Source organism: Sylvia atricapilla, chromosome 3 (genome assembly GCF_009819655.1).
Source record: "Sylvia atricapilla isolate bSylAtr1 chromosome 3, bSylAtr1.pri, whole genome shotgun sequence".
In the NCBI taxonomy this organism is placed as follows: domain Eukaryota; kingdom Metazoa; phylum Chordata; class Aves; order Passeriformes; family Sylviidae; genus Sylvia; species Sylvia atricapilla.
Window position 1 is genome coordinate 86,791,379 of NC_089142.1, and position 142,208 is coordinate 86,933,586.

The window sequence follows — 142,208 nt, forward strand, 5'->3', positions numbered from 1 at the left end:
CAAGTCCACTTGGGACAGTTTTAAAGGCCAGTACAACACTTGTTAGCAGTCATGAGTAGCCAGCTTCTAGGGGTAATGTATGTAGTCTGGGTTTGGGGGACTGGAGGACAGAAGGCTTCCAGGCCTTCTGAGACCACTTTTTAAATTAACCTAATCTGCTGCTGGAAAAAAAAAAAAAATTGGGTCCTGCCTATTGCTTTCAGCTTTATAAACTTCTTTGTAGGTCTTAGAGAATGAGGTAGGTTCCCACTTGCATTACATTCTGAGGATGACTCTCCAAACTACAGTACTAAGGTGTAAAAGTGTGGGTTTGTGTATGCAAGCTGCATCCTCTCAGTGGTGGGGATTGAGGCCTGACTGGGTAAGTGTTTGAGCCTGGGATGCCAGTGATCATAGCCAGGTCTGGACTTGGGCTCCTTCAAAGAGCCTCACACCTTAAATCCTGATCTTCTCTGTCATCTTCCATTTTCTTTCCCAAGACCCATTTCTTTCCCTAAATTACAGTAAGGTTTTTGAGTTACTCTTTTGTCTGCTTGGTTGTATAAGGGCTGGCTTTGACATGTGTTGCATGTTTAAAAGCAGGATACTACCATTCTGCAAAAAGGCACCTGTCTGCATAAACACCTGTGTTCTTAGCTTTTCTCTTAAAAATAGGGTGTCTGTAGTGCTGTGGTTAGGGTAATTAACTGCATTTCTGGGAATTCCCTACTTGTTTGAAGCTTGGGAACTCAAACTGCTTAGCACCTCATGGACTCAAATCCTTTCAAGTGACTTGAAATACCCAGCTTTGGATATGTGGTTTTGAAATGGAGTTTCAAAACCCCATTTGAAATTTGGCTTCTTAAAACCATGATATCCTGAGATATGTTTTTACTTTATTACTGCACAGAGAATTTTAAAATCCTGCCTTGATGGTTTTGTCCAAGGACTTTACCATGCAGCACTAAGGCTGACTTCCGCCGAAACTAGTGAAAATCATTCTGTTAACCTCAGTGGTAGCTGTCTTAGCTCTTCTGGCTTGTAAAAGCACTCAAGAGGATTATCACTGTAGAGACCAGTGGCATATTGTAGCTGTAAAAGTCTTATGTAAGACACAAAACTTTCTGGGTCTGCACACTGGGCTCCACCTTAGATAAAAGTTGTCTGGTCTTTCTCATGGTGGAAACACCATACTCTCTTGCAGAAAAGGTGGAGTTTGTTGCAGCAAAGGAGTATTTGTTTGTTTGGAGGATTTTCTGTTCCCTCAGTGAGGGAAAATAGGTTCTTGTGTGTTTTCTTATGCAACCTTGAAATCACACTAAAAAATGTTCAACTTTCATTAAGATATCCCCCCCTTGCATTCATTATTTTGCATTCTGGCCCTGAAAGTTTCACTGGTGTCTGAAACTCCTGATATCCACATGGGTCAGCCTCACTGGAGAAAAAACATGAGTGTGGGACTTTTTTCACCATCTTAGTGAAATTAATGAGATTGAACTTCATTAAAATTGGTCACCAACATGAACAAAGATGTGAATGCTTTAGGGAGAGAGGTAGAGAAAAAGTATCAGGTGCATTGAGATGATGAGGGTGATTCTGATTGAAGCAACAAAATTCACTGGACTCCAGTTTCTCTGACTAGTGAACCTGTCTGTGGGCTTTGCCAGCTGCAGGGCAAGAGCAGATGAATCTCACAGGTGTTATGTGATGTGATGCAGCCAGACCAAGGGTCTTAGCAGGAGGTTCATGGACATGAATCAGGGTCTCGTTACTTAAATAATTTGAAGTAGGGCCATGTTCATGGCTGTTCCCCTATCCCTAGTTTGGTAAGCAATTCTCCAGTGCTCCTGAGGGACAGCCTATATCTGTCCCCAGTGCACTGCTGCTCTGCATGGCTCCAGCACAAGCACCACTGCCTTTGGTGCCCAGAGCTCTGGGTGCTGCTTGGTTCTGCCTTCAGCATTGCTGTAAGTAGAGGTAAATGGCTTATACAACTTGGGTTATTTCCAACCAGGAAATAACAGTTTTGTCTTCCGAGTGTAATCACACAGAATGTGGTGTCTCCATGGGGTCTGGAGACCACCATTAGTCAGCTGGTCCTTTGGCTGAAGTATCAGTATTAAAAGGATGGGTCTGAAGCTTTGGAGGTGTGTGTGGTGGTGGGAATTACTGGAACGGTTTGCATCTTGTAGAAGCCAGTTTGTTCACTGGCAAGAAAGAAGGTACTGGACTGTGTTTGGGAGCTGACACCATGGCTTTGACAAAAGTAAAAAAGGCTCTGGTCTGGTGTAGTTTTCTCACCTCAGTTGTTTAGGTAGTCAAGCCTCTGCTCAGAAGGAAAAATGGACAGTAGGGCTGGCATAGCTTAGCTAGCTCCTAGTGACTTAAAACCAACCAGACAAAAAAGCCTTGGAGAACCTTTGTCTTTGAGGAGATATGTTACATAAATTGTACATTTAAAAATAATATTTTTGCTATGCTGGTATTTGATCTTGTAGAATCTGTGTGACCATGACCTGGCTGCTGGTGAACTTGGAAGCAAAGTGAGCTTGCTTCTATAAAACTGATGGTGTGTTTAAAGATGGGCAGTATTTATGAGCCATACTTTTTGGACTAAATCTATATGTGGAGGACTGTTCCTTAGGTTACAGCATCTTCCTTCCTTTGAAACTTGCAGCAGGCCAAAAACTTGTAAGTTTTGACTTACACCCAAGATTTTTTCTTGGATGGTGGTATTTATACATCAGTCTTCTTAGATACATACAGTAAAATGTGGCAGAGAACAGGTGTAATTGTAATGCTTTCTGTGAATCATCCCTAGTCTGACACTGCCCTCTCTTGGAGGCCATCAGTTGCTTTTACTTGGTGGTGTGTGTTGGTTTTCTTTTTTTTTTTTTTTTTTTTTTTTCTCTTTCTCCCCGGTGTAGGGGAAATCACTAGAAAATTTCAAAATAATTCAAGATACTTGTTGCTATATTCACCCCAGGGCAGACCCCTGTCTTCTAGGTGTGTTGGGGTGTTTTCTTGAATTTTTGTCTCTTCCTTTAGAAATATATCAACCTTTTGAAGTGTTTGTTTTGAATCTAGCAAGGGTAGACTTCCAAGGAGCCAAAGGGATGTAGATGACCAAACCTTGCTGAACTTTGGCAGCAATTTCAATGTCATAGGATGTCAGTGCCATAGAAAATCATGCTCTGTGTTAGTATGCAGTGTCCTAAATCTTCTAGCTGATCGTGTGTGATGATTTTGAATTGCATTCTACTTAAATGTTTCAAGTAACATTTTAGTAATATGACCAGGGTAACAAGAAGGTACAGGAATTAAAAGTTTTCTGTAGCTAAAATAATTCTAAAATATTTGTTTAAATTTAGCTAGGTTGACAAATTGGTCTATTGTTTATCCAGCCTCATTCTGGTGCCTAAAAAAAAAAAATAATATTTTATTCATCTGTGAAGTTTAAAAAAAAAATTTTCCCAGGTGATTTAACGTCACACAAACTTGGTGTGGCTAAGAACACTCTGCTATCCTGCTGTTAAAGCCTGACTTGACATATTTTGGTGAGTGGCTTATTATTTGCTTTAGGGAGAAGACAAATTTGAATGTTTCTGCTGGCCTAGGAGTAAATCCATTTTACTTTACTACAATTCTCCCCTGTAGCCTAATTTCATGCGATATCCTGAGGCCAGAGAAGAGATTCTTGATGTTCTGATCCATGTTCCTGAGCAAACCAACATGTCCTTGACACTGAGCGTAAACCAACAGGCAGAAGACAGTCAAACTTGTGGGAGGGCAGCAATCCAGGCAGGGCTGAAGGCAGCTTAAGGAGGCCACAACAGCTCCAATTTTTTTTACTTTACTTGATTTCAGGGGCATCTTCCCAGAGACAGCCTACCTGCTTTCAGGTTGAAGACTTCAAGGGGCCAAATTAGTTTTTTTGTTTGTCTGAGGTCACATTATTGGGCACTTCATAGTAAAATTCTGGAAACTTGGGATTACCCCAGATCTTGTGTCTTTGCTGAACAAAGGTTCACTCAAGCCTTTAGCTGTCACATATTCCCAACAGCGTTCTTCAGTGCACTGGGTTGGTGTGTGTTGTTGGCTTTGCTACGGCAATTCCAATGGAGAAAATGCTTTATCTTTTCCTAGGCGAAAAAGGAAATTATTGATTAATACTTGTTGGCTCACCACAATCACAGCAGCCTTCAAAGACATCCATCTTTAAAAAGAGGATTCTGATTGTCTGTCTGTGTGAAGACAAACTTTTAAAGGATGAAATAAGTTACCTTCTGTCTTCTTCCTGTACAATTAACAATTCCTCTGTTTATTAAGACAAGGAAATGCCTATTTTTTTTTTCTTTTAACCCCACAAGTGGATGTCTGAGAACATTCTCCCAATCGTGGTGGGAGCATGTCCCTTCCAGAGCTTGTAGAGGGTAAGAAATTATTTTGGCTTCAGACCTTAATTCAGAGGTACTGAATACTTATTCATTCACTTAGCCTCTCTTATAGCATGAGTTTTAAGAGCATACTTCCCTAAGATGCTTTAAACTTTCAGCTGTGGTGGAACAAAACTTTGAAGTTCAGTTGTTCTCCTGAACCTTGGCTAACATCAGAATTGGAACAAGTGCTGTTCTGATTCGATACAATCTAGAATAGCTGCTGGAAAATTTGGCTTGGGCTTTGAATTTATGTGGGCTTTGGTTGCTTGTACCCACTGTGGTATTTCAGCATAGAAAATGGAAATAAGTAGTCAGTCAGTTTTTGGTAGCATTTAACACATCTCACTGCATTTTGAAGATTAGGAGAGCTTGTAATGATTTATATAGAGATATTTTGTGTTCTTCTGATGTTTCCAGATCTGGGGCTTGTGGCTTCTAACCAGTGAGTTCTCTATGTGAGACAAGTATTTAAAATTTTTCTTTTGTCTCCCCTTTCTTGCTGGAGAGGAAAATCATCAACACAGGAAGACCAGGGTGTCTTAGCTCCCACTCCACTGATGTGCTGGGGCTGGTACAGTTGTATCAAAGCTCTTTTTACTCCAGTGCCCCCTTCAGCTTGGGGGCGAGGAGCTGGATGGAGAGAACAAGAAAGCAGAAGCGTAGTAGGGACAGCAGCTGGGAAAGATTGCTCTGGGAGTCACAGCAGAGAACAGAATTGTGCCTTATTCCCTTTGGCAGTACAAAGACAACACTGAGGTGCTTTTGACCTTCTGAAAGGCAATGGCCTTTCATTCTCCTGAATAGAGAATGGCGATACAAGAGAGGGTTTTACAGGGTTGGAAGGTAGTTTAGTTGGAGGGCAGACTCCTGTGAAATGTATTCCTTGGCATCACTTCCGCCAGGGGCTGTACAGAAGATTTCTGCTGTGATTTGAGACTGCGGGGTTCCCTGTTCGAGAGAGCAAGTCAGGGAGAGGCAGTAGCAGTGCAAATACTGTTTTTCATGAAACCAGAGAAAGGCAGGTCAGGAGGTCAGGAGAGGGATTTGAGTGGGGCACCGCTACAGATTGTGATGTGAGATAAAATGTGACACCTCGTTTCCTGCACAGCCCCTGGTATCTAATGGTGTGGCTTAGCTCTGGTGGTCCTTCTATGAGGTATTCAGGCTCTTTCCTTTTCCTGTATCTTGTCAGGACTCTTACGAGAACCTAATATCCCTAAGGTATCTGTCAAATTGGGACTGGAACTGGTTAGATATTTATTTTGAAAATGGAAAGTAAAACCCAAAGCCTATTTTTCTTTACAACAGCCTATTCCCCCACCCAGTGACCTCTTTTGATGTCAGAATGCAGATAAAACATATCTAAAAATCCTAGGACAGTGTCTTGCACAATGATGTTTCACACATGCTCCAAAAACACCCATAAAAACACATCTGAAGAGTGGAAAGTATTTCGTTTTCTCCCTGTGGGCTCTGTCCCTGTGCACAAACAAGTCAATTACCAAAAGAGTAGCAGAGTCAATGACGTTTTAATCAAATTGATCTGTGATCTATTTTGCTTCTTGCTTACCTACAGTAATGACCCCGGTGTTTGTGTGTCTGGGGTCATCACTGGGGTAAAAGAGTATTTGCAGTGATTGTTGCAGAGCCACATCCAGGCTGGCTGGCTGGCTGCTCCCAGCCAAGAAGAGTCCTAGCTAAATTCCTCTTTTGCTCTCCCCACATGAAGCATGAATCTGAATGTTCCTCATTTTCTCAACTGCTAATTCTCAGGAAGCGAGTTGGGATTTTGAGATCAAAGGTATTGCCCCGTCTGTGAAATTTGATTGAGATCTGCGAGCTCAAATGGTATGGATCATTAGTAATTTTGAGATTCAAAAATACTAGCAGCAGAGATGAACAGACAACAAAACATACCTTGCTTTTTCAGAAACAAAGGAAAAACCTAGCAGAGCTCAGAGATCCTCTTGTAAATGTTCTTTTTTTAGTTTTACTGGAAGTTGAGAAATTAAAGCCATTTGACTCTGACATACATGCAAATGCAGAACCAAGCGTGGAAATTTATGGGAAAGATGGAGCATCCTCTTTGCTCGGCCTCTGAAGCTCTTCCCCCAAAAGGTGGCAGTCTCTGCTAGCAGGAATGTGTATCTCGCTGGCAGATGGATGCTTTTCCTTGAAGTTCATTCAGTTCAATGTTCTGCATTGACTGGGTTTTTTTCCTTCCCCTCCTCCTTCTATAACCTTTATCTTTCAAAGGAGACCAGCAGCCTGTATATTTGACAAATATTTGTCTAGCACTGTAAATGCACACAGACTTAAAAATGACCTTTGAGTTAAACCAGAGCAGATTCCCACACGAAAAGGAATTAGTTTTAGTTAGGTTTTTTTCTCCTAAGCTGTGTAAACAAAAATTATTAGAATGCATGCTATGAATGCTTCATCTCTGCATCTGTGACTGGGCTTCCACAGCTTTTTAAAATGTCATCGGAGCTACAACCATTCTCTAAAAAACATGCCAAAGGCCTGGACCTGTACTCTCCAGTTATAAGGAAAGCTTCCTGGTTTAGTCAGTGTTCACTTAGCTTGGGGTGAGACCTGAAGGACTTGGAACAGTCCCTGTGTTGTAATTCACGCCCTGTGGATCTGGGACTCTTTGCTTACTGATGTTTTTCTAGTGGGGCTGTATTTACTTGCCAGCCTGGACTCTACTTCTCCACAAGCACAGTTTTTCCCACCCCACTGCTGCTGGGTGTGACAGTAACAACAAGCCTGTGGATCTTCCTGCAAGGTCCAGCCAGTGGTCACTGGGGGACAAGGGGGAATGCATTTCATACTCCGATGTTTCCACTTCCTTACACACATGGTTGAAGAGCTCAGTGAGCCTAGGGGATGGAATGGAAAATGTCTGCAGAAGCAGATAATTCTATCCTTCCATCTGGGGACAGAAAACTAAGTTTACCTCTTGGGTAAATGCATATGCTGGTTATTCCGTAAGAACAAATGGAAAAACAGACTTTCCAGAATGGATCTTTTGCACTCAGGAGCCTGACAATTTATTTTAGGCCCTTTGTAATGTAGGATTAAACGAAAAAGTGTATTCTAGAGACAGATTCACTAGGACTGAGCTTTCTACTGTGCAGGAACTCTAGCTTTGTCTTTACAGCATGACTGTTTCTATGCCAGTTTGGTTGGACTAAAAGGATCTTCATTATAATAATGATTCAAGCTAGCATGGTACCATTAGAAATTTGATTTAACTAATCAGTTTATATCATTGGGCATGTTCTCACATTGTCTTCTCTTCTTTAAAAAAAATTAATTGGTTGAAAAATCTGACTCAGCCTCACTGAAAAATTTTATGACTTGGAATGAAAACCTGGAATTCATGGATTTTTTTTTTTTTTTTTTTTTTTTAATGTAGAGGGAATTTGACGGTGTGGTGTTTGTTTTTAAGAATGCATTTATTTGTTTGCCACGCCTTGAGAAAGTGATGAGTGTAAAACTCAGCTTGCCTCCCTAATGATCTTTGGAAGGGCCTTTTGTTTCTCTGTTGCCTGCATTAAGGCTCCACAAAATGGTATAAGTAGTCAAAAGCCAACAGCACAGAAAATGTCTTAGGGCATCTGATCCACATCAGGGAAGGTAGATCAGAGCTAGAGAAGATTCAGATCACAGAAACAGTAATTGCCAAAGGCACCAAACACCTTCTGTACAGCAAAATAGGCTTGGGACTTCCTTTCTTGGGAAAGAAGCTACTGAGAAAGGATGGACAAGAGTCTTTTGATGCCACAAGGAAGGAGAAAATAAAGAGGGATTTTCTTGCTGTTGCTTATAATCAGAGATCCAGGGAATGTGAAAAAATTTTAGTGGGTTTGGGATTTAAAGCAAGGGGATGTAGTTTGTAATGTCATCTAAGCAGTTGAGCAGCGGCTAGAGGTACAAGAACTTCACACGGGTTCAGGAGTGTGGGATTAAGGGCTTTTACAGGAGACCTGTGCTGATCCTGGCAGAATAACCTGGTGAGGTGTCACCACTTGCTTGCACTGGTCTTGCCTGCTTACCCCCGTCATCTGGTACTTGCCAGTGTCAGAAACAGATTAACCCAGACTGCAGAGACTGATGTGGCCAAAAGATGGGCCCATCTACTGTGTGTGTCAGTGATTTTTAAATGCTGCAATGACTAAATTTCTTGTGGATAAGAATCTGTTTGCAAGTCTCATCTTTAAAGGTTCTCTTTGTCTTTAGGCAGTCATGACTTCTAAGTAACTTTTCTCCTTTCAAAGAAATATTTCACAAATGTAGAAGGAAATTGGATGATCTGGATTATTTCACAATCAATGTAGAATTTGCTTCCATTTTTTTTACCCTTTCCCCTCTTGGCTTGGCACACTGCAGTTTCTCACTAGGGGCCAGATTCTGGGAGATGAATAATCTAACTTCCACAGAAAGCTTCCTGGAGGGATTTGGCAGAGGAAAAAAACATCAGTTTTTTTCTGTTACAGAGATGATTTTTTTTTGTGTGTGTGTGTATGTTTTTTGGGATTTGGATGGGGGTGTTGTTGAGTTTTTTTTCTCTCACCCTTTGTTATTTTTTAATTAACTGATCATCACATTCTGGAGCATTTACTTTCTTCATACCTGGATTACATCAAAAACAAGGAAAAAAAGGAACATACACAGAAAGCTTCCAAAGCTGTAGCTTATTCCTCCCCTGTGGACAGAAGTACCATGATTCCACTGGCCCTGCACATGTTGCAGAGATGCTTAAATGCAGACAAGCTCCCACTGTCATTAAAATAATTCAGAAAAGTGTTTCAATTAAAGTTTTTCAAAACTCTCACTTTCCTTCTTTCCTCAGTTAAATTTCTGGGGGTTTCTGTCAGATGACATTGGGAGACTCATTGAAACACTGGAAACCTACTTGGTTAGATGCTAACCTAAAACTTGCTGGGGGGAGTGGAATGGTCAATAATCTTTGTTCTGAAGATTTTTCATCTAAGTTGGATGAAAATGACTCTTCTTAAAGCAATAAAGAGTCCAACAGCAAACTAGCCCAGGCAAAAGTTAAAAGGCATTAATAAACTAAAGTAAGTATAACCTTTTGTTGTTGTTGTTGTTATATTTTTATAATCTACTAGAGAATAAATTTCCTAATCAGATAAGGAAAGGAATGAATGTTAAATGCACATTGCTTTAAAATAGACCTGGAGTCTTAGTTTCTATGGATCTCTGTTGCAAAGATGTTTGGATCAAAGCTTATTTCTTTAATCACAAATAAATTGCATTAAACACAATTATATGCCTTTCATGAAGATTCAAAGACAGAGCTTGTCAGCCATGCAAATATTTTGGCATATGCATTACAGGTTTCTTCTGGGCTGGGCAACCTCTAATTTAATTTAAGAAATGAGTGGGGGAGAATCATATTTATAATAATAAAATCACTGTTTCAGAAGAAAAGGATAGGAGCCTGTTTACTGCCTTCAGTGGGCTTTAGATCAGAAGCAAAATTATCACAGTTATCTCTAATGCTCTTAAAATTATTGTAATAAACTTCCTTTTCTTCTCTTCAGTATCCACGTGGAAAATCTTGTAATCTCTGCTAATTTTGAGGCAACAGTTTCCCTGACTTTATTAGAGGCTTTCCAGAACTGTGTTAATGAAACAATGATACATGACAGGTTGGGTGTTATGGTCTAATAATGCTTTGCCTTGGAGGTTAATGGCATTTGGCTCGCAGCCTCCGAGTAATAGGCCGCGTGTGCACTCAGTGCCCAGGTGTAGCGTTGTTAATTCACTTTGGTTTACTCCAGGCCCTACGTGCATCATCAAAACATTTGGCCCCTCCTTCTTCAGCCCCGGAGTAGCCTGGTGTTCCAGGAGAATAGCAAGACTGCCAAATGAGAGTAACACAGCTCAAAACAGAAATGGATGAAAGGAGCCTTTCCCCTGCTCCTCCCCAGGCTGCAGCCTGCCCGGCATGCCCGGTGCCCTTGTCCCTCGCCCGGTGCAAGGCTGCAACTGGGCACAAGAGCTGTGCTTTGCTGTCCTCTCCCCCTGCCCCACTCTCTTGGGGAGGTGGTAGCCTAGGCTGTGCCACTTCTGCTACATGCCTAGGAGAGTTCAGCTTTGACAATTAAACCTTGAGGACCAGGGAGCTGAAAGGCCATGGCAAGCAGATGACAGCAGCCTGCTCCCAAGGCTTGGAGGCTTTACAAGTGAATCTGGCTCAGCCATAGGGTGAGAATGTGCAGGGTGGAGGCAGAAGCAGAATAGCACGAGATGGCACAAGGCAGGACATGTTCCCAGTAACACTGGTGTGGTTGTGGTGGTGCATGGCTGCATGCACCGAGGCAGGGTCCATTCACAAATGTTATATTTTTTTGTTCTTGTATGACTGTTGTTACTGCAAAGAGAAGTAGCAGCCTGTGAATACTGAATAATATGGATGTGTAATTAGCTCAAACTTGGAAGAGAGGAAGGGGGCATTTTGTTTAGCTGAGGTATATTCCCTCTGGAAGAGAAAGCAACCCAGAGGCTCAAGAACAAATTTTATATACGATTTCCCTAGGTTACAATTCAAACCCTCCCCAAATCTTGCTATGGTAGAAACAAGGAAACTGAAACCAAAACACCTACTTATTGCATTAACACAGCCAGACAGTCCTGGGGGTATGAAATAGAGCACTGAGTGCATACGCTGCTGGGTGGGCATGACGCAGATGCTGCTCTTGAATGAGACACCACTGCCTGCACTCTGATTTTCTGAGTAACTTAAGGAACCCAAGCACTGCCCTGCATCTGGTAGAAAAGGGCCAAGAAGAACTAAAACGGATCTCATTATCACCTGATGAATTTTGTTTGTGGGTAAACAAGCCTGGGACCCCAGCACTCATTTCAGACAATGCAGTTGTTATCACATGGAATATGAGGAGAATGGGTGTTTCTGTACTTCACTTGCTTAACTGAGAATGACTTCCAGGGTGAAACAGTCTCCACTGTTTGCAGGGAAGGGTAAACAATAATGCTGTGTATTGTGTTTGATGTTTGTCTAGCAGAGTGATTTCTTCTTGTGCTATGAATTTTGGTTTATTAGTGCTTAAAATGGGAGGGTATTTTTAGCAGACATATAACTAGACTTTGTGGTGATGTTGTTCAGTGATTAAAAATAGCCTCTTACATGGGAGGAGAAACTATGAGTTTACAGTGAAGAATAAATCCTTTAAATGCTATCCAGGAAAGGATAGAGAACTGATTTGGAGTGAAGAATATTAAAATAACATCACTGTTGTGCAATATGTCCTCCCCCAATACTTTCTCCTAAAACTTCACTTCCTGAGAAGAGTAAAGATGCTGCTCCTGTGAGGCTGCTACTGTTCTGTTCTCCAGATGCACTGATGTCTGAAAGGGTGTCTCTAGCTGAGACTGATGTCTGCAGGCGAAGTGCGTGGGAGACCAGGTGTGCCGTGGGATGGAGGGGGCTCAGGAAGCCTGAGCATTATTTCTGGCTCTGTCAAGGTTCGGGGAAAGGCACTCAGCCTCTCCCTGCCTGTGCTCCTTTCCTGTTTATATAGCCTGCACACCCTTCAGGCAGAGTCTTCTCTGACTGCTCTCAGTATTGAAAGTCTACTTCTCCTCATCTCTAAAGGAGGGCTGCGGCCTTAATGTGTGATAGTGGATAAATTAAAAGATATGGAAGCCCTTCATTATCCCAGTCAGGGATTTGCTTGTGAACAATGAACACATTTACTCTTTCCTCTGAATAATATATGGTTCACTCTCTCATGACTCTTCCCCAGCTGAATTGCCTTGATCCAGGTTCCAGAGAATTATTAATATAGTAGCCATTGCTTATATTTTTTCAAGTCAGCGTGAACTTGAGAAGGCAAGATGCTGAAAGAATCATTTGTTGCATATAGGTCCCTCTTGATGAAACATACCTGTTGTATGGAGTAGTGACAACAATTTATGTGCAAGTCATAATAATCCAGAAAAGAGTATAGTGTTAGGGTAGCAGCAGCCTGAGATAGGTAAGGCAGCTGCATTCTTAGGCCCAACCTGCAGCAAGGCTAACAGTGTATTCCCAGGCATTAGTAAAGGCTGCATGCTGTTCCCTTTTCCTGCTGAGTAGGGCAGAGGTCCTCTACTGAGGGATGAGGAAAAAAATATATGAATTTTTGGCCCTGGTTTTGCATGCTGCACACCTGCACTCACTCCATGGATACATGGACGCTCCAACCCAGGGTCTGACTCCAGTATGTGCACTCAGATCCCTGTACACATACATGTGCATAATGAATAGAATTGCTCACCTAGCATAAAAGCTAGAAATCTGTTTGATAAGATGTCAGGGTGGGTGCAGCCTGGCAGGTGTACCAAAGAGCAAATTGGCTGCATGTGACCAATCTTTTATATTCCTTTGTCTCTCCATTTTCCCCACATCTATTCATCCCAAATTGCCTAAATCCATTCCTTTCTCCACCTCTGGTGCCTTTTCTAACATCCTGTAGAAAGTCTTCTGCAATTCCAAATTGCTCTAGTCCCGTATTCCACAATGTGTCCCATACCCCTGGGCAGAAACCCCTTTCCATCCAGAAGACATTCTAGTGTTGATCCATCTTCATGGGTTTCATGCCTGGACACTGGGCCTGAAGCCCTGCTGGGACAACCCCAGGAGGGGTCTAGGTAGAGTCTTTCCTTTTTAATTTGCGTTCCTACCCTAATGCCTCTGTATTCCTCTAGGATTGTGAAGATCAGACTGTGGTGAGCTCATGGCTCCTGTGACTAGCCAGGGCTGGGTATTATTTGGGCTTCCCCTCCTGCCACCATCTCTCTATGCTCATTTGGGTGTGTGCAAAGGAATTTTTATCACATAACCTAACGCCCCTGAGGTTTTCTTTTTGACTTCTTAAATAGCTACAGGAAACAAGGTGAGTAAGCAGGAAACCCCAAATCTGTAGCTGTTTAATTCATGTCTCCCCAATGTGCTTAGTTCCTGAGAAATACATGTATCACCCTTGTCAAAACCATATAGCGAAACCCCATGGCAAACCAGCATAACTACTTTTCCATATTAGCAATTCTGCTCCTGCTCATATTTTTTTTTTTTAACATCATTCTTCAAACCATAAGTACAAAACCATAATTAGTACTCAGAGGAGATACAGCAACTTCAAAAAACAGAAATCAAGCAATAAACCCTGGGGCAACATAACCACGTCTTGGTTGTCACCAGCATGTTAGAGAGGCAGTAATGATATACGGAAGTGTATGTCTTCATGCGGAGATGAGATAGGAGGAATTTATGAAGGTTAACACAATTTCTGCACAAAAATTGAAGGGCTTTATCTGATGATGATGGCAAAAAACTCCCAGGTTTTTCCTTGTGGTGAGGTAGGTTGCTTATCCTGCTGGTTATTTGTCAAGCTGTTTTCAGTAGCAAGGTGAAAGCTGCAGAGTCCCTCTTTCACTTCTGTATCTTCTAGTTACCAAATTCTTCTACAAGCTACCAATCTCCTTGTTGGCCTGGGCAAAAGTCAGACCTGATAACCAGTTTGCTTTTCACCCTCAGCTTTTGCAAAGGTGTCTTCTTTTCCAAATAAAAGAGATGGAAGAAAGACTCATAATTTGTTTCTTTCTCTTCCATGTGATGCTGGGCAGTGGTTGCGTGTTTAGTACAGAGCAGTCTTTTATGAAGAAGTGCTTGCTTCAACTTGAGCAGCTTGGGCTGAGGGCTGTGCCTGGTCAGAGCTCGTGCAAATACTCGGTGTGATCATACAAAAGGATCAGTTGACTGCAAGCCAGAATCTGATAATGACAGTCAGTATCTTGGGTCTTGTCCATGCTAAAATAAAGGAAAAAAAAACCAAACCAACAAAAAAACCAAAAAAACAAACACAGCCTTAACTGTTCCAAAGGATTTATTTTACGCAACCCACAAATACAGTTGAACTGGTAGTGCCAATGTCATGGTATTTGGTATTAGGGTACCTTTCGCATTCATTCCCGTAAATGAAACCGTGAACAAATACTAGTGGAAGACAGCTAAATGAAGCTTGGTACATGTCCTTGTAGCAATAGTCTCAAACAAATGCAGTCACACAGTCACAGTGACTGCCTGGTAACCCTGTGTTGTGACGCTACGTCGTACAAAGTACCTACGAAGCCTTTGAGAGAAACCTGCCCCAGACACAGTCATTCCCCTTCCCCCTTGGTGGGAAAGGAGCTGGGTGTGCAGCCTGGGCAGCGAGTGGAAAGACAGCTCTGCTTCAATAACAAGGTCTGAAAAATGAATGAGTGGAGATGACGATGAGATCAAAATGCGTTACTTGGGGAGTAACATAAACCATGATCACAAAATTTGATCCTGAAACATAACCTAGAAGACGAAAACTATTTTAATAACAATGCTTTGAGGCACAAGGAAATGGAGCAATAGAGTAAATGACTTTGTTGTTTCATGAAAAACCCCAGCAAACCAAAAACCCCAAACCTGTTTTTTTTTTTTTTTTTTTTGGTGATACTATTTTCCAAGTGCAAACACGTAAAAGAATTGTTAAAGCAATTCTGTGAGGTGCCCTGTGCCAGAAGCCTTCTGTTCTCTTCCTGAATAGGAATTAGTTATATTGTTCTGAGTGGTTGTAGAGGAATACTACAATGTTTGCCCGCAGAGAACTTGTTATCTATGATAATCAGAGAAAAGCAACAGCACTTCAAAGTGAAGATAAAATATAGATAAAGGTATTTTTTCCACCTATGACCCTATTATCCCACTCTATGTTTCTTATTCTCTATTTTGACCAGGTTGCTTCTAATTGCTTTTCCATTCTTCTGATAAAATAATTGGTGGCTTTAGTTGAGGTTTTCTGAGCTGAAAACTGATGTCTAGCACTTATTTCTTTTTTTTTTTTCCCACGAGAACGTCTTGCTTTGTGGTTGCTTAAGGAAGTTGACTTAAGCAATTTAAAATGTAGTCGTGGCTTATTTAGAAAGAGACACTGGCTGTTAACTCAAAAAATATATGCCTAAATACACCAACAGGTGCAAGAGCTGCTAATCACATGATGGCTACAGGAAACCTATTAACCATAGTGTTTGGGTTAAAGACAGGTCATGCTGATAATTAAATACAGAAGGTAATTTTTTTTTTTGCTATATTTTTTCTTCCTCCCCTCTCTGTTCTATGTTTCTGTGTTCTAGAGCTAATATGAAAGGTTGTGACACTGATTAAAATCAGAGACAGTCATAGCTGTAGTGGGAACAGAAATAGAGGTGTGAGGTTAAGCACATGTCAGTGTCACTATGAACTTCTGTGCTCTTTCAGGTCACAGCTTTTCAAATACTTTCTATGTATTGCAAAAATAATGCTCTTGAAAATTAATTGAAAAAAATACGAAGCTAGAGGTCTCATGTAAGACACCATTTGGGTTTGGTTTCTAGGGCTGGGACTTTTCTTTCTCACTGTAAGGACAGAGCACGCACACAAAAAAATCTTTGGAGTAGATTCCAGTATTAATAGGGAGGGACTCTCTTCTATACAACCTGGTCTATCAGGTCTGCGGGCTGGACATGTAAGTACATACAGCCCATGTCAAAGCTCTGTATCAACTGAGTAAAATTTGTTAGCTTTTTGCATCACAGATTTCTGTAGGTAGAGGAAACCTGGAGATTTATCCTTAGCTGTGTTCCAAACATTTGCTATTGTTGTGCTTGCTGCTTGAATGTTCAAAGTGCAGGTTACCATTTTTTTTGTTACCATCTTACTTTTCCTCCCCCAGTCATTACTTTAAGGTGATTGCCCTAAAGTTGGTTGGTGCCATGCTGCCAGTCTACTTAATTTGGAATCATTAAAACATGTTTGTGCAGCATGTAGCAACATCTGGTACTTAATGTAGCAACATTTCTGTTTGAAGTCTAGGTCCTAAGGATGTTTAGGGAAAAATCCCAGCAGCATTCTTCAGTACCTATTCTTTCCAGGACAGGAAGAACATCTGCCTGCCTATAGCAAAGGCAGTGCTCTCAGAGCACTATGTCCACCAAGCCTGTGTAGCAGGGATAGTCTTCCAGCAACAAACAAGATGAAATAGGGGATTCCATCCTACAAAAGGAAAAAAAAACAAGCAGATAATTTGGTTAGAAGGCTTCTTACTGTGCTCATCTTCCTTCATCCCCAGCAGAGCACAACGATGTGAAGAGTAAGATTTTTATTTTCCAAGATGCCCTCTGACATGGTGAGGTGAATTCATCCATCTGTCCTCTGCCACTGTACCCTTGATCTTGGGACTGAAATCTGAGTTGCAATTCAAGCACCTTGCTTCGTTAGTCAGCTTGTGCTACTGTCCACACTTCAAAGCTGTACCTGAGACAGAAGTTGCTGGGCATTTTCCTTAGGATTGTAACCACCCCATTTCTTCCAGTATTCCAGAGGAAAATTGATGCTGAGGTGAAATTAGTAAGAAAATATGTAATCTAGACTTACTTTTTTAATTCAAAAATTTAAAATTAAAATTAGATTTTAATGCTTCTGCTTGAGACTTCTTACAGGGTAGTGGGAGTATGTGAGCCCCCACTTCTGTAATGTAACAAAACTCTTGGAATCTTTCATTATAGACCATTTCCCTTGGCGTAAAAATCCAAATACGCATCTAATCTCTGTTCATCCACTAGCTGGTCTTCCTCTTTAAACTGCCACATAAAGATTTTTATATTGTATGTGTTGGTAAGCAGTGATGACCCAATGATTAAGGGATTGAGTTCTACTTGTTCTGCTACAACTTTCTTCTCAGGCTTCAACACAATAGAGTGTTTGACTTTAGAGCACATCCTCCTTGACTGGTAAGATATCTTAAAAAATAAGGATGATATGAGAAACTCCTGCCTTGTAGTCAAGTAGTCTGTGGTTCTTCCTACCTGATTTGTCACCCGCTGATATCTCAGGAACTCGTCTATGTGTTGGATAACCCAACCCTTTATTATACAACTGCTTCTGCAAGAATAAATTTTTTATTACTGTTTTAGTAAGCAATCACTCTTATTCTCTGAATTATTCCTTCCTTGTGTTGCTTAAATGTTCATATTTGCATGAACTTGATTTGCTTATCTGATTATTCTTAAGATTTCAGTGTGTTTAAGCATTTTATCAGTGTGATACTTGTGTTATTTACCGAAGGTGAAAAACATGTCTAAGGTGGATTGTCACAGAATATTCTGAGATCCCACAAGGATCATCCAAGCCTTAAGTGAATGGCCTGTAAGGGGATGAAACACACAACCTGGTGTTGTTAGTGCCATGCTCTACCCATCTGTGTCTTCTGCATATCCTTGGAGATTAGAGCAGCCTGTTTGCTTCTCTGGATTCTCCATACTTGGTGTGTCTGCTTGAAGCTGCAAAGCACCACCCACTCCTGGTTACATGTATTTTAATTGTGCAGCTTTAGAAGAAACTGTAGAGAGAAGTGGGCAGAAGGGTGACTTAATACTATTGCAGCATTTTCAGCTGTGGTGTCGTGTCCATTACCATACATGACTGGAGAAAGTATTCTGAAAGGCTCTGCATTTTAGAGAAGGCAAAAATAAAAAGCATTTTGAGCTAAATATTACATCAATGATGGCGAGTTTTTGTGCTGTTGGGTTTTTTTGTTTTTGTTTGTGGGGTGGGGTTGGTTTGTTTGTTTGGAGGGAGTTTTGTTTGTTTGAGGTTTTGGGGGGTTTTGTTGCTTTTGCGGGTTGTGGTTTGGTTTTTTGGGGGTTTTTTTGGTGGGTTTTTTTGTTTTGGTTTGGGTTTTTTGGGGTTTTTTTGTTAGCGGAAAGCAAAGGTGGAAACAGAGTTACTGGAATATTATGTCATGAGCTGGAAATGGGACTGATCCAAGCAAATGAGAGGTGAAAAAAAGTATTTGCATTGCAAAAGGCGCACAGTTTACTCCTGCTCACACAGTGTTTAATAAAGCCACAACAGATGCAGCAACATCAAATCTGTTCCTCAGAAAGGAGGAAGCCACCTTTTTTTTATTTAGTGACAGGTCTTGAAGGGAGCAAAACTTAAGACTTAATTTTGTTTGCATTTCAACATTGCTTTTTGCTCCTGTATCAGCTTTAAAACAGCATCCTACTGTTGCTCATCTTGCATAGCTTCATCTATTCTGTGCCTGAGTGAGGAAACCTTAGATCCCAGAGATATGAAGTTCTTGTTGATAGCTTGAGGAGGGCTTTGATGCTGGCTATATCAAAAAGCACCAGTCTGTGGCAATCACACTGCACCTTTCAAGGCAGCTTTACCAAAAGACCTGTCAATATAAGATATGAAAATTACAGAGCATGTGTGTATCACTTGCAGGGGGCTGTACTAGAGCCTTTAGTTTCTAAACACTTGTCCATGTGTGAGGAGTCACAGGAAGCCTGTGCAGAGCTATTATTGTTGAGTCAGTATCTGTGCTGTGTTTTCCTGGAAGCACTTGAAAAGCCTGTCTCAGTCTTTGAGTGTCTGTTCCCATCTCTCGTACAGAGCTCCATCAAATGCAGTACTTGGTATGAACTTCTAGAGTTTGCATGCAGGTTGCCAGAAAGCATAATAGAAATCCAGGATTCAACTTAGATGAAAAAGAGATTGCACTTTCCCTGTGGGATTGGAGCACACCCCAGTGATACAGCAGATTTCAGTGCTCCTTTTCACCTGCTGTGTTCTCTTTATCACTCTCTCCTCCCCTGTCTCAGTTTGTCATTCCTCATCTTCTCCCCAAGAAACTGAACACTGAACAGCATTTCCTGAATCTGCAGCATTTTTACTTCTCCTTCCCAGGTTGGATCTTCCCACCAGTGGTATTAGGCTTTCTTCTTGAGAAAAGGAAGCCCTTGGAGAGTTGGGGAAGGGACAGATGCAGCTGTGGTTCAGTCTGCTGCAAGGGCAAACACCGTGTGTTTGGAGATTTGTACAGCCTGCCGTGACTGCAGCACTGTGGAGGTAGAGCAGAGGTTAAAAACCAGAACCTCTGTTGAGCTCTTGCCTGTCTGAACACAGTGCAGGAAGTCTGGATTGCCTGGAGCTGAGGTCCCTGTTGTTCCTTGCTAACAGAGGCACTGTGCTAATACAGAAAAGTCAATACGAACAGTGAAGGGCAGATAATTTGCCTCCTGGAAAAGGGAAGATATTTTGTTACATGGTGCACAATACAGCTTGGTTAAGCAACACATGTGAGCCAAGAGGCACGGGACAGGTGATCTTTTAGGTGTGTGAGATGTGCCAATGAGCCTGAATGTGGCCGTCTGCACAGGCATGAATCAAGTTCACCTGGTTCACTGAAGGTGAATCAGGATTGAGACATGAATACTAAAAGCAACAGATATATCATAAGATACTAAACCAAAGCACAAGAAGTATTTGAACATTGCTATGATCCTATTGACACAAGAAAATGCCTTTGTGCTCTACTGAATCCATGCTATTCCGTAATTAGAGGCAGAACTGAAAGCCATAGATTTACAAGATCAGTATCTGATGTTCTTGGTCCTGTTGAGCAGCTATTTATTGGCATTGCCCAGTATAATATTTATTTCCTGGGGGAAAAAAAGAGTTATTTCTTGTCTAAAATACTGAATTTCCATGAGATGGGCTCTGTGTTTGGAAATAACTAGATCCGTAAAGAATAGAACACTCCAAAATACCTGACTTAGAAAGAGGTTACACAAGTTGACTATAAACTGGAATCTGGGTCTGCTTCTCACATTCACACTTATTTTGTGTTTAAATCAATAGCAAGTCACATAGGTATTCACCTGTGTCCTGTAAATATGCACAATCAAAACAGCTTGAGAAGTATTTTTCTTATTCCACACTGGCAGCTGCATGTGGGAGAAGACTTTAACAATGTGCTCTTCAAGTTCACGGCCTTTAAATGCTTGCTGTGAATATCAAAGGTAGGAGAACAGTTGTACACTTTGTAATGAGAATTATTACATAGAGCACTTTTGTCTCTAAATTCTTTATCTTATTCAGTAACAACCAATGGTCATTTTCACTTTACTCTCTGAACAGCTAGAGCAAAGACAGGCTATGTAATTTCCTCTCTGAGGCTACCTTGGTGTAAGGTATAAATTTCATTCTCAGAAGCAGAAGTCTGCATTAATACATTTTATATTTCAGCTTATATTTTACCTGTGGATTAAATAAAATTAAAAATCCTTTGAATGCTACTTTGGCCAGAACTGAATAACTTTTTGTTCAAATTTTCCATTTATGACAAAGCAGATAGGATTACTAATGAAGTCTCCACAATTGTTTGGCAACACTTACAAGAGGCATTGCATATGAAGACATTCTAGGATCAGTAAACAAAAGAAGAAAAGCAAGACTAATTTAAGTGGTTAAGTACCTTATAAGGTGTGAGAATCCCCAATGGGCAAAGGAATGAAGGAGGTTACTCTTGGGCATGCCCACTTCCCATTCCTAGCAAACCATGGTCAAAGTCTGTGAATTCAAGCTTGAAAAATCTTGAACATAACCAAAAACATAGGAGGTGAATACTTCAACATTGGAAAAAAACCTTAAACTCAAGAGAGGAAGTTAATGGTCATACTTAACAAGAAAGAATACAGTTTTAAAATTTGGCTAGTAGGTCTCAACTCCGCATTTTTCACAGGATACATAGGAGAGAGTTGATTTGGAGTGGGAAAGAGGTAACAGAATACCTCTGGCAATAATTTTACATCCTTTTGTCCCCCAGTTTCAAATAATGTAGATGACCTAATGAATGAAAACAAAGATGATTTATGGAGACAAGGTACCGGTGAATTCAAGGCAGGCAAGCCTTTGGCCATGAACTGTGAGTGGTGTTTGAGCCTGGTGAAGGATCAGTTTTGATAAAGAACGGTTCATTATCAGAAAGGATGGGAAGAACTTGGACAGAAACCTGCCTACTACTCAGCCATGTGAAAGAGGGGAATAATTTCTACCTTCTTTATTTGCCAATAAACGTTAAATAATGTAACACAAAGTTATTGCCCGTCTGGCACCTTCTTACCAGTATTAAAAGTTCACTTACTCCTTTCTCTTCTCAGCTTCTTTCTCTGTTATAAGTTTGCTTTCAGATGACGAAATAATCTAAACTATACCAAATGTTACACTGGAAACAGTTCACACTCTCATGTTCCAGACAGGAGAAACCCTGATTCTGATTTCAGGAGGAATATTGGTACTAGTATGCCCTCAAAACCCATGCGACTATCAAACCCATGTGGAATGTGAAAATTTTGAGATAGCAGAGAGGTTTTGTTCTGGTGTGCAAATGGATGACAGTGTAGAACCAAATAGGAAAAATTAGCAATAAATTAGCTAGTCCAAGGATCTTACATCTTTTTCTCATTATGATTGTGTGTTTTATCAGGCCCTTGTATGTAGTACCAGTTAAAGACAGGCCCTTTCTCAGGACATTTCAGACGTGGCTCTGAGTAGCCCTGTGTAATAATCTGTCTTGTGTCTCTTGTCACTGCCAATAGGATGAACCAGGAGAAAGACTGCTATTCAAATAATAATGTTTGGTGGGTTGGTTTTTTTAAAATACTGTGCCCAAAATGCATGTTAAGTCGTATCTTAAGATGACAGCTTTTGCCACCTAGGTCTAGAAGGAAGGAATTTTTTCTAGTCTCTTTTCATGTCTGGTAGTTGCTGACCATTATATGGGTATGAAAACATACCAGAAATTGTGATCCTTGCCATCATCTCAGGATGATGGCAAGGATCACATTTTAAGCATTATAAGTGATAATTATGCTTCTGGCAACAGGCTAAGCCAGATGTTCAGAAGCAGCTGCTGTTGCCCTGTTGGCAAAGTTAGTTTCTTCATGCTTCATGGTATAGTGCAGTGATTCTTGGCATCCTTCTAGGGAACAAGGGCATAAAATTGAGGGGAAATTAGACTGAACATAAGTTGCAACAATATGCTATGGTGGTAGAAATGTCTATCAGCAGTGGGTAAGGGAGAATCTTGAAAATTATGCTAATGGCTCTGCAGAGGGTAGAAAAATACCTCCTGGGCATCATTAGTCAGTGATTTCTGCTCATTAAAATCACTTTCAGGACTGGCATACTGATCTGTTTCAAATAGTCAAGCTCTGGATTGTGGAAATATGACCTAGAGGCTTTTCTTTCCTAACAGGTGCTCTAAATTCAAGGACCTGAGATTTCTTTGCTAGCAAGTCTTGTTGAGGAAAGGAAATAAAAGGTTGCAGTGGGAGGTCACAGGTACTTCACCACAGGCACAGTGGAATGGAAAGGTATAATAAGCTTGGGTCTAACATTTCTCACACACTTGCATAATTCATGATTCTTCTTCAAAAACAGCCCAGAGAAGGCATCTTGGCCATTGTGGGAGCAGTTGCAATGATCATTACTTATTATCACAATGAAGATTTTATGAATTTCCCGTAGATAAGTAAGCCATGCTGGGAAATGTTTTGAAGGGGCCTTAGTGGTCTGTTCTCTCCATCGGATTCAGAAGCGAGTTTTAAAAACTTGTCATTATGGATAGCAAAATGTAATGAGTTTTTGTTCTCTTTGCATTTCATACTGTGACTGAAAATGTTCTGAATGGGATGGGTTTGCATCTGTAAGTTTGCTCAAAAGGCCATACTGTCTTAATCATACATTTGCACAGATAATTCAGTCTCAGAGCAGAGTCCATTTGTGTTTGGTCATCCCTGAGAAGGGTAAACAATTCACTCTGTCAGTGAAATGCATCTTTTCCATGGGAGTCTAGGAAAACTGAGTAGCACAGACAAAAAAAAAAGAAAAAAAAAAGGGTGTTAAAATGTCTTTACACATATAAACTTGGAGACGTGTTTTTACATATATAAGACTGAAAGTGAACAAGCTTTACATATGGTGCAATGTAACTGAATTCAATATAATTTTCTTTTATGCACATCTGAGATGATTTGCTTAATTAAATTGTCAACATTTGTATGTGCAAAACACTTGATTCCTTCAGAAGCCAAATATTGATTACAGCTGCATGTCATCTTGACCAAGACCGATTTCTCTCTATGGGAGTTTTAAGTTCCAGTCCCCAGAACCTCAGCTGTTAAGATCTTGTTTGCACAAATTCAGACATTTACACTCCAAGTACCTTCGAATGAGATCCCACGTTTCAGCCTTTGGTATTTATGTGCATGTTTGCACATGAATGGGCTTACATAAAGCGGCATTTGTGTGCTTCATTGCTTCACTTTTCTTAGGTAAATGCTTATGAAAAAATATGCGTGCTTCTTGGAAGAGCCCGTTAAGAACTTTTTATCAGCGCTAAACTATTTCAGGGATCCTTGGGGGATGATCGAGTTCCTTTGCTTTTGGCTTGCTGTCCTTCAAACGACAATTGCTAAAGGGCAGGCTAAGTAGAAAAATAAGGTCATTTTCCCCAGTGCTTACTGGAGAGGCATAGAGTTTGTGTTTTTGACTCAGTGTTGCACAGTTATTTTAATGAAGAAACATATGGCATAGTTGCACTGGTGTAGATGTTCTTTTCTGCTTACTCATCCCAGAGGGCTTAGTCTGTTGTGATTTTTTTTACTGAAAGTATAAACACTGTCTAACCATGGGGAGACTTTGTCCCTGATCAGATCCGCTGATGTTAATGTTTCCTGGAGGAATGAGTAAGAACCCTCTAGTAGCAAAAAACTGTTTTTATTTTGAGGAAAGATTGTAGATTAAAATATACACAAGTTGTTGCTGTGTGTTTCCCTGGAATAAATATAGAGTGGATGGGTGAGAATATGTTACGAAAACCCCAAGAATAAATGAGATAACATTGTGATGTTCCTTTAGTGTTAAACTGTATTGGTCTGTTTCATAGTGTATTTGTGGTGTTCTCTTCCCCAAAAAGTAACTAATTTGGGGCTGTGTAAACTTCTTCAGGTCCAAAATCTCACCTGAAATATTTGGGAGGAAAGGGGGAACCTGACTTCCCTCCCCTCCTCCAGTTATGGATACTTCCCACTGCACAGCTATTCTGCCTTTAAACATATTGGTTTAGATGTAAAGCAGTGGAGGAGGGAGATGGTAATCTGGGAGTTTCGATGTTGATTTTTCTTTTGTTTCCAAGTGCATTCCCTTAATGATGTTTTGTAGCATTTCTCGACAGTTTCGCTGCAGAAAATATTGAAAAAAAATGGCAAAATAAAATTTAAAATTTATTGAGCAGCTGTAACTGAAAACCCTATAGTAGTACAGTATCTCTTGTTTCTTGCTTTCCTAAGGTGGATAACAATTCAGGATGGTTTCATGGTTGGTGTTCTATGTTTAAATCAGTGAAACAGTCTTTCAATCTTTCATGTCTTTTGGTTAAATTCTGAAAGTCTCTGTGCTGAGGTCAGACTGCACTATCTGAGGATGTGGAAGGGAAAAACAAATGAGATGGGAAGGGTTAAGCATGAAAAATAACCATAACAATGTGACCTTTGCTGCTGGTGAGCTGTTGACTATCATTTGTTCTGCAAATGATTTTGCTTGTCCAAGTTATATAGGGTTGTTAGTTTTGAAATGGAATTGAGGCACTGTTACTTAGTTTTGTTTGTCTTTGCTCACTTTGTGCAGCTGAACTTCCTTCAGAAAGATATCGTGGTTCCTCCAGAGTATTTTAAAAGTTGCAAGAACAGCAGCTGGGCTGGGAGATGGTGAAGCAACATCTGCAAGACTGATATTCTAGATGAAATTCGGCATTTTAACTTCACAGGGGCAGGTCTGTTATCTTGCCTGGGGCAATGGGCGGGATATCTGCTGGTTGCCTTGGACCTCCTTGTGTCGAGGGTGGTCAGTACATCAGGCTGTAGTTTGTGTGGTTTAAATTAATATATGTTAATTAACTGATGCTCAGGCACTCAGCTCTGCCACCCTTTAGGATTAGGATTTAGGAGCTTGGCTGTTAGTAATTGCTTGGCTACAGTGACACAAGCGCTGTCCATCAAACAGGAAGTGTGCTATGCCCTTGGGAATGCAGGGGGAAGGGGGTGAAGCTGTGATGCTTTCTCTCCATTTAGGAAGTGCTCTAGTCAGCAGATTTCTGGATTATTTAGTGTGAAATGCTGGTTTTGTAGATGCAAAGGAAGACTTCATGCTGGGCATGAAGAGATAACCACTACTTGCCTGGGGGATTCTTATGTAATACCGACGTAATGCATTGCTGAACCAAAAAGAAGTGCACACCAGTACAGTGAAAGCATTACTGGTGAGTGGTAAATGCTTAGAGGTGAAGGCTGATTTAAATACATCATCTGCATTGCTTTCCTGCGACTAAAATTCCTCTTTCTTGCTTAGTATAATAAATGGTAATCTGTAGAGCCACAAATGCCTTCAAGGTACCATTCTTGGAGGTACTTGGAAAACCAGCATGGTGAGAAAAACCCCTGCACCAGAGATCTTCAAGTCTGAAGGGACCAGTGAGGCAAGGAAGACAGGATCCCCAGCCCCATCATCCTTCCACACCTTGGATGCCTCCCAGTGTGGCTGCAGAGCCTCCTTCCTTCCCACAGTCAGCAGCCAGGAGCCTGCTGCTCCCCATGCAACACACCCACTCGGTTTCCGAATGTAGCCTCCAGAGTCACCTTCAGAACCTTCCTCAGGCACCCTCAGAAAGTCTGCAGACCTGGTGCTAAAATAAAGCAAAAGCTGCTGTTGGGGGTTGTTTGGCCTGGTCACCATTTCCCAGTTCTGCTGCTACAGCTGATGCTCCTGCCACTCGTCCCGGTGACTTTCGGTGGCCCCGGGAGGCTCTTGTGGCCACGGAGAGGGCAGGTGAGCCCCTGTGTCGTTCTGGGGCACAGGCTTTCTGAGAAGAGGTGCGATGTTGTGGCGGAGGTGCTGTTGCTCCCTTCTCCCCTGTCTCCGGGCTGGTTTTGGCCCTCTCCCTTGTGCCCGCCGTCCCTGTCCCTGCCGTGCCAGCGTGTGCCGGTTCCCCCCGGCCGGAGCAGTCCCAGCTGGGCCGTGCAGCTGGAGCGGTGGCGGCAGGATGTGGGGGCAGCCCCCGTGCCAGCTGCACCCTCACACAGGCAGGTCTCCACAGGCTGTTCCCGCATCTGCCGGAGAGGGGACGTGTCTGCCGGGTCACCGGTGACGTGTGGCTTGCTGCCCTTACAGCTGCACCAGGGCCGGGGGCCTCTGTCCTGTCCTCCCCGCCTGCCCCCGGGGGAGGATGAGCGTGCCTCGGGATGCTCACGGGGTGGTGACTGTCTCCTGCTCTGCTCAGTGTGGGAACACCACCCGGCAGCACAGAAGGGACATTCTTCAGGTTGGTGAATCACAGATTGTGCCAAAAAGCAGAAGTCAGGAGACATAGTAGGATAGAGGCTGCACTCCCTTGCCTTGAGGAGTGCCATCATCCCCTTCCATTGCTCTTTCTGTGCCCCGATGGCTCTGAATGACGTTCCATCTTCTAGCTTTAAGGTTGCTTGAGTGTGGGTTGCTGCTCTTCAGCCACATACTCAGTGAGCTTCCCGTGCAGTGCTCCCAGGAACACGACTGGTATCTTTTCAGCAGAAGGTAGTTTGTCTTAGGGGTGTATTTCTTACATGGTCTTCAATTAACATCTGACATCAGCACTGCTGAAAGAAAATGGATCCCACCTACTGTGCAGCACGTATAATGGGGCTTCTTAAACAGCACAGTTTGGGAATAACCCAGCTTCTTAATGAATGCTCTTTTTCCATGCCAACCCCAAGCTGCTCAGGCAGTTTTATTCTTTTCCCATGTCTGGGAGGCAGTACAGTGTTTAAAGACTTCAGTAAAGCTACCTCTTGATTTTTAATAACACCTGTGACTTGAGGCTGGTTGTGGGGGATCACTGTCTATCATTAGTCAGGCATCTTCTTCAAGCTTCCCACCCAGTTTGTTGACAAAAAACCCCACTGTTTTGGAAGAAATCTGACACCTTTTTGGTGTATTTCTTTAACAGATTAGTTTGCTTTTCTTAGGCTCCTGTGCAAAGGGAGTCTGCCACCCTAGAACTGAGCTCCTCTTTGAAATAACTAGCATATACCTATGAAGTGTTCATGAAAGGATTCAGGCTTTTTACTTGCTCTTTAATTATCCCTAATTAAATATCAAAGGATCATTTAAAATGGTTGAAAGCAAAAATGATTTTTCTGCACAGAATTCTTCAAATTTGTCAGCTCTCAGTTATTTTTTCTGCCAATCTTGGGGCAGAAAATGCTAATGAGGCCTCAGGTTTGTTTCCTGTGAAAGTGGAAAACAAAAATACTTTTAAATTTTTGGTAACTCTGAGTGGTTGTAGGGTCTGGCTAATGGTCACACACACATGCTGTGGTGGTAGCAGCCTTCAGACTGGTGCTGTAATCCACTGTGGACTCGGCCCCAGTCCTTCCACATTTGTTTCTGCAGCGAGACTCCAGCTGATATGGAGGATGCTGCTACATGATAGGTGTTTTCATTCCAGGAGTGGGAAAGAGCAAGAGGTGAAAAGCCTTTTTTGTCTTCTCATAGTAGTGTTCCTCTTTTCCCCAAGGAATGTGCTGGAGGTTTACCAGGTAGAGACCATATCGAGTAGTGTTGGCTCCTGCTGTGCAATCGTAAATGTGCCTTCTGACATCTTCATCCCTTCTCTATGGACTGGCTGGGGACAGGAGGGTTGGTCATTGGGACCACTTAGTTCCCTAAAGCTGCACTGATGTTCTTGGTAATCTGTGAAGTATTTAAAGCTTCTGTTATAGCCTGGGATGTATTGTAGCAAGAGTGTGTTTCTATGTTCGACTTACAGCTTTAGGAGGAAATGGATTTGCCTGGATTTTGCCTATAGATACTTTGTGCTTTGAATGGGACCATAGTCAGATATAAACCATGGCACTGTACTGCTTGTGCTGTCGTCATGCTACAGGCTAAAGAGAGAAACTTATCCCCTCTCCATTTCCATGCCCCTTTACAGACATATCCAGCTTCTTTCAGGGAACTCTGAACTGCAGTTGAGCCTTACATATTGATCCTGAGCAGGCCTAGTGGCACTCACAGTGAACTTGGTGGAATGCTCCATGGTTCTCTAACTCTCCAATATACTTGTTGCTTGTCCAGCGTGTGGTCTGGGCAACTCCTCAGGCACTTAGAGGATCAGAAACAAGCCTTGCTTGGATGCAATGTTAAAGAAAAAAAGCCCAACCTCAGAATGAACAAATTAAAGTCAAGATTGTTTAGATTGTGCTTTTAAATTTATCAGAGTTGTTGGAGGGTAGACAGTGTTGCCTTTTGTAGTACTGTCCCATTATTGAGTGTATTCCCTTCTAAGTCTCTTGGTGCATCTCTCCGTGTTCTCACTGATGCATGGCAAAAAGCTCTGAGGAGCACTGGTGAGTTTGCATGGCAGCCTGAGATGGCTCTGTAGTGAATCTCCAAGTAGGAATTTCCATTCCTCACCTCTAGCTTGTGTCTCATGCCATGGGTTATCTGTATATGTGTGGTTGATGGTTTGGATGGGCCAGGGCACCAGGAAGCTCCCAGTTCCCAGGCAGGTCCTAGAAATGTTGTACACAGGCGTGGGGGAATCAATGACTCTGTGTGGGAGTGTGCTCAGCACAGCACAAATTCCCTGCAGCCTGCAGACAGGCATTTGCTCACTGGACCATCTTAAGCTCCTGCTTTGGAACATACAGAATGTATTTGTGACCCTACCAAAGTAGTTAATAAGATTTCACTTCATTTAAGCATGCTCACAAAGTGGAAGGCACTGTGACTCCCTTACAGGAACATACGGCCTGAGCTCCTGTAAATTACAGGGGTCGTTGTACTGAGATGGCTTTCTGCCTTTAGGGTTTAGCAGAAAAATTCTGTAATGCTTTTTTTTTTTTTTTTTTTTTTTTTTTTTTTTTTTGCTATTACTTGCAAATAGGAAATGAATAAGCAAAGAAAGACCATTATAGCTGTGGTTTCAGAAGCTGTTCAGTTTGAAACAAAGGGATTTCTTCACATTCAACCTCATTAGTCTGATTAGTAGGCTTGTAAAATGAAGCATGAAAATGAAACATGACATAGACATGAGTTGATTGTACTAAAATCTACACAAACTGTTGCTTGGAAATGAAAGGATGACAGACATCTTCTCTGAGCTGTTTAAAAAGTTAAGTTTTCAAAGTAGCTCATTTTTTTAGAGCATGTAAATTACATTTCTGTAGCTCTTAATAGGAGACACTAAGAAGCTGAAAAAATCCAAATGAGCCTGTCAGGTGATTTTTTTGGTTGGTTGGTTGTGGTTTTTTAATAGAGCAGAGAAACATGAAGATGTGATAAGTTATCAGTAGAAAGATACATTGGGCAGGAACATGTTATAACTGTGTGGAAATGGATGATGGGCTACTAGTTGTTTCCATTTAAAAATCTGAGAGAATACTTGGCATTATTTTCAGAAAGGCCTTTTTGTATCCTGCTGACCTCTACCTTCAAACACACTCTGTCCTGTTGCCTTGATTATTATAAAAATACCTGTTTGTTTGGATCTTGATGGGAGATTCTGAAGGGCAGTGATTTTACACTTTCAGTATTAGTTCAGTTACTGGCACTGTGCGATACAGGTACAGCAGTCTCCTGTTTCTAGCATTGCTGTACAGCTACAACATACTATCTTGAAAATTTGGGGCTGAATGCCTAGTTTTCTTAACAGAGAAAACTATCTTAATCAGAAAAATTTTCAGAAAATCAGAGAAATTTTCTTAATCCCACAAGCCAGCACCTCTTTGGGTATGAACTGATTTATTTCTGCATGCATCTCATACTGTCAAAACTAGGTCTGTCCAACTGCAGTGTTAGTGCTGCACATGGCGATGTGTTTTCTTCTATGGCTCACTTAAAAAAAAAAAAATTGAATGTATGTTTTGGTGTATTTTGAAGAAGTATTTTGAAATACTGCTTTCAAAGATTAGTCACACTAGTAGAGTGTGAGATCAGATCCCAGAACTCCTTTTGTAATTGTGGAATTTGCACTTCCAGTAAGAGCATCTGGAATAGGATTTCTAAATACTGTTGAACATTGTGGAAAAGTGAGCTGGAGGTGTTCTTTTAGGAGAAGAATTTGGCACCTTCGTAGTAGGAAAGGAAGGGTGTGGTTGGGGGCTTCCAGGCATGTGCTAGGGCAAATTGGAGATGTATGTGATCAATGTGAAACATTGTGAGTGAGGGGCTGAGCACAAGTGTGCTTGGGGGAGGGACCCTGTCATGCTGCTTTCAGCCATTGCAGGTTGCTGCCGTTATGGTTTGGCTCATTGGGAAGAACAGGGTAGGATATTGGTGTAGGAGGTGTGCTAAGTTGTTGCCCTTTGGGCAGTAAAGCTTGGGGGGTTTAGTGTGAAAGTAGAATGCGGGGGGTTTGGAAATCTTCCTGGGGCAATTTCCTGTTAGGCAACTTTTACTGTGAATGATATTGCTCTGTAATGCACACCTGCAAAGTATTTCCATGAACCATGGAAGTAATGCATTGCCAGGCTTATGAACCCCCTTGCTCCATAAGTAAGTGAACTGTGCATTTCCTACTTTAAACCTAAGCAGATGAGTGCTGTAAAGGTGACCTGTGTTGGAGACAGCACATGAAATGTGCAGCTTTTTCAGCCACTGACTTCTGGCCCACGACTCGAGGAGCAGCAGTGTCTGCTGGGCACAGCCATTGCCTGTTGTGCAGTGTGCTGGGGGCTCCCATGCCAGGATCAGGAGTGCCCACGGAGAGCATGAGCTCCTGCCATAGGCTGCAGAAGACCCTTTTTTCAGGATCTTTGTGGGTGGTGGCACCTTAGCAACCACCTTGTACCATAGGTTTTGTAGGCACGTGGGATTTATTTCCTAGGCATGAGTCAGGACGCGATTTTGCCTTTGAGAATCAAAATACTCTTTGAGGTGTTTCCATGGGAAGGGGGACCTAAGGGGAAAAAGGGAAGGGGGGAAGAAGGAGGATGACTTCTTTCAGCAGGTTTTGGAACAAGTGTTTTGATGGCAGTCTACCATCCAGAGGCACCTGTTGTGGCTCTTGAGTGCTGGGCATGGGCACTTTTCACTGTTTATTATTTTCAGCATAGGTTTGTGGAATTTGTGTAATTTAGCTAAGTGCATGTGTTTCTAATACAAACCTCAGCGCAAACAAACCCTGCCCAGCAGAGACTGTTGCAGAAAGAAGAATGAGAGTACTGTTGACTTGAATATTCTCTGCTCCCTGTCTTTCCAATGAGTTCCAGATATTTCATGGATTTCTGGTTCCTCTGCTGGTTAACCAGACAAATATTTTAGTGACTTTAAGATGATTTCTTCTTTGTTTTGAATGAGGGGAGGAGAATGTTTAACGGGGGAGTTTGAAGAAGTCCCTCTAAAAATGAAAGTAGAAGTTAAAGTGTTTATTAGGTATATTAAGATACACTTGATGGTAAAAATAGCCAGGTTTATGTCCACTTTTCAGAATGCTTGGGTGGCTGTTTGCTATGGAGCTGGGGAAGTAAAAAAGGATAAAAGCAACCCATCATGTAGTTGTTCAAGGTGTTGTCTGTTGGTAAACAATCTCTTCTGCAGAAGAGAGGTTTTAAGAGAGAAGCTCACCAAGAATTATTCAGTGTTGGTGTCACTTTTATCTTTGAGATTTCTGTGGTGATCAGTATGGCTCAGAAATAGGTCATACTGTGCACTCAAAAACTGACCACAGATTAAAAGGGAAGCTGTGAACAACAACCAGTGTTAGAAGGTGTAAATACGTTAAAAAATAGCATCTCTGTAGTTGAGCAAGGCACAGGAAAACTCATCATGATGTTTGCAGCTGAAGTTAAAATAAAGAAGAGCAACCTGTTTTCCCAGTAAACTTCCACTGGTTTGATTTCTGTGAAGTCCAGTGTGTTCTGGAGCCTGCAGTTAAGGACAGCACTATCTGTGTTAGCAGTAAAGCGATAGATACAATTAGTATTGCCTGCTCTTCCAGGAAAAAAGCCAATGGATGTCATGCGGCGGATCTAAAAATGGATGGTGACGACACCCATTTTATGCTTCATTTGATCCAGTGTCATACTGTTGTGGGCTGCTATGTGGAGGAGGGGCTGAGCTAAAATAATATGTATTTGTATTGATCATAAGCCTCATTGTATGAGGCAACTTTTGAGGTTTGCCACTTACAAGTTCGCACAACTTCTGCTACAAAATAATCCAGGGAGCTGCGCGCTTTGGTGTGGGGGCTTGACAGTTGTGGGTTTTTTGTATTTGTGCTTTCCCATCTATCTCAAATTTGGTGTTTACCAACATCTTGAGAAAAAGAGACCAAGACTTTCAGGCTGCTGGGCTTGTTTGATGTTCTTTTCCCACTAGAGAATATAAAATATAATTCAGCTGCATAAGCACCTGAATTATGGGAAAATGCATTCCTGCCAATGTCTTTAAAAAGAGCTTTGTTCTGGAAAATTCTGCTGGATTGGTGTTGTAACCACTTTCCTGTCATTCTCTCCAGTGGACATACAAGTGGGTTTTAATTTGCCTGCGTGAGTCTTAACCTTTGCTTTTTCTGACTTATGGGTTATAACTAGACAGAAAGAAATCCCCATGGATCACTCTCCTCTGGAGCACTCCAGGGTTCTCCAAACACTGGGCAGCCAAACTTGATGAGTGTATAAGAATTGCTTAGGGCTGCAAATTCTAATGGGTAATTTGGACTTGGAAATCACACCCTTTGTTGAGCTTGTTGGTGTCTGTCAAGTGCATAGCAGCATATGGCAGCCATCTAAAAAGTATGTGCACCTCTCTCTGTGTTAGGCTTAATTCTTGTCCTGAACAAGCAAGTGTTTGTATGGGAAGAAGGTTTGGGGAGTTAAAAATACGGATTCTCTTCCCGCTAGTGTTAGTTCTGTGGTACTGATAGGACTAAAAGAGCAAAGTGATCCTGCTCCTCTTATGGCTGGGAAATTGTCCTGGCTTATGAGATCAGACTCCAGCCATCTGGGGAACTTGCTCAACTCTGCTTTCATTTCCAAAACTGCAGTACAAATTATGGTCACATCTGAGATTTGTTGGGATTTTTCTTGAAGCACTGCATCAAGGGGCTAAGAGACACTATATTTTCTGTGAGTCAGCAGAACCTTTTTCATTCATACCCCACCACTGCTTGCTTGAATAGCAAATGGAAATAGGCTGAGAAAAATGCCTAAAATGACTCAGGGGTGGTATTGCAGCTCTTGGGAGCATGCACTAACTTCTTGTGAGTTGGAGCGATAAATCTGCTTTCATGTCAGGGAAAGGACTGTGATCCATAATGCCCAGTGGTTAGAGTGGGAATGGGGTTTGGACATTTTGAACATGAGCTCAACCCTAGAACCAGAGAAGCTGAGGTTTGGGTGAAAATGGCTGGGAGTCTGGCTGATCATCATATCAAACAGGCAGCCAAGGCAAGGACATGATGAGAAAGAACCGTCACTGCAAGTCCCAAAATCCTTGCTGAAAACTACTGCCTGCAATGAGGGCTGTGTAGGGATGGGACAGATTGGAGCAGGTTTGTCGGGAGGGGAAGGTGAGCTGGGCAAGGATATTCCTTCAGCATGAGGCAGAAATCAGAAGGATGAAACCATAGACCTATGTATGGGCTGAGGGCTAGTGGAAAGAATGGCATCGGGGTTAGAGGAGAGGACAGGAGTCAAGGCTGAGCAATTATCTGCAATTGCTTGCTGCAGCTAAGAAATACATTCAGCTGTTGAGAGACTAGAGGACATTTGATGTTTGATGGATGAACAAGCCATCAGGATGGTGGTGCTGTACTGCTGTGGTTTATCTAGGACCTTTGGTCCTGGAACTATGCACTGGAGGGGAACACCAATAAGCCTAGAGGAGGCAATGCTTGAGTAGTTTTCATCTGGTTTGCCTTTGCCAGTGCTGTGGAGAGACAGTTTCAGTCCCTAGAGCTAGTGCCAGTCCTTCAAAGATCAACAGCCAGACCCCAAATATTAAAATATGCCTGGTGCAACAAAGTTACTCTGGTTTCTTTGGTGCTGGTGTCTTTGAGGATCTTGCTTGCCACTGTTGTATATAATTCCAAGACCTAAACAGAGACATTTTAAGTGAGGAGTTTGGGGAATGGTGGTTTTTTTTTTTTGTTTTTTTTTTTTTTGTTTTTTTTTAATGAAGCTGAAGGGGGTAGGGTTTTTTGAGATGCAACCCAAGTGCAGTTAAGATGCAGGAATTTTCATGACACACAGATAGTGCCTGAGGTGTGACACAGCTGCTGCTGCCTGCAGCACGTCAAGGGCTGGTGCTGTTTGGCTCACAGGTAGTTCTTGCAAGCCAAGCTCATGCATGTGCTGCTGTTTCCCAAAGAGACATCCTAACCACATTCCTAACTGGGAGGCATGACTGAAGAGAAGTAACTCCTTGATTATAAGAATTCAGGACTTCTTCAAGGAAAATGTTCCATGTGAGATTTGTGGAACCAACACAAGGTTCCAAAACTTCAGGCTGACTTTCAGTCAAACAACAACAAAACAGTAGTTAAGGTGTTTCTCACTTTAAAAAACTTTTTGTTTATTCAAATACATTTTTAATGCAAACACCCAAAACTGACGTATGTCCCAATGACTGGAGCCTTCTAATGCTGCTTTTGTTGCATCAGTTAACTAAGGAAACATCAATGAACAGAGGCTGGAGCAGCACAAATCCACGCCTGCCTCCCCCATGGGCAAGGGTGGGCTCAGATGCAGCCCCAGGAAACCAAAAGGCAGCCTTTGTGCTGTGTGTTGGTTTGTGCTAAGGGAGCAGGAGAGGGATGCGTGACAGACCACGTCCTAATAAAATATTGTTAAGGACCTGCTTTTTTTCTTAGAAATTGACTTGCTTTTTTCTTAGAAATTATTTCTTCCTCCCTTGGGAAGCCTGTAATTAGGAGTTGGAGAAGAAAAAACAAGCTATTTATTTAGATGTAGAGGAATATTTCCAGTTCCTCACTGTAATTCTTAAAAAAAAAAATACACACAACACGTATGTGGCATGTCTGTGAATAGCTTTATAAAGCTTCTCAGGTAGAAGTAACAGATGAAACCTTTACCACCTAGAACTGGAGCATCTGTTAGTTTTCTGTGTGCTCTGCCTGCTGCTCCAAGTGTGTGTGATGAATCACGTAGTGTCTGCAGATTTCAGTATTGCTTAGAAACCTGTGTCTCCAGTGAAAAGACAGTTGGACTTTGTTATCCAAATTTTCTGGACTTTCTTGTATTTTTATTAGTAATCACATATTGAGAATTTCCTATTGTATTTTGTTATAAGCATTTCTTTGATAAACATCACGAATCTTACCTGAATGAATTCTGTGTTCTAGGAAAAATGGTTGCTTGACCATTTTAAAAAGATGATAGACTTGATAATCAGCCAGAGGCTGAGACCAGCCCAAGTCATGAGAGCTTGGCAAAACAGGCCAATTTTTCAGCAGAATGTAATGAGTGTTGAAAAACATCGCTGGGATCAGTGCTGTGCTGTTAGAGATACAAAGTCTGATGCCAAGAAATGGTGCTTTTAGGCAGTGAAAGATGATGTACACTGAATTTTAAGGACTTCTCCTGGCTGACTGGTGAGAAAAAGAAATTAAAAAGCTGCTATAAATCCCTGTTCAGCAGAACAAATCTCAGCTATTCATAGGTTGCATCGTGTTTCTGACCAGCGTTTGGGTCTTTGGGGTATGTAAATTGTACTGTCAGAGTTTAGCTGTCCAGGATGTTCATATATGTAAGGAAAAACCACTAAAACTCACTAACAGGAGAAATATTTAGCTGTAGAGGGGGAAAGAAAAAAGGCAGTTCAAGGCACTACCAGTATGTTCCTTCAGCTATTTGAACATGGGAATGGTGAATGCAGGACTCTCTTAAGTATGAGTGTGAGCAATCAGCTATTTGGACACCCCAAATATAATGCCTGACAGCACTAATTCAAATTAACAGTTAGCTATTGCACTCTTCAAAAGATAGAAGTTGATCTTAACTGGTTAATCTCTAAATTGCAGAGACTGTTTTTTGTTTTTCTCCAATACTCAGTTGGATTGGGCTCTGCTATGCTGAGTTAGTCCTGGGGACACTTGGACAAAGACTAAGGGGATATTTTAAAAGGGAGAGTTTTGTACAGTTAATGTTAATTACAACAGAATTAGAGGCAAGGATTTGGTTTCTATGCCTACTAAGTGTCCAGTCTAAGAAAGGAGGTAATGATAGCCCACTTTTGCAGGCTTTTCACAAGATTTGCTGCTGCTTGACCAGCTCACTGGTGCCTGTGTGGGCACTGCATGTTTCAAAGCCGGTTATCAGAAGGGTCAAGCATTAACAGTGTCCACGCAGCAATGAAGTTTAGGTGCATGTTTGGAAATGAATTTTTTAATGTATCTGTCCTCCTACTATGTGATTAGTGTAATTACACAGGCAAACCCAGCATTTGCTGTATGGAAAAGGATTGAGCTGTTTAACAGCAGCACTGGGATTAATGACTACTGTCAGGGCAAAGCAGGGGCTTGGAAGGATTTGATGGGGAAAGTCCATTAGTCAGGGGCTTGCCAAGACTGCTAGAATATGATGGCTTCTGTTTCTCCACCAAAACTCAGGTTGGGAACTGTGGCAATTCAGCCTCTAAACTGTGATTTGGTGGACCTAATTTTTCCTCTTTTTTTGTAAAGGTAGCATTACAAAAGGCACCCTCAGCTCCTCAGCAAGAAACACAGTTTTGAAACAGTCTGAGCAATAGGACAAGTTCCAGAAGGGCAGTGGTCTGCAAGGCATTAATTCTTCATCTGAGGAAAAACAGGTAAACTCTACAAAGCACTTGATAGTATGGACCTTTGGCAGGCTCCTTCCCAGCTTTTAGACATAGGTAGCATTTGATTGTTCTTTCAGTCTTCAAAGATCAATGCAAACCTTTATTTTCTATAAATAATTTAATAAATACTTTTGTTTTACAATGATACAACAAATAACAAATTCATAGCAAATGAGTCACAAAGAATTTAGGATCAGTATACTTTAATAAGGTATCAGTGTCAAAATACATTTCCTTATCAAGTTAAAGTTCCCATACAGTTATAATATTGTCAATAAGAATTCAGCAATATAGATTATGAAATAATTATGATAAAAAGTATGATTAATATTAAGACATGGAATATTTTTTCAGAGTGTTTTAGTAAACTGTTAGGGTATAACATTTTTAATGCTGAAACTACACAAATAAGAAACAGAAGAGCAGTATTCAAGTGTCTTTAATCCTTGAAGCTTTAGTCCGTGCCACTGCAAATTTGTCAAATCTGGATGGCCAATTTTCATCAGATGTTGACGCTTACAATAAATTTTTTCACGCAGTAATAACTTCACTTTACAAGTAGATTATTTTTGGTAATAAACTCTGGAAAGATTGCCTACAATAGGGAGTATATATTTTTTACATCATGTACCCATAACAAAAGGTCTTCAGCTTTTCTAAGTAAATGTGGTTAAGACTCGCCTAACAAAGCGAATTCTGAAGTGCTTTATGAACCCAAGGCTCTCTCTATGCAAGTGTCAGTGCATGATACAAAGCAATTTTATACACCAGGCTTCAGCAGACTCAGCAGTCTCAAAAATATATTTTTGTCCTAAGTTTCTGGGCCAGATTTTTACCTTTAGTACTTTGCCACTGTTTCATTTTCTCCTGTGAATCTACAGTGATTTATACCAGCGGAGGAAACGAGATAGATCCCAACACAGATCTACGTCTGTATGTATTTTAAAGTCGGAACTGCTCACCTGCCTTTTATGGTAATATTTTTTGCTGTTTAGAGATGTAATTTCAACTTTCAATACCCTTTGAAAGCATTCAAAGCCCTACTTTTCAAATATGTGCATGACAAGTAATGATAGTTAGAAAGGAGCTCTGAAAATTTCTGTCTGCCTTTTAATGACTTTTTAGCTACTGATTAATGTAAGGCAAGTAAAAATGAGAGACCTGCCTGTTGGCTATTCATCTCACTACACAATCCTTAATTATTTTTTTTTTTTAATTATAGGTGAGTTAGCCTTATACACTGGGAAATACTATTCTGAGATTTGTTGATTCAATATTGCAGTTATATTGCTAACTAGCATATAAAATGAAAAAGGGTAACATTAATCAGAGGTGTTAGTACTGGCCACTGCTCCGATTCCTGAAATATCAGCAACATCATAACAAATACTACAAATTGCTAGCAGAAACAGCTCTTAAAGTAGTTGTGTCATAGATACAGCAAAAGTACCAAGAGATGATTAACAACTGACCCAGAGAGAGATAATAATTAAAAAAAATCTGTTTTGTGTAAAAAATAAAGGCAACAACAAAGAACAAACCAAGAAACCTCAACACAAACAAAAACAGAGGCCTAAATCCTCCACTGGGGCAAATCTGTAGGACTCCCTTGGCTGTAGAGCTAAGCCATGTTAAGGCAGCTGAGAATGTGGCTTGCTTCTGAGGAAAAAAATCTTAGAACATGCAACTTTCACAGATACCCACAAACATTGCATTTCACCATTCACATTTCTTTCAACGAAGTGTATAAAAATGAAGGAAAGGGATGGAAGGCAGAAGGCTGGCATTTTTACCTTACTATGCTTTTCCAAAAGTTATTAAAGTTACAATAAAATAAATGCTGGAAACCAGAAAGACTCAAAGGATTTTAATTTGGCAGATCAACAAAAAACTGTGGTTGGAGATCAAATTTGTTTCATTCATCTTTGGCAATAAAAATATATCTTTGCAGTACTGCCGCCAAAGTATCACATGATGAGGCATTTATACCACAGCTTTTTATTAGCATGAAATTAAAGAAAAAATAAAATTCAGAATATAAATTACAGGTAATGAGATAAGGGGAGGATAATCAAACTCTCTAAACACCACTTTAATTGCAATAGAGAAGATACAGTAGATGTATTTCTTTAATATGAATAATAAAGTAAGTAACTTCAAAAGGCCACTATTTGGTAATGTGGACAGGTTTAATATCTAAGTAAAATCCTGTAGAAGTGTACTGGTATTAGAAATTGTCTACTTGCAAAAATATATTTAAAAAGGGAAGCTGTTTTGAACAGTGTAGGCCACGGGGAGTTGCGGGATCGCTCAGGTCGCCTGGTCCAGCGCTCGGAGCAGTTCACTGCCCTGCAGCAGCGTGGAGCTGCCCAGCACAGGCACGTTCACCTCACAGTCGTATCTTGTCAGCTCTGGCAACAAGTAGGGCTCAAAGGAGGGCCCCAGCAGGCGACTGGTCATACCTGGAACACAGCAGTGAAGTTAGTTAAGGTGCTGAGAACAGAAAGGGCACTTGTTTCCTCCCACCTCTTCTGTTTACAGCAGTTTCATTCTGTTTTTATGTCAATATACCTCAAACCAGCAGCAGTTCCAGGTGTCAGAGCAAATCTGTGCTCTGCCCCTCCTTAAACTGCTGCAAGGGTGTCACACAAACAAGTGCCGTTTTCCACCTCCACCCACAAACTGAGATTGTTCTGAGGATAACTGTATTGGTGCAGATGAGGAAAGCTGTAGTAAAAGACAGAGTTTCCAAATTGACACCACTCCTCTCACTGTCTGTATTAAAAAGAACAGGCACAAGTCCCCTTTAATTACTTATTTCAACATTTAGAAGGCATAGGTGAAGACTCTAATCTACAAACTTGCATGTCAATGCTACAGCAAAGTTGTTTAGCACAATGTAATAAACAATTCAATTACAAGAGGAGTATGGATGGAGGATGACAGGTCCTCCAAGGTGAAAAGGTGTTAACTGAAATGAAGGGTAAAAATATTTTTCTCATACATTACAAATGTAAACATTATGGTTTCACACTAAACCACAAAACTAATGTTTTGTGCTATACTTCGATTTTTTTTCATCCTCCTCCACATTTTTTGTGTGGTTTTTTTTTCTTTTCATGAAATCAGTATTGGAACAAAATACCAACATTTTCCAGTCTCTGTGTTTGACAGCTCTTACCTGATGCTTTATTAGCTGACTGGACACTGTAATCCTGACAGTGGGAACTGTAAAACAGAGGGGGAAACACTCCTGCTTTCAAATTCTCACCCGGACTGTCACAGGTGGGTTGATGCTGCTGCTGCTGCAGTTGATTCATTGGTTGGCTCAGACCTCTTGAGTTACAGAAAAATTCATCTGTTATTTAAATAGTAGGGAAAAAAAAAAAAAGCTAAATGAATCCAGTGTATTAACTATAATAGGTAATACTGATCCAAAGCAAAGTGAACCTTGGTGTCATGGTGTTACAGCACAAGCAAATCTGCATCTTAACACAAAGGAAGTCTAGAAACAGCCTCAGCCCTAGCAGTTGCACTGCAGTCATGATATGCTTGTGTAAGGAAACACGGTGTTGTAGAGAAAGTTATCTGTTCTAGCTCTGAGATAGTCACACCTTGGATCAGCAGGAGGGAAACACAGCTCCATTAAGCTGGTTTCTATTCCCTTCAAAGCAAGCGTGTGAACATATGTGAAACCAACTAAATGGTATTTATCAAATGTACCTTTACATTGTTCAGCTCTTACTGATATTCAACCAGTTTAAAATGGTGTTTCAATATGTAACATTGCAAAACCACTTTCTGTCTTACCAGTAAGAACACTTGTGCTGAGAGACTTCTTTTCTGTAACCAAGGAACAGTTTTCCCCCTTGAGAAATTTCATTCTCTTCCACATTAAGTGAGATGGGTTAATGATGGATGGATCTCCCTACAGTGAGAAGAGAAGGGAAGCAAAACAATTACACTGATGATCATGGTGAGTCCAAAGTTGTGAAGGGGATGCATTTCTTATGATTACCCCACTCAGCTGTTGCAAGGCTTGTTCTTCATAATCCAGCTGTCGCTTCAGTTTCAAACTGTTAGACAGAGCAAGTCTTGCTGGGTTTATATCTATGCCTCGTTGTCCAAAAGCATCTAGGGGCCTGTGGAGAAGAGATCTTTTTGAGTGCACAGGAAGGCAAAGGGAAATTATCTGGTTCATTTATACAGATTCTTCTTTCATTTGAAGACATTTAAGGTGTCTGAGACTTGGCAGTGGACGGATCTCAAACATCAAATATTTTTATTTTATTAGTCATTGTGCCATCTTTAGAAACTTTCGGCATTTGGGATCAAAGGCTTATGAAAGTTTAGCATAACAGCCTCTAGGGATCTCCAGGCAGACAAAAAAATGCTGTGGAAAAGAAAGTCATGTAATTCATCAGAACTGGATTTGAGAGCCATGCATGTCCCCTTGCTTTTACATATTAAGTATGAACACACAAGCTGTTGACTGGGGACAAACCCTTTTTCCAGATGCATATTCAGACACTGCTACTTCTACCAACAAGAAATCCCAAAAAGCAAACTGCATACCTTCATGTTTTAAAATGACCATTGCTATTTTATGTACTTCCTGAACATGTTGGTGTGAGCAACACTGAAATCTCAAGAGCTACAGAGAAACTTCTAGCCACGAGGCAACTTCTAGGACTGTGCCACTCTGATCTACATCTCATCACATACTGTTCACATGTGTAAGAAAGCAAACAAAAAGGTTGTAGAAAAAAAGAGCCTGCAATTTAAGTCTTGGCTGTAGTACTTACATATGCCAGCAACAATGTACTTTTACTCCTTTCTCTTTCCCATTTTCTGTTGTGCAGAAAATATATGGAAGGTAAGAAAGTATGTATGTGCTACTGCTGGACCAGTAAGCCTTTTAGGTACTGTTCTTAAATGGCATGAAATCAAGCATGCTTTGCAAAATCACCAGTGTCATTTTAACCGGACCAGCAGGAAATTCATTTGCGTATCCTTACAGGCAATGAAAAATTAGCCCACTTCTGCTTCCTCCAGACTCACTGCCACTGGGAGGGCACCACATTAATTTCCCCAGAGCTGTAGTCTGATGCCTATCACAACAAATTGTTTCAGCTGAATTGAGAAAAATTAATTTTGAAGATTATGACCCTTCTCATTTCCCAAAATATTTTCTGGGTAAATATACATAGTCATACCACAGAAACACATACCTTTTTTTATATATGGGCACCCTCTGAGAAGTTATTGGTGGGCCAGAGGGGGAACTTGATAAGGATCCTGAGTATTTATCCATGAGTCTCCATTTTGCAGGAACATGTTCTAATGGGGGATCAGGTGGCCACTGGGTGTTTGGTCTTCCTCCCATTGAAGACAGAGGAGTGCTGGCTTGATCATGGTATGGTGGCAGTGATGACCTACTCATATTGTTGAAGAACACCGATGACAGGGACCCATGACCAGAGTTAATTTTCTCATTTGATAGCTGTGGGCAATATTTCTCTGTGAGGAACTGATTCTGTGAAATAGGAGCGAGGGGCTGGAAGATGGTACTCATGCTACTTAGACTCTGCTGGGTATTTTGTGCACTTTCAGAGAGAGGACTTTCTTCTTGGCAGATGGGGCTGAGCTGGAAATCTTCTCCATCCATAGGAATGTAAGGAGCCAAGGTTTCGAGGTCCAGTTCATTAAAGTCAGTCTGTGCAAAGATGAAGTTCATAAAGAAACTGTAAGTTAGTAATAGTTGTGGCAGTTAGTGTGATATGGAATACTAATAGATACAAAGCTGAAAAAATCACTGTATGCCAAATTTACCTAATGAAACTGGCCAACTCCTATTTAAAGATGTCTTATTTCTGTGCTAGCATACATGTTCATCATAGCAGCAGCAGCAAAATTAAGACAACAAATTGAAGGAAAAAACCTCAGAGAGGAGCAGTATTTGTTAAAGAAGTTTGCATGCAGCCTCCAGCATCACTGTGATCTGAAGTAGATGTTGTTTCACTAAGCTTTGAATAAGTAGTCTGCCAAGAGTCTACAACATGTGGCATGTAGTTCAACCTCGGGCTTTTTCATGTTAAAATAGAAAACATAGTTTTTTCATAATCCAGCTACATAAAAAAAGGTGTCTAAAAACGCAAGGGTTGAAAAAATTTGGCCCGAAGGACACTATCACACTTAAATCTGTATACTTTTTTCCCTTGGAGGACTAGTCATACGCACATTCACTTCTCTTGGCATTTGCCCAGAGCTGAACAGAGAAGATAATCAGTGTTGGGGCCCCCAATCAGTTCATAACACCCCTGCAGCACTTTTATAATACTCGTTTTTCCCACCAAAGCAGCTGATGTGGTGGGACACACCTGAGCAAGCGGATGCTGAATCTGACAATACTGAAGTCTGCACATGTAACATCTTGCAGCGAGTTTCATCCTGCTCCATGTTTGTCTCCTATCTGTCCACTCTTTCTCTTGCTTTTGTTTCTATGTCCAGATTTAGACAAAAATTTCTTCAGAACATGGATTACAGCCTACCTAAGCCTGCAAATTCTGTTGGCAAATTGAAGTACCTAATTTGGGCCCCAGCACCCCAAACTTTCTGTAGGATTAACAGAGATGAGCGTGAGGTCTGTGCTACCAGTCAGCAGTGCCTGTTCCTTTCTCTCAACTATAAAGTACAAGCTCTGCACAAAGGCATTTCAATTACGTGTCTAAAATTAAGTAAGGTGAATCAGGCCCACACCTTTTATTTGCTAGCTCACTTGCTGTAATGTTGTAATAGTGGGTTTATTTATTTATAGGGGAAATTTCGACACTTACATCATTCTTAGAATGCAGGAGATGGAGACTGTGTGTTACTTTATGTGGACGTAATTTTCAAGTCTCTGTGAAAGACTTTGAAGAGGCAAAAGAGGAAGCATGTATCTAAAATGAGTTTTCATTTTGTAGTTAAAGGAGATGTATGCTATGAGGGGCATTCCTCTCTCATTTGGTTGTTTTTCAAGAATTAGTTTATTTATATTTTGTTCTAGGAAGGATGTTTGCTCATTAGTCATTTGGCTGGATTTAAAAACAAATTGCTGCTGCCTATATAACTTATCCAATCTACAGAAGACTCCAAATTTTGAAAGCTCTCTGGTGATCCTTTCTTCTTAGCAGTGCCATCACAGTGACACTCCAAACTTCATGTTTCAGAGAATTAGGGACAGAGATTGGCATGGCAGCTTTTGGAAGTGCACTGTTCTGTTAATGTGCATCAAACATTTGGTGTGCATGTGCAAATGCAGTTTAAATGCTGTATCCCAGTATCTGCACACACAACATGCAGCTGTACTGTCTACTAGCAGGAGACTGATCTTGGTGGCTTTTGGAAGACATAGCTCATTACCTGGTTGGTGCACTGACTTTTTGATTCTGTGTCCATGGCAAAAAGTTTTTCAATCACCTCAATCTTAAAATCTTCATCCACAGAACTGTAATAATCTCCTGGGCTGCTAGGCTGCATGGAAACAACAGTTTGGTGTAAGCAGGAAGACAACCACAGTACTGGCTTAGCATCATGTCATTTATACCACGCTGTTATTCAGTAACAGATCTTTCCTACAAAAAGTGAATGGGCAGACAGTATATTTAGTGTGTTCAGAACCCAAAACTGTCCACTTCTATCAGAAGCTTTTCTCTCACAGGCAGCCCATTACAGGAACCTAGCTGTCATCCTATTTTAAATGCTTTTTGGCAGCTTAGACTGGGAACAAGAAATGTACACCACTAAATACTTCTGTCAAGAAAGAAGATGCTTAGCAATACCTCCACGCTTTTCTTAAGACTGGATGATGTCTGATAAGAATGGCTCCAGCTCTTGAGAGCAGTGCCATGGAAGCACATTAATTTCTTCAGTGGGTAACTCCAAGGAGCTGCTCTCTTGCCTAAGCTTCCTAAAAGCTACGGGTTCTACTTAACAGAAGGAGGATGGATCTGGGGCAATGATCCCAGTGGCCACACCATTTTACATTGGCTTTTTATAGATGGCCAACTCCGTGAAAGGTGGTAGCATGTTCTCTGACTCGTTGTTTATATGTTACAGTAATTACTGAGGGGCAGCTGGGAGACAATGAGGACTGCAATGTGAAGCCAGGATATTGTTCCTATTTTCCTATTTGACAGTTTTGCTATTAATTCTTAAGGCACAATGCAGTATAGGAAGGATAGAGATACTACTGATGGGATTTGCATACAAAACATAAATAACATGCCTTTAATGGTTTTTTAAGCTCTTCTTACCGTGGAACAGCTACTGTTGCTGCTTGCACTTGGAGTACTGCTGCCAGGTGCAATCTGAGGCATTGTAAAGGATGGTATCATCCGTGTTTCACCTTGAGCAGGGTGGCTTTTCACATCCACTGGCCATGCTTTGTTTGGTGTCAAAACAGCATCGGCGAAGGCAGGGGCTTCCTCAAAGTTCTGTGTTCCTGGATGGGGTTTTAACAATATTAATGAATACTTTTAGTTGGTGCAGTGTTATGATATAACTGCAGCTATTCATTAAAAGTAAACACTGCTCCTAGTTGCCATGACAATAAGTTGGCATAGACTTAATGCATGTTATTTAGTCAGCAAGAAAGCCTGATCCTGCTCTCATTCACAGAAATTTTCTACTGATGTGAGCATGTGGCCTCTTTCAGCCATTACTCCCAATTTGTACACACAGAAAACAGACCTTGTCTATTAAGTTTCTGAATGTAGGCTCTCATGTGGTTCTTTGTTGCACAAAAATAATTTATACAAATACTAACCAAAATCCAGGGAAATAATAGCATCACCAGGTGTTGGTGCCAGCTGAGCAAGTTCCTCTGGTTCTTCCTTTAGCTTAGTAAACAAGAAGTCACTCTTCTCTGTCTCAGGGATGCTGCTGTCATAGGCAGTGTTCATTGTCAGGAGGTGAGGCTTGAAGAGTGATTCTGTTTGGTCCATGGAGAACACAACATCGTTCTTCTCAATTTCACTAACGAGAGAATAAGTTTAAGGCATTTGTACCATAAAGATGAAAGATGTGGATAAAGTAGGCAGTACAAACTCTCTGAAGCTGGGGCTATAGGAGCATTTTGGCCTCTGGGTTGCATGCCAGGCTCTCGACAGGCGAGGCACAGTTCCAGCGTTGCTGAGCACCACCATCTCAGATGACGCAGAGAGTGTGGTCAGGACTTCTGTGGGAATACTCAGAGCTTTGTTGCTCTGCTTTTTAAGAGGATGTAGTCGAGGCTGTAATGAACCAGACTACCACTCAAATACGTATTTCCTATTTTGGCCCAAACTAGGACCAAAAAACCTTGAGTTTTGCCAAATGAAGGCAAAACTTCTGATCAGTCCTGATTTTTAAGGCTATAAACAGCTTCTCCTAGCAACATACGATAGAGTTAGTACTTAGTTTTATCTCTTGGTCACAGGATTAGAAAAACAAAACATGTTAGTGATTGTGTTACACAATAAAATCTTCGGTGCAGACCTTATACTCTGTTGTATGAGCACAGCAGCTGCTCTGCAGAGGAGAAAGGCTGTGGTGTATTTCAACAGCACGTATGGGAACAGGCATGCCACATTTTTCATCGATGTCTAACATCAGTAAACAAGACTGAACAAACATGACTAAACGGATTTCAGAACAACAGTGTTGAATAAATAGACCCTTGAAGAGTCCCTCCAGACACTGTGTTTCTCCAGCACGCGAATGCACACGTGTTGTGAGTGTCCCCTGAACCCACCTCAGCACGTAGTTGACGCAGACGATGCACTGGGGCTGCAGGTTTCGGGTATTGTAAATCACTGTTCCTTGGGTTTCCAGCCATACGTATCCCCCGTGCTTGGCAAGCATACGGTACTGGCCCGTCACTACTTGACCTTTTGTACACACTGAGAAAAAGGGGACAGAGATATAAATAATGCATCAGGACAGGAATGCACAACATGTAACACTTGTTTTAAATGCAGCCACTTCTGAGTTTTCATTATGCAGAAGTGCAATAAGGCATGTGTGGACAAGGATGTGCTTGGGGAAATTCAGTCATTTGAAACGTGAAAGGGGCTGTTCATTTGAGGCTCCTACTCAAGACTGAAAATTTGAATTCTGGCGTTTGAGTTCTTGACATGGTCTGAATCTTCAGATCAGAATTTAAAAAATTTAATGTATCTCAACTCCCAAAATAATGCCTGCTGACTGCACGTTTCTTGAGTCCCTGTTGTAGAAGTGTCTCAGTTTGGGCTACCAAACTGATCTGTAGAAAAGCGAATTTATTGAGGAAACTATAGTTTCCTTAGTTAGGTAATCGATAAATATAAAAATCAGGTGATTTAAAAAGCTATATTCAAGTAGATTTTTTTAAAAGTTAACATCTTGTGGTAGTAATGTCACTCTTTAAAAGGTATCAGAATTAAGAACAGTAAACAGGACTGCTTTGTCTAGACAAAAAAAAAAAAAAAAAAAAAAAAAAAAAAAAAAAGGCTGAACTACTGTTTCTCCCTCTGGCTGAACTGCGTTTTTCCTCTGCAAAAGCTTGGAATTAGTAGCCTAGAAGAAACCAAGACCCACGTGACCAAATCAAATAATGTTTATTTAACTCTGTTTTTTTGAACTATCCTGTGATTCTCAAACAATAAACTTACAATAGTACAACTTGGGTTTAAAGCTTCTAAATGTTTGAAGGGTGAAATCTGTAGCCCTGCTACCCCCAGTATTTTGCAATATTTGCAGAGAATGAGTTTTCAGTGTGAAGCTTTGGACGTCTGAGATGTAAGGTTTTATGGTGTCCTGTCTGTTGTAATTCAAAGCTGTCAGTGAAGGAAAAATAATGTCAATCAATGGCAAAAAAATTAGGGCTGGAGTAGACAAGCAGTACTTGCACTAATAAGAGCTTGTACTTGTAAGCAGACGTAGTCACACTGAACAGCAGCAGAAGTGGGAACTGGCCGAATTAAACCTCTGACCACACATTGGCAGCCTTTCCTTTTAAACAACTTTTACATCCAAAAGAAGTATGCCATCAAACTAATGTCCGAGAAATAATGCAGTTTGACTCAGGAGGACTGGAAAATAGATACCGTGGTCTTTTTACAGAAAAATTCCTTGTGAATGTGGCCATTAAGAGAAGCTATTTATTGTCAGCTTCTCCTACATCACCACCATACAAATTTGCAGATAATTGTTGCTGTGTTTATCCTTCTATTTCTGAAGTTTGTTTGTTTTCTTCCTAGGAGTATTTAATCATCCTTCATTTAATTTATTTAGACAAAGTAGAACATTACTTTTATTGATTAAATACTTCTGGTGGAACAAAATCAAAAGGCTTTCATTTCAAAGTGTTTTAGTGACTGGACTGTTCTGCTCTGCTTGTGAAACATAATTACACTGCTTCCTAATCATCAGCTCATCAATAAGAGTCACAGTGTAGGCGCCTGTTGTATTACAAAGAAGCTTTTTACTGCTTTAATCTTTTTTATTATTATTATTCAAAGCATGTCATGTTCTGATATAATAAAGTACAGCAGCATCCCTTCATGGAGTAATCTAATAAATTACTAATACACTTGTAACTACTGACATTGTTATCAATGCTACATTTAAGGTTCTGCCTTCAGAGTGAACTTCTCACTTATCTACTTTTTTTTTTTTACTTTTTATAAAGTATACATTACCTGTATCTGTACAGAACTAGTTACATGTCAAAGAACTAGCCTCCAATTATACTCCTTATCTTTGTGTAGCGAGAGGGTGAAGGTAGGGATGAATTTTATAGAACACAAAACCATGATTCCCTTGGAAGGCTTGCTGAACTTCTGCTAACTGGTGGGCACAATCAGAATTGACAACTGCATTACTGCAAGGAGATATACTCTATACATAACATATTTCTAATAAAAATTATTTTTTAACAAATGCAAGTCTGCTGAACATAAATTTTGAGATGGATATTTCCACGTACAAAAGGACATGGCCAGGGAAAATGAGTAAGTTCTGTATAGCCACATGCTTGGAAGAACAAGTAATGTCTGTGTAAGATCTATTACCTGCTTGGTTACCCTACATTACACAGCATCTCAATGGCACACATAATGGAATCCAAGCATTTCCTATTGGAAGGGCTTACATGTGTTTTGTCAAGTCACAGCTTGCTGTCACTCTGTCTTTGTGGTTGTTCTCTGACTTGGTAAGATGCTGATGCTCCCAGAAGACATGGGAACTATTTATCTTAGAAAACTAAAGGGGTCAAATTTGCTGGCCATGTAACCTGATGGTTCTGTTGTGGGAAATCACATTTATCACAGCAATAGACTTTGGTCCTATGCTTCCTAGAGTAAAAAGATAATCCATGCTGATCAATGCTATCATAAATCCTATGGAACAGTTTGATCCTAAACATTTATATGCTGTGCAGTGCCTTGAGGACTTCTGCTGGTGTAACACCACCCCTCTAAGACTTACTCTTGCCTTCATTCTTCTTCTTGATCAGAGCTGGTACCCTGCAGCAAGTTTCTTAGACATGGCCCTTTTCAGTGGGCACAAATGGCATCTGGACACACACCCTGCACTATGTGAGGGTAACTGAATTGCTGGAGTGAGAAGCAACATCTATTAATGCCTAGTCACAGTGGGTACTAACAACTCTCAAGAAGTCTTTACATGGACAAGTCAGTGTTCCCATTTCTAGATGGGAAAACTAGATGGAGATAATCAACCAGGGCTTGCTCACTCTCCCTTTCCTGTTACCAAATGCCAGCTCCCATTTTATTCCCTCCCTGGCAGTGTCCCATTCTTAGAAATCCAACTCGATTCAAAAGCACCAGCACAGCACACTCCACTGATTTCACAGGATGACTTTCAATAGCCCAGCACAGGATATTAACACCCTATCTATAAGTATCACTTATTCATTTTTACTGGTAAAACCACAAACATATTACCTAAGAAATAATTTTAAAAATTACATTCCCAGATAACTGAGTATGGGCAGATCTATTTTTTTTTTCTTTTAAGCAGCTTTGAAAACAGGATGATTCCTATCAACGCTGCTTTTACAGCACACAACTTTCATCACTGCCAAACACTTTTTCTAGAAACATTTCAACTTAAAACTGTCCTGTATCTTTGCCACTGGAACTAACTCCTTAAGGTCAGACAGCTATTCTTTGCTGCAACTTTTCTCTGGGAAGTACAGAAATACTTTCTGTAAATCTGTTTGGTGGCCAATTCCCTATAGATGTGACCCAAGTCATGGGCTTTTTCCTGAGGACAGAGGCCTTCATCACAGCAGCTACATGGTGTGTGGGGGTTGTTTTTTGATCTTGTAGGTTCCAGTCTAGCTGCCTTGCTTTGTTTCTATTAAAAGAGCATCTGCAGAGGTTTGAATAATGTGCTCCTTAGAACTCTCCAATAAACTTGTTCAGGGGCTGTAACAGCCAAGGGAAATGTCATTTATATATTAGTGCACTACCCTGTCTCCAGTCAAAGGACTAACTCTTCAGGACAGAGACTGAAGATTTAAATCCCATTATTTTAAGACACCTGATGTGAAAGAGGTGGAAATTGTAACTGTGTGGCCTGCTGAAGAGAGGGATCTTGGATCTGATCTCTGCTCCCAAAATAATTCAGATACTTTAGTTTAAGAATAGTTAAAACCGGCAGTTCCCATAAGCATAACAATAAAAAGAAGCAGCTGTTCCTGGCAGTAGGTATTATTTGTATAATGAATATCTGTTTAAGAAACCTCCTTGCACATCTACTTTGGATGGGGAAGATAGTTGTTATTTAGTAGCAAAAGAAAGACATTCCAAAAAACACTGCAGTAAGCTCTTCCTATTTCCCTTTAGCTCTGTCTGCTCAGTCCAACAGCACATGAGAAAGATAATCATAGAATTACTTGGGATCTTTAGGAACCTTAGAGATCATCTAGTTCCAGCCCCTGCCATAGGCAGGAACACATCCCACTAGACCAGGTTGCTCTGAGCCCTATCCAACCTGGCCTGGAGCTCTTCCAAGAATGGGGCAACCACAGCCTCTCTGGGCAATCTGTTCCAGTGCCTCACCACCCTGATGCTTAAGACTTTATTCCTATATTAGGGATATCTCATGTAAACCCACTCTCTGTCTGTTGGAAGCCATTCCTCCTTTTCCTGTCACTACATGCTCTTGTAAATAGACCCTCTTCATTTTTCCTGGAGGCTCCCTTCAGATACTGGAAGGCCACATTTAAGTCACCCCAATACCTTCTCTTTTCTTTTTGAACAATCCCAATTCTCTTGGCCACCAGGAAATGCCCTTATCACCAGGCTAGAACTGCCTAACTAAGCTTTTCAAATTTTCAGCTGGACCTTGCACTATGCCTTAGAGACAGTGATTCTCCTCTCTAACATCCAAGTTTAGTTTTCATTATGGCAAAACCCAGACCCTCTGGAAGGACCAGCAGCAGATTTCAGCTAGATAAGCATGGTAACCTGGTGTAAATATTGCTCTTGGAGAGTATCCAAGAGCCCACAAAATGCACTTGTATTTTCAATTATGTAGTGAGGTACCCCCAATTTATACTTTACATGCAAACAATAAAGAAAAATAAGAATGTGACTTACAGTTCTGGTGACTCTTGGTCATACTCTCCGAGTCCAAGGCATGGTAGAACTCATATGCTGAACGACCCAGCAGCTCCTCTGGATGGTATCCAATCAACTCTGTTATTCTGGTTCAAGAAAAAAAAGCAAGTATTTAAAATTCAGGTCACTGTAGCCTTATGCTTACATGTGCAGGGCAGCTATCAGCTCAAGTCCTTAAACTAAGAGAATTAAACAAGCGAAACAAGAAATTCTAAGCTTCCAAACACATGAGGAGCTATAGAGGACTTCTGATCGCATTCTGAAATATCATGTTCAGAATAAACTGCCTTGTCTTACTGCTTAGGAATAAAAATTCCTAAGGATGTCAGTGTGTGCAGTGCAAATTTTCCTATGCCTATTGGATGCTATCTCTTAAGAAAAGGTATCAACTTTTGTTACTGACAAACATGCAGAAACTCCCAACAACCACCATTCAAAATCAAATACATGTGAGAGGGGCAGTGGTTGGTGCCACCAAGTTTAAAAGTATGTACATTTAAAAAAATATACAGAAAAGGGTTAAATAATTACTTTGGGCACTGTATTTATTAAAAGAAAAGTGCTAGATGAGAAATTATGGGCAGTTAAAAGTTAAAAAAAGTGCTCATCTACTTAAGTCTTTCTTCAATCATTTGAAAACTTTGGCATATGGATTAGGTTACTTGGGTGACTAATCCACAAACTAAGTAGGATTTTACACAAAGAATGCTATGATCTCAAAAACTAGACCTTTTTTTCCAGGGTCTTTTTGAGGCAAGGCAGAATTTCTCACAAGTTCCTGAATCAATGAAAATAGGTCATCAAACTGTGCAGATGATTTTCTCTAATGAGGGGGTGGAAGAAAAATGCTCTATTTCAATTGGAAATACCATCACACACAGCTTTACAGGAAACATGGTAAGTTAAAAAAAGTACATAAAAAATTAATTCAAAAGCAAAGTTATCTTGTGGTTTAGAAGACAGTGACACTTGGATGCATCTTCCTACCTTGAAATTCTTATAACAACCTGTAACACAGAGAACAGCAGCAGAAAGGACACAAACCAATTGTGAAACTGTCATAAACCTTTAAAGGCTGGGAGGTTTGCAAGGAATGGTCACATCTTGCAGCACCTCACAGCTTGTCAGTGGCAGTGGCCAGGTTTTATGCCATGTCACTAACTCACTCAGAATGGCTTTCTCTGCCACCACCACATTTGATTTGTGATGTTGCTACTTTAGAGAGACATCCTCAGGTTTGTGTACTCCCTGGAAGGGCAGCTTTGGCCCAGCCCTCTAGACACAAGCATGTCTTTACAAGACAGACATGTAAATACTGTAAAACAAACACCACAAGAGCATGGCATTCATCTGGATCCCCCTCCAGCAAGGAAGACACAGAAGATGGGACTATTTTGTGTATGGCTTGAACGCCAAGGTATTGAGTCAGCTTTTCCCTGCCTCCACCTCCACAGAACTCTATAGCTCATAGCCCCAGGACACCTTGGTTTTGTCACTCTGAAAATTATGCTCTATCCTGATTTCCATGGAACAAACCTGGGTTTATAATACTTTAGTTGAGCGAAAGCTGTAGCTTGTATTGGGCTCCTTTCAAAAATTTACTCTTCTGTTTATGTTTCCAGTTTTATTTACATTTAAAATTAGACCAACAAAGGGGAAATGTTTGAATCCAGGTTTCAAGGCTTTTTTACTCTCTTCACTGACAAGCTTCTGAGCTTCTGAATTGCACCCCACTCAAATCTAAATTTTTTTCTGAAACCACAATTGTTTTTTCTTTCTTACTGAAAAGTACGTCTCATAATGAATTAGTCATCAAAGCTGAGTCATCAGGAGAAAACAACAAATGCTAAAGGAGCCCTAATAAAATCAAGACTCACAAAATACAGTTGCTGCTTGCCTTTACACAGCCAGCTGGGAGACACTGGTGTAAGTGATGAGGCTTTTTCCAGGACCAGTGTAAATACACAGTCTTTAAAATCAAAACCTATTGCCTTTGGGTATATAATGGCACAATACCATAAAGCCATTCCAGTTAGTTTGGAGCTCATTGGGAAATGAGCTCCAATCCCTCAAAGGGAGGGATTTCAAAATTCAAGAAGTTGAGTTTTTACTCTTATTCCAGTCACTGGGAGCTGAGAGCCAAATGGGGTTTGGGCAGGGAGATGGAAAATGAAATGAAGATAATAGGGAAAAAATGAAGCACTATGTACCCAGCAGCACCAGTGCAAATCCAAACCCACATTACAGCCTTCATGGAAGTCAACAGTGGAACTGAGACAGCAAACAAAAAATACATGTTACAGCAGGCTGAGGGACTCTTCTCATATGGGAATTGTAATCTCTATGTAAAATTTATGTATTCCAGTCCTGTAATTCCCCTTCTCAAACTGCTCCTTGCTGTTCATAATGAGCACCCTCACTATGAAATTACTCTTCTTGTCATTCCATGGCACAGAATGAATTTGTGGCACAATCTTGCTGTGACAATATCAAAATCTAATTAAATCTAATGTAATCTTGGATAGATGTTAGCAAGTGATGGGGTGGTGGTATCTTTTTACTACAAGCAACTACATATTACATGAAAAGATAAAAGTAGGATATCAAAAAATTACCCACAAACCCCACAACACTGGCTAAGTTCTAAACCCATGCCTGGTAACAGTGAAATACTAATGAAAGTAAGTGTTTTAAAATAGTTACTTAAAAAAACAATAATAAATGGCTAAACAGCCCCTATGCTCTCATTAACTGATCTGTTCATCTATTAATACTATTCAGATTAATTCTACTTCTCTTTGAAGACTCTTTGGATTGACATGATTTTTTTTAAAAAAATTGTAGAATGTTCCATTTTCCCACTCACAAAACCCCCTAAAACTGGCTGACAGTGTTTCCTAAATACATTTTTAAATGTCACTATTTTATGAAAAACACTCTCTCTCTCCAATAGTTGTTATCTCTATTAGTTTTGGGTACATACATTGGCAGTTCACACCCTCCTTTATTCCTCCCACGGTGCTGCTGACCCTGACAAGCTTTAAAAAAATCTTGTAGACTGCAGGCTGTGCAGGGCGGGAAATCAGGTTAGTGTATTTCATGCCACATTATTGCACCAGGTTGAAGTGGGCAGCTATCTCCATATACATCACACCCATCCTGTGCCTCCTTCAAGATGTTGTGGAAGAAGAGATGGCAAAGCCAAGAGCCTGACCAGCCCCTGGGCCAGGAGGCAGCAAGTGTTTTAGCACAGGTCCTTGTACTGACCTCACCTGAGCATTACTTTGAGGTTGGCCAGTGAGGTGCACCCTCTAAACTCTGTGTGCTCTCCACAGGAGCCTCTTAGCAACACAAAATGCCAAGTGAACACACAGAGGACTAAATGCAAAGGAAAAGGCATCCCATGGAGCTATGAGAAGGAGGAGTACATAGCTAAGAAAGTCAGAAAAATGTCTACGTCCCATAATACCAAAGGATCATTTGCAAAACTGAGTTCGGGCACAAGACTTCTACTTTTGTTTAGACACCAGACGGAAAATTGCTCTATGTGCAGGCTGTGGAATGACAGAATTAGAAAACAAACTGTATGGTGGTTTTGGATGGCATTCCTGTCACAGTAGGCTTTGTTTCCTTTGCATCTGTAGAACACCAATTAGTAAGATAATAGTAATTTTTTGTTGAAGATGACAGGTGGGCTGTGAGGCTGTTTATTTTCCTATTACAAACTCATTTCTGAAAACACAAATACCTTTGGAGGAATCTTAATTTTTGCTAGACTGGCATTTCAGTTTTCTGAGCTAAACTTTTCATCATGATGTACAGAGGTCAAAATCTCAGAAAACACAGTGAAGAGGTGGGCAATAATCATCTGCAGTAAGAGATCTGTCCCAACTGCCACCGCTCAAGTGTGTTCAGCTCTATTTCAGTTTCCCTTAAATATGCAAAACATATAAGTATCTTAATATTGAATTGTTGGGACATGGAATAAAGGCAAATTTTGTGCTTAGGGTATGCAATTAAGAAACAAGCAATCTGAATCCTATTTCTAGGTTTTTACAACTTTTCCCTATTTTATCTCTTTGAGACGTGGCAAAGCAATCAAACCTCACTGCTTTAAGGCTTATTTCCTACAAAATGAGCTAGTTCAAGTATTTTTGTTTTTCTTAAAATTGTGCTTTTCTGTCCCTTTGTAGGAGCACAAAGCTTTTTATTGTATACCATTTCTTGAGTTAAAATAGTATGGTAAGAACCATCAGAACTGAGAAGTCAGGCTCTGTGAAAGACTGCTCTAATGTTTACTGCTTATAAAAAACAGCTGAGTGTATATTCACCGGGCCTTGTGCAGACTGTGTGTGTGTCAGGGTGTGGATCTCTTAACAAAGTCTTTCTGTATTCAAACTCTTACCAAGTTATTGAAGTTAAATTGGTCTTGAGAGGAACAAACAAAACAAAGTTATACTTAAAGCAGAATGAGTTGAAAAAAAAAAAAAAAAGGAAAAAAATAAAGCCTAACACAGACACTATGCCTGGGGTAAAGCACTCAGCCTGCTGAAGCAGGCAGTGGGGCAGTCTTGCCAACTAACCACATTTCCTCTTAAAAATATTCATGGCTGCTTCTACTCTAACCCTGGACAATGGAAAAAAAAAACCCAACAAAAACAAACCAAAATGCAAAATCCTGGGACCCCTGGCCACTACTGAGCAGGATGGATGGCCTGGTCAGGTGTATCTGTCCTGCAAGGCAAAAAACTGCACATTTACATGAAAATCTTCACCAGGACTGTCACTCCCACTTGTTTTTTGTCTACCTAAATCAAGGTTTTGTTATTAACAAAAGAAGTAGGTCACATTTTACTCTTAAGTATGACATATACCAAAAGTTGGTTTTATAAAATGTGGATCTTTGCCTTCAGATATCACCACTTCACTCGTCTCCATACTGCAGTTTCCCCTAAACAGGAATGAAAAGAGAAGCATTCAAATACTTCCCTGTGCTCTCATTTAACTTAAAACCATTCCCCAAGTATAGGTCAAATGGCAAATTGACTTAAATCCTCATCCAAAGTCCTGTGCCTGCATATTTCTTATTTACTGGAACTTAACACAGTAAAACCCAGTTTCCTCTCAGATGAGCACAGCCTGGATTGCACATAAATACTCATATGGGAAATCTAACTGGGATCAACACTATGGCATTGCATCTTCCTATTCTGAATCACACATATCCTCCACTGCTCCTTTTGTCTTCTTTACCACTAAAATGTCGCAGTCAAGAAAAAGAAGAAAAGGGTATATAACTAACTGGGTTTCTAGTAATTAGGGACATATGATCCCCCACAGCAAGCCATGTCTTCAAAGATGCCACCAAGGTAACAAAATTGTCTTTGTACAAAAGAGATGCCTTTTCTTCTGACTAAAACACCCTCACTGGCAATCCTTTCTGACACAAAAGCACTGTGCAGCTAAACTAAACCCTCACTTGGATTATTAAATTGTACCACTGATCAGCACTTCTGTATTACAGCTAAAATAATCCTTCCCGTAAACCACTTGGCCAAAATAAGTGGAGCAAGGGAACAGTTTTAAATCACTCTCCAGGAATGGTTGAAGCAGGCATTTAAGAGAACAACTCTTATTGATTATTCATATCCACGAACCTTTCTCTAAAGGCTCATCATCTTGTAAAAACTGTTTTAAGAATACAAACATATCCCACCTAACCACTGGCAAGTCATAGGCCCACATACATATTTATTTTTGGAAGGCAAATTATATGGGCTACTGTCTCACATGTTTTAAATGATGGCCAGTCTTGCCTGCTTCATATTACATCTACTCTATACCCTCCTAAGGAAAAGACAACCAGTTTTTGTCACAAAATCTGTAAAGTAGCCAGCCTGTATTTTGCATGTTGCTTTGTGACAGACAGAGACTATGAGCTTTCCTAAGGAAATTACACTCAGAAATCCGAGAGTTTTTTTGACTGAGTGCTTTGAAAATAAAAACATAATGCTCCCTGGAAGCAGACCTGTCCACACCAGATGAACTGCAAGGAGGATACCAGGACCACCGCAGAAGCCTGGCAGAGGAGGCACACTGCCCTCAATGATACAGGCCTGAATTGGAAAGACACTGTCCCCAATGAGCTGTGTCAGCCCTGCAGCAGAAAGGATAGAGTACGCAGAAAAGAGTTTAGGCACCTGACTTGCACATGCTGCCTTCCCTCCTCCGCGCCCCAGCCTGGATTTACATTCTTGGCATAAGCTGCTCCTTCAATGCAGTTTGTCTAGCGGCACTGAATTTGATAAGAACAGCTGAGAGTTTTGCATTTTTATGTGTCTAGCGATGTGTCGCCTGCTGGAGAGAAATCAACATCCCTCTGGGAGGGAAGCGGGGGGCAGACAGATCTGCTGCGAAGAACCGGAAAGGTTTGTGAGATCTCCTCTTTCTCTGCCCTGGCTATCTTTTTGCAGCTTTACCAAAATCTGAATAACACAGGAACGAAACATCCAACCAAAACTATCTAGTAAAAGATGTGCTACTTTGTAGTCTGGTTTTAGAGAAAAAAAAAATCTCTAAAATCCCTACAAGTTCAATCCTCCAGAGGAAGCTGTTGTATTTCACTGCCATGTGTTACAGTTTCCCTGTAAATCAAAGGCTCACTATTTAAGACAAGGCATAATATATCATTATTTTTAAAGTAAGTATGTGTATCTTTAATGGGATAGCATCAGTCCCTTTAATCCTCATTTGTAATGGCTTATGCATTAAGTCTTGCAGAGACATGTGAATGTTGCAATAAAGCAAAATCCTTTGCTACTCTCCTGTAGCCTGCCACTGAATGGCCCCAGTAATTCGGAGCACATTGCTTTTAATAATGAGTCACTACCATATTGTTGCTTCTCCCTCCAGCAGCAAAATCCTATTGATATCTCAGTATTTTCATGCTGAAAATATTAACAAAGAAAAAAGTGACTGTGATTACATCAGAGACCATTTCTAGTTGCTTGCTGCTCAGTTCTCAGAGAGGTCAGAAGGTCAGTCACAAGTTTCACACTTGCAATCTTGCTTTCATCCACAGCTGCTAACACTGCAAGTTTATACGGCTGCTTCATCACATTGTTAAAAAAAATAATCTTACTTAGCAAAGTTTAAAAAAACCTTCGAAGGTTGAAGAAATCAACAAAGATGTTGGTCCTGTGAGTTTCCACATAAGTTTCAAGCATGTGTATAATCTCACTGACAACCCTCAGAGGCCTCAGAGGTTGTTAGCATCTCTGAATTTCAGGAGACCAATTTCTTCATGCAGAAAAGTTCATCTTAAACTCAGGGACACCCTCAAACTTAAAAAAAAAAACCCCAAACAAATCCCAAATCCACAGCAGTGAAGACAGGACTTTCTGGGCAAATGGAGGACAGGAAGACAATTCATGGGAAGGGATCTCTGGCTCTCTCGCATGCACAGAAGACTGTTATCACAGTACACAGACAGGGAGAAGAGGTAGATGGCATGAGATGCCTTGAAGATCCCAGGACAAGTCAGGCAGGTGGAGACTAGGGGGATCTCCATTTTTTCCACTCAAGAGTGAAGTGTGGAGAGCAGAGGACAAGCCCCTTGCCCGATCCAAGGTCCTTCCCTCCCTTTCATTTTGTCACTAAAAAGATGCAGGGAGATAACCAATAAAGGCTGTTTCCTTTTCATTGAGCAAGAGCCTACAACTCCATTTCAGAGCAGCAGGTACTCTGGATGCCTTGGCAATTCTTGGTTAATGTAGAGCATAAAGTGCTTGCTAGCTAACAGCATCCTGGGCCAAACCAACTGTAAAACAGTCCTTGACTAAGGTCCATACAGCGTGCCATGGGACACTCTCTCTAAAACATGGGAACAGGGACTCTGCACACCCTTCAGTTTGTTAAATCCCAAGAAGCTGATATTTCTGCCTCCCAGTTGCCTCATATTCTGCCAGTAAAACTGAATTCCTCACTTGGCAGGTCAAGGAAGTACAGCAGGTCCTTGCTTACCAGGTCCACACAGGACATTTGGAAGAACTGTTTGTTTCGTTCAAGAAGATAAGAACACCTCTGGAAAGGAAAAACCAGTGGAGGATACCTGTCATCACAGTAGGTGAATTTCATGTCCATGCTATGGCGACTCAGGAAGGTCTTGCTGTCCAGGGGGATATCAATGTTTGAAGGGTGCTGAATAGGCTCACACATTATTATAAGGCAGGTGAGAAGAGGCTCCTTATACCCACACAGAGTGTGAGGAGGGCAAGTGTTATACACTTTAACTTGTCCGGTGCAGTGCAAAACCTGAAATAACAAGAAACAAACTTAGGATGTACTTTCTCTCCGCATCGAAATGTCCATTAGAATCAAATGCATTCAATTTGGCTCAAATGTTGTACCTTCCATGTGGCAGACTTGAGATTAACGGTTCTGCCTCTGTTGGTAACAGTGCATTTCATCCTCATGAAGAAGTCACGCTCAGTTGACATCTCTTTGCTTTTCTTTCCAAAGCCTGGACCTGTATAAGAAGGAAAATTAATTTTCTCATTTTCCTTCTTGACTTCTTCAACTTATAAGCATGAAGGATTCAACAGAAATAACAAACTAATTCTCAGATAATTTACCTGCAGAGACCATCAAAGATGCATTAATCATTGCAGAGCAGTTTGTAGAGCTCAGACGTAAAACTTTAAGTGGAACTTAAATAGGACTTTGTGCATTTTAAACCTATGTTTTAGCTTGCAGCACATGAATCTTTCCACAGTGTTACAATTGAAAACATCATAGCTGTCTAAACTGGATGAAAGGAAAATACTAAACAAACAGTTCCTTAGTACTATCATGTTTAAGCAATATTTGGAAAACAAAATGCATCTGAAGAGGACTGATTACTGTAGGAATGACAATTCCTTTTACCATGATGAACAGATCACTATTGCTAGCCATTTATTTAATTTGGTTATTTCAAAAACAAACAAGGACTTTTGTATTTTCATTATTACCATTTTTCAGACTCAGATTCTCTCGAATTTCTTCATGGTCACATGGATGAGTGAAGTCAAAAATGCTGTGTCCAGTGAGTTCCACCTGTGTGGAAGTAAGCCAAACATAGCCAAATCAAAGCAACTGAAAGTATTTATCTGCTTTTAAATACAAATGAAATAAAACTGGTCCCAAAATTAAGTGCATTGACAGGATGCTCACAGATACAAATCCCACAATCCTCCCTTCGTTTATCCTATACATAACTCCTCATTTTCTCCCCAGAAAGATTCTCTTAGCTTTGAATTTGCACAGTGCAGTTAACAGTCCACACCACTTGTTATTTTCATCACAGGAGAAAACTCAAAATCCACAAAGCAGAAAAAGGGGGATGTAAAAGAGCAGCTCTATCCCCTCTGTCCCAGAGTCTAGGGCAAAAGTAGAATAAAAATGCCTTCTAATCTCCCCAGTAAGATCTAGGAAGGCAACTTGGCTGTCACCAAAGACGCTACAGCTTGATAGGAAGGGAGAGGGAATCTGCAACCTGTGTTGTCTGCTGTGCACGGTACCTGCCTGAAAAATAAGACATTTTATTTCCAGTCTTTTTTGCAGTGACACACAGCTGGGTTTTCTGCATTTAGACGAAAGAGTTGTTTTTATGAACTGTACTACAAAAAGAGGAAAGCATAAGGGAACAAGTTACCTGGGTAAGACCCATATATTTGTTGACATTCTCTGACAAAAAGATCATGTCTCCATCTTGTGTCACCACGGCAATAAATCCCTCCAAAGCTTTCAGGTACAAGTTGTCCATCTGCTGGTCTGCCTCTAGTTCATTTTCATTATCAGCACATACTGAGAAAAAAAAGAGAGAAAAAAAAAGCATTTAAAGCCTTCAGCATGCCAGCCAGCCTTTTTCAATGCAAGCACATCTGATTACAAGGCGACAAGACTTTTTTCTGCTGTTAAAATTTCCTTTGAACAAACCTCTTCTGGTGGGGCCTTCTGAACAGCACAGGAAAAGCATGCCCTTATCCCTAGAAAGGCAGGAGATACTTTTCCAAATGTTTTGGCAAATGCAGGACCCGCTCTTCACCTTTAGCATGTTTCTGCAAGACATGTTTTCAGTCACTAACACCTGCAGACACAAATGACTGAAGTGCATCTTCTTTGTGCATATTCCCTTGGTCACTTGCAGTATTTGTACCTTCTACCAGGTACAAGGTAGAGGGCAAGCCTTACCAAAGGTACAGAAATCTGTGCGTTCCTAAAAAAAAAAAAAAACCTAACAGGACTCTTCCATCAGGTCAGGCTGGTTTTCTAAGAAGTTCAAATACAGCTCCTACAAAACATGCCTAAAAAGACCTCTTCACTCCGTTAACACTACTTGGGATAGAAAAAGTAGAAAACTGCTCCCTTGACGTCATTCTGGGTGAATCTTTTTGTCATCATAAATCTCAGTATTCCTTGGAAAACCACAGATCCATCTCACTGGTACCTGCTTTTTCATCTGCAAACCTCAGAACTTCCTATGCTCCACTCCACCAAAGTCTGAAAAGCTTCATCACTCACCCACACTTCTCCTGTCTTGCAAGGAGAGCCTCAGACTCTGCTTTATGTCCTAGATGTTTATGTTTATTGCAGCTACGTGTTTTTTGGGTTTTTTTTGTTGGTTTGTTTTTTTGTTATTCATTTTCCTGGTACCTTCTGGCTGCAGTGTAGTGACAATCGGTGGCACTGTGAAGCCCTTGCTGTGTGTGCTCCACACAGCCATGGGAGGCAGCACGTGACAAAACTGCAGGCAGGGCACTGCTCCTCCTGATGCCAGTCACACAAATGCCCATTTCCCTTCTGTGCTTCTAAGCATGACTCAGCTCCATGAATAGGAAGTTGTCAGGGAATGACATGCAGACAGCTAGTATTGAAAAATTTCTGTGTAGGAGCTGGCCCAATAATTTCTGAATATATTTTATGTGAAACTTCTGGAATTATTTTTTTACAAAACCACTTACAGATATTGTATCTGATCTGTCTACCTCAGACATGCTGTGGTGAGCTTATCTTTACAGTTTTGTCAGTTAGCCTGCACACTTGTGATCAGTCATTGCAAATGTCACAGTAAAACTCTGATTTTGAAGGGAAAAAGCAAATAAAAGAAGAAAACAAACCTTATTGTCTCAGAATAAAGAATAACCAACTCCAAGATATAAGGCCATGAGTAAGTCCCATATAGATCAAAAGTGCCCCAGAGCCCATGGCAGCAAGGATGATGAGGGAAGAGCTGAAGTGATTCTGCTCCCTGTGCTCCTTCCTGGTGGCACAAGAGTGCTCAAGGCTGGGCCCACCACCAATTTTGCTGTCCAGAGGCTCCAACCATAACTGCATCAGCCTTACTTGCAAGAACAGTGGGACACAAACAAATTTCTTGGAGAAGTTGCTCTTCTTTGACAGTTTTAACATTGCAATTTCAGCTTACAGTTTGTTCTGTAGTACACATACTGTTAGCACTTGAGAAAAGTAATGAATTTTTTTTCTTTTCCTTAACGAAACAGCCCACTGATCAAACTCCTTCATGTTTCTTGTTGAGATACTCAGTTTGCAACAAGTCTAGAAGCAGGAATAGGGCATTGCTTTACAAAGTATTACATGGTTTGGGTTCTTTGCTTTTTTGAATAGTGAAGAGGCTGAGCTAAACTAACGCAGTGTTTACTTTGAAGCACTAAAGAGCGATGATTACAGGATAAGTCTATTCTATACAGCTCCTGGAACTGCATCTGCTAGTGCCTGAGGATGGACTGCAAGTGAGCCAAGAGGGATGAGCATTTGCAATGCAGAGCCCAGCAAGCACCGCCTGCAACAGGTAAGTGGTGACAAAAACAACACTGGCTGTTGCTGCTGTATCCTCCTGTTCCTCAACATCCCTCCCTGGCAGCAGCCCATCACACATCACGCAAACAAGGGAAGAAATGGACTCAGCCCCAGAGCTATGGAGAGCACTTGGTTTATCACCCTTTGCCTCTCGACAAGACAGGTAGCAGGGAAGAGAGGATGCTCTCTGGGGATGGCCAGCACAGGCTGGGAATTTATCAGTTCAGGTCCCTGCACTGCAATTCTGGCTACACATGCAGGGGCCAGTTCCTCTTCAGTACAAAGCAAATTACTTTAGGAAATTACATCAGGAGTAGCATTTAAAATACAGAAAATATACAATAATACATTTGAATAGTATGCACTTTGACTAAAATGACATTTAGGAAAGGAAAAAAAAAAAAAGAAAAAAGAGGTAAGTGACCATCTGCTCCCAAGCTTGTTTCTGCTGTGTAAAGAATGTCAAGGGTCTTTTTTTACTTTTCCGGAAGCAAACAAATGGTTTATTCAGCAGGGATCATGGCTATAGCCCAAGACAATCAGCCAAGTGTGGGTTCAGAGAAAAAATGACTTTTCAGCTCTAACCCCAGACCCTCCTTTCCATTTTTTTTTCCCAGCTCATTAAGTTTGCATTAACAAAACATGACCATTCAAAGGCAGGAAGGCTATTCAAAGCATTTGTATTCTTAAATGCCTCCAACAGTGAAAGACAAACACTTTACTTGTATTATCAGATGATTAAGTTTGCTTTTCTATGTATATAAATTATATTACTTATGCAAACACACACAAAGGACATGGATCACTCACATCAGGGCTGCAGGTTCAAATCCTTGAGGTCTGAGCTGAGCACAGCACTTAAAGATATAGTCAGCTTTAAAGCATGCGGTTACAGGGGTTTGTGGGATCAGAGTTCAGTGTTTTTATTAAAATTATCTTTGTCCAGCTGTATGCATCTGTGATGTGGACTGAGAGGCGGAAGAAAAGATAATTTGTGCTGCTGTGCACCCCATCTAACCCAACCCAAAAGCATGAACAAGGTGTTCTGCAGACACACTTCAGCCTCCCTGGTAACTCAGTAAACATCACTGCACCCTCTCCTCTCTCCTCAGCAGCCCAGCTGCAGCAGGAAAGGGGAGCTGGCAGATACGGGTTTCTTGTAGTACTTAATAGGGTGTGCTCACCTTTCAAAGACAAGGAAACTGCAGGCGCTATCAGGCACAGAAAGGTGAGTGCCAAGTACCTCCAGAGCCACTCTGCTGCTCTTGCCCATCTATTCCTGCCTGGCCCCCAGCAGCCTTCCCAGTGCAGCTTTAGGGAGCACACCAAAGGTGTTCATACCTTCGACTGTTTCCAGGTTCTTTGCCTACAAAGTCCCAGAAGGTGTCATCTGTGCTAACCCGCTGAAGCAGATCGGCTACCTGAGGATCCTAAGTCTGCAGCAAGGGAATATGCTGGGCTGCACTGTGGCAGGCCTGGTATGCCCTGTATCAGGTAACTTGGTATAATTATAGTAATATAAATAATAAATAGGTGTCACTCCTATGGCTGCAGTGTCAGCATTAGAGCACATTCCCTTTCTCCTGTGGAAACCACTAGCTACACAGAGGATATACATGCTTTAGGAGAGTGATAACATCAGAAGCAATTCAGTCATTGCCACTAAAAAAAATCTGGTTTGCTTCAGAAAGAATCTATTTTGCAGATGCAAAACAAATAATGGCATGGCTACTGCAAGCTCCTCCCTGAAATCCCTATTGTGTGTCACTTTGCTTTAAATTGTCTTCATCAATTTATCCTGGAGCTGAACTGGAGCATTAGCATAAGAAAATTCAGCTTCAGATGGAAAATATTTGAGAAAGCTGGGACCAAATGGAAGGGGGAAGTTAGCATGAGGTGAGAGCAGAACTTGCCTTGGGTTTCCAATAGGTCTGAGGTCACTTTATCCAGAGAGCAGCACCTCATGTAGACTTGGCAGGGTTTTGCAGGTCTTCAGAAAGGGTAACAGTGGGACTCAGTATAATACTGATTTTTAAGGGGTGGGGTTTTTTTTTTGTAGTTTTTTTTTTTTTTTTTTTTTTTTTAGCATTATGTTTCAAAATAGCTGCTAGCTAAATTTTGAAATATGGATGTGTTTCTGTTTTTTTCCGACAACTTTTTCCACCTCCCCTCAACTAAGGGGAATACCTCAGTTCAGGTACCATGACAGCATAGCAGTGAGACTGGAGTGCAAATATGCCTATTTAAATTAACAGCACATTCAGCAGAATGAAGTGCTGTAATATTGTTGTTCCATATTATAGCTACTTGATGGAGCCCAGCCAAGACTGTGTTCATGTGACACTGGAAAGCCTATATAGGAGGAGAATCCTTGTCTAGGAGAGATTGGGAGATGTTGAAACATGTCAAAAAGCCTCATAAAACTGCTGCTTTGGCCTTCCTGGGTTCACTGTCAGAGCCACAGGAGAACTAGAACAGAGCAATGGTGCCCCATGTCCCAGCATTTGATGAGTCATCCACTGCTCACTTTGCCCCAAGGCAGCATTTCTTGAATTTTATACAGTATTTTTCAGTATGTCTCAGTCTGTATGAAATTTTGGTAAGTATTTATTTTGACAAATTTTCTAACCACCAAACAGAATTTATTCATTGACAAGAAACTTTGAACTGTAATGGCAAATGCTTATTGCAGTGTTTATGATAAGCTTTTATGCTAAAAATAACTTTTGTAAACAAGCTTTGATTAATTCTCACTGTCAGGATGTGCACTGTTCCCAAGTTTAAGAACGCTTTTTCCGTAGATGCTTGCTCATTTCCTTCAGTCCAACCTCTTGGAACAAGTCTGAAGGCTCAAAAATCAGGCTTCTCCTTAAAAGAAGTAACTGTGCAGGTATAAACAACCTCCTAGCACACAGCCTATAACTCCTCTCAACACCTTTGATCTGACTCAAAGGGGTCTTTCTGGTCAGTTCAGAGGTAGACAATGATAAAATATGTTTCTACTGGAGGTCACGTCATCACCTGCACAGAATTTTCCTGGCTTTGACTCTCATCCTGGTTCCTGTAAGTACCAGTAAGTTGCTTATATGCTGTGCATAACTGATACCAGGCTACAGTTGCCACTCCAGAGGAGGGTTGTAAAACCTGCCTGATGCCAGCAGTTAGGGAAGATCCAACAGTAGCTTCATCCTGCATCAGAGAGAGCAGCTTTGAGACAGACTTGTCTCTTCCTGGTTTCTTGTTTTTCATCAAAGGAAAGTGACTGATTTTCCCCCCCCCCCTTTTTTTTCTGTCTTGACAGGGCAGTACATCCTGTTCAAGGGGATATTTTCAATGTATTCAATAAAAGCTTTCAATTTAGATACATCAAGAAAAACCTACTCTTAAACTTGAAACTTCCTGAAGGGCTCTTATCTCCAAGTACACAAGCAATCTTGGATAAAGAAAACACTTATGTTAGTGTTGTTTTGATTGCGGAGTTTGTATCTAGCCAAATCATTCAGATACTGCTCCCAGGAACTTGCTTGGAGTCCTGCAGCCATCAGTGTTCAGTGTTGGGAATACAGCACCCCATCAGACCAGGCTTTGAGTCCCATGGGACCTTTGGCTGCACTTTCCCTGAAAGGGAACATCACTTCAAGGAGCTGAAGCACCCAGCACCTGACTCACTCTCATTCCTAGCAGCATGGCTGGCATAAAACTATTTTTCCAATTTTATAAAAGCAATCAAGTAGACATGCTATTTTTAAAGCACTGTTTTATGCCACAATGGTCTGACATTAGACGCAGCTTGTCCAGACAAAGAAAAACAATGCCCACATCAGTTCTCCCTACAGTCTGTCCTCTCCCTTAAAAGCCTAGAGAAAAGCTATTTTTTCCCCTTCTGCTCCCTGCTGGCTTTCCGGCTCTGTTGTCTCCCTCCCTTGAAACCTTCACACTGGCTTCCTTGTGGCCTCCCTTCTCCCAAACAACTTCCTGTCTGTATCCCTGTTCCCTCCCCATTTCTGCTGCTGTCTGCCTGCACAAGAACAACTCCCAGCCAGTTTCCTTTGCTGAATTTCTGCACAGAAAAGACACTCGGGTGACCACACAATTGGGATGGGATTAAGGCAAGCCAATAAAATTGTGTTTGCCTGATTAGCTTGATTAAAAAGTCCGTAGTCCTGGCACAGGGAAACTCATTGCACTAAAGAGTCCTGGTTCCTGTAACACCTTTAGCATCAGCACAGTTGAAATAAACACTTAAAACTGTTGGCACAGCGCATACAGGCTTCCTAAAATGGATTCTCCTCCTCATAGACTACTTCAGATATTCTCTTTTTGTCTGACTAACTACCACAATGTTAGCTGCTAACCACGGCAGCCATTCTTTAGCAGAAGCCACTGTTTCTTTTTTGCCATCTATTAGCTCCCCAAAAAGCATTAGCCTTACTTACCAGCTATACTAGAAGATAATATGGGAAAAGTACTGCTAACAGTTTTTCTGACCACACTAAAGGACATAAGATCCTAAATCTAAAAGCTCCACTACTGATAAGCATCAGAATGCCTATTTTCAGCAGCAACTTTATGGGATCAAAACCTTTACTTGAAATTAACAAAGATCAGTTCTAAATTTATCCCAAACATTTGAATATGATGATGGCAAAAAAATTATGCCAACAGAATTAGGAGACATCTTGAAAAATATTTAAGATGATCATAATTAAATATTTCTACTTAGCATTCCAATTATACCATGTACTGTTCTGTGCACAACATGGAAACAGTATTATAAAGCTATTGTTTTAGTTTGCTTCCTGTGATACTAATCTCAATCAGGCCGTCAGACGAACAGCCTGCATTTCTAAATGTTAAAGGCTTCCTCTCCAACATTCCCACACAGAATTGCCTACTGTGAAAATCAAAGGGAAACGTGTTACTAAGTAAAGCAGCAACTTTTATAAAGCAAAACCTGGTATTTTTTACCCTTTTGAACTCTGAGATATACAACCAGCTATTTCCTATTATGATAGGATACAAGGGCCGAGCCCAGGCCCTGCAACGCCTGCAGGAGACGTGCACTCTGCAATCCAGAAGTCGGGATTTTTCGAGGCACGTAGCAGGAGAGCTCTCAATGAAAGCTCAGATTCAGGGGCTCTGCCATTCACCTGCTGGAAGAATGTGGGCATAGATCTCCCTAGGTCTTGGCTTCTCAACAGATAAATGATCATTATGCAGACACAGCTAATAAAGCAGCCCAAGTTACACAAGTGAAAAGCCCGATTCCGACTCAGGGAATAATAGGAAAGGGCATGAGACACTCAATGCCAGCAGAGTGAGACTGGCAAATTGCCTACAGCTATCTCCAAAATCCCACCTGGAGCATCAGTTTGCAGAAAGATGAGGGTACAGTCCTGGGAAAGGCCTTGTTCTCTCTGCTTCAGGCAAAATTGCCTTAAAACAGAGATGTGTTTGAGAATCATGGCCACAAACAGTAACACAAAATAAAACATGGTGTGCTAGTAGGTTTTGATAGACTAAATCAGAAACAAACAAAAAAAAGGTAATCAAGCAGTACTTTTTTCTCTATCACATTTTGAAGCTTTTTTCCAAGCTGCAGCGAATGTTACTTCAATGTCCAAATTACTTAACTCCAGTTTACAGTAGGTGTCCCACCCAAATAATCAAAGCCATTTCAATAAAGACAACATAAAGCAAAAAGGGGGTTTGCAGGCTAGGGTGGGCATTTGCTTCTATGCACTTCCACCTTCCCATTTCTCAATTCATCCATCAAGAGATGACACAGTGTTCCCCAAGCGTCCTGTCAGTCAAATCAGACTTCCCAAATGCAACAGTATATTTATGGTCAAATACCAGGCTGCTAAACACGCACATGAAATCTTTGCTGCAGGTTTGCTTGGGGCTCAGAAAGGGTCCAAAGTAGAAGCAAGAACAGAATGAGCACAAACATCACCCAAGCCCATTTTCCATCTTGCTTCACACTTGTCAAAACCAGATAAGCAGCAAACCTCTTGACCTGTGAGCCTCCAGCTGCATCAAAAACCTACCACTCTGAATTAAACTGGACGGCCTTCTAGTAAAAGCCAGTGTCCTTTTAAAGACTGACATTATTCAAAAGTCCACAAGGATAGGAAATTTAATTTATATGTTAGCTATACTCAAAATAGTAGATAAGCAGCCAACAAGGTTTTCTGACTTGAGTTCTTTAGTTAGAATGTATTTTTATTATCAGAAAATAACACCCAAAATTTCCAGAAAATCCATCCTTTTAAATTACCTCAAGTTTAGTTCCTCAGAATAGAAGCATCTAAGATTTTGAAACCCTTATGTAGACCTCTGGTGCCGAAAGATGCAGCCACAGACAAATCTGCATTTGACTCACAACACAGATTTTAATGAGAGGATTTACTCCAAGTTAATATTTGGACTGAGGAAGTGAGTGCATTAGATTTAAGGCTAAGCTAATAACTAATATAGAGAAAGCATGAAATATTAAAGCATGGCCTGTCGCTACTGTAGCATTTTATTTCCGGATTTTTTTTCTGCTGCTGGGTACTGATGGTACCAGAAATGTAAGAAAGAAAATGTAAATTGTCTACATTAATCATTATTTTTCAAACACTATCACAGAAATATGTCTCAGAAATATCATATCTTTATGTGTATGTATGAATATTGTACACATATACTGATAGTGATGAACTGTCATCGCTATCAAATAATGAGTCTAAGCCTTAACACTAGAGAAGCATAAAAAAAAAAAAGTATTAGTAGATTCTTTTCCTCACTGAGAAATGTAAATTCATTTGAGAAGTTCACTTTAATCTTTGCAGGTTAGCAAACGTATTTTCCTGATGACTGCATCCAACTATTTCATGTCAATTTTCACAGGCACACATATTACTTATATTATCAGTTACAGCCTCTCAGAAGTTTACTTTTCCTATGGTGTGTCAGTCTCCAGTTCACGCCATATAAATATTTGAAAAGCTAAGGCAATGTTTTTATGAGAAGATCACTAACAAATTTGCTTTGTTTAAGAATATTTACCTATTTACGCAACTTCTTCAAGTATTAGTTACATGACAAAATGAGAGATGATTTCCAAACACTGTGCAGCACATAAACTTTTCTTTTCACAGAAGTACATGATAAAACCACATTCTATAAGCTAAGGTAAAAATACCTACATTTTACACAGTAAGCTTCAGCAAAAGCCAGAAGTGCTACAAGAAATTAGAGAGCACACAGAAGCAGAACTGAATTTGCCATATCTTTCAGACTAGCCAACAACAAACCAACAGCAAATTAGACCACAAAACGGGATGCTTCCTAATAACATTTATTAAAGTAATTGCTCTCATTTGACTCAACTTTTCTGAGTAGAGGAAGTGCAATCGTGACCTTATTTGGAGTCTTGCGATTAATGAAGGAAAAGACAAAATTCTGGGTTTACCATTCACAAACAATGCAGGCATTGTTTTCTTAACATATTCTCAACACTCCTAGGTCACCATGTGAAAGTTCTGGAAACAGCAATTGTTTTCATTGATCTTACAGGCTACTCAAACCACATATTTCCATCATAGTGGTTATTCAAGTATAGGGGCAAAATAAGAACATTCCTAATTTTATCAGTTTTCACGGGCTATAAAAATTATGCTTGTTTGCGTTTCCTACTAGTCCAAGATGAACAAAACTGATTATGTAGAATCCACTCACATCAAGTATTTAGAAATTGTTTTAGCTATCTTAGTATAGCTTGTTTTAAGCAACCTACCTACTACTCCTTGCCAATGGATTGCACAATTACTCCTTTCAAACAAAGTACTGGACCTTCAGAGCATCCCAGATGCTCTTTGAATGTGCAGGCACAAACATGCCTGCCATGCCAAATCAAAAATTATTTGTTTCAGCAAGGAAGCTTAAGGCATATGTTTGAATTCTGCTTAAACTCTTAAAAGCTCAAAATCTCATAGCTGAGATTAATAAACCACATTCAAGAGTTCGAGGGTTTTTTTTAGAGAGGCAAAAAACCTGCACTAATTGTTATTTTGGTAACACTGTGGTCAGAGAAGAGCATGCATAATCTTACCAAGCTGCCATCAGCCAGCCCAGACAACTAACTTCTGTTAGCCAGATCTTACCTGAAGACAAAAGCTTATGAGTCCGTAGGAAACTGATTGCCAGGCGCATTATGGATGCCTTGTCCAGGTGGGAACTGATGTTGTGGGGCAGGGGCAGCTCATGTGCCAGTTCATAGAACACCTCGGTCTCTTTGCTTCTTCTGCACCTTGCTGCATCTCTTGATTTCTCCTTCCTCCGTTCAGAACTGCTCCTGTTAGGTAAAGAAGAGATAGGAAAAAGACTTTTCTTGAAATACAGTTGACAACTTGTGAGGCACTTACAAGAGTGTATCTTCTCAGCAATGAATCCATTCTGTCAAGTGTTCGAAATCAATTGTCCAGGCTTTATACCAATTTGTGCCCTTTGAATGGGAATTAGGAGAGGACTGCCACAGCTGGAAAGAGCTCTGACTGTACGTGAGTCAGCCTTTGAATGCCCTGAATCCTCATACTTTACAACAGGATTACCTTAGGCAACAGATTCAAAATTAAATAGCAAACTATGACTTCTGGGGTTCAGGAAACATTAAAAATATTTTTTTTGTTTGTTCAGAGTAAAGGAACTTTCTCTGGGACAGGGAAAAAAATTTTAAAGCTAGAATTATTACAGTGAATATGGCTGTGACATATATAGAACAATGTTGTGGCGTTTCAATGGCTGCACTCCACATTAAAATAAAAGTAGTAGTAGTAGTATCAAATTGTGTTGGTCTATAGAACTGTCTCAGCTCTTAATCCAAAACTTGTCCAGAAAGCCATCTTTCATTGACCATGAAGGGCACAAAATGAAAGGAAAATACTGCTGCTTGCAAGATAGCCCTTCTTTGGAGAAGCTGTTCTAATTAAACCACCATCTCTCCATTGTCTATGAAATTAAACTCCTTCTTGAGTAAAATAACATGACCAATAGAGCCAACCTTCTTCAAGCTCCAAGGAGAAGAGAAGGGCAGGAAATAACAAAGGGGAAGACATTTTATGAAGCAAGTATGCAAATTTAAGCCACCAAGGGACATAAAGCTAAATTTAACATGTGAGAAGCACAAGGAATGCATTTATAATGGTTCAGGGATAGGGCATTTTAAGAGTGAACTCTGCTGACTCTAAGGTTCTTTAATGAAGTACAGTTCTTATTTCAGAACATGAAGCATCTGAATCCATTTTAAATCGTGAACCATTTCAACCTGTGTATCTCTGCTGATACTACAAGTCTCTACACTTGCACAAGTTGAGGTTTTGCAGTTGAGGATGGCAGTCACACCAACATAAAATACATTTCTTTTCAGACTGACTCTTGCCCACCAGTGCCACTTGACTGAGTGCAGAACAGGGTGCTATGGAGAGCAATTCTACTGTTTTTGCTGTTTTGGCTGCACATTCATTTCTAGAATCACCAGCAGCACCTGCCTCTACTCGCGAGGCTCCCAAAAACTAAGCAGCTCATAACTTGTTTTTTCCAACATCAATATAAAATAATGAGCCTGTAAACTAAAAATGGACCAACCAAAAAACCCCACCCTTTCTAAACAAGGCATTTCAACAAATATATTCTGCTGCATGAAAATTATGAGGAAAACAAGTATTAATTGGCATTTCTTAATTCTAGAAACTGTTTCAATCATGACTGGTCTCATGCAAAACTGCCTAAAATAGAAGAATACTATTAATCCACAGAAGAGTGTTCTAATGAAGATTAGAACTGTTTCTTGAAGACCTACACGGCTGGCAAAAGCTTCTAGCATTGAAACCACAGGAGGCTTAATAAATTAGTAAGAAGGAAAAACAGTTGGGATGTGCTTTAAATGCCAAGAATAAAGTCACAAGAAGGTGTTTGGTGGGGCTAAACAAGGCTGGACACTCAACATCATCATTCAAAGCAGGAGGGAGCTCACAACACATCAGCAGAGCCCTTCCTTGTGTTGTGATCCCATGTATGTGGGATCAGACAGGTGCTCACTAGTGGGTGTGCTAACAGGGCAAGGGGGCTCAGATTCTTACAGTACCTTCTCAGGATCCATCATCAGCCCTCAGCAAACCTCTTTCACAATTATTTTGCCCAAGGTGAATGTTTTATAATATGGCTTCTGTTACAGGAGGCATGTGCTGGAGGAGACCTACACACATTTCAGTACAGAACGGCAGGATCCAACTTCAATAATTACTCCAGGGGTATTGCTGAAGCTAACAGGAACCCACCTAAGTCTGAATCTAAAGGAAATTCACAAGGTGATACTAACTCATTACTTTTCTCCTTGCGAAGTAAGAGTCATACTACATCCATGTGAAAAAGAAGTCTCTTCTTACAGCTATCTGAGAAGATAAAACAAAAAAATGTGCCTACTCTGTGCCTATACAGATGCTAGACTGAGAACAAATCTCAGTTTCTAATTATAGCAAGCAAAACAAAACCAAACAGAACAAAAACTATGTAGCAGTATTTATGAGCATTTCCAATTCTCGCTTGAGAAATATATTCAACCATAAATGAGTGAGCTCTGTTCTAAATCTAGAGGCCACAATTTTTACATTAGAACCAACTTGGGCAAAACAATTTAAATACGAAACTTTGGGAACCAAGGCCAAAGCCAGGTGACAATTTATACACTAAAAGAAAGTTGTATAAGACAGGGTCTCTCATGACACCACTGCAGCCACAAGGAAAAATATTTAGCTTTCTAACCTCTGTAAATATAATTTTGAAGTGTGGCTAATGAGACAAGCTGGTTTCAATAACCATGGGTTGCTCAAGATTTCTAATAATTAACACTCTAGGCAGAGAAAGATTCTCTATCTCTCTGTTACAGATGCTTTCCCTCAACACTGCTTCTGACTGTCCTGCTAAGGTCCTCTGCAGAGAGACATCTCTGTTCATTACGCACCACACGAGAGCTTTCTCACATCAGAAAACAAGGGGAGGAATCAGCCCGCCTGGTTGCTTTCAAAATACTTTTTTGTTCATCCATTATCATTTTAAATAAACAAACAACTTGTCCACTAAGCATTTCCTCCTTGCAGCTTCCTGCACCTCAATTTTCCTCCCCACCTCTCCTCACACAGCACACCCGGAAGTTGTGTGGCTATTGTTGCCAGGGCAGTGTAAGCCTAACAAGACCCAAAATGCCCCCATGCCACTTCCCCACTCAAGACCTCCATCTACACTTGCTTGCTGCGCCTCCCAGGGATGTCCATGTCATTCTGTCCATGTCAAGATGGTCATTCTGCGCCTACTTGTCTTGGTTGCAAAAGACTCCCAAAATTGCAGTTGAGTGACAGAATTCTGCAAAAAGCCGTATTTTCATGATTTTTGTTTCCAGACTGTAGGCCATTAATAATTCTCTCTGCAGTTACCCCCACATGATTAGCATGTCACTGCAGGTGAGGCTGGACCACCCATAGCTGGAGAGTGGTAAAGTGACTGCCAGCAACTTGCAGGACTGAAGGCCAGGAGGAAAGAAAGGCTGACAATGAATCCTCTTCACACATCACCCGGGCAATGGAGAAGAGGCCCAGGCTCTAGCTAATTTATTCATCATTCCCTCCTTGCACATAAACCACCCTCTTATGTGGCAGAAAAAGAGCACCCGTGTGCGTCACCGCTTGGAGAAAGCAATGCAAGCAGAAACCTCACTCACTGTGACAGATTTCTAAAAGTGCAGAGGGAAGAGCAGAGAAAGCCACCACGAATCTAGCCACCCATACACTGGTCCGAAGCCCCAGGGTATTCCAAGGCAAGCCTCTGGGGAGCTCCTAGACCTGCTCCTTCAGGAGTCCCAGGATCCAGCAGGATAAGACTCCACTGAGCTGCACATGCACCCTCACACTGCAGTCACAGCATAAATGGTCCTAATAAACCAAGAAAAGAACGGAGAAGCTTGAATTTCTTTTGGAAATGAGGAAGCCAAGCTGAGGAATAGGTCTGGTGACTCCATTCAGGACTTGGCTACATAAAACGTGGTCAGGAGACTTGAGAAGGAACAGGGAGGTGCCGCTTCCCAGCAAGGACTTTGCCTGGGCTGCTGGATGCTGTGCCAGTGCTGCACTGCTTATGGGCATGCAAACCATTGGGAATGGAAGAGTTCTGGAGGCACAGGCAGTTCTGTGAAACAGAACACAAGTATGGCACTGTACCCTCAGGACAGCTGTTTACATGATTTCCCACTCCCTCCTGGTGGGTTTAATTTGCACTCTGAAAATAGAATTTATGGGCCAATGCATGTGAGAAAAGATGACAAACAACTGGCAACTATTTGTGCTTCCAGGTGAAGCTTCCAAATCTTCATAAACAATTCTCCATGCTTCTCCCTAGAATCCAAACACCAGTCCCAAGGAGCACGAGCTCTACCCAGGCCCAGGAACAGAGCTCTTGATCCCACTGGATGAAAATACCCCAGGTGATGTAGGAATGCCTTGCATGGATCCCAGGAGCCAGATTCCTATCTCGTTGCTCATGTCCAGCAGGTCCTTGCAACACAGCTTCACGAAATCAGCAGGAATGCCTGCAGACAAAGGTCTTGCACACCCGGGGTGGAGATCATAATCTGACTTTTAAAGCCTCTCTTACTGCAGCACTGGAAACTTCAAGGACTGCAACTTATTGGCAAAACCTGAAGTCCCACATAACCCACCTGGTTTAAACAATCTTGCAAAACTACCATGTCACCTGAGGAATCGCCTTTCCCGTGCCTAATGCTGTGACAGGTCTGGGCTTCAGCAGCCAGGAAAACAGCTGAGGCAGCCAGCCTCAGCCATGGGCTATACTGCTGCCACTGTCCTGCTGCAGCAGCCCCAGAAGGTACCTGTGACCCAGAGACAGGAAGGATCAGCCCGACAAACAGTGGTGCACACAGATCATCCCCCGCCTGGGAGCTTCGGCACATGGTGCCACTCACTGATACGAAGTTTGGTTAGGCACTAACCAATACAATCCTCCTCAGCTAACTGAAACCGAGCTGAGGTTTCAGTCCTGTTTCCACTGACTGTGACTGTATTTGCTCTCTGCAGTTTCAATCCCACTAGTACTTCACCTCCACCAGTAATCCCTGCCCAGCACCTCCACCCAGCCTGGTCCTTCCCACAGGCTGTTCCAACCCCCTCGACGCCCTCGTTACCCACTCAGCTGATGAGGGTGCAAGGCAGTCAGTGTCAAGGGTCCTCCCTTCTGCCAAGGACATTGGTGGCCTCCTCTAAGCTGATGGAAGGGACTTGCCAGGACAGCAGTCTTCTGCTCAGGGTTTCGTTGCTCTTCACGATTCCATGTGGGTCGATACTCAGGTTGTATACAAACACACACATACACGCTTGTTTAAGATTCAGCAGTGCAGCAGCTGCACTGAATTACACTCCCACTATGCAGGCTCCAGATCACAGAAGCTTTCAGAGAAACTGAAATGCACACCTTGCAGAAAAATATCTTGTAAGTAACCCGGTAGCCTTCACTCGTACCTACACTCTGTGTGACACAGGCAGACAGCACTTTGAATTATGCAGTTCAGACAGACCCGCTTGAGTTTACTTCGTGATTTTGGTGACCCTTGGACTTTGCTTCAAACTGCCATGTATGCAAGCTAGTAAAACAACAAGCATATTACTTTATATCCAATAGCTGGTTATTAAATGTTTCTAGCTTCAGCACTTTAAAGGTCAAGAATCCACAGTTAATTAAGTTGTCACATGAAGTTACTCTAGCAAATGCTCATTTTGAATGGTTTAGAGTTAAAGCATCAAATGCTAACTTGCAGAACAAGAAAAATACATTCTGTGGATGCAAAGATAAGAAAATACTTTACAGTACAGATAAATGAAAAATCAGACGCTTAGCATTAAAGAATTCAAACTAAAACCTGTAAAAATTCAATAAAAGTATTTTAACAGGCAGTACTACCTTAGATAACAAAAAAGATTTATTTCAAACTAGCAAATCCATTTTTTGCTGAGTTTATATTTTGCATTACTTTCTGCTTGGCAAATCCCTAGTTCATTTGAACCAGAATAATAAAAAGGGAGTTTTGCTGACTGTGGGGCACACCATAGCGATCTCAGAATCCACACCACTTGACTGTCCCAGAGATGTGCTTGCAGACGCTAAGCAGCCAGCAGTCATGCTTACTTGGCCTTAAAATTCCTTTTAAAAGTATTTGTAACCATTCTACCTGACAAGCAGTTTATTCTGGATGGCATGCTGTGCTTTTGAAAGCTCCCTCCGTTAAAGTAATAAAAGTGACCATTGGTAAATAAAAAGTGCTAGAAGCAGCAATTTACTCACTCCCCGTGAACTCAGGCCAAACTGCGAAAGCTGTGAAGGAAACCCATACACAGCGCCATGCAGATCCCTCCTTATACCTCTTTCCACTGAAAATAACTATTTCTAAAGCTTGAGAAGACACCAGATACCCAAGTTCAGCACACCAGCAAGAGCAAAATTAAGGGAAAGGACACAGTTATTTTCAGATGGATGAAAAAACCCCAAAACCAGTTTGAAATATGTGGAGTGCTCATGGAGGGCAAGTGCTAAAGCAGGGTTGCTTCCCACTGGAATACAGTACCCAGTACACAGACAAAACAAACTCAAAGGACGCCAAAATGGGGAATTTGTTAATAAAGGAAACGAAAGTTCGAAGGTAACAAGAAAGGCTACTAACAGAAAGGGCTATTACAAAAAAAAAGGAAACTAAGTATCTTCCACCCTTCCTTTAAAGCTGCCTAACTTACAGTAACTCACTACAAGCTCCTTGGCTTGTTTGCAGAATTTCTTGTACTTATTAAATAACAAATCCTTGCTAGTTCAGCAAAGCTCAGCACCTACTGCAATAGCAATATAGATACAATTCCTCCTGAAGTTTAAAACCAAAGGTGAGATGACAGGAAAATGAGAAATCTGAGTGTCTCAGGGAAGAGTCTGCATTAAGAGTGAGGAACTCATTTCCATTCTCATTAGGATGCTTGGCACAGCAATAGAGGATTGATTTGGCTACTACAATTATGCTATCGAGAGATGAGGCTGAAACAAATACCAAAGTTCTGGTGCCTTCAAACATATTTAGGATTTACTAAGTCCGTATCACTCCAAGACCCGCCAAGCTGAGAGTAACACAGCCAGGAATAGGTTTTTTCTTCACAGGGGATACATTTATATGTATTTTAAAAGTACACATAAGACTGTAACTTCTCCAGTGTTTGAAGCTCTGGTTGTAGCTTTAATCATAATAATTAAAATGTATTTGGTATGTATTTTATTTGTTTTCATCAACATTCTTGGCACTGATTTCTGAAAGAAAAAGGGGGGAAAAAAGGTGGTACTAAGACAAAAAGCATTATACCCATACAGTTTTAAAATGTTTATAGCAATGGCATCGTTTTTTTTACCACTAACTGCATTTAATGCAGCAACTAAAAAAAACATTTTGCATGTGCAATTTAAGGTATCACTGTAAAAAAAGTTATCACAGCAACTATGTAGCACTTTGGAAGCTCAGTGTTGCAAACCTCACTGCAAGAGCACTGACATTTTTTAAAGCATTTAGGTTCACAATATGTCAACAGAGTCTGATAAATTTAATCATAGTAAGCAAAACAATGTCTAAGGATTTATGTTCTTCCTTTTTTTCTCTGGTTTTATGAGTACCTTGAACAGAAAGATAAGTATTAGGATTTCGGCAGCCATTAATCTCTTCCTGGATTATTTTACAATGCTGAGAGAGCCGGCCTGTCCCTCAGTTGCCACGCCAGCACAAGCCTGCTACCTCAGATGATGTGCCAAACACTTTGTGTCCGGGGCAAAGCACAGCCCCATGGAACCACCTGAGGCCACAGCATGCAGAGAAGATGCCAGGCTGCTGATCAGCTGTTAGAGCAGATAGTGGCACTGCCTTTTTTTGTCTATATTAGGGCTAGATGACTTTGTTCTGGTTTCGTTTTCAGGAAGTATCCTGCTCAGAGTCCTTGCATGCTCAGAAGGCACCAGTGCTGCTCACAGAGGATCACCTTTGTAAAGCCCCTACAGCTCACAATTAAAACAGATGAGTGAAACACATCCTCTGTCTTCTCAAATATTAGGGACATTTGGAGAGAAACAGAGGAGGAGAGCATATGGTCAAATCTCAGTGGAACAGCCAATATTCTCAGTTCAGGTCTTCTCTCCCCAGACTGGTTTTTGCACTGCTCTGCTACATCAAGATCACGGATTCCTTCCCTGTGGCAATCAACTCCAACACCAGCCAAGACAAGGCAAGCTTCAGCCTAAAGAAGGCCCAGCACCACTCTAAACAACACAACAGAAACGACTGTTTCAACATTGGCCAAAACTGAACTTGCTTTTTAATCAGCCAAATCTTTTTTTGTGGATGATAAATGTATCATTCTGCTTTTCTCTCCTGGAATCACACTGCAGGGATGGGGATAAGGCTGGTTATGACAATGCACAACCCCAGATGTCTATCAATGATTTGTGTTTGAGAGATTACAGATCCTTATCTTGGGGCCTTACTTGTAGTAATCAGTCAATTTTGACAGCTAATCTAGAGGTCCATACACATTGTTGCTCAAAGGCTCAGCAGGTATTGCTAAGATCTGTTTTCAGATAACCCAACTATTTACCTACTCTAAAAAACACATATGAAAGGATGTGCTTTATCTCTTCACCAGCGGGTTAAAGCTAAAGGTGAATGAAGTGCAGTTTGCAGGCTGGGGGGGAAGGGGGATGGTGCCCGTAGTTAAATTCAAAACCAGCCTCATTTTTCAATGGGGCACTGAGCACATCCCCAGCCCATAGCAAACCACAACCAGCATTATTTAACAAGATGGCGCAACTGCAGGCAAAGAGGGACGATTTTTCAATTCAGCTTTATTTCAGGCCTAAGGGACAAACACTGCCATAGCATGACTTTGCTATCAGTGGTATGCGTACCTACACTTCAGCCCCAAACCCACTCAACTGTAAACAGTTCAGAGAGTCACGCAGAGCATTGTTGACAAATCCCAAGTTTTACAATCTAACCCAGTATTCTGCCTTGGGCAATACCCACCATTTGTGGGGGCAAACCACGGGGCTTCAGCAGGCTTGGACCAGTATGACATTTTAGTTCCTTATGCTTGCACAGTTGCTGACAGGTTCACACGAGGGGCCTTTGTGGGTAGGAACAATGAGAGAGGCGTGCACAGCACAGGAAAATGGGTGGTGACCACCAAGGGCTGGAAAAAAGCCTCTTTCAAAGGAAGGTCTTTGAAAACATTCATTACACCCCACCCAGCTATTTTCACTACAATATTTCAGTACATAAAAACAACACAGGGAAAATAAACAGCCCACCCTTCAATATTGTAGGTTCTTCATCCTCTGAAAAGAAATCAGCGAGCCATAAAGACGTAGAAATCTTTACCAAAAACCATATAAGAGGCCATCCACCAAAACCTTTCCACACCACCTTTCTTCTCTCATGCATCTCCAGGCTCTCTCTGTAAGCTGACTCAAATAGACATCCTACTGTTCAGAGTAAAATTGAAATTTGAAAGTGTATTGGCTAGTAAATACATGATAGCAAGCATTTATAGGGATTGTAAAGTAGCTGTGATTTTTTTTTCCCCTACCAATTTCAGCTAGAACTAATAAAATATTTCAGGTAAAACAGCAGCCAGAGAGAAAGAAGCAATAAATAATCCAAAATTAAATGAGTCTCTGAAACCAGCAGAGAGTTATAAACTGGAAGCCAGTCTTTAGAGATCATAAATAGGCTTGTCTCCATCAGTCAGCGAGGTTTCCAACAGAGCAAAGATAGCCCAGCCTTGGGAACACAGAAATAAGTCCCTCTCCTAAGGCTTTGGGCTGCTCTCTGATGATGCCCACTGCAGCACCCTTATTCGTAACTTCTGTCTAGAAAGGCAGTGGAGCACCTACAACAGAAATTCAGCCACTTTGTGCATCACCTTGTTTCAAGCATGAGCTCTCTGTGCTGGATGCTCTAAAGACTGCAATGGGGGCACAAGCCAACTCTAAAAGAAAATGTTTTGTCCTCTTTAGGGAACAAACTACTCACTAAAATGATTTTGCAGCACTGTCTGTTAATAAGTCATGCTTTGTCCTCCCAAAGTGTCAAATCTTCTAATACTGAAGTTAAGAGAACAGATCTTGCAACAAAATCTGTATTAAATAATGCCGAACCTTCTTTACTTTTTGGATCTTAACCATTTTAACGTGCACTTGGTAATGATGGAAGTTAATGATTTCTCCTTCTCTATCTCTTGGTGATTTATAGCCATCTATGGTATGATGATGGATATCCAGAAAGACAGACTACACAGCCATTTCTTTGGTCAGCAGAGAATAATAATTCCTGAAAATAACAATACAGATGCTCTAAATTTTGATCATTCCTTGTAACACAGCTTCCTCCACTTCCTGCAACCATGATCAAGCACAGATTCTAAGGGCCAGGCTACATTTTTTGCCCTCTGGGGTGTGGGTTTTGTCTGTACAAACATCCTGGGACACATCTCATTCTCAGCCTCTGCTTTCTCTTCAGAGGGCTGTTATTTTATACAGGAATTCTTTAATTGTCTCTCTCCTCCTCACTAAGTCATCAGGTAAGCTGGAGCAGTGATAACTCTGCATGCTGTTCTCATTAGTATTCAAAAGTCTGTTACTAGTTTAAATCAATAAAAATCAAAATTTAGTAGCTTGAACTTTTGTAAATTTTGTTCTTTGCCTACTACAAGGTAAAAGGATTGATACCAAAGGGTCAGACTTCAGCTACCTGGCCAGAAAAGCAGCAGTCACTTCAGCCAAGTTAGGCAATTCTTCTAAATTTACAGCTAAAATCAGAGCCTGGTGTGATGTAACCTGGGGGCAATCAGTAACCCCAGAACACACACCTTCAGCTCCTGGCAAAGGCCTGAGGAGTCTTCTCACCGCTGACCTGCCTCTCTGCACCCACGGTTGTGACAGAAGCTGGAGGGGCATCGAAACTCCAGCACTTGAGGAGGAAACAGTTGTGGCCCCTCAACACTCCACTCCAGTATTTAAAATATTTTAAAAATTAAGGCTTGGTTGTGTCAGGAATTGGCCGCTGGCTCCTCTGACATATCACCCTGAATAATTACTCGCTAAACACTAACTTTCAAAGGGCACTGATATAAAGGCAGTCTGTGTTGTAACACAGAGTAAATAACTGGATGCAGTCTTTCTCTTTTGGTGTTTCATGCTTTATTGCTTCCCTGCTTCTGCTGTCTACTAACTCCTAAACCGCTATGTAGCTACAATTAAAAAATGGTTACTCTGGGAAAAGGCAAAAAAAGAATTATGAACATGAGAAGCAGCAAAGCTAGGAAGAAATTCTGTACATATACAAAGGTAAATTCACATGTACACATTTCTTTATATTTTCTGGTTTTTACTTCAGAACAATGAATTAACATATCAGTATTCTGGCGTTATTCCTGTTGGAGCTTTTGCTCTCCTTAAGTTTTAGCAAACAAGGCACATATGCATATACTGGGCCTGATTCTCATCTCTACCATGGTCCCATCACCCACAGGGCTGGAGGCAGGAGTCAGCTGTAATAAATTCTGTTTATGAAAAACACAGGTAGGAAGAACTCAATTCTTCCAGAAAAGAAACAAGACTTTTTTTTTCATATGATACCACCCACAATTGTCAGCTTACTTAACAACACATTACAACTAGGCAGGTCCTGGGGATCTATCAGAACTGTGCATCTGTCAGGGTGTGGTACCTCAGTATTCAGTGTTTTGATTCTAACTACACAGCAACCCAATTTCTGATGAAAACGTCCAAGATGCACATGCTGAAATGCATGCAACTGGATCAGTACACACAGAAGTGGCTAGAGAAGTTATACAAAACAGATGGCATCTCCCAAGTCAGGAGTGAGGATGCTCTCATCCCAGTAACTACCAACACTGTTCTGTAAACATTGTGCCTCCTTACAGTGGTTCTTGGAAAATAACATTTTTTAGTCTCCTCATCCTTTCCCTAAATTATGTAACTTAATCAACTGCACTGCATAATTTCCCAAAACCTAACTGCTTTCTCAGAAAAAGAAAAGAAAAAAAAAAAAGGAAAAAAATGAAAGAAAAGAAGCTGCACTCACTGCCAAAAAATCATGGTTTTGTTATTAGAAAACACAATGGGGATGGTACAGAGGCCAAAGCTGAAGTAGGCTGAGAAACAATTGTACCACCAGCAGCAGAAGTGCAGAGGAGGGCTGAGGCAGGCGCAGAGAGAGCACCACGTACACATGTTGATACAAGCTGAATCCAAAAGGGAACATCGCTTCTTGTGCTAATGTATTCTTTTGAACTGTGTGTGACTGCCAGTGCAGTTAGCTACGTTTGTACAGAACATGCTGCTGTGGCCAATGGTAGTTATAAATATATATTTTTACCCCTTCATAAACAGGGAAAAAAAAGTCCTTTAATAGAGAATACAGAACATGAATAAATATTAAAGTCTTTTACTAGAACAGCTTTATGCTACTGTGAAATACATTTAAGACTAAGGCATATGGAAAACGAGTCATAATTAAAGAGCAAGGCATAGTACATCTAATGGAGACAATCTAAGCTGTACAAATATGACTTAATTTCATTTAACATAGTTTTTAGTCAATGGTACATTAATAAAGTAATAAGCCTTGAAGAAATACAATTCATGTACATACTACTGATTTTATTACACATGTAAAAAAACGTTAAAAGCCATTTTATTCATGACCGTCTATAAAAATTATATAGATAAACTTTCCTCCCTTGTTCTTATCATTTCTTCATACAGATAATGGACTTCTCCCAGTTTCTGTTGATTTGGAAGAAAACTTGAAGACATTGGGAAAAAATCTTCAATGACTCTAAGACAACAGCCATTACCAGAACAAACCCATGTGGATGAATATTTTAACCACAGTCACTCCACTTAAGAGGAAACCAATCTCTCAGATCACTAAGAATCAAACAGGAGATTTTCATAACTGATACTAAATAAAGTTTCGTTACCTACCAATAAATGTTTACCACAGCTGAGAACAGGTTTAGCTTTAACCAACAAAAGCCTGGCAAAACCTTTCTAAAAACACAGTGAACAAAACCAATCCACCATGTAAGAAGAAGGCTGTTCTCTATCTGCTGTATTTTCAATTAAGCTCCAACTCATAGTGAGGTAGGGCATAATTCTGTGCCTCTGCAGGCACAGGGATTTTGTTCATTGTGATTACAGCATGTTTTATTAAAAACCTGAATGATTTGTTTCCCCAAAGCTCTAGCTTGCGAACACCTCTGGCAGAAGGATGAATGACAGCATCAAACCTCATCAGCCCAGAAATGAAGAATGCCAACAACTTGTCTAACCTGTAGATCAGAGGCTGCAGGATTCACTTGAATTAATACATTTGGAACCTGAGCATTTCTTTAAAACAACAGTCTGACCAACTTAAGCAACTTTCAAGGATGGAGAACCAAAGCCAACCCACTGCAACATTTAGAAACTTGCTCTACTGGTCAGTCACCTTCACTGTCAAAATATTTGTATAGATTTTCTTTTTCCTCCATTGTAATTTGTTTCTTACTGTCTATTTTTAAAGGCCTGAAGTTATTTTGGGCACATAGGTGTACCAACCCAATACCACTTCACTTTCTGTCTCTGTTTCATACTGTGAAAAACTTCATAACTAACAGGTCTTGTGTCACTGCTATGTTCTGTGCAGAAACTAGGTGCAAATTCAAACCCAGCATTTTTAACATGAGAAAGCAGCATCAGGTCAAGCAGGAAAGAGAAAAGAATTACAAAGTCGAGTTTGGCCAGAGGGGAGAGACAGAAAAACAAGCAAGATAAGCTGTGGGGTTTCGGGAGAAAAAAAAAAAAAAAATCACACACACACAAACACTCCTCAGCCCAGTTCCCAGAAAATCCAGTGTTTGCCTCTGGTGAATGCCATTTCCCCTTCTCCTGTCACGGGCAGCAGCCCCAGCAAGTCACTCCTGAGGTGCCCCCAGAGTCACTGCACTCACCGTACTCACCGTCACACACCGCCAGCACCCGCTCTGCCGGGCACAAACATTGCTACAGACGGATTGCTCTGCACAGTGAAAACCAAAGACTGGCTACAGGCAGCAGCTGCTAAGCCTGCTTCTGTGACCTCTCCCTCCCCAGTGTTTACATGGGAAGGATGGAATGCCATAGAGTATACCCTCTGAGGTACAGTTGACTAAAACAGCTTCGCAAAGCCAGTCTCAAAACACGTCTTTCCCACGTTTTTGGAATCTGCAGCTATTTAAATTATCATCTTGAAATATTCAACTCCTCACTTCCTTGTTTTAGCATTAAAAACAAAACGGAACAACTGGGAAAAACATACTTGACATGACATGTCCCATGTCTGACCCATCTGACCCCCGCTCAGAGCAGGGATCCAATACTGACACTCATCCCCACGCACAAACAGGGACTCAAGGAGAGGAGGGAAAAAAGACATCTGGAACGCCATCCAAACAATGGTACTTGTGGTACAAAGGAAGAGGACACGGAGGACACAACTGAGATCACGATGATGGACTTGCCCGTGATACTACAAAGGCAAGGTCTCCTCTCCCAGGTGTCTCTCTGAGGAATCACACCTGTCCCTGGGATCAATTCTTACCTCATCATGCTAACTTAAATGGAGTTATCCTGACTTGCACCAATGGGAGACTGGAATACAACTCTTCAAAGTAAGTTTTATGTTTTCTTGTGTTGTTTTAATGCAAATAAACAGGAAATACTTTGCTCTCAGACTCTCCTGGGACGTGTCACACTCCTAACACCAGATGAGCTATTAAGAAGCAGTGACTGTTCAGCATGGGAAGGAACATCCAGATATCCACATCAATTCTGTTACTCAGCTACCAAGAAAGAAGGAGAAAGATTTAAAAGAGAAAGCAGGTAGAAACAACAGTTTTGGGAAAAGTTTGAAAATAAGGACTCTGCAAGGGCAAAAAAACCCAACCTCTTTCTATAAGTCTATTATAGAAAACAATGGGAGTTTCACATAATTCCAGAGGCTAAGAGAGAATGAATCTGTAAATAGTCTGTGATATGGCATTTCCAATGCCTCCATACAAATCTATTTCAGTAGAGAAAAGGATAAAATATTGAGAAGCATTTGAAATGAATACTATATAAAAAAAAGGAAGAAAGACCACGAACAGAGGTTCATTAAATTATGTTCTCTTCCACACAGACGCCTGAAACATGGAGAGATCTGGAAACCAGATTTTTATCAAACCATCTTTGGAGGAAGTAGATAACGCAATTTAGAAAATGGGATAAAGATTTGGGAGTGCCATCAGCAGATTTAGGGAGAGGAAAGGGAAAGCACACAACCAAAAAAAAAAACAAACAAACCCATGAGTGTAGAAAGACTTCAAGAATATGGAAAACATTTCCAAGCGCAGACCCAGAATTAGATAAAGAGAGGAGTCAAGAACTTTTCACCCTAAGTGTCTTGCTTCACAGAGGGGAAAAGGTGCAGGTGTGCCTGAAATACAGGAACATCTGGACTTTGTTAAGGCCTAGTTATGCAAGCATGGATCATCTTAATTAACCAGGCTTTGAGAACTGTCAGGAGGACAAAGACTAATTCTGTTTAACTCCGTGAATAACACTTATGAAGAACAAAAAGGCTCAGCCTGTACAGTAGCTTCATCAGGAGAGATAAACTTCTTATTCCCACAGTGATACAGTAAAGAAGATGAAAAAATACTGCATAAAATCTTGAAAGAGAAAAATCCACCATCTATTAAGCACCTTCTATTAAGTACCTTCATACAAATATACATGACTACAACTATGCAGATACAGTTCAGCCCTCAAAAAAACCACGAAACCGACCCCACGACCCAAAAAACTAAAACTAGAATAAACCTTATGTCAGGATCTATTTTCTGTATGCTCACATATTTTTTCCCATGTTTCTCCTCACAGGCTTGCTGTATCCTCATCCATGGCAAGCTCCCATGGCTACCTGCTCAGTGAGCCCCATGCTATCCCTTGCACATGCAGGGCCACTCCCAGCCCTCCTCAGAAAGGTAAGTGCTCCCCTAGTGAGAACACCAGTCCTGTGAAGCAGAGTCCATTTCATTTACTGAAAAGCCTTTTCCAACTTGGCCTGATTTAATTCTGCATCTCCATCTGTATTTTATACTGAGTTTTCACCAGAGATGTTCTTTTCCTATTTCCTTTCATGCTGCCATTTCAGTAGTTTTGGGAGCTACCTCTCTATTTCACTCTGTCATCAGGGAACTGGGGGCCATTTTCTACAGTGAAACTGCTTTGTTCAACATCCATTCATACCTACAAGATCACAAATAAGTAAGCAAATATGACAAACAGCAGAGTTTCCTCTGTATCTACTTGTACATCGGCATCAGACTCGTCAGTTTTGCTACTCCATTTTCTTCTCTCTCAGGTGTAAACACAGTGCCAACACATTACCCTGCTTTACATTTACCAGCTATGGTAATACAGCTTTGATGTTACTCAAAGTTTAACTTCACCGAAGCTGTCTTTAACACGCCATGAAGAGAATAATTTTGTACATCACATCCCGCCACCTGTTAGAAGCCGGAGTACACCTGGTACTCTGCACTGCAAACAGACCTCTACCACCATACCTTCAGGTTATTGCCCCAAATTTGCATTTGTATCAGTCGACTAGAATTTAGAGTTTCTTACAGTAGGGCATTGTTATTACTCAACTGTATTCCTAGCTAAATATCATGCCACTGAATTCACCTTTGAGGACAACTTTCACGTATTTGACCCGTGTTGGCAAAGAAGAATTTAGTTACTTGTTCTGCCATAAACACATTTTAATAGCACACTACCCTTCTTTCTAAACACTTTGACCATTGCTTCTGTAGTATGCCCATTCTGTGGTAATACTTCATTCCCTTTGCAGCTTCAAAGTTATAACATTATACATTTCTAAAAACAGCATCAGCCACGATAAACGCTAAGGCATACAGTACAATACAGATTCATTTAGCTTACAAGATTAACACAAAGGTTTTTGTCAGATAAGAGTACTTTAGAAAGTTCATACATGTGATATTTTCTCCTACATTACACATGAAAATATCAAGACATTATTGCAGAATAAAATATTAAAACAGTAGTACCTTTGCACATTGTATTAGCCTGGCCCTGTAAGGAATTATCTGACCAAGACCAGCAAGACTATGTGCTCTAGCTAATAACCTGAGACAGCTACACACACATAAGATGATTCTCCTCAGCTTTTCAGGTGCCATTGTCTTAGTTTTTAGGGTAAGAAGAGGGAGCTCACATACTTTATAGACTGTCTGGACCAACAAGACCTAGCCTACCCAAGGATTACCATCCTTGCAATCACTCAGCACAACAGAAATTGGCAGCAATAGCTGGAGAAGGGGCAGGTATTTTGAAGGATGGTCAGGAGCAAGTCATTTAGGAATGTGAGAGGGTAACTGTCCTTGACATTTGCAAACTGGCAAGCACTGTAAAGCAGTGTCCAGGCTGCAACTATAAAATACTTTAAGTACTGCAGCTAGAGTTTAGCAGTGGTTCCCTATTTGGTCACTCAGAACTCAGTATTTTTAAATAAATATTTTTACAAACTACAAATGTATCAGTGAGCATGTCCAGCTTTTGCAAGACACTAAACATCCTTCACATACCCTGTGGCTAATGTTTTACGCTGGACGCTGGCTATCTACTGTCAATGTAATAAGAAGTCCAAGTATTTGAAAAATGATGAGAGATCTGGTTTACAAGAAAATGGTAAAATCTAAATATTTGTAGATATGTACACATACAATCACCATGCACACACAAACACATGGGGCTAGAAGTCTTTGCCTTTCCATTTTTGAAGTTTGTGAGCAACTGGGACACAACTTCAAACTTCTCCATCTTAAATATTAAAAGAAAAGAAAAATACACAGACATACAGAGAGACAGAAAGGAAACTATGTGTCTCACACCTAAACATGAAGAATTAAGACCTTCACAATAACTACTTGTGTAACTCTTGGTAGGAGCTACCAGGGCTGCAATGACAGAAATAATTTTCTCAGTTTTCGTCATTAGCAGACAGATTCCTCAGGGTGGGATGGATAAAATGATACTGATAACTACACTTCAAACTGGGCACAAACACGGAACTTGACAATACAACAGTACAGAAAAAGAAGAGGACAAAGTAGCAGATATCCCTCAGAATCTTACCAATGCCAGGATTTAGTACAGCCATATCTGAGGCCTGAAGCCTCTACTGAAAAGGCCCTTCCTCACTCGGGAAGGGGGAGAAGACAATAAAAACCAGAGGACAGAAGTAGGTTAGAAGTAAACATTATCCATTTAAACTGCTAATGGCAAGCTCTGTTGTTATATTTTTATCAATGCTTTTCTGCAAATTACTTTTATCAGTGATAATTTAGCTTTTATTTCATTATCTGACAGAGCAGACAAAAGGAAAACAGATTTGTTTTACAACAGCTCCAGCACTTGCTCTGTCCATTAACATTGACAGACGAAGGTAAATTAAAGCTCTTAGACCACATTTTCAGCATATGTGGCACTGAGGTCCCTGTTTCTAACCAATATGTATATCTAAAGGAGAACAGATTTCATGCTAATGCTTTTATTCTCTCCACACAGTTAATGCAAGTTTCTGTATTTTTTTCTCCATTCAGTTCTGTGTGCTTCCAAAAAACCTCACAACAATCAGGGAGAATCAATACTTTAAACAAGAGAAATACTACGTTTCAGTCAACCAAAGAGTGAAATAGCACTTTCCCTCCTTCCAGTTTCCTTAAGACCATAAAACCACAGAGAAGTTGTGCTTGATTAAAATAATAAATAAGCATAAAGAACTCTTGGAGGACTTTATTTTGTTTCAATGCTCCTCTTCATCCTTTTTTTAGCAATGTTTTCAGCTATTCTACTTACTTCAGTAGAGGTAAACAGATTGCTTTATAACTTTCATCTAAAATAATAAACTTATTTATAGAAGCTAATGTAGCAAGCCAGCTGTTCTGGGCAAACAGTGGGCTCTCCATTTCAAGGATAGTTAAATGGCTTGGATTGCAAACAATTTTGCAAGAAAAACAACAAAATATTATTGACTGCTCTAAAAGTGCAAGTAATTAGTCATTTGTAATAACCATTCTAACTAAATAATACAGTCACTTCTGTTCTTTTAGGAAATAGCCTTTCACTTGGACTTAACACAAAATCCGTATTAAAAAAGCAGAATTTCAAAGTCTGAACTGACAGCCAGATATTCTGGCTTGCTCTGAGGACTACTTGTGTTGCCATTAAAAATATATATATTCTTTAATTTTAGATATTTAGGATAGTTCTTATTTGGGATATACAACCCACATAAAAGGGCTCTTTCTGAAAGGCAACAAATAATGTCATTACTAGTTGTTCAGTCTGAAATCGCTGCCATAACCCACGCATAAACATTTATTAACATATAACATATAATGCAAAATTAAAAGCTGGTAACAAAGAAATTTCTACTTTGTAGAAGCAAAATGAAAGAGTTCTGCTACCATAATTTCCTTATTGACTATTCAGGTTTGTGACAAATTACCCAAATACTATCAAGTGTCTTTTCATTTTCTAATAAATCCCTCATTTTTCTCAGTATAAGTTTTTTAAAAGTCTCAGATAAATTTAATTTCGTTTTTATGTCTCTTCAGCAAACATTACATGACCAATTACAAACAAATGTTCCTGCTGGGGCAGGTCACATTGATGAAAATAGATTAATATTAAAGCACATGGAAATTTGGAAGAGCAAGAAAATATTTCTTGGACTACCACCAAGGCAATTTTAAAGCATAAACATGAATATAATTTAATCATTTCCTTACAAGCAGCCTTCACTACAGAGCTCCCAAAGAAACGGCAAAAATGAAGTGTCAGAGTATGTATTTTAAGAGGACCTTTACTGAGATGGGGAGGAGAAAGAACATGGTAGTTGAATATTTTTAACCAGCTTTAGAGAGATGAGTCTAAATCAAGCGCTTACGAATCTTCCCTGTCATAACCCACTACGGAGGTCAAAGGTTGAAGCTTTCCCAGAGGTTCACTGTGCACAACAAACACTAAAAGTTCCTTAAATCTAGTTTATATATAACAGCAGAAGTGCTGTGGCCAGTGACATCCCATACAGTCCCATTAGTACTGAACAGGGCATAAGCAGGGCAGACAAAAGCACAAAATGACCACATTTTCAACTAGCCCTAGTACTCCTGTCTGCACCAGTTACTGCTTTTACACTCTTTACGTGCTGTGAAAGGACAACAAAACCAATCCCTTATAGCAAGACATGTCCAATGTCTGCAACAAATTGCATCTTTTTTTTCCTAATGTATTACAATTATTTGTGAACTATCATTAAGCTTTTGAAAATTTCTTGGGGGTGCTCACTTTGTTGGTGTTTTTTGCCTTTTTTTGTGTTTTTTTTTTTTTTTTTTTTTTTTTTTTGAGCAGAGACCCAGTGAATAATTTTGAGTAATTTGAGATTGTGAGCTCTGCAAGCTGGACTGGAGCAGCGAGTTCAATACCCTGCGGCAAACCTGGGGGACGCCTGGCGGGAGCTTGGCCACTCGGCCAGGGCTGAATCCCTTGGCTCTTGTGCTAGGCATCTGACCTGTACACTATTTCATGTCTATAATTTATCTGCAAACAACATCAGGGGAATCAGTAGGAGAGGGGAGGCTGCTGGATGTGTGTGCTAAACTGTCTAGGAATCTGCCATTCCAATTGTGCTTAGTTAGGACTCGCTCTTCTAATACTGTCTCAAATCAAGCAATAAAATAAAACCAAAAAGATCCAAACAAAAACCCAACAAAACACTTTTCCTTGAACTTTTTGAAACAATTAAAAAAAAAATAAACGAGTCACTATAATGGAGGTAGTTCCAGAAGAAGCTATCAGCACAATCAAAAAGGCAAAGAGAAACTACTTTCACAAGACATTGTCATCATAAGCGAGCTCAACACAAGATTTTTTTTCTGCCCCAAGCTGTTCATACAGTGCAGGGGAAGAACAAAGGGACATTAATGATGCTGTTGCACGTACTGCACAGCCTGACTAGCATCACAGAAGTGCTGAAGAGCCTGAGGCTGCCAGTCTCTTGCTCCACCAGATGCCCTGTCTACAGCCACCCACCGCCCCGCAACATCTGCTGCAGGTCCCGCAGAAGCCAGCGTCAAACACTCAAGAAAGTTGAGTTTTCACAACATGATGCAAATGAGAATTTAGCTTCACCTGGTTTGTGAACACAGCTGCTACCCATAAATCTATCTTTTTCACACTCAGGTGATCTTTGACATTACCATGCCCTACAAATATCTACAACTTGTTTGGCACATGATGTTTCAAAAACAAGAACAGCTTTGTAATTATGGTTTGGCTTTGTATATAAGTAGTGGTAACCACAAAATATATTAAAGGCTATTTGCTGTATATGCAATTCTATCAAGCACATAAATATCCCCCTCCTAAAAAGAGCCTATTTGCCTTCATTAACCATCCTGTTGTCCCCTCAGCTTTTTGGAGGGCATGTAACTATCTCCTCTCTTTGTCACTCCCTGCCTACACCAGCACCCTCCTGTTTGTAAGTGCCTCACTCCTCCTCCTTTGATATCTCAAGAGTCTCCACCACAGACTATACTTTCTTAATAGTAACAGATGCAAAGAAGAGTTTCAGCATCTGCATATGCTAAGTGCCTTGAGTTCCTCAGTAGAGTCACCCTACAGGAAGCAAATGCAAATTACTGCCTTCTAGACATAAGGCACGGTCCTGGGGACCTTGTTATTAAATCATTAACCTTCGCCTTTATTTTACCTATGTTTTCAGTATTCAAATGTTGCTTGAAATAGACAACCTTAGTAGTTCCCCATGCTGCAATTTGTTACCAAGTGCTTCACTCCAATGATTGAACACTGACAAACAAATGAGAGTGCCAGTTCTCAAGCAACAAGAAAGCAGTTCAATAATTACTGCAAAAGTTAATAATGGTGTCCCCATAAAACCTTGCAAAAATCTGTTTATCATTCCTATGCAATCCCTAAACCAAGCTTTTCAAAGAGCCCTAAATACCATTTTCTCTGCCTTCAAGGCTATGGCTCTGCACCAAACTGATGCTCCAGTTTATCAGAAGATGATGCTAACCATGGTTGGTATCTTATCTCTGTAATCCCCCAGGGTTAGGCCAAGGCTAGTGTTGTGCCAGGGGTATGTAAAAAGGTGTTTTGCTGTGGAAACAACCACATGTAATTTGGTGAAAAGCCTGAATAATTGGTACGTAATAATTATGGCTGCTAGTACCAAATGTTTGTTTTCCATAAAAAAAAAAAAAAAAAAAAAAAAAACAAGAAGAAGAAGAAGAAGAAGAAGAAGAAGCAAACCAGAATTTCATAAGAGCCCTTATCTATTAAACATAAAAGTTGGTTCACATGCATATTAACATATTAGATAAACAATCATGAGATGTCTGGTCAAAAAGCACGTATGGCTGCTGAAATCAGTGGGAAGGGGTTTTGCTGTTGATTTGGATAGAGTTAAAGTAAAGCAGCTTGGCCCCTTCATCAACTATTTCTGTCCTCTCGATGTACCCTTGCCTACAGAGGAATACACAGCAATATCCCTGGCAGGCAAAGTGAGAGGTGGATGCAGCCCTGTATCTTTCCATCAGCCCACTTAAATTCAGCAACACTTCAAGGAGGACACAGAAAGCAGAGATGCTACCCCAAAACATTCTCCCATCCTCCTTGCCTCTCAGCCTTCCCCTGAGCACTGATCCCAAGAAAGTCTGTCTGGTCAAACCTCCTGCAGTGGCTACGGGTGCTTGTGAGGACTGAAATCCAGCACAGACCCAAACCTCAGCAGAACCCTTTGAGACTGCCTGCTGCAGTAAGCCAGCACAACACTCAGGAGTCAAGAACTGCTCATCAGCCTTCACAGCTCCTGCTCCTGTCCTCCCAGCCCTCCCTCTGCACCTACAGCAGTCTCCTCAGGAGAAAGCCATGCTGCTGAACAGAGCTCCCCCCGCAGGAAGGGCAGAGCCCCTTGGTTCCTTCCCAGCCCCCAGGCAGCATCCGTGCTGCAAACGCCACCTCCACCCAAAAAGACAACTTCACCAAGCCTGCAGGGGCTCCAGTAACAGCAGAAGAAAAGTGTGCCTCTTGTCTTCTGGTAAAGTTCCCTTTACATTAAGCTCTTCTTTCAGAAATGTTCCCATACTTACTTAATAAAGCAAACAAAAAAAAAAAATGGGGAGAGGGTTTCCTATTTAGAGAAACTTAAGTGTGAACACTGCATAAGACCTCATCATTCTTTCTAGGACTTTTGTGTTAATATTTTGAAAAGGAGCATTTTCATAATTTGTACTGCACAGCCCCCCATCCCCATTGTACCCTAATGCTTTGAAAATCTAAAAAAACCAAACAAAAAAACCAACAGAAAACACCGTAAGCAACAGTTAGCATTTACTATTCACTTCTGTTTGTTCTGACAGATCTGTCAACCAGGAATCTTTTCAGATCTCTATTTTTTGTAGTATGGCTAAGACTATACTTCCTCACCATAGCATATGCTGAGTTTTAATGCTAATTTTACTGTTTTTTCACTTCACTTTTTCAAACCACATCTATTTAAGCTTTTAAAGCATATTTACACATACAAATGTACTAACTGTTCTTATTAGACCGATCCTCTAAGAGGCTAAGTACACTGAATTACTACATCAGGCAGTAGGAGAAGCTCTTCCAAAACTCCTGAGGTCCTCAGTACCTAATGAGACTGGATTTTATGGAATACATTAAAAGTGTTGTTACACACCTACAGCATTCCCTCATGTGCACAAGTCCCTAATGACAGCATACAAGTTACACTGCATGAGACACGGCATGTTCTGCTATAGTGTCACAAGGTCGGCTTTCTCTGCTGATAGACTACAACCTCTGGGCAAGTGCCATTAAAGAACTGTAAATTATAAGAATAAACTAAATTAATATTGGCAATTCTCTCTCAAGAGCAGTACCGGTATGAGAAGTCTCTCATTCCCCACTGCACACTGCCTGTGAAAGTGGTTCACAGGTGTTGCCACTTTGCCAGCTGCAGCATACAGCTCATGAAAAGCATTCTGATGCTCTTTGGCACTGTGAGCATAGCTGCATTTCTGCTGTTCCCAGTTAGCCTTTATACACACTGCCCTAGATGAGAAGTTTATTCCTGCCCCTGTAAAAGTTCAGCCTGAGAAACACCAAGCAAGCTCTCCAGCTCCAGGAAGGAGCAGGCACGCAGGCTGAAAATACTCAGTGTTAGGCGAGCTGCTCCCTTCTGCTTTATCTGTGAGCACAGGCATTCTGGAAGCGTCTATCTGCCCTAGCACATCCCTCAAAGGAGAGCACTATCTCTGCACACCAAAAGCCGACTGACGGAGGCTGCTGTACCCCCAGAGACACCTATCGCTGCTCTCCTGTGGCAGGAGACACGTTGGATGAGCCCTCAGTGTCCTTAACACATGCCTGCACGAAGCTCCAGGTGTGGCCATGTCCCCAGTGACGCGAGGGACACAGGGTGTTCCCAGCTCTGAAAGCAGATTAACGCATACAGCTACATGTGTGTTTACTTGACTGAGATCCACATTTAGACATGGATACAAGGGAACAATCCTGAGCTGTTTACTGGAACAAAACGGCCACTGAACGCAGTGGGTAGATCTGCCTGTACAGCTGAGGATTAAGCCCTCAAACCTTCTGCAGCGCCCATTCGCACATTTATAAATCATCAAAGGAAAAGGAAAAGCGAACATGCCCACATGACCGTGATCTCTCCAACACTTGGCTACATTTGGATTCAGAGAGCGTGTGTGACTTTTTAACACTGCCAAAAGATGGACTAAGGCTCAGCCCATCTTTTTTGAACAAGAGTTTCTAAATCTTGTTCTTCTATATGCAGAGTAAATTTTTAGCTCTGACTTTATAAGCAAAACAATTTTTCTGGAATCACTTAAAATGAGGTACACAGGAGGAAGATACACTTATTAAAAGAAATGTCAGGTCCTAAAATATCTCTCTAATTGCTTCCATTTGGAGAGAAAATCCATCTTTATTGACAGTGAACTGTGCTCTCCAGCTGGCAGAGCAGCGCTGAGCCCAACACCTTTTACAACACCTTTTATGCATATTCTCTAATCTTAGGGCCAACCCTAAGTCTACTTCAACCATACAATTCATATTTGTATGGCTTATCCAGGACTCCAAACCCATCACTGAGGAGCAGGCTTGTTTCTTTTCTCCATCATTGGTCAAAACATGTTCAAAACCAGGTTTACCTGGTTTATTTGGCAACCATGCTGCTAGAGCTGTTTGGTCAAGCCATACCAGGATTTCTGGCTTTTCATTCATCTGTCAAAAATGCAGTACATGTAATATACACGTCCAAGAAGTGCTCATATTCCCAATACCACAAAATGGTTTGCTAGATGTCAGTAGTATCACCACCCTATTACTCTGACAATTCTCCAACTATGGTATTAGCTGAACTAATACCATAAAATTAACCATTAAAATGTTGATCCTAAAAATACAAGGTAACAAACCAAGACTACAGACTACAGCCTTTAAGCGAGCAAGAATGCTGTCTCATAACACACATTAACCAGCAGAAGTTTATTTTCCATTAATCAGATTAAGAGACAGTGTTGCAAGAAGGCATGTGTAGGCAGCATGACTTTTTCTATGACAACTGGATAACCTGGATTCATGGAAAAGATGATGGTATGAGACAATTTAAACAGAATCTCATATAACTGTGATGACTAAGTCAATTCTAATGCTTTCCCTTAAAATTATTTATCTGTTTCTTCAAAGCAGATAGCAATTATCTGGGAGATCATACATGACCTGGGAACTACATAACAGAAAAAGATCAGTACAGTCTATTGAGTAAGTTTACAAGCATAGTGAAGTGACTAATTTTGTCATCTCTACTCTTCAGCTTTTCGCCATGCCAGGAACAGGTTTGCCAAAGAACATGAGTAACAGTTTGAAAACTGTGTTTAAATGGTGTAGAAAGTGTCAAGTTAGACAAACATCTTTCTGAAAATGAGTTACTGACAAAGCTCTGTAAGCACACACAGTGTTCTACGTATAACTACACGTGCAAACGCAAGTATTTAGAAAATAATCAGCATAAACACAGTGACATGGCACAAGCCGCTATGAAATACACTTTCAAAACACACAGAAATAATCTAGGCTAGTAAATGGTAAATGTTATTAAATACACTTGCTTCAACAATAATGCAAAAATAATGCATATTTTAACCACGGACAATTGCAGAAACAACTTGTGTGGAAGCATTAAAAACCACCAGCATGAAAATACTGTTTTCTGAAACTCCTTCCTGAAATTCCTATCACTGTCTTTAACACTCTGGATACCTGGAGCACGTTTTCAAGGCCAGTGTAAGGACTTTTAACTGAGGGACTGTGAGCAATAAGAAGAATTTCAGAGTGCTCTGAAAATGCGCTTTCATTGCGCGCTGCCTCCCCATCCTTAATTAGCGCCTACATTGGCTACAGAAACCGGAGCAACAGCGGCACGTATTTCAAAGGTGCAGTCAATCTGAAGTCGTGCCTCACGCTTATCTCGTCACGAGGCTCCAGCAGCCAACTTTACTGCCTTCAGACATGTTGGCCCTGACATACGCCCCCGCTGCCGGCGGTTTCCCCGTGGAAGGGCGCTTCCATTGGCGTCACCACCAGGACACCTCCTGCCACTGACATGGCTCAGCCGCACGTTTGCAGGGCTGGCCTTTTAAAAAGTCGGCCGTATAAAGTAGGCAGTGACCAGAATGAGCTGCAGTTATACAAGAAGCAAGGAAATATTATGCAAGACCACAGGAAGTCAGAGGAGACAGCATTCTGGGCAGGCCTGGCAAGGAGTCTGTGTGAACTTCAGCTAACAAGCAAAGCTCGGTCATTGGCGCCAAATTCAGCAGAGAACATTCCCAGTGCTGCAAAGGATAACACTCCCCATGCTTTTGCCAGTGGGCTGTGTTCCAGGACGCCATGTACCTGATGAAATGCAGATAAACCCGGGTCTTACTTTTTGCCAAGTTTTCATTTATTTTTAAAATTTGAGGCATATTTTGGTCCAACACTTGTTAGAAGTGGCAAATGGTTTATTTTCATGGCTTTGGTAATAGATCACTTGCCCTTACACTCCCTGTAATTTCAACTACAATAAGTGACCTACAAAGAAAATGTTTGGCAGAAGCCTCATTTTTTCCACACATCTTGCCCATCTCTACCTCAAGGCTCTCTGCTAATAGGATATGTGAGGATTACGGATTCCTTTTCCCTTGGCATTTTGGAATGACCTCTGAAAATACACTTGGTGCAAAAGGATGACAACCACCTTGTATATAACTATACTATTTTAGTCTGCTTCAACGTCACAAGTAATTGTTTTGGGGATTTGGTTTGGATTTTTTTTTCATTTTTGAAAGCTACCTCACACAGGTCCTAATTGGAGAAGACATTCATTTATAAAAAGGCAGCAAACTTGATTTCCCAAATAACTGATAAAATTTACTTTAATTTGGTAAACATTCATCATCTAGTAATACATGAGTTCAGAGAGGTTTTATCCTTTGTTCCAGGATTCACCTTTAAAACATCAGTGATAAAATGCTGGAGGTGGAAATCCAGTTTTAGGTTCACACACACGTACTGCCAAATAAGAAGCATAGCATGCAGAGTCTTACACAACACAAAACAATTACCAATTGTGATGAGAGTAGACAAAGCGTTCTCAAGAGAATCTATTTTATGTTTGTAATCACCCTCAAAAAACACACAATAGCACTCTCCTTCCAGCAAATACACAATACAAACAAAAACCAAAGAGCAGTACTGCCTCAACTGGGGGAAGTGATTCTGAGAAGTACAACTGATCTTCAGTAGATACCGATTGCCAAAGCCAACGAACCAATTTTAACAGTTTTCATCATTACCTTTGCTTATGGGAACAACAAAAATACACAATTCTTAACAGGAGACTCCCGCCTTCAATGCAGTTTGCACATGAAAAGGTTCCCATAACCTACTGCTCTTGCAAAAATAATTAAATAAGCACTGCAACAACACAGGAAAGTGAAAACGTTAGTGGTGACAATGCCTTCACTGTTACTGCCAGTATAACAATGCCCCAAATTAATCATAACCCCAACAATCAACACCAACACACACACAGTTGGGCCTCTCCAACCAAAACAGATCTTTCTACAGCCAGATCCAGAGTTATAGCTGTTGAGAAGTGCAGTTATTTCTCCAGCTGAAGGCAGAGATTCCTATCCAGCAGAAACAAGTCTAGCTGCACTTCTCAAGGCCTGAGTGAGAAGTACATTGGTGGTTTTAATGCGGCCAGTCTACAGCAGCCCACAGTATTGAGTGCTCGTATTAATCATAGTAGCGCAGCAGTTTCTTCATCCAAAACCAGTAAGGTCTAAGCACACTAAAGCACTCAGAAACGCCCAGAGTAAGGAACAGCATTTTAGCTCTGTTTCTGCCAAACAGCAAGGCAGATAGCTCACAGCAGGTTTTTAAAACACTGCAAGGGTTAACTAGTGACTCATGCTACAAATGCAACAAACTGTTGTGCCAACAAGGGCGCTAGCAAAAACACACTTCTCTGGATTCTGCAGACTCCTGGTGGATCCTGGAACCTGTGGCGCAACAAGCTGCAAGCATGTAGCTGGTTGGCACCTGGACTTCCTAAGCCATAGGACATCTTTCCTCTCTACTAGGAAATGGACTTGTGGTTGCAACTTTTCCCTGTCACCATTACAACACCTACTCCCAGTTAATTAATATCCTTGAGATCTCTACAGCTCTGTCAGAAAGGGAGGTAGACACACTATAACCATGTAAACTTTGATCCCTTAAGGAAACAAGCTAGAAGAGGATAATTCATCTAATCACTGTCTCATCATCTATTAAAATTTCTTTTGATTTCCAAGTAGTTCACTGACCCATAATCCTTCTCCATACTTCCTATATGCAATTCATATTCAGCTACAGCAAACTCTAATATACCTACAACCACAAGCACAGCAAGGTATTTACTTCCTCTGAGCTGGAGGAGGAAATGATTTGACTCCCAGTAGCAAGTATATCTCTAGTTTGAGGCCTTCTCTTTATTTTCCTCCAGTACATTGATTTCATATTCCACAGCTTCACTCAATCTCCTGGTATGGGAGCAAACAGAGTGCACTGAAATACATCTGCCCACCAAATATTCTTTCTTATAACTCTAAATTAGAACTGCCTTCCTATACAAGTAACAGTGTAAGAATGGATGCTTGTTTTACTTTCCTCATACCTTACAAAGGTATTTCATTTGCTTAATCCACTAAGACCTGAAGCGAAATGATCATGAAACCCTCTTTTAAGAGGAATGAAGGTTTGTATCACACACAGCTGACATTTTATTTTCCTCAAAGGCATTTTCACAAAACAGTACCCAGAGGTCTAAGACAGGAACTTAACTCCATTTCAATAAAAGTTCTAGACATTATGGACATGGAGGTTTTTTGGTACAAAAGCCAGAGCACTTCAACTGTTAATTAAGGTACAAAAATTAACTTAAGAAAACCAAATCAACAGGAGCGCACAGCTCAACAAATGCCTCAGTAGGCTCTTTCCATGGCTGTAACCTACTCAACATGCAAGATGCAATATAAGATGAAATCATTCTACATTTGCACTGTATTCATCATATGACTCCCTCTGAAGGAATGCTCTATAATGACTTCACATTGGCAGTGCTTCTTCTTAAAAGGTTTTAATAGGTCAGGTGGTGTGCGCTCTTCCTCTTTCAGCTCTGCCTTTAGGTGGACTTCTGCTCCACATTAGCCACCACTGCATCCAAAATCCCTACTGTGACCTGCAATGCAAACTTTGCTCCCCGCTTTTTTTATCCCTCAGGTTAGAAGAGCTCTGAAAAGCCCCTATTTGAATAAGCACCATTTGCTGTCATCTCCTTCCTTTAAAATATTTCTTTTTAAAAAGTGTCAGAAAACAATAGTGCTGGTCACTCTGGTTCATTGCTTCATATCTGCCATTTTAAGAGCTGGAATTTAGTTACACCATGTTTACAGTGACATTTAGGTTTGAGGGGTGGGGGATGTTGCCCTAAGATTTGGCAGGCAAGGGGAAGAAGTGTTATACAGATAACTCGGCTTCTTGCACTATCTTCTTCAGGGCCTGCACACACAGCGTGCAAAGCTGCCAAGTCTGTCTAAAATGTTGGGCTTTTCTCACTGTTTCTTCTTTACACTAAACACTGTGTGGGCTCTGTCTTCAGGCCCACCCAGGCACCTGTACCCAAGAGAAGCCTTAACTGAATGGAGATCCATAGGCTTCAGTCTCTGAATGAGATTGTGTATGCTGACCTCTAAAACCATGTCACGCTAACCCTGTACGTCAGCACTCTTCTACTTTCTTAGAGCTCTCAGTTCAAAGAAGCTGAGAGCAAATGATTGCTGGCTGGAACCCTGCTGAACTCTCCATCTGCAGAAAAGACCACTTTTTTTCATGACCGTCAAGTCCTCCTTTTCACTCCTATTGCCCCACGGGTTGCTCACCTACCTGCTCCATGACGAAATCTGAAAGAATAAAGGGTTTTTATCATCTCTGGGATGCTTTCAGGGTGTCGCAATCTCCTGCTGCCGCCATCAACACCCCCACCTTCTCAATTGCTCGGGGCGTCTAAATTGCACATGGATCTTATATGACAGGAGGACAAATTCAAAGGTGAAGCAAACGAAGGTGTGGGTCACCCGTCAGCATGTGGGTGTAACCTACATATTGAGGGATCATATGGAGTGGTGCAGTAAAGAAAGCAATTAACCAGGTAATATAGGAGTGAGAGATAACCAAACTCCTTCCACTTGACAACCTCCTATTAAAGCATTTTCAAGTTCAGTTTATTCTACAAGCTTCTTGCCAACGTATCTACAGCATTGTATTAGGCATAGAAATAGAAAGACTCTATTTAAAAAAGTTTACAGTTTAAATAAATAAGACAGACAAAGGGTGGAAGGAAGGATGTAGTACCATCATAGTTTTCCAGAGTGGGGAACTAGGATAACTACAGTGACCAGTACCACTACACTGTCTAGGCTACAGGATCAGTGCAATGCCCTGAGTACCCAGCAAAATAAAGAGTCAGGCTGAGCAAAGGCTTTTGGAGAGGGTATGGAGGAGAAAGGAGAAGAAGCAACTGCAGAGGCCAGACCCACTTGCTGAAGCTGTTGTTCAGCAGCCAGGTCAGCAACCAGACGCGACTTTCACAGCCAGCTCTACTGAGAGTGGTGAACAAGCTCAAGAGACAGAATCCAAAACATGATTTTATTCAGCCTCATTGCACTTTGGCCCAGGTCCCCATGCCAGAGAGGCTTTGTTCGGGCCAGTAATGCAGCTGACAAACAAAAGTAGGTTTGGGGGGTTGGTTTTTCTTAAATGGGAAATAATGGCTGTTTCGAAACACCAGCATTAAGTTTCCCTCAAGATATCTGCACTTGCTTCTATTTCATTTTCAAGCCAGCACATGCCTAAGTGAACGGGATAATCCCCTTTTGTGAATCACTGGGAACATAAATACGGCTTTGCTGTTACGTAAAGAAGCCAGTAGAAGCACTAAGACAACTGGAGCACAGAAAGGATGTTCCCATAAAAACGTTCCTCTGATTAGTAATGGCAATAAACACATCCTTCAAATCATTCACAGGGAAAAACCCCAAGAATCAGATTTATTAACACAAACTGATAATCTTACAGCTGCAGCACAAAACCAGCCCACCCGCAGCTGAACCAAGCTATGTTCCCTCAGTGAAATGCAACACCTTCCACCTCATCAGGCACATAAAAGTGCCGCATTAAGCAGTAAAGGGGGTCAACACCCCCAAATGTCTGCCTCCCCTTAAAAGCAATAAGTAACACTGTTTTGTTAAGACCAAGCCTATTTATCTGTCTTCGGTTAGATGAGGCATTGGTTTCCTCCTCTGCCAGCAAAAGTCAGCCATCCCATGCGCAAGAACTGGCCAATTCCAACTCTCTGCATTCTTTGATATGCAAGACAACCTTACGGGGCAACAGGAATTGCTTCTCCCAGGTCAATATGAGGATAACTAGAAGAAGTAGACCAAGAGCCACATTTGTCATGGTTTTCCTCTGCAAGAGAGGAGGAATGGGAAAAGCCAGCAGTAGGCAAAGCCTTGCTGTTCTTCCAAAGACCATATGGTGAAGGCAATACACACAGGCTATTCCAAAATGCTTACCCTTTCCCCAAGGCTCTCCACATTCACTGAATTAGTCATGATGCTGACATTCCACACACCACTCAAAAGCCATTTTTGTTTTAAGCAAACTTCCTATCAGCTTTAATACTTGCCATAAATACCTAAGGGTCTGAAGACACTGTCATTGCCATCAGCTAACAAGTTTGTTATTTCATCATAATGCCACACAAAAATCTAACCAGGAACAACAATGCTTATCATCTCAGAAGATACTTTGCTATTTGCAAGGATTGCTGGATACAAGTTGCACAGGCAGCTAAAAGCTGGGCACATTCCTAGCAACATTCCCTATTTACAACTGTAGAAATACAGAGTAGGGTGGTTTCCTAATGTCTCAAAGATCTTTGAAGTATTTTGACAATAAGTACCCAGTAATACCTAGAATTTACTGGCAGAGAGGGTGATACAATTGTGAATGAACAGACAGGGGCTGAAGACCAACAGCAGCCAGAGAATGTCCCAAACACAATGGCTGAATAGGATTGCTTTGTAGTTTATCATACAAATGCAAGTGTAAACGACTACAACTGTGATACCAAGAGTTTAAGCCCCTTTTTATGGCAGTAAATACCTTAGATATGCTAATGGTGAAACAAAATACAAGGAATTGTTCTTTAATGCATACTTCCACCACCTTTATAAAAGCTGCCTAATAACCATCTCACTTCATATTTGTTTCAGCTTATTACCTAAGCAAATATTTGTCTTACAAGAGCATGAATATATCTTAAATGAAAAATAATATTATACAGTAAATTCTGAAAAACATCAGACAAATTGCACCAAAATTATGAGCCCTTCATGGATGTTTTCCCACGCAGATTTAAAAAAATTCAAAAAAACAAATGAGCACCAGCTTCCCCTTTTAAGAAGAGACGAATAGGGCACAATTTGAAGATTTCATGCAACTTATTCAGGCCACTGAACTGTGTTCTTAAACTGAAACCACTTTCTGTATATCAAATAATATATATATACTGGATTCAGAAGCTGACAACATAAAGAAAACACATACACTAGGCCAAAGGTGGGTATCACCTGGCATGACTATATTTCAAGATATTATTGTATCTGCTACTTCCAGCAATTGCTTTCCTGGGAAAGGCAAACATTTCTATCTCTCAGCATACGCAGGCAGGTTTTCAAGAACATGGCTCTGAAATTATCAGTCCTTTGAGAACAAGTTAGAAATTCTGTAAACATGCTGTTTTCATCTCTCCCATATTTTGACTTTCTTGTCTGTCGTGTCAGGAGCCAGTGAGGGGTTATGGAGGGCCTGCATTGCTATGTTTTCAATTATACTACAGTCTTTAAAAAGCTGTTCACATAACCAAAGCTAGAGAAGACCTTTGTCATTGCCAAGTCACACTTCCTGCCTAACCAAAGCCAAAGACGACTAAGTATTTTCATCAGACCTGGTAACTTGTCTAAGCGACTGCAGTCTTTGAAAGACTGGGACTTTTTTGAATTCAAGGCTTTGAGTGATGAGGGCCTCATAAATAGTGTAAAAGGAATACGTAATATTTTGGTTTAGCAGATAAACTTGAAGATTTCTCCCGAAAGGAAGACAGGAATCTGATTGAGGTCAAGCCACCAAACCAGACACATCTATGTGTGTTGTACACTTCAGTACAGCAAAGATGTGAGAAAAAACCCAATTAAGTCTAACACCAGAAAAGAAAGACAAAGAAAAAAGAAAAATCTTTAAATCAGCAAGATACTAATAATTACTTAAATCTCATTCAAACTAATTTAAAACATCTAGCTTTCAATTAACAACATAGTGCAACACAGGAAACCTTTTAAAAATGAAGTCTAATCTAAAATGTTTCAGCAGTCTCCATATGTCTTAGCAATTTCTCAGCCCTATCCCTTCATTTTAGTCTAGCTAAAACTAGAACACTAGCTCTTGTTTCCCTTGTGCTCTAGAAAATTATTTTCCAAGAAAATATTTGTTTTACAGAAAGTATTCACCAACTGCATCTGCAGCTTTTCCAGAGCTTGGTAGCCCATTGTTCAAAATTTACACTTTAAATCTTACCTTCATTTGTCTAACTCTAACCAAATATATTTTGATATATTAGATAATGAGTAACAAATATTTACAATAGATTAAGTTCACGTTTCAGTCATTTCAAATTATTTCTAAATGATCCCAGTAATCTTATTACACATATACCTTCAGACAGACTGCTTGCTATCAAGTGCCGTAAGTCACACCCACATGATTCATCCATTAGGAGAGCTCCTCTGTTTAAAAAAAAAATCAAACACAAAACCCGACCACACCACTTCCCCCCCCTCAAAAAAGTCACCATACACAACGCTCCCCATATCTCTTCTAATTTTAGCTTTTCCTTCGATAACATAATTTCCTGAAACAAGAAGAGACTGCTCACACTCTTCCAGCTCCAAAATGTTATTGTATAAGTATTGTTATTTGTAGAAGTAGTTCAATGCACACAGTATTTTATAGCCAAATATATAGGGATATTTCAGTGCTTCAACCTTTGGTTCTGCCAGGGCTGTGGAGAAGGAGGTGAAAACAACCAGGAATTACTGAGGTTGTTGTTGTTGTTGTTGTTTTGAGGGGGGATTTAAAGAATGAGGCAGACAACAGAGAGCAGTGTAGGACACTCATCACTGTTCACTGATATACATGAAAAATCCAAGCAAACAAATCCCAGCCAAATCCCATATAAGTCCAGTTGTTCTCTCCATCAAAGTCCTGCTTTACAGTCTGTCCAAATTCTGGCCTGGAGGTTTCATTCATGCAGGTCACAGCTGGGATTTAGAGATCTGCCTCAAGAAGTAGAGACTAGAGGAATAGCCAGGCAAGATGCAGTTTGAGAGATGTTTCTTGTTGGAAACACCACTATGCTGCTGAAATCTCTTTAACCTAACAGTCAGTTTGGTCCTACAGATTTTCCACAAATACTTGAGATTAAAACACATGCTACTTAATGTTTGTTTGAAAGCAAATCAGTGCATAAATACATACACAGCAGAATGAAGCAGCATTTGCAACTTATGGGGTGGTTCAACACATTTACGTTAGGAATCAAAACCACTGAGGAGCTGTATTATCCTGGTTTTGTCATACTTGAGAGCACAAACAAAACAAAAAAGTGTTTTTCCTCCTGCCCAAATGCACAGAATTTGTTCATAAGGCTGCAATAAGCCAGTATTAGTCGTCCACCCACAGGCTAACAAAGTATGTGTAAAGTTTCCAAATTTTTCAGACAATCTTCTTGGAGGCAACACCCTAAACATTCACCTAAATCCAAGAAAACTGCTGATTCCACATATTAGCACAGAGAGAAAGGGTCAGGACCAGGGCACCTCTTTGACTGAAGATCAGACATAAAAATTCAACTAAAGCAACTTTGCTTCTTGTCTGGCAAAACATTTGATGAGTTTCTATAGGATAAGTATTGAATATTTGCTGTGTCACATAAAGCAATGAACAGAGAAGCATAATGGAGACGCTATCCAACTTCAAAGGCTTTGTAACAACAGTCAAGTAAATTAAATGACAAGTCTAACTGTTTTCAGGCCCAAATATGTCCATTTAATCAAAATTTATTGTGGCAGATTTTGTTTCAGCTAAATTTTCTAGACCTAAATAAAGTCACAGAGGAAAGAACCAAAATCATAATTAGATTTGAGCTCAAGAAGTAAAGAGCTTAATTAAGTGAGTTACTTTGGAACACTAGTTATTTATCAGCCAATTGGCCTACTGTAGTTTATTAAGCTACTTTCCAACTGCACAGTAAAATAGTTTCCCATTTTACAGATTTCAGAAAGAGTCTGCATGAAAAGTAGCTCTGTAAATGTAAGAAAGAGGTTATTTTTTCCTATATAAGCAGTCAAGGTTTTATCCTCACCAGATAATCACTTTATTTTTATTGCCTTTTAAGCAAACTGAGCACAAGAATGATAAATGAGAAAAAATCTGCCAGATGCATAATAATCATACTTGCACTTTCTCTTAATTTAAGAAAAGGATTCTGACAATGTGCCAGCTACTAGGAGTAGAACTATTTATAACTATTAAGATATAAATGTCACTATGAATATTGGAGTAATTAACACAATAGCATTTCACAAATAGCTTTAGCAGAATAAAAACATTCCGTGTATTTAAATTATTTTTAAATACAATCTGTCTTTGTATTGCTTGTTTCCTTACTCTAATGTTTATCTTAATAATAGCAAAAGTTCAATGATTGAAGAGTTCTGCCCCCACCACACCTAACAGTGGCTCCTGCCTGGAACATGAAAACAAAAATACTTAATGTTTATGAATCCATCATAGTAAAAAAAATTAGATAGAGATATAGAGAGATCCATTTTTGATACTCATGACAGACCTCCTAAATTCGCAGCATAAAAGCAAAACTGGTACTTAGCAGAATCCCTGAAATATGCAAGACTTTCCCAATGACCCACACAAGATAAATGTGACAGAAGATGCAAAGAAAAGGACATGACACAAAGATTGTGTTTATGAAGGGCTGACAGATTTTTCACTTGCTCTAGGGCTAAGTGCTAAACACAAGCAGAGCAAGCCCTCGGAGCACCCCTGCGAAGCACAACTCCTCAGATTCCCAGAGCACTTTGGGAGGATGGTACACACTGGGAGGCACTCACACTGCACGCCATTCCCATAGCAAAAGCCATTGAGTCTTCATCAAGCTGCAGTACTTTGGCTCTATCAAGATGAAGCCACAGGAGCTGGGCAGCAGAAGTCGAGAGCTCCCAAGAGGCCAGGTCACCAAGCCAGAGAGCTCAGCCCAACCTCTGCTCCATGTCACTGCAGGCACAGGCAGAGCCGGGGGCAGGCGTGCAGCCTGTTCCTCCTCATTCCTTGGGCCACCCTCTGGCAGAAAAGACAGACATCTGTAGAAATGCAGAAGGGGCAGTGAGTACAGAAACAGAAGGGGCAAAAGCAAAGTAGGAGGGGTATGAGCGGCCAGGATCATTCAAGACGACCTGCAAGTCATGAAGTGCTTGAATTTGTGGTGCTGAACCGTAAATACAAATTGCTTAATGTTAACACACCATAAGTATGTGCTAAACAGCCAATTTCAAGATTGTTCACCAGGAATTCAGAAGATCACATTTCCTTTTGATAACTCCAAATAAGAAAAACTTCAAGGGCAGATGTGAACACAGAAGCAAACAGAAGTAAATAAAACATGTGGGCTATGCATGGGGAGATGTTGAGCAATAATAAAACTTGAACAATTTTTTTTTAAGAAGCTGAGTGATCTGTGAAATAGTCTGCAAAGGAAAGTGTTCAAAGCTCCCTCAGCTGAAGTACATAAAGTGAGGTTTAAAAGAGTATAAGGACCAACCCGGGCTGGCAAGAGAAAGGACAAGATCATCTGTCACCATCATCACAGAATAGAAGGCAATAGAGAGTATACCTGGCAACAGTGACACACAGAAAATGTACTGGGGAGAACAAAACTGAGACTGTGTCTTTCTTGAAATCTGCAGTTTAACACCTTGGCACATCCAAATGCTCACATTTTCTGACATCCAAATTACATCCATTATGAGCAAGCAACTACCTGAGCTCTGGAGAGCTGTGCCATCAGGACAGTTTCCTCATCCTGAGGAGGAGCAGCCAAGAGTGACCTCAGCTTGGCAAAACGACTCTCCTGAAGGAAACGGTCAGTGAAAATTGAGGCACAAAGCATCTCATTAGAGGGGCTCAACATTAAATAAAGCCCAAAGTAAAAGAGTAAATGAAAGCAGTCTATTACCTAGACAATAACTGGGGACAATCCCATTTCTTTACTATCTGGACCAGAAGAAGTTGAACAGGTTTATGTAACATTACATGGTTATGGTCACAAAATATATTGCGACCATATTACATGGGGACTACTAGCACAGAAACACCTTGAGCTGCAAAATTGGTTCATTTTTCATATAACACAGAAAACAAACATGAAATTCCCCAAGTAACAACAAAACTGAAAAGGTGAAGCCAAATTACGCATTCTTCTCAGTGGTACTTGACTTGTCCTGAGCCTGGTTTCAAACTTTTCTCAAACACTGTTATCCATCCAGAACCATTTATTTAACACAGCATCCATTCCTAACAAAATACCTGTGTCTTGCAAATCATTAAAAAACACATAAAGATATTATATCAGACTGCTCTAATTACATTGGGATTTACCTACTACTTTTTGGTCTGCACAGTAATCGCAGATACTTTTCCCTTATCTTTTACTCTTTTGCTAAAATGTGTTATGCCCTTTTATGGCTCCTCCCAGTGTCTAATTACCAGAATACTAAGCGAGCATTTGATACTGTCTAGAGAAAATTTTTAATTAAGTTAAAAGAATAATCATATTAATCTCAGCTCTGTATCTTTGATTAACTTTAAATGTGGGAAATCAGCCTACTGAATGTGCCATAACATTTGTTCCAAACAAAGCAACTGCTCTTTTCTGCTTGCAAACAGAGCTTCAAATGAGGACCTGAGGACGTTCTTCAACTTCTATGGACCATTAAAAGAATCAAAGATTATCTTCCTTAGAACATTGGTTTAACAGTAAGAGAACTGCTCCTCAACGTAGTTTCAGAGCTGCCTGGAAATCTGGTAACACCGCCCCACCTTTTGTCTGTGAAAGTGATTTATAAATGCTATTAGCAAGCTAGGTTAAAAATCCTAGCTACATATCTGGATAGAGATTAAGCAAACAAAGTGTTGAACTCAAGGAATAAACCTACTCTACAACAGTATTGGAAAATTAAGAAAGCAAAACTATCTTGCTTTGACAGGCTACATAGGGTACATCCCCAGTAGGGATATCCACAGAGCACTGACAGGGGGCCACAAGCCAGCTGTCTGAAATCCCTCCTATGACACTCTCCCCGTTCTTCCACAAACAGTAATTTATGCAGCAATCCCATGAACCAGGTAACAATTAGCCTACTTCCGAGAGAAACAGAAAAATTGTCACTGAATGTCACAATATTTAAAACCAGTGACAGAGTCAGGATCAGGGTTCAGACTTCAGTGCTGTGAAGCCTGGGCTGTATCTGAAGAGTGTTTCCACAAACCACTCCAATGTGCTGTCCGGCAAGACTAGACAGCGCTCAATCCCTCACTCTGCTTGAAAGTAAGAGGTTAAAACTGAAGAGATTGAGTGCCCCATTAAAAAGAGGTGATACAATGAATGCAGTGTGTTTCCAATTTATACACTATTTCACCCTCTTGTCTCATAAACTATTATAACACATTTTTCTAACTACATTGTACTGTACAATAATTTTTTGCTTTTTCAATGTAAGACATAAAATGTACATATATTTTGTACTCTGCACTTTACCTAGAACAAAATACACTTGAGGCAACTGTTTAACCTTAATACGTCAGTGTCTGATAAACTGAGGAAAACAGAGCTACATGGAAAAGGCATGATTTACACTACTATACCTCCCCTATTACACTGTCATAGGGTGACTCAATAAAAAAGGAGCTATTAAACAAACAAGAACCCAGGCTTTAAAGTTTACTGCATCATCAACTGCATAGTGCGCACAACAAACAGCAACACAAATTTCTTAGTTTATAAACCACATTGCTAATACAGAGAATCTATAGCCAGAACAGTAACCTGTGCTGATAATCGACGGATCCTTGTGACTGCCTGCCGTATAAAACAGACTGAATACATATCCTTTTACAAGACTTCATAGACCTTTATTCACTTGCTTAGTTTTCCCCATGTCTGTGCCCCCGCTCGTCCATAGGAATTGTTTACACCTTTGGAGCAACAAGTAGCTAGATGATTCTTCTCTTAATCTCCACCTGTAACTTCTATGTCATAGACCACTGAGTTTTATTTTGACGTTTGTTCGAAAGAACCAACGAGAAGACACACTCGTTGACGAACTACAGAATCAACAGTGCGTTGCTTTGATTCCCTCTGGCAGGGTCGCTCTGGCAGTGTGGGAATGTCTGTCCCTCTCAAAGGGCAGCAGCAAACGAGGCGCTGGGCACTCCCGGAGCTCTCGGCCCTCCGGGAAAAGCGCGGACAGCTGAGGAGCTCCACGAACCGCGGGAGATGCAGCGTCTCGGACTAGAGCGAGGAGGTGTCGAAATATTTACATAGCCTGGCAATTCCATCTGAGCGACTTTAATTACGAAACACGTTTTGCTAAGAATACTGCTACCTCCAAAACCCCCGTCCTCAACTGAAAAAGTTTCCTGCTAGCTCTGTCCTCGCTGATACCAAGCTCTGCCATGGCGCACACGGCAGCGGCCGCACACCGGCTGGCTGGCCCTGCCCGCCAGGTGCACCTGCCCGCAGCCCGGCACGGCCGGGGCCGCCTCCTGCGGGCCGCGGGGCCCCCGGCGGGGCAGGTCCCGGACAGGCGCTGCCCGGCTCGGCGCGGGTTTACCCCGACGGGTCGCGGCGCTGCTCCCCCGCCCCTCTCCCCGCACGGGCCGGGCGAGCTAACTCGCTCCCGCACGGGAGCAGCCGGTCCCCGCACGGGCTCCGGGTCGAGCCCCCGCACAGGAGCCGTGGCCGGGGGAGGCGAGGCCGCGCCGTCCCGCCGGCAGTGCCCCCGAGTCCCGCGGCCGGAGCGGGCAGCCGCAGGAGGAGGACGCGGCGGCCCGAGCAGCCCGGCGCCTCGCCCGCGGCCCCTCACCTTTTCTTCTCCTTGTCAGCTGTCATCGCGGCGGCGGCGGCCGGCTCCTGCGCCGCCTCTCGGGCCGGGGCGCGCTCAGCACCTGCCCGCGGGGCGCGGGGCTCTGCGGGCGAGGAGCGGGGTCCGGTCGGGCCGGGTCGCCCCCGAGGCGGGCGTACAGTCTCAGGACACTGCCGAGGATTGTACGGCCCGCCCGGGGGAGGCGGTGGCGGCGGCGGCTGCTGCGGCGACACAGGAGAGACGCGGGGACGAGGCTGTGGAGCTCGGCGCCGCCCGCAGAAAGTTCTCACTTTAAACCTTGGGCCGCCGCCGGCCGCGGGGGCAGGGCCGGCCCCTCCGCCCGGGACCCGGCCCGGCCCGGCCCGGCCCCGCCGCCGCCGCCGCGCCCGCCAATGGGGGCCTGCGGGGCGCCCCGGGCTCCCCGCCCCCGCCCCGGCCCGGCCGGGGGTCAGCGGGGCCGCTCCGCCCCGCCAGCCCGCTCCGGCTCCGCACACGGCCGCCGGCCCTCCGCCGCTCTCTTACTTATTACTTATTTAACGTTTTCGTTATTTTTTTTAACTTTCTTTCCTTTTTTTTTTTTTTTTTTTTTTTTTTTTTTTTTCTTTTTTTCCCCCAGAAGCGGTATTTCCCCGCCGGTGGGTCCGAGGGGCACTGCGGCACCTGCCCGGCGGCCGCGGAGCAGCTGCGGCGCTGCCCCGGCCCCGAGCGCCGCTCCCGCACGCCGGGAGCCGCGCCGCCCTCGCTCCCCGGAGCGACCCCCGCTCTGCCCGAGGCAGGAGGTGTTAAAAGAAACAAATTTAAAATCACAAAGTAAAAGCCGCAAGGACGGTGCGGGCTTGGGGCGAGGCCCCGGAGCCATCGCGGGCGTGCGGGGCCGTCCCTGCTGCGGCCCGGCTGAGCTCGGCCCGGGTCGCGCACGGAGTGTGTGCGAGTGTGGCGGCGGCTGGGGGCAGAGGGATGTGCAAGGAAACAAGGGCTGTACTTTTGCCCCTCTGATGGGACTTCCTTCCTCTCCCTGTTTTTTCGATTTTATTTTCTGTGTCGTAATGCGTGTTTCAATTCAGGCACTTTTAAAACTCGTGGTTGATGACACACGGTGAAGTGAGTCTGTGGCAAGAAGCACCGAAGCTCATCTCATGCTAGCACCTGCTTGCTGCAGTTAAGAGAAATGTAAATAATAAACCCCTCTCGCTTTGATTTCTGTTTATTTTATACCAAAGCAACTGACCTTCCTAGACAAGGGATTACGAGAATTTTTCATTATATTGTCTTTCAGCATGGTAGAAACTTCAGCCTTATCGTCATGTTCTCTTAGGCTTACCTTACACTTTTATATCTTGAATCAAATGCACACTTTTGCATTAGGCTGCACAAGGTTTTCTTTACTTTCAGAAAATGGAAGTACTGTAGGCAACGTGAGCCAAACAAGACTTATTTCTTGCTAATTCAAATTTGAGCCATTTCCCTCAGCCATTTCAGAGGCTGGTTTGTATACAATGGGTCAGAGGGAGTTTTCCTTTTCTTTTATACAGTATGAAAGTTTAAAGAAATGCATTTGGGTTTGAATTTGCATATTCTGCTCTCAAGTCTGAAAAGAGCTACACATGCTTACACAGCAACAGGCTAATTATGTGGTAACACTTAGGGTTTTTTTCTTGTTATACAAGAGAACCTAAACAAAAGAAACCCACAAATATTTAAAACCTAAGTAAACTTAGTCAAACAGAATTTGTGTATGCAGCACTAAATTTAACCTTCTGGGAATACGAGAATGCAATAGGATCAAAGACCCAAGTCACTCATTTCCTAAATTAAATAGACCTCTTCATCATCCTTCATTGATCTCTGCTGATGTCAATGCTCCTTGCTGTATCTTAAAGCACTTCACTTGGATAAACAACTTGCCTTCAAAAATCAGACAAGAAAAGCATTCAAACTGACTGAATCTAAACCACTCAGTAAAATTTTAATTATTTCACATCTAGCTCATTGGCCAGACTCCTGTTGGCTCTGCCTAGGTGTAGTTGATTAACAGTGTAAATCTCTCACTCTCTTGGCCAGCAGGGCCTGAAGGTGTTTTGACAATGGGAGAATTCACATCTGAGTGCCCCTCAAGAGCCACCGCTTCTCCTGTCCTCCTCTGCACAGACAGCTTGGTGGGCTTCAGCACAGGTCCATGCCCAGGAAAAGAGGAATCTTGCTGCTGCATCAGCAAGCAAGACTGAGTGATTCTTACAGCTTCCTCACAGCATCGGTTCTTGAAGTTGTCTACGCTATTATTTCTGGCAAATGAGTTCCCCATCTTGAAACTGAAGAAAAAAAATGGCCTGACCTCTAGAGCTTACTTTAGTTATTAATTCACTCTCTTTCCCAGGACTGTTCGGGGAGGGGAAGATCAAATGAGGATCAAATAATTATCACTGTCAATTTACTAGATGCCTACTGTGGTGATAAGGGACCCCACAGCACCTTCAGGGAGGTTTGCTGGTCTTTCTCCTTGCTGGAGAATGGTGGAGAGAATCACATAATTTAATTTTCAAATGCATCTCATTACTCCTTTAATCTCCTTTATGGGGAGTCAGTATTTATTAACAGCAGTACCCACCATAGCATGGACTTTGTCTAAGCTTATACTACTCAGAAGCTTCGATAGGAACTACACCGTTAGTGAGCACATTCAGTCTACAAATGTGCACTATTTAACCACAGAAGATAGAGCTGCCAGAAAAGCAGCTTAAACTGACAGTAGGCACACTTTGTCCTCTTGATTACTATCAGCATTGTAAAGGCTCTTTCCATTTCATATTCCTGTGTTGCTCCTTACATTTTACCTTGCATTTGCTATGTTTTACACTTCGCTTAGTAGATATAACTCAGATAAAATTTCATGGAAGGGGAGAAAGTGCTCAGGAAACTTCATGAGCTGAACTTAACAGGGGTTCACTCATTTTTTCCTCCCCCATCAAAGATTTCCGCAGGAACAACATACCAGATGGGACTTCTTTACTTTCACTGGTCAGAGAAAATACAAGCTGCTGTGTCTTACCATTCCTTTCTCAAAAATATTGGAGAAGATGACTCACGTTGTTCCTATGTGAATTATTCTAGAGATGCTATAGGAACACAAAGTTTTTAATTTCTAAAATAAGCCATCAGGTAATGTATTTGAAAAGTCATTGACACCTGCATTGGTATCAGATGGGTTCTTGAAGGGTCCTTCAAGTCTAGAGTGGACTAGTTGGGGACTAGTTTATGTCAGCTGTGTCTGGACTAAACCCTGGGGGAAAGAGAGATTTACAAAAAATCCCGGTGGTGTGAGAGCAACTTCAGCCCAGACTGAAGTTTAAACTACATTGGCAAGCCAGGGAATCTGCATAGGGTAGGGACAGGGCCCCTGATGCTCATGGGGAGTACCAAATCACCCAAACAAGATGCTGGAAAGCTCCTGATTACTGCCATTTATTCTGAAACACACCGGTGATTTAGGACGAGTTATGCTGCATTGTTTTTTCCAAGGATATGCATATGTATGTAATCAGCCATCCAAATCAGCACTTACACCAGTTTGAATGCTCATAGCTAGTCAGTCAGCCGAGTGGAAGTACTTGTAGTACTCTGGTTTATATACACATGCTACTGGCACCTGTACTGGCAGAAGAGTATTGGTAAAACAGAAGTTTGGCACTGCTTAGCAATTAATGCTCCAGAGTAGTCAGAAGAAAACATGGATGCTCCATCTCTTGCAGGTGAGGCATAATTTTTAAAATTAAAAGCGGCTCTTGAAAACAGATTATTGAGAGGATAAAGTGTTTTAGCTTCATTAATAATCCCTGTCTGATTTCTTTCTTTTTCTGGCTCCTCAATACTGCAAAAGCAAAAAGTTGATGCTTGTAATAACAAATAATGACATGATGGGAAAGGAAGGGGAGAAAAGAGAACCCTGTTATTCAACAGAGCTGATCCTTTGGGGGAAGGAAACAGGATTATTCACTTACTCATACCAGAGTAAGTTAAAGACACAGAACATTTATTAAACACAATAGCAAGTAAGACAGTAAAATTTCAAACTTTGTGTTAATTTGTTAGCAGGGGAAAAGGGATGCTTATGAAGCATGGATAGAATACAGAAAATCTGTGAGAAAAAGTAGAGACCACTTGGATGGAAATATTAAAAAATATGCCTGAACCTTGGGGGAATATATATATATATATATATATATATGTATGTATGTATGTATGTATGTATGTATTATAAAACAGAACACATAGATTGCTCTTACATATGAACAGATATAAAGAATATCTTGTGGCAGCACTGCCCATTGCCCTAGGCAGAAAGCAATACACAAAGTCTAGACGATATCCTGGACCAGCCAGTCTAAAATGTAGTTTTGAGGGAATGAGATGTTAGGATGTTTTTGAGAGCTTCCAAATACTGAGTGCACACCTTCAAGCAAGGCTTACAGATAAGCCCCAGCATTTTGAGGCATTGATTACTTACAGACACATTCCAGACCTTTTAGCCATCACACTCTCATGAAAAAAAAGACATGATGGCCAAAATGTTGGGAGTGTACCTGTAAATATTAAAAGGCTTAAAATTACTCTGCTTATCTCTTTGCCTTTTTCAAAATGACATACTGAGGATGTCTTAGGCCTAACCCAAGGAAAGGTGGTCAAACAAAGTCTAATTAACACAGCAGTGTGTTGCTATAAAATCATATTAGAAAGAAAACCCATGATGAAGTACACAGAAATACTCCTGTCATGACACTGGAAAACAGTGTCATGTTCAAAATTTTGAAATTTTGGTAAAGTTCAGCCAAGAAACCAGGCAGAAAAGAGATGCAATCCAGCTTTTTAAATGGAGAAGGGTTGGTTTTGTTTCGTATTTTCTTCTTGACCTTCAATTTCTTGGTATTTAGAAGTACTATGGTTCCAAGGTGGGCGGTTTTTAAAAATTGGCCCATACACAGTAAAAGCTGAACACATCTGCCAAGCAGGTCTCTGTCTCATCATGTAGAATGCAAAAAAGATTCCAGCATATTAAGAAAAATCCTGAAGAGGAGTGAGGTAATCTAGGAATATAGTCTATTAATGGGTGCTTTTTGGTATAAAATGCAGTAACGTCCAATTTAATAAAAATGAAGTATGAAGTGGATGCAGCCTTCACTTAATTTTCACAAACTCCTTTTCAATGCTTCTGGAAGTTAGGCACCCTACAGGTGTAATATTGATGATTGCCTCCTATTCCATTTCAACCTGTTTACCTCACCCTCTGTATCACCCACACGAGCTGTCAGCACTAACACTGGGCAGAAGATGTCTGCAGCCTCTTGCTGCTCCCTGACAGCAGCTCTGAGGCGGAGAGGTGGATGCAAGATCAGAAAAGGCATGTTTCACTCAAAGCCAGCAACAGTAACATTTAGAAGGTGAGAAGGGTAAATGTTCCTCTAGGTGGATTTTAAAAGTCAAATTTTGTAGCAATGTTTTTAGTACTCATTATCACCTATCCCCAAGAAAGTTATCACCACAGAGAAGGAACCATATCAACAAGAGCAAAAGCACTGCATGCTGGATGAACATTCAGAGAGAAGATTTTTGCAATACTAAAGCCAGTACCAATGCCTAGTAGTTAACATTCAGTCACTCATCAAATATTTATTTAGAGACAGTGTAACACGCCCGTTGCAAAACTTTGAGTTTTTAAAAAGAGTCAAGAAATTGTGGTTTTAGGTTGTTTCCCCTACTCCCACTTTGGTTTTTTTCGTTGGGTTTTTGTTTGTTTGTTTGTTTTTGGGTTTTGTTGGGGGCTGTTAGTTGTTTTTTACATTTACTTTTATTATTTTATTTTACAAACCTTATTACTACAACATAGCTGTTAAATTATTTAATCTCTGGCAATTACCTCTAGAGGCTTTGCATGGCACATGAGTGATCCTCAAGTTTATGGTAAATTCTGTAGAGCACTGAATTTCCATCATAATCCCAATGAGAACTCAGTTTAGGGTGAAACTAAAGCAACGAGATCTCTTCTTAATCCCAGCACTAAATTCTAATTTAAGCCTAATTCAGGTAAATGGATTTCAGATTTGTTTTTATTCTTAGACAAGAACTAATTTACTTTTTAAAAGGTCTTGAAAAGTGTTTGTTTTAAACAGTCCTTAAATTACAATGTTCAACAAAGCCACTGAACCCATTATCCGTGTGGACACTTGTCACCTGAAGAAGGTGACAAATTACTGTAAATATGCAAAGCAATCCTAAATTCTTCAGCCACTGCAATACTAAATGGCAAATCCCTGCTAAGGATATGACCTTTTCTGGGGGCAGAAAATTGTCATAAAAAGGTAACTTCCTTATCACCACATCCTTTGAAACAATCACACATTCCTGCCGAAGCTCTCTGGCTTGTAGATAATTGGTTTTTTCTCCTAAAGGAAGGTTAGTTAGAAGGGGAGGTTCTTGCTAATTGAAATCCCGGGCAAAGGTACTGCTGTACCGCTGGCCAATGTATCCTTGGTGCTCGGAAACCTTAACTGACCCGAGGCAGTCATAGATATTCACAGGGGATAACTGCCACCAAGTCTTCCTTTGCTCCCTCCAAGTCAGTGATGAAAACAAAACTTCCCTGAGGGTGTGACCTGTAGCAATGAGTCTGACTCAGTCCTCAGAGACATCTAGGACAGCCTCCACCCAGCCAGCACACTCCTGCTGCTCACCAGTGCCCTCCTCGAGGGCCCAGAGGTCACAGAAACCTGACTACCTGCAGTGCTGGTAAAGTTCACCTTTTTCCCTCCTTGCCCTGAAACTTGTTCTGTTTCTGAGAACCAGTCCAAAATTCATTTGGCACAGGGTCGAACGCTGGTTTCTCAAGTAGATGTGCTCCGGGAAGTATTTATAGGCTCTTAAGTAAAGATGAAATATTGGTAACAGTACAGAGATTCACATACAGACAAGGAGTTGGCTGGTCATCCCCCTTTTTCCCTCAAAGCGATTGCTGTGCTTTGTGTTTTCCTTCCATGTCTGCGTGCTCCATGTTTTGCATGAGGCATCTGTTATCCATAATGGCCCTGGCTGTGCCTACTAAGGGATACTTCTTGTCATTATACTGTAATGTATACTTTTTTACATGTCATTTCACCAAGGAAAAAAAAAGTAAGAATAGGAGGAAACTGCGACTATTATATCCCAAGTAATTTACTTACATGGAGAAATAGATTTAATTTTGTTTCAAGTTACTTTGATATGGGAATGGTTTAATATTCTCCAAACCCTTGACCCTTGGGTTTCAGTAGTCACAAGAATTAAAACAAGAAGGACCATTACCGCCTGCTCCAAATTAACATTATTTATGAACCCAAGACAATTTAATCTAATAGTGAGTTTGCTCACTATACATACATTCAAATAAGAGTGTATCATCTGATTTTTTATTCAAAACCAATATTAAGCAGCAACACATTAACAAGGGTAGGTAAATTTTCACAAAGTCAGAATTGGAGGCTATATAAATACCTTTACATAGCCACTGATTCCAAATTACTCTTTACATTTCTACAGACAGCCACAGTCAGATTACAAATATCTGAAAATCCTGGTCAGCAGCATGGAATCTGAGACACTGTTATGATAGTTGGGGTTTTTTTCTTCTTTCATTATCAGTGACAAAGGAGCTGGCCCAAACTTTCACACTGTCTTTCAGAAGTCTAAATTAATTTTAGGAAGTGCCAAACCCTCTGAATCTACATCTCTAGCAAGTTTCTTAGAGTTCCACATCTACCATCTACTTCAGAACCGTTGTAAAATAATGTTTGCTCAAGCTGTGTGAGTTGTTGACTTACTGATTTTATGTGGTATGTCCTATAGACAAGGTAAGGGCAGCAGCCAAAGGAGAGAACAGTGTTTAGAACGTTTTCTCCTCAGACAGCAAGGCTTTGGGAACATGGCTAAACCCTCCAATTACATTTTTCAAATAGCGGAGCATGTTAGACCAGTAAGGCCCAAAATCTCGGCCAGCCTGACAGGCTCAGCAGGTTTTCACCCTGAATTGTGTCACCAGCTCAGAGACAAGAGCAGCAGAGTCCCAGACAAGCCTTGCATCAGAAATGAATGACACATGAGCACCCCTTTCAAATTTTCAGAGACTCAGGTGGAAGTTCTGCTGCAAGAGTCCTGCAGAACACCGATGCAAATTGTTGAACTGAGAACAGACCCTCCTGCCCACTCTCCCAATCAACACTAAAGGCATCTACAGCACTCAATTTGAGATATTTCTCACCATCAGCACAAGTTGTTTTCATTACGCTTAATGATCACTGATGGGGTTTCCCAGCAGTAATCCTTGAGCATAATGTCCACAATGACACCAGTTTTCAATAAAATCATCACGGCACCAATTGCTGTTATCACAACAATTCAGCCCCAAACCATCTTGGATATTAAAGCTTTTCCTGGAACCTACCAATTTCCAAACACTGATTGCACAGAGACTTATCTAGTTATCCTGATGGATACTTTATTAGAAGTCCTTCAAGCTGTGTGATATAGTGCACCTGACCCTCAGCAAAGCACTGGAAAATCTGCACATATTGTGTTGTCAGAAAAATAAAAGGGCATTAATAATTTGCATCAATGTCCAAAGGCAAGGTAACAACAAGGAATCAGTGTCCTACTTAAATAAATCCTGTTTTGTCCTGAATGCAGTAAAGAACTTAAGTTTCTAAGTCCTTCGTTGACTGGGTACTCATGATTTGGCTTCACACAGGATGTTGGCATATTTCCATAGTTACAGGCACATAAATGACTTCAGCAGAGTTCTCCAACAAGCTAAATTAACTCAGTGTCCACATTACTAATACTGCATTTGCCTTGTACATAAATGTTTTTGTTTACATGTTTACTCTTTATTTCTCTGTTTATGTTCTGTAGTTTTATCTCCTAAAAATGTTCCAGAAGCAAAGGTGCTTGTGAATGGATGCTTTTTGGCTTCTTGATGGAGAAAAAAAAATAGTAATTTTTGCAGCCTGAGTGCATGCAAATTCAACAAGAGTTTCTATTGAAATTACAAACTAGTTCACATTAAAAAATGCCGAATATTTTTAGAAGTGATTCTTACCAGAAAATACCAAATATCCATGCAACTTAAAAGAATGAAAACACAGACAAGCCCGAACTATCAGTTCTGTAAGGAAGCTTTGGATTCTTTTCCAGTAAAACCTGGCAAACGAAAGAGAGAATTAATCTCCTGAGAGATAAGCAATTTATGTTGATACCCTAAATTTCTTTAATAAATAAGAGAGACAGATTATGAAACACTGAAATGAGAGTGCTGAGGCTGAGAACTGTGCTGCTTAGTTCCCGTTGTGGAGCATGTAGTGTTACAGGCAAGTGTCAGAATCAAAGCAGGACTAGCAAGTACCAAGCTCAAAGGTTACTCTGTGTTTTCCTCTCACACTTATTTAGAATAATCTTCACTTTCTAGCTGAAATTGAGATTTTTGGTCTGTGAACAACAACAGGAATGGTTAGTTCCTAATAGCTTCAAACAGAAAGTGGGCTGTGAAATACCTGTTTCGTCATGTGAAAAGTTCAGTCACAAAGAGGAAGAGGATGGGGCAAAAGAAAAGAGAAACACAAAATACTGTTCTGGCTGACCTAAAGATTCCATACCTTATAAATGGGTTTGGAATTACTTTTTCTCTTGGAATTTCCCTTTTTGCCCTGTGAAGTCTGAGTTAATTTTAATCTTCATGCTTTAGAAGATGTTCATGAAAGCATCCTTCTAAAGGTTTAGTTCTCCAATTCTGGGAAGTGTCAAACATCTCTTCTGAAGTAACAGAGAAGCAAGTGGTATTTTCAGCAGCTGTACCCAAGCTGTGAGGAAGCTAAGCTAAGTGTGGCAATTCCTCTTTAGGAATTACCACAGCACTCCCCTCTTTCAGTGAAACTGAAAGGCTCCCATGTTTTTGTCTGCTATCTGTCACTGTCAGCGTTGTTTCCTAAATATTTGTTGTTCTGCAGGACTCTGCTGATGAAATTCCAGCTCTTTCTGACTTCCAATCCTCAATATTTCTCCTCCTTCCTTCCATCTTCTCCCACAGACCCACCCCAGACTCCCCATTCACCGCTTTTCCCCATGTCGCTCTTCATCCATTTCTGAAACTGACAGTTCCCTTTTACTCAAATTTAAAGACAGTAATTAAATTTAGATGTCATAAATCCATAGATATAAGCCAATAAACCAGCATATCACAGGGAAGTTTTATAGTATCTTTTAGATATTTCTTGGCGAGAATCCATCACAACTCATTAAATGCTCTCACGTCTTATCCTCCCAGCTGAAATGAAATGTCCTGACTTCTACTTCCTATAACATGTTACACGTTTTTCAAAATCAATAGGATTTTTTTTCAATTTCATTTCCTTTTGCCTAGGAAATATCAATGACCTGCAGTCTAGTCAGCTTCTATCCTTCTGCTTGACTCTTCAGGCAGGTATTTCTCCCTGTGGCACACTATGAGCAGTTTTTTGCTCTTCTAATTATTCCCAGATAGATCTCCTGGACCAACTGCAAGGTGCCATAAAAGCATGTCCTGTGTAAAATACAGGGCAAGATAGGTCCTATTGATATTGCCTGAAACTATTTCCTTCATAAATTTAAGTTAGTCTTTATAATTACAAACTTATCAGATACTGAGATTTTGTTTGAGACCTGTCAGTCACATGGTTTTAATATACTCAGTATATTTGGCAGTAAATCAGGTTATTCTAGGTCCTAATGTAAACAGTGTATGATATCAATTGAAATATTCAGAACATATAGCTTTGAGCACTCCTGATTTCTGGAAGAAAACTTCCAGGAAGGTTTTGGGTAGTGAGCACTATTTTATGGTACCAAGTTGACCTGTTCATTCATTCCCAGTTTTTAAATTAGTTGTTCCATTCCCTTCCCCAGAATTAGACTATAATTTATCTTTCTAAAAATGCTGCTGCAATGTTAAGCCTAGGTCAAATCTTTTCATCTCTTCAAATAACTGTTTGTGGAGGAAATCACTATCTGAGAGACTCATCCAGCCAGCTATTCTGAAACTCTTAGATGCAAGTAATTTCAGCCCATCATTATGCAAGTCACAAAACTCCTCTTTAGCATCCTGCTCTCTTATGAGTGATACTGAAACACTTGATTTCATACTGCAATTTCTATATCACTGGGCTTCTCTCAAGTGCAAAGCACAAATACAAGTGTTTAGCCTTTTAGCATTACTGCTTATTCTTTTCATATTCAAGTAAACTAATAACATTTTCTTCATTCATATTTTTAAAACCCTTGTAGCCTAGGCTCTGCCATTCACAGCTCCACCAATGGCCATTTTAATTTCCTTTTGTTGCATGTTCTCTATCATTGACAGCCTCATCTGCATCAGTCATTAATTCTGCCTGAATGGGCAGCTTCCTTACTGCAGCTACCTGCGGTAGATTTTGAACCCCCTATCAAGACTTCTTTTAAGAAAGTCTGAAGAGAAGAAACAAGTGATGACTTCAGATCATCAGCCAACTGATCAAATGCCAAGGAGGTCAAAGTGTCTAAACATCAGAAAGCTTCTGCAAAAACGAAAGTAATCATCTGGTTAGCATAGTCTGCTGGGCAAAGGGCAAAACAGACTAAGATTTCTAGAACACAAGTCTTCCAAAGAGGGCCTGAGGGAGCTAAGGTTGTTTAGTCTGAAGAAAAGGAGGCTCAGGAGAGGCCTTATCACTCTCTACAGCTATCTATAAGGAGGGTATAGCCAGGTGGGGGGTTGGTGTCTTCTCCCAAGTGAGACGCAACAGGGCAAGAGCAAATGCTCAAGCTGCAGCAGAGGAGGTTTAGACTGAGTATTAGGAAAAAATTTCTTTGTCAAAATGTTGCCAAGCGGTGGAACAGACTGCCCAGGGTAGAGGTGGAGTCGTCATCCCTGGAGGTATTTGAAAGTCATTCAGATTTGGCACTCTGGGACGTGGTTTAGTGGTGGACTTGGCAGTGTTGGATTTATGGCTGGACTCAGTCATAATGGTCCTTTCCAACCTGAATGATTCTATAATTCTATGATACTTAAATTATATAGACTTAGATTTTAGTAGTCAGTAACAGGAGGAGTGAGCACATTTCTTGAGGTGCTGCCTTTGGTCCTGTTTTTTCCCCTGGAGCTGGCATGGGAAGGCAGAGATTCAGCAGTATGAAACTGGCAAAAGGTGTATAGGACACTGCTCACAAACTTGTGAATGTAATAGAGTTAAAACATAATCAACAAACTTTTTTTCCCTCTATTAATCTTATAATCAAAGAGGAATTACAGAGTCAATCTTTTCAAAGATGCACCATCTCTCCTCTCTAGTGGTAGGTACCTACCTGGAAGAATGTGCTCAAGCCCTGGAGGAGTAACAACCTAAATAGCAGTGTAGCAAAAGGATTTGGCAAGAAACATCTAAATAGTTTACATGTATCACTTGGCATGTTTTCAAAAAGATTTTATGACATTCATGTGCAGTAACAAAGTGTAGTTTAGGTGAGTCAGGAGATCTCTTTCCATCTATGCCTCTATTAAGTCAATAACATTGAAATGTTTAGTTCTACTGTTAATATCATTACCGTTGATAATTTTCGCTTTAGAAGTGATTTAAAATCTCAGCTTTCATTAAAACATATTTCTAAACCTCACTGTTTCAGAGGAAAACTGGCAAAGATGACACAAGTAAAATATCACAAGTCAGGAAATAAACAGCAAAGAGGAGAGACAAGAAAAAGAATTCCAATGAACAGCAAAATAAGAAACAAGAAAGGAGCCCTAATACACTTCAGGGCAATTGAATCAATTATCATGGATCTGCACACACTTTTTTGGCAAAAACTGTCCACCTGTGTTTTTCTGAAAGTAAGCAAATATATTGAAGGAAGCCTTTCCTCCCTCTTGTTTTCCAGGCAGCAAATTAGGGAGAGAATTTCTTGGGCTACAGACCTATGGAATATACAAATAATGTAAATATAATTCAGCTTATTTTTACTACATGAAACACACAATTGTATGGAGACAGTTTGTTAAATGAAGAGGTTTCTGAGCCCCTGAACTGGTGCTGGAACATCAGAAGGGCTATGCTCTTTTATGCTTTTTTGTGCATGTTGAAACAGGTGCTTGACAACTTCTAGCTTCTCTTCAAGTGAGCTATGTGGTGGTGAACTGTACACAGACAGGAGGATCTGTCAGTGTTCTTTGCAGCCTTACCAAGTAATCTTGTGTGTGTTGGAGTGGACAAGCAGGCAAATTTCAAAGAGAGAATAATGCTAGAAATTACTGCATGCAATAACCTAACCTTGAAATTAGAACAACCCAGGAATAACCAAGTGGAAATTGCCTGGTTTGCTTTGCTAGGGGTGTCAGTCAGCCTGCCTGCTTTATTGCTTACTCTTCCTTAGAATGCAATACTGGAAAACCTGCTTCCAAGGAAAGCAGCATGTGTCAGCGGACTTATTTACGTAGTAAATGTAATGTCAACACCACTGAGGGGACCTTGCCTCCTGGTGATAGAACACCAGCCTTTGAGACTTCACACTGGTTTCAGAGTGCCTTTGCCACAAAACTCCCAGTGATGATTTTCTGCTATGACTAATCCCATTACCAGCCACCACAGCAGGGAGCACATCTCTCTGTACTACTGTAACATGGCATGTTCTGGTTTCCACTCAGGCCATTATTTACTATTTCTTTTTACATTCAGTGTATTTTGGATCTTTATATTATTACTGTCTCTTAATAATTATTACTGTCTCTTAATAAACATTTCTATTCTCAAATGTAAAAGACTTGAGATCTGGGAAGCAAAGATTCCATAACATTTTGCCGGAAGAAGAGCATTAAAGCTCTGATGTAAATAACCGCAGCCCCAGTCTCCACCTGGCCCTGGATGCACAAGGAGCAGAGCCAGCGGAGGGAGGAAGCCTCTACAGCTGGGCTGAGAGGAGAATCCAAGGGAAGAAAAGGCAGCAGTTGTGCTTAATTGAAATGCAGACTGTCTGCCAAGTTCTCCAACTGCACCAGGAAGTATTTTTTAATCAGTGAAAAAAAAAAAAAAAAAAAAAAAAAAAAAAAAAAAAAAAAAAAAAGAAGGAGGGGGAAAAAAGGAGAGTGGTTATTAGAAACAGGGTGACTTCTTTATTATTTGGATTTTCCTAGAAGGATGGATTGTCATTTAGAATATTGTTTTTGATACTCCTGGTAGTAAGAAAAATTCTCAGGAGGAGTTTAACACAGGTGTCTCGTGGAAGGTTATCTCTTGTTTAGAGTACATTTTGGTGCTGTCTTTTAGGTGCTGAAACAGAGACAAACAGGCATCTAAATACATGGTACTGCAGTTTGCAGAAGTCATGAATTATTAACTATTTCATCTCAATTTTTACATTGCTTAATATGCTGCACATCTGTCACACGCATTCTCCCATTCAACATAAGAGAAAAATAGATTTATACAGAGTTACCCATGCTTACATGTCATCAGCATAGCTAATGTTAAGATGCAACAGGTGAAAAATTCAGAGACATTACACCAGTAATGCCTGAGGAGCTGGTCCTCAGTCTCTGCCACTTGTCTTGTAACCCTCAGTTTCTAAAATGATCTTCATCACCCTATCACCTTTCTAAAAATCTGATTTAATTTAGGTTAAAAAAGCTCAACTAGATATTAGGAAAAATAATTTAAACTGATGTTTTATCAAAATAATCCTTTGGTTTTTTGACTTGTCTAATTTAGGATCATCTTTGAGTTTATTTCCTTACACAATCACCCAGTTATCATGGTAAGGGTAAGGGAATGCAGCTTTAACCACTTATCAAATGAAAATAATAGGTCAGAACATTCTTGTTGACTGCAGTGGGGATTAGGTCAAACCTAAGTACTGCACTACAGGAACACAAATTCCACAAGCAATTCCTCAGTGGAATTCTACCTATTTGATGGAGCATTCAGACAGTACTGGTCTGTATGCTCTGTTAGCAGATACAGTTTTACACAAGATTTTTATTGTCATGAGAAATTCTGACAGAGATATGGATTAATTTCATCATAACACTCTATTTCCAACTTTATAAATACTACAAATGGAGAGGCTCTGTCCAAAAGCAATGGCTTCCAATAGCAATAGAGAATAAACCTTTGTTCATGTAAAGCATTAACACAAAAGTAGAAAGTAAGTTAGATGTCCAGTGCATATGGCTACAGTATAAGAAGGCATTTTCTTCTTTATTTATTTGCATAAGTCTCCTTTGCCTCCTTTAAAGTCAGCAATCTCACAAAAAATGAACTCAATTCATTTCCAATAGGTCAGAATTTCCTGCCGTGGAAGAATTCAATATAAATACTTCTAGCTCAGTAAGTAAGACTGCAGTACAAATATGCATCTTCTTCATCCACACCTCTTTGAACAGATACCATGGTTTTCACCTGTTTGGCGTCATAAGATGGTTTGGGTTGGACAGGACCTTAAAGATAATCTTGTTCCAACACTCCTGCCATGGGCAGGGACACCTTCCACTAGATCAGGGTGCTCCAAGCCCTATCCAACCTGACCTTGAACTTTCCCAGGGATAGGGCATCCACAGCTTATCCAAGCAACCCATTCCTGTGCCTCACCACTGTCACACTGAAGAATTTCTTCCTAATATCTAATCTAAACCTACGCCTACACTCTTCCAGTTTGATATGTAACCCAAGACATCAATGGAAATCTCACAAGTATGGCTCAATATTATTTATTTGTTTTATATACCAATAATTTTTTTTTCCCTGTGTTTCATTTCAGGCTTCATTTGTGTTCATTAGACATATTAACCCTGGCTTACTCGTGGCAATGCCAAAAAGGCATTACAGTGTACTAGAGAGGCACATTGAACCAGAGAGTCTGCCTGCCACCGAAATGCCAAACTTTCTGCTTCTCAAAATGCACAAGTCTAAAGCGCTGTTAGCATGGAGTCACACAAAGATACTTCAGGCAGAGGATCACCGTATTTGGTAACTTTTATAGTTTACCCTAAAGCTTGGTGTATTTTGGCTGAGGCCATGGGAAAGAGACACTGACATTGAGGACTTCTTTGGAGGGACAGGAGTCTCTCAGCTGCTCAGCTCTTTGCATTCTGCGTGTACCATCAGTGCACCCAGATCCTTAGAGACAGAGGCCTCTCTTGTTTGAGAAATACTTAAAGTCTTATTCCCACCAATAATAATTTAAATTAACTAACTCCAAGAGATATGAGAGTTTTTACTATTACACTGATACCATAAAAAGTTGATTGTGGGGTTTTTTTGTTTGGTTGTCCTTTTTTGTTGTTGTTGTTTTGTTTAAGTCTTATGAATACATGGCAAAGAATAAAAAGACAGCACTCTTACAAAAATAGGAAGTGCACACACATTCTCCAACAAAAATCCATGTCCTAGAATCTTTTGACTTTCATGTCATGAATCCTTTCTCTGGGGACAACCAAGGTTTGATTCACTTTATCCTCAAACCTTAATGAATGGAAAAAATTGTCAATTCAACTTTTTAAAGAATCTTTAATACAACCACATTGGTCAAGGGAATGTCCCTTTAGGGCATGTGTCCACAGCAGATCAAAAGACTCAAGAAATCTATGAGGTTTTTAATTATTACTTTTTAAAATGTTAGTTAAGGGTTCATGACATGTAGCTACTCATCAACAGTTTAAAAGATGGACTATCAGGCAGTGAACAAGAGCTCTGGTGTGAGGTTTGATAGAAGAGGTTTGATAGTTCTGATGTGGGATAACCAATGTGTTTGTGACTAGATAAGAGTGTTGGCTGCTGTTAACCATTTGCACCACTCCATACAGGGTTTTCTTTTATGTTGGGGTGTCTCTCACTTACCCTTAAGAAAAGAAGCCCTTTTGCCTCTTTGGAAGTCCCTACCATTGCACACAGCAGAAACAACAAAACAGGAAGTATACTCATATAAAAGTGCAAGGAATGAAAAAAGCCATAGTTCTGTTCATGCCAACACTACCCACATTTTTCAGTGAAGAGAGAGGTCCTTCCATAGGCCCCTTAACACCAGCAGCAAGGCAAAGCAGCACACTTCACAGTACTTCTGGGATGGAAGAGCTGCCATCAGCTTCCATGGTTTCCAGGAGGCCCAAATCCTCACCCAGCAAGGTGATTTTGCCGCTTTCCAGGGAGCACACATGAACCCCACTGGCAGAGCCCCATTGGACTGGCAAGGCCTTGGTAGGGCAGCCACAGGGGAGGGTTGCTCCTGAAGAGATGTCAGCAGCATCTCAGTCCTTTGCATTCCTGTGATGGGGTCTGTATTCACTTCTGTCAGACCCTTAGCCAGACATGAAAGGTAATACCTTCTTTATCCCTCCATGAACAGAGCAAGTAAGGGGCACTATATGGAGCGTTTGGGGTAAAGATTACATTTTGGTAGACCTACTCCTCATTTGCACAAGAAAATTCAGTGTCATCTGCACATGGGAGCTTGTGCATGTATCTGCATAAGTACATAAGGCTGTTCTAATTAAGTCAGGTTCGTAAGCAACTATTTCACATTATAAGAGTAAACACCACAAGGAAAGAAAAAAAGAAAATAAATATAATCTTGAATTTAGAAAGGCCAGCTGACTTTGCTCTGCAGCATAAAGCACATGCTCCGTTTTAAGAACATGAGCAATTTCTATAATGACTCCTGCTTGAGCACAAGTGTGCACTTCAGTGCTTGCACTTGGCTGGATCCTTCATTTCCAACTCATTTCTCTAAAGACATTTCTTAAGCAAAGGGAAGGTTTAAGAAATCACCTGCTTTTTCATTACTGGGAAAAGTAAACAAGTGTAATTTCCCATTCTCTTATACCTCTGGTTTTAAGGAAGTCTTGCTCTGATTCATGACATTTATTTAAAAAGAAACACTTTCAGGGAAAGGAAAAACAGCCTTTGTTTCAAGGAGGGAACAATACAAAATGGCATATTCAGCTCTCTTTCAATAACTATTATTTTCTACAAGAATATTTTTATAAGAGTAGTTAACCATATAAGTAGTCGCACTAGAATTCTAGGATCTTGGATTCTGTGTCAAGTCGTGCATGCAGCTGAAACTATCAGTGCCCTGAATGTTTCAAGACCATGTGACATCCTTTCACAAGCCAACAGCTTTCCTTTCTGCCAGAAAAACACACTAAAGATTCATTTGGAGTGAGGAGTTTAATTCAAAGCTTTCCTTGCATGCTCCTGTGTGAGAGGGTGTACTTGCTAGGAGGCAGAACATTAAGATATCTACATTTAAGAAAAGCATTTCAAATTTTAAGAAGTGTATACCTTGAGCAATTCTAAGATGAATGTAGAAGCTAGTTGATAGGATGAAGCCCTGGAAAGGATTAGGAGATAATTTTTAAAGGAAACTGTAATGTAAGAAATGCAATAGCTGAGGTTCCAACAGCAATTATCGTCACTGATGTTACTTTCAAAAATCTTTTCCTAAAAAATGTATCCCACTGACCGCCTACTGTGGAAACTGCTGGAGCCTCTGGAACTTTGGGAGCGGTGAGTGGGTGGATTGCCGCAAGTTACAGGACTGAGAACAAACCATCGAACCGTGAGCATGCCCAGGCTCTGTTATCAGACCATCATTTCATGGCGACCCTTCATCCCTTCCTGTATCTTTCCTTCTCCACCCTTTATTAGCATGTCAGTAATGCCAGGCTATGGACTCTTCAAGGATGGAACACACCTTACCATATTTCCTAAGATGCCCAAAAGCACTTTTCAGAGAGATGAAGAGAACTCTTAGAGACTCAGCTAGGTGGGAGGCAGTCATTATGCAGGCTGCTCACATGCTTCAGGATTTGCTAAATATGTGCCATAAAATTGACCAAATCTGCTGCTGTACTAATGAAGGTTTCCAGCTATATATTTACATGGGTTGATTCTGCAGTCTCCAGATGTATAGTCCTAGCCTTGCACTACTCTAGACTGGATCTTGTCTATGCACATAGCTGGGCCTGCAAGTTAAATTTTTAATTCCTTGAATGACTAGCATTTAACACTAATTATTCTGTAATAATTCTGTTCAGAATTATGCCAGCAAGTCCTTACAAGCTACCTTTTTTTTTTTTCTTTTATTAGAAATGATGTGGTAAACTGATTCTCTTGGGACAATCATAGGTAATTTTGGAAAAAGAACTTCATTCTAGGAACTTGGAATTAAACAACATTCACTCAAATATCTAATGCTTAAAAAAAAAAAAAAAAAAAGTCCACCCCTCCCTATTGCCCCAAGCATAACTTTTGTAAAACTTTCTAGCACTTCAGGAGAACTGCTGGGCTGGCACAGCAGAGTTCAGCAGGTGATTGGAGGCCCAAAGGGGCTGAGGCTGGTGTGAACCAGCCTTTTCCTCTTGGCCTCCCTCCCCAGTTACAAGGGTTGCCCAAATCAGTAGGGTTGTGCTGCAGGAAAAATATTGCAGCTCCAGGGGACCAAATGTGCTGATCTAACTGGTCATCACAGCTGAAAGGTACTGTATCCATCCAGCTTCCCACACCCATTCCTCTCTTGCATTAAACTACTTCTATCAGCCACTTTAGCTTTCCTGTAAAGACAGGATGAGAGAGTTTGGGACTGTTCAGCCCAGAGAAGAGAAGGTTTTGAGGAAAACTTATAGCACCTTCCAGTACCTAAAGGGGGCTACAAGACAGCTAGAGAGGAACTTTTAACAAGGAAACAGGGCAATAGGATGAGGGGAATAGCTTCAAACCAAAAGAGAATAAGTTTAGATTGGATATTAGGAGAGAATTCTTTCCCATGAGGGTGGTGAGGCACTGGAGCAGCTTGCCCAGAGAAGCTGTGGATGCTCCAACCATGGGAGTATTCAAGGCTGGGTTGGATGGGGCTTTAAGCAGCCTGGTCTAGTGGTCTAGTGGAAGGTGGCCCTTGGAATTAGATGATCTTTAAGTCCCTTCCAACCCAAAACATTCTGTGATTCATCCAGGAGGAAGCAAACTGAGGAAAAAAGCATTAACATACATAAATTTGTGCTAGTACTAAGGCTGACTCATCTCAAAGAATCCAAGCAGCCTGCAGCTGGTGCAGAGGAGTGAGACAGACCTCTTCTCCTTTGTGGTTAAAGACGGAGGCATCTGCTTATTCCATCCAGCTTCTCACCTACCTGAGTGAAGGCACTCAAGGACTGTAGTTTGATTATTCCTAGGGCAGAAAGATATTGTGGGGTCAAGACTAAAACCCAACAATTGGCTAGCAATTCCAGTTATTGCAACAAGAGCAATACCAGAAGTTCCTGATGCTTGAGAGCATGCATCTGCAGCTGCCTCCTCCACAGAAAGAGAAACAAACAGCCTGCTCTAAAGCTGAATGCTGGTTAAAAAAATCACCACTTCTGTTAGTTTTCTTAAGATCTTGGCTTTTGAGCTCCCTGGGATACCTCAGGAAATGTGGGTTTCCTCATCCAAACCAGTCAGTCTTGTAAATTGGTACTGTAGAAACCAGCAGCGGGTGTGGTTAGCTCATAAAGCCACTGGAGAAATAAACTGCAGCGGCTCTCTAGCCATGGGATCAGCGTTTAGGGCAGGGGAGTAGCCACAGGCACCACAACAAATTCCCTTGTCTCCAAGGGGAAAACGATACCATTCCTGATCTCAATCTAAATTACCATACATCAGCTACAAGCTGATCCCATACATACTAGCTAGCTGCTTTTCCAGCATTTGTCTGAAATTGCTGGCACGTGGGACCACCAGCTCCACACTCTGCCCCATGCCTCTCCCAAAAGGGGCAGGGGATCAGGGGACGGATGCCCTTTGCCATGACAAGCAGCTCTGGGATGCTACATCTATTCAAGCACACTTCAAGCCAGGGGAACAATGCAAGAGCAGCAGCCTTGTTAAAAAGGGCACAGCACTATTCCACCAGGAATACTGGAATAGAAAAAGTGTTTTGTTGTACATAAATCCTGTGACTGAAAAGGCAGAAGGTTGTTGATAAGCCTTTGAAATTTAAAGTAGGAGTGGAAAAAAGTGGTCTTACCACAGAAAATCTGCATTGCTGTGTACTAGAATAAACATTTTGGGAGTTTCCTAACGGGATCTTCTGCTAATGAGTGCTATAGATGGGCTGCCTCTAAGACTATAAAAAGGCTTGAGAAAGCTTACTGCACCCTTGCTGGTACCTCAGTACACTCTGCCTGCTGACAGGCAGTAATGCAGCACAGGCCTCTTCAACCATCACCTGCAAGTTTGCTTCCTACCTTCATTGCTTTGTACTGCATTCATTCCTGGTCCTAAAGCATTTTCCACCTTGAACAATCTCTTTATAAAACAGATTCTCACAAAAACCAAGAATCTGAACTTGGTTCTGTACAGAAGTGGCTGAATGAGTGAACCGAGAGCAGGTGAAGAAATCTCAAGGTACTCTATCTCAACAAGTCAAATGTAAGAATTAACTGAAACCACAGTAAAAAAGTTCCCTTTTAGCCACTTACTGTATGCTATTTAACAGCTAAATTCACTTTCACACTGCTTTAATAATGCAATGATCACCTCTCTTTAAACACTGGTGTCCCATACCTGAGATTAGGAGGTATCCAACTAGATTGCTGAGAATGAAGATCACAGAGCAGTTTGTCAATAGTTGTATAATTATTCCATCCTAACAAAAAGACTTCAGGTATTTCAGTTTGAGCAGAAGAAAAACAAAATAACAGGACTCCAAAATGTCCTTATAGAACTCTGAACCCGTGTAAATCAATGAAAGTCAAGATCTTTAATTGACACTTAGGCTAAGCAATACTGTAAGGATCTGTCTAGAACAAAGCTAATGGCTTTAGTTAAGCCATACAGTATATGAACAAGAAGTGATGCTTCAGCGTTTCAGGTTTTTTGGTTGAATGCTCTCTTTGGGATCAATGGCAATATCATAATGTGTTTCCAGAAAAGGGATGAAGTTATGGAAGACCAAATTTTCATCAGTATCTTTTTGAATTACATTGAAAACAGATTTGAATTGCATCTTAATCATCATTCACAGATTATATGTTGAACAGAAGAGAGCCACAAAAGGGTTAGGAATAAGGACAGTGTTAAATGGAATCAAGCCTGGGGGGAAAAAAACAGCTTTACACAGTGTTTGGAAAGAAAATAATTTGATAAATGTTAGTTAAAACACAGTAACATGGAATTGTGAAATTCAGAGCTGATCCCGTTTTATCCCTGCTGCAAAGATGTGTCATTTAAATTAAATTCCAGCTAGAGCCAATTTATCCCATGCAGTGGGATGAGGCGTCACTACATGAGAACAACACAATCAACAAGTTTAGTCTTTAGAACTCTGCATTCAGAAAGGGCAAGAAGTATTTCTTTGCAAGGCCAGTGACAATCCAACAGTGTTTTCATCTGAACTTCAGAAAGATGTAAACAAACATGAGGGACTTTGGACAAGAGCTTCAAAACAACAATGTGGTTGCAGGAACTGATTGAGACTTCTTCACAAGACCTAGACATATGCAGTCCAATTGAGCAGCCTCCAGCAGCAGTGGGAGACAGACATGGGAATTTTTGAGAGTCTTCATCTAAAGTTCAAAACACGAAGGAATCTACAGAAATACAAATCAAACCATGGGATTAAATGAATCATCAGAAAGTAAGCTGGCAGGGAAAAGTATACCCCATAAAAAACTGATTCTGCTGTGAAATAATTAGCCAGGAAAGCAACTGGATTTCAGTCCAAATTATCAGGTACAAACAACCCAATCTGATGGGGGTTATTTACTGGAATCATACAGAGCCCCAGGAGCAGCACAATTAGCAAACTAAAAAGAACCTAAAGACACACTTCTTGGTGTTCTCCAAATTAAAAGTCTAAAGTATCTCCCTTCCTAAGTTTTTGAACTAACAAGACCTTGATTATTTCAAGCATCTAAATGTTTCACTATATTTTTAATCCACTTAGTTTATGCAGAAGGCATAAACTTTTTCCTCCTAGGAAAAACAAAAAGGTATGCTATGACTGATGAGGGAAAAACTTTTTGCATGTATTAGTTCAGTTGCAGATCTATTTCATTTAAGAATGTAGAAGTCATTGGAATACAGCTGTCAGAGCATATCGATCACACTGTCAGCATCTGAGGCTTTCTGGGTTCATAGAGACAGCAGACAAACACAGGGGAGAGGAAAACCTGTAATTTTGCTTTTTGCTATTCCTGAGTCTGTAAAATGGACTGAAGCAAACATCCACTGTTACTTGTTTTTTGATTTAATTACATTAGCACACACGGGCACATTACTGGATTGGTGACTCGTGGAGGAGTCACATTGGCAGAGCAACAAACAACAACGATGCTGTATTTTCCAACTCTCAGAGCTATGTCTTACTGAAGACTGGCAATCCAAATCCTGCGTCTAGGTTAAAGCAAGGCCTAATTGTGGTCCAAATCTTGTTGTCTGTCAACTTTATGTCACGCAAATACAGCAATGCTTTTTTCCTATATCCTTCCATTCATATTGGTGAGAACCATTTTACCAGTTTCTCTCTCCACCCCTAAACTTCATGTCCTTGTCTATTTTCACTTCTGCTCAATTTTTTTTTCTCCTTTGGGAACAATAACTGAGGCACAGAAACTTTCCAGTTACAGTTGTTTTCCCTTAGAAATTAAAATGATAGGCATTTGTAGGGGAAAAGGACTGCACAGTAGCAATTACGCTCATGTTGAGTACATCATTTGGTCTGTGTATTTTGGTTGCCTTCTGAAGGTCCTTTTATTTTAGCCCCAGGCCTACTTGGCTGCAGTAGGTCACTTGTTTCCGACAGCAATAAAAATAAAAAAGAAGCAGCCCTGAAAGCAGCATTCTTTTTTTTTTTTTCCCCTGAGGATGTTGTTTTCTAGCCTGTCTCAGTTTCCGGTTCCCATGAACCAGCTTGTTGCTGTTGTGTTTGGATTCACAGTGCCATAGGAAAATGTTAAAAGGCTTGCTTTCTTTGAAGGCAAAAGCAAGACAGATGTTAATAGAAAGCCACCTCAGTTTCCATGCTATTGAAAAAACAAATCTAATTTTCCAACTTTTTTTCTCCATAGTCCTAGTTGTATTTATTCCAGAAAAATCCCTGTCATCTTTCCTAAAACTTGAGAGGTATGGAAAGGCCAGGGTTTGCTTTCTGCAGCAATTCGCTTTCCCTATGGATGGTGCTGCTCTGCCAGGAGGTCCTCATTAGGATTTTGCCCACTGCAAGCAGGATTTCAGGAAGTGTGGTCCTGCCATGGCTCTACTGTCTAGGTAAGAGTGAGAGCTGTGCCAGACCATTTGTATCTTCGGATCCAGCCCATCCCTCTCTCCAAAGAGGGAGGCCAAGGCATAAGAGTACAACTAGTAACAAAAGCCCAAAGAATTGTTGCTCTGTGGCAACCATGGCTTGTGGAAAACCCACACACATACACACATACATATAAAGTTACTCTCTAGGCTTCAGTCATTACTGCAGGACTTGGAGCCAAAAGGATTTTTTTGTTTTGATTTTGGTTTTATACAGCCTCATTTTATTAGCTGGAAGAGTTGGTTGGAGTGTATGATCCACTGAAGCCCCTTCCAACCTGAATTATCATCCCAAGACCCTGAAAAGCATCTAAAGTCTCAGACCCCCATCTCAAATAGCTTTGGGGCTTGACTGATTTCTATCCAGCTTGGCAAAGCAATATTAAAAGGCAGTTAAAGTCCCGGGAGTTATTTTTATTTGGGGTTGGTTTGTTTGGGTTTTTTTGTTGTCATTATTAGTTTGTTTATGGAGGGAGGGGGTTTTGCTTGTTTGGTTTGCTGTTGTTTTTTTTTTTAAATTATGGCAGGATAGAGAAGAAAGATGAAAAGCAGATTCCTCCCTCCTCCCCTTTCCTGGGAAAAGCAGACAGATTTCTCATTTTTGAATGCTCTTTAGCAACAGCACATACATCAACCAGCTTATTTCCTTCAGCTGTTTATGTCTGTGACTAAGATAACTCAAAGACACCAGCTCTCACACAACAGACCCATTTTCCCCTCCTCAAGATGCCAGCCTTCCTCCAGAGGGGCTCACACCCTGATCTAGCAGATGCCATGGGGAATTAATGGTGCTCCACAGCCAGAGCTCAAGCTCTGGGGCTCTCTGAAGAACCAAAGATGTATCCCGTATTTCTAAGGAACCACAAAATCCACCCCCTTCTCCCTCTGACAAACAGCTTAGATGAAACCTGAGAGAGCTACCACATACTTTTATGTCACTGGCACAGATAAGTTGCATTTTTTGCTGTCGTTTCATGCCAGAGACAGCTGCTACATGCTCTGGCAATCTTCCTCTCAAAACCAGCCACACATACTTCAGGCTTCACAGGAACTCCAAGGTGCTCTCACTCCCCAGAAGGTTTTCAACCCTGAGGACAGGTACAAGATTTGAAAGCAAGATTGGGCCCTCAGTCAGCAAAGCATCCAGGTTTCTAAGGGCACTATCTCTCCCTGAGCTGGCTTCTATGGACAGTTGGAGACACCCAGCGTGAGCTGCCCTCGGGGTGACAGGTGAGGAGCCCCGACTGCTGTGGCTGGCTCAGGATGCCTCCCCAGGGCTGCACTTAGTGTCAGCATCAGCCAGGCACCCAGCTGCCCCCAGGTAAGTGGATCAGAGATAGTGGGATCCCTCACCATAAACCGACGTGCATTTCCACACAGGAGCCACAGGTCCCAGTTTGTATCTCTTTGCTTCCCCCTCCTTCCCCTGATGTGGGATAAAACACAGCAGGGACTGAAAGGTTTAAGGTAGTTCTGCGTATTTTTTATGTATATATTTATGGTTCAGGCAAAGCCCAAACGCTAAAAAAGCTCTTTCCCCTGACAGGCTGCACATGAGCGTGGCACCTTTAAGTGCTCTGTGCATTTGACTCACAGCAGTCCAGAGACTTTGGCTATCCTCATGAATAACTGGCACTGTGGTGGCCGTGTATGTCTGGGGCACTGTGCCCCTCCCATCTCACCAGGCAGTATGACAGCTTATTTCACAGCTCCTCAGCCCCATGTGCCAGGACTGGGTGACCTGCATGCCGCAGCGTTGTGTGTGGGGCAGTGGGGAGGGCAGCAGGGCTGTGGTGCAGCGTGCCAGCTCAGAGCACATGGAGTTCAGTGCCGTCACACAGGTTAGGGGTGGGCAGGAAAAAAATCCAGGAGGTATTCTCCATGTTCCATCTCCATGTTCCTTCCACGGAAGGACTATGAAAGCCTATTCAAAGAAAAATCCTATTTGTGACCATGTTGGGATCTTGATTCACTCAGTCCTGCCTGTCCTGTCCTCTCCTAAAAAAACAACAACAAAAAACCCCACCAAAAAACCCCAAAAACAAACCCAAAACCCCCCAAAAAACCAAACCAAGAAAAAAACCCCACCAAAAACAAAAAACCCAACCAAAAAAAGCCAAAGAGAGGGGGTGAGGGGGGAACTCGGCCGACTAGTGTCGGTACTGAGAAACTGTAGAAGGACAAACTGACAGCTGGTTGCACAGAGTAGTATTCCATTGATCCCACACCAACCAGGAGCTGCACAAGGGCACAGTCCCGCCCGCAGTGCAGGGCAGCACCACCAGGCTCACGCAGGCTGGCGCTGCTCCGGACAGTTCCCGGAGCCTCTTGGAAAGGTTCGGAGCTGGTCCAGGGCCCAACCAGGAGGCGCTTTCTTTGCCATGCAGCCAGCCTCGTGTGACAGGACTGCAAAAAGCTGCACACCCTGCCTTGCTTCTAACGCATATGAAAGGTTTTTGAGGTGCTCTGCTGCTGGTTTGTGAGAGGTTTGTGAGAGGAGCCCTGCCCTGGCACATTGCATAGATCCTGCACAGAATCTGGTACTCCTGAGTTCGGGACAGCAGCCACCTTGAAGGTTCTTGCTCCCAGCTGTGGCAGCAGCACCCTGCCAGCACATATGGCATCTTCCAGTTCCAGCCTGCTGCATCCTATACATGGTAGTATCCAACCTCCACAGCACTACCTCCAGATCCCTCAGAAGAGGAAAGGCATCACCCTTTGGGTGGCAGGGAGCACAGGCTGGCCACACACCCTCCTTGTGAACTTCAGTTTGTGCCAGACCAGTGCTAATTACAATTTCTTTGTACCAGCACTCTCACACAGGCAGCATTTTGCTCGTGAAAAATCAACAGAACCCAAATAACTGCAAAAATAGAATCAGATGCAATAACGTCTTACATAAGCTTTGGTTAATAATAAACCCAACTTTACTCAAATCCTAGTGACTCTAGTCCTAGTAGTGACAAGATAGGAGACAACTATGAGAACATATTGAACTATTTCCTGTGAAGTGATGAGATTGTTCTTCCTGCATTTTGTGAATTGTTAATGAAGGAAAGGATGTATTTGGGGTTCCCCATCCCATTAATTGGAATTGTTCTGGTAGCTTGAATCAAATATCTGATTTATCAAACCAATTGTGAGTTCTATAGCACAGATTGATAAATTGTGTTTTACTGGGACCCAATGGTATAAATACATACCAAGTAAAATTCTCAGCTGTCTTTCGGTTTACCTCCCTCTAAAAGCAATGATAAGACCCTAAAAAAAAGTAGCGTTACTACTATTGTTTTGCTAAATTGGGTCTGTTCTGGCTATCCTCATGCTTCTTGATTAGACAAACTGGCCTTTATAAACTGTGTTTACTTCTGCCAAAGGACAACCTGCTTGATCAGAGAATTACCCAAATTTCTGATAAACTGGATTACCCATTTGGGAGCCCTTTGAACTCAGAAAATAGTAGTCTTCCCTCCTGCCCCTTAGTGATTGCAAGGGCCTGAAATACTGTCACAGAAGTTTACAAAGCTACCCAAGAGCAGGCTGTAGCCTGCTTGTTCCTCCTACTCGGGAGACATTATTTGAAGAAAGTGTTAAATAGATAATATTATCAGTCATACCTATCCTCTTCTGCCATGGAGACAGTAATGTTCCAGGACAGGTTAGAGACAAAAAGGCACCCAAGTCTTCAATAGCTGAGTGACTAAGAACACACATTCCAGGGGCAAACAAAGGAAAAGAATTTAGACGCATTGAAATGCAATAGTCTCAGCCTGAGTGATATTAACAAAGAACAAGCCCTATAAAGGAATTTGCAAGGTCATAACCTGGTAAGAAAATTCGTATTCCTTCTAGACACTGCCAACTAGATTTTCAAGCTTCTCTAAAGCCTATTCTGAGTTAGACATTGCTGCAAGTTTTCGGTGTCTCAATAATAATATATGTGTTGGTTCATCAGTTATACCTGTGTCTCATGAGAGTTATTTAGATATGTTTGTTAAAAGCAAAAACCCCCATCCACTTATATATATCAGATCACCTGTTTTTCCTCAGTTTGATGACAGGAGTCCAACCTAGATGTTAATTACAGAGACTATTTCAAAAGCAAAGGCACTTCTTAGGGTAACTTTGAAGAGAGAAAGTAACGCTCCCTTTTCAATTGCAAGCTGAATTTGCATTAACATATTTGATCACATCTCTATTTTTGGTGACTTCTACCTTTGCTGTTGTCTGCATATTTGGTGAGGCAAGGAGTATTTGCAGAAAGATAAAATTGAAGCATATGCTCTGACAGAATGAGATACTGCCCTAATGTATGAAAAAATTAAATTTTTAATTTGTCTTAATAGTGACTTTTTTTTCTTTGACATGTCAGATTTCTTAGCTTTAACAACATTCTAACAATTTTTAGTGCTTTTTTAAATGAAGGAATGCATATGCATTCATATAATGGGAAGAGCTACAGTCTCAAAGCTGTTGAGGAAGAAGTGTCCAGATTCAGATGTGAGCAGTAGCACTGCCATGGGCATCCAGCAGAGTGGGGAGCAGGTATCGCTGCATCCCAGCATGACCCTGAATAAGACATCTGACTGCTCAGGTCCAGTTTCTCAGTTTGTGAAACAGGAATATTAATGTTTAACTACCTCAATAAACCAACATCTACACATTAATACTGGAAAGGTCATGGTACTTCCATGTTATAAATACAAGTTAGTACATGGAAGCTCCTTTTAGTAAAACGTTGACCATTTGATATTCCCATTAAAAAAAAAAAAAAAAAGTCTGTAAGAATGACACAAAACTGACACAAGGCCTCACAGTGAGGGTGATTTGGGGATTTAACGTATCAAAGAGAAGGTCAAAAGTTAACTTGATTACAATCTACAGGTACTTATACAAAGAGAGTAACTATAACCAGAGGGCTCCATCTCCTA

At 41.1% G+C, this 142,208-nt stretch overlaps 1 protein-coding gene across 7 annotated transcripts; it reads right to left on the reverse strand.

Annotated features, from left to right (window-relative positions):
* Positions 1-37,290: 37,290 nt before the first annotated feature.
* Positions 37,291-113,301, reverse strand: EPAS1 (endothelial PAS domain protein 1). Of its 7 annotated transcripts, XM_066316073.1 has the most exons (19): positions 112,925-113,282; positions 109,822-109,911; positions 71,852-72,042; positions 69,061-69,137; positions 61,537-61,688; positions 60,854-60,938; positions 60,476-60,538; positions 60,251-60,369; positions 59,953-60,155; positions 51,822-51,928; positions 46,967-47,114; positions 46,001-46,209; positions 45,489-45,676; positions 44,596-44,706; positions 42,423-42,907; positions 41,210-41,333; positions 41,002-41,119; positions 40,373-40,549; positions 37,291-39,653 (listed from the first exon to the last, which is right to left on the reverse strand). In XM_066316073.1, exons 5-19 carry the CDS (start codon positions 61,645-61,647, stop codon positions 39,502-39,504), a joined length of 2,400 nt encoding a protein of 799 aa, XP_066172170.1. In that variant the 5' UTR covers positions 61,648-61,688; positions 69,061-69,137; positions 71,852-72,042; positions 109,822-109,911; positions 112,925-113,282; the 3' UTR covers positions 37,291-39,501. The 7 variants fall into 7 exon arrangements, with proteins under 7 accessions (XP_066172170.1, XP_066172166.1, XP_066172165.1 ...); XM_066316069.1 differs by lacking the exons at positions 69,061-69,137; positions 109,822-109,911 and having other exon boundaries at positions 112,925-113,301; XM_066316068.1 differs by lacking the exons at positions 69,061-69,137; positions 109,822-109,911; positions 112,925-113,282 and adding an exon at positions 76,940-77,013.
* Positions 113,302-142,208: the final 28,907 nt, after the last annotated feature.

Coding starts and splice junctions, on each gene's coding strand:
- EPAS1 (XM_066316068.1), bottom strand. CDS start 76,998: ATGTCCTTGGCAGAAGGGAGGACCCTTGACACTGACTGCCTTGCACCC. Junction 41,120..41,209: donor CCTTGCAACAGCTGAGTGGG/GTAATCATAAGA, acceptor TTCTCACTGTAG/GGAGATCCATCCATCATTAA. Junction 40,550..41,001: donor CAGCACAAGTGTTCTTACTG/GTAAGACAGAAA, acceptor TTTAAATAACAG/ATGAATTTTTCTGTAACTCA.